Source organism: Podarcis muralis, chromosome 4 (genome assembly GCF_964188315.1).
Source record: "Podarcis muralis chromosome 4, rPodMur119.hap1.1, whole genome shotgun sequence".
In the NCBI taxonomy this organism is placed as follows: domain Eukaryota; kingdom Metazoa; phylum Chordata; class Lepidosauria; order Squamata; family Lacertidae; genus Podarcis; species Podarcis muralis.
The window spans coordinates 38980684-39102579 of record NC_135658.1 but is presented as its reverse complement, the minus strand read 5'-3'; the positions used below and the strand labels follow the sequence as shown (position 1 = coordinate 39102579).

The 121896-nt window shown below is 41.6% G+C and overlaps 2 protein-coding genes and 1 long non-coding RNA gene across 17 annotated transcripts; 1 reads left to right on the top strand and 2 right to left on the bottom strand.

Annotated features, from left to right (window-relative positions):
• Nucleotides 1-260: 260 nt before the first annotated feature.
• On the bottom strand, nt 261-25396 carry LOC114595916 (transgelin-3). 5 transcript variants are annotated; one of them, XM_028726759.2, is made up of 8 exons: nt 25228-25396; nt 22733-22916; nt 22022-22133; nt 20773-20910; nt 9580-9759; nt 8368-8542; nt 2449-2551; nt 261-809 (listed from the first exon to the last, which is right to left on the bottom strand). In XM_028726759.2, the coding sequence occupies exons 1-8, from the start codon at nt 25331-25333 to the stop codon at nt 668-670; spliced, it is 1140 nt and encodes a 379-aa protein (XP_028582592.2). In that variant the 5' UTR covers nt 25334-25396; the 3' UTR covers nt 261-667. The 5 variants fall into 5 exon arrangements, with proteins under 5 accessions (XP_028582592.2, XP_028582590.1, XP_077783341.1 ...); XM_028726757.2 differs by lacking the exons at nt 20773-20910; nt 22022-22133; nt 22733-22916; nt 25228-25396 and adding exons at nt 10474-10584; nt 12793-13223 and having other exon boundaries at nt 9580-9761; XM_077927215.1 differs by lacking the exons at nt 20773-20910; nt 22022-22133; nt 22733-22916; nt 25228-25396 and adding an exon at nt 12793-13220 and having other exon boundaries at nt 9580-9761.
• Nucleotides 25397-31611: 6215 nt separating this feature from the next.
• Nucleotides 31612-104466, bottom strand: PHLDB2 (pleckstrin homology like domain family B member 2). 11 transcript variants are annotated; one of them, XM_028726744.2, is made up of 22 exons: nt 103729-103840; nt 87770-87873; nt 85713-85811; nt 80682-82018; nt 70220-70603; nt 67939-68082; nt 66536-66673; nt 55104-55232; nt 53146-53301; nt 52100-52210; nt 50809-50898; nt 49151-49285; nt 47231-47404; nt 44873-45007; nt 44437-44536; nt 39699-39734; nt 38820-39027; nt 38322-38412; nt 36668-36814; nt 35082-35301; nt 33586-33671; nt 31612-32578 (listed from the first exon to the last, which is right to left on the bottom strand). In XM_028726744.2, the coding sequence occupies exons 3-22, from the start codon at nt 85756-85758 to the stop codon at nt 32438-32440; spliced, it is 4008 nt and encodes a 1335-aa protein (XP_028582577.2). In that variant the 5' UTR covers nt 85759-85811; nt 87770-87873; nt 103729-103840; the 3' UTR covers nt 31612-32437. The 11 variants fall into 11 exon arrangements, with proteins under 11 accessions (XP_028582577.2, XP_028582579.2, XP_028582576.2 ...); XM_028726746.2 differs by lacking the exons at nt 87770-87873; nt 103729-103840 and adding an exon at nt 104328-104466; XM_028726743.2 differs by lacking the exon at nt 87770-87873 and having other exon boundaries at nt 103729-103866.
• LOC114595915 (uncharacterized) lies at nt 46711-55730 on the top strand. The gene is made up of 2 exons (XR_003706378.2): nt 46711-46860; nt 55493-55730. It is a non-coding gene; the product is annotated as an uncharacterized LOC114595915 (long non-coding RNA).
• Nucleotides 104467-121896: the final 17430 nt, after the last annotated feature.

The following is a 121896-nucleotide window of genomic DNA, read 5'->3' as shown; positions in this document are numbered from 1 at the left end:
GGCCATCCCTGGTATAGCGGATCTGGACATATAGCACCTGGTTGAAGCTGCAGGTTTGGTGCCCCCCCCTTACTGGGATCATCCTCATCAGCATCACAGCCCATGTTAGAGCTCAAAGTTAGGCACATTCTTCTCATTGGTATCAAACCCTGCAAAACATATTCTCCCTCCTTGCCTCTTGGAACAATTAAATCAGACCCTGGCTTTGCTCTACAGAAAGCCTTGTGTTTCTCTCTTTACAGAGCAAGTCTTTTTCCAGATTGTTTTTTCCTCCTGATTTATTTTTATTTTTAGAAGAGCAAATTATTTCACCAGTAGAGTGGAGAAGAAGATTGCCGAGGTGCAAGAGAGCAAGTTCAATAAGACACAAGTACAGAAGGTAACAAACTGCAAATAAATACAGAAAAACAGTCTTTGCATAGTTCAGAAACGAACATCACAGGGCATCAATGTGCTGTGCGAAGTGGTACACATCAAGCACACAGGTCCACATTTCAGGTTGAAAGGTTGCAGCTGGAAAAAGAAATCCAAAAATCTTAGAAGGGAAAACTTAGAAGCAGATTTTTTTTTCCTTTTTAGCATGAACATTAACTAGCTATATTTTTCTTCCCCAGTCAGGCCATGCTGTAGATTGTGTGAGTGCGTGTTTAAAGGTGGAGAATGTGACCTATATGATCTGTCTTGGCATGCCGTATCCCGTCATCCCAGACTGAGACGCTCCCTTGTTGCTCCCCATTTGGAGACCGATGACATTCTGTCCTTGACGAAGCTGCTCTTCCGAAAACCCTCGCCGGTTCTTTTGTGCTTTCCTGTGAAGAAGAATTTGTAAATGTGACAAGCCTGAAGTTAGTTCTCATTTGCACATCGCTTTGAGCACTTAGGTGGATTGGTGAAGCAGATCAAAAGTGGTACTGTACATGTTCTGGGCTTTAATTCCTCGCATTCATTTTCCTTAAAAAGGAACACAGGTACAGTAAGTGCTGTAGCTCTCATCCAGAGGACAGCAAAGGGCAAAGCAAGTGGGGCATGATCAGAGAAAGACTCCTACTAGAGCAGCCTTCCTCCTGCCTGGTGTCCTCCAGATGTTTTCAATTGGACTACAAATCCCATCGTCCCTGACTATTGTGCCACTGCTGAGTCCCAACGTATCTGGAAGGCAGCAGACTGGGGAAGGCTGTTCTAGAGTTTAGACAGCTTCTGATCCTTCTTAGAAAGGTTCCCATCCACCCTAAAGATCAGAAAACTAGATCTCCTGGGTTTGCTGCTGTTGATGCATTAGCTATGCCCACAAAATAGAGGGGGAAAATCTTTTAGCATGGCCAAATCAATATAACGCTTTCCCAATGGCTGAGGTCTTAAGTAATCTGGCCACCATCCAGCAAAACACTTAAGTGGATGCCCAAATGATCTGCTAGATTAAGGCAAGAATGTTGAAGACTGAGCACCATTGTCCCAGGAGCTGGTGTTACAAAATCCATAAAATGCCAACTCTGCAATGAGTTGTCCAGAAAAGCTGGCTCTCTTACACTGGTGTATACTTGCTTTTTTATTTTTTTAAAAGGGTTTCATTGCAGGTTCTGGATGATTTAGTCACAGCTGCCAATTAATTTGCACAAATCGGATAATAAAGTTATACAACAAAACTTTGAGGAGAGGCTCCATTTTTAAAAGCACACAGCATGCAATACATTTATTTGATTATGAATACAAATGTCTTTGGAATTATCCTAGGGGGATGAAACTGCTTATCAGAATTTGAAAAAGGGCCTCGTGTGCCATAATTCTAGCAGCCTTTTCATGACAATCTTTCATAGCACTCTTCCTTCATTCCACCCCCAACATTCAGTCAGCCAGCCTCTGGAGTATCGCCTCCTCCTGCTGGTTTCACATATGAATACAGTGGGAAATAATTTAGAAATTTATTTAGAAGTTTAGAATCATCTGTGGACAATTAGATGACTATATTATGTGATGCAATGGGTCAGTTAATGTAGGGTTGCCATATGTTCGGAATTTCCCAGATGTAGCCGGGATTCAGCAGACTGTAACAGCGCCCAGGCAGAAATGACTTAAATGTCCAGAAAAATCCAGATGTATTGCAACCCATGTTGGAAATGTAGATTTTGGTGAATTTCCCTAAAAATACCTCAAAAACTTCTCCTTTTTTTGAGATTTTGCTAAAAAATAATCCTGCCCACAGAAGCCCCTGGATGGGCTTGAACCACCAACCTTCTGGTTAACCCATTAACTAGGGTTGCCATATTTCAAAAAAAATGGCCAAAGTTGTGGAGCTTTCTTTTAGCAAAATCTCAAAAAAAAAAAAAAGAGGGTCCAGCAAATCTGGACATTATGAATTCAGCAAACGGTGAATTTGGTGCTGATTGACACATTTAGTCTACACCCAAAACATGGTCCCAGGGGATCCAGGGAAGAGCTATAGATCCTTACCTGTGAAACCAGGCTGGATCCCCTCTATAGCATCCGTCATCCCTTGTGACGGCTTCGCTGCCCAAAGCCATTAAAGTTCTTTGTACAGCAGCCATGTCCTTCCCTAGAAAGGCAGAGGAAGAGAGAGATTCTTTACTGCTACGTTGTTCGGTTGTAGTTTTGACAGTACTGTAGACACCAGTTCAATCCCAGAAATCCCCAAGGCTTTGTTATCCCATTATGTTTTCTGTTTCTCTTCTGGTCTCATGGGCACCATCAGGGTTTCCCTCACCCAGAACCGCTGCTTCTTTCACCTTGCAAACTGTGGCATGGTTTGCAGTTGACACTGGGGTAGTTCTGCAATTCCCCCCAATACAGTGCAGTTTGGGGTGTTATTTTCACCAATATATACATTCCCCCCAACACTTTACACTAGTGTGCACATCTCTGTGAATGCTACCTGACATTGTAAAATTTGGAGAAGTGTGAATTTTGGAGGATGAATTGTTTTTGGAATTAGATAAGTTTGCCTCTGAAGGTGAATTGAATCAAATTTCTCCTTCATCCCTAATTCCTAAAGCTATGAATACTGAAGTCTGGGCCTGACCATTCTGTGTATATCTCTGTATACAGCACACTTAACTTAGGACAGGCCTTCTCTGCTTATGCCTCACACTTTGCTCCATGTCCAGTGAACTCATTGCCCTTCCACTACCAGTCAGATCCCTTCCTTGTGTCAAGACAAGACCCTACACTGATCCCTCAGTCTCCCCATTTTAGCAAGCCAATCCTTCCACATAAAAATGCTTCCCTTTGCAAAGCCGAGTCTTAGTCTGCATCTCCACCATACATCTCAAGCTGTATCACACCTCTTTAAACAACCATGCCTCTCCCAAAGAATCTTGGATCCTGTCTTTTGTTAAAGGTCTGAGAGTTGTTAGGAGACCCCTGTTCCCTTCACAGAGCTAAGATTCCCGAAGAGGTTTAAGAGTCAAACCCTCTTCCCAAGGAACTCTGTATAGTGCAGATGGGGCCTTAAATTGACCTAATTGCAGAGAGACTGATGCGTGACCCCACTTAACCTCAAATCTAAAGTGGCACAACAATATTGAAAACCATGGAGCGCAGCATGTGGAAAGAGAAATCACTGCTGGAGCTACTGCAGGGGAAAGTGACTGTGTTTATTGTGGAAATAGGCTGCCACTGATTTCATACCAATCCTTGTTAGAAACATCATTCAACTCATTAATCTTCACAGCAGTCCCAAAGTAAATCAGCTTTGCTATCTTCATTTAACAAAGGCAGGGCGATGGTCTGGGGCAACAGAAAGAGGCAGCATTACAGTAGGAGGTGAGGGCCATTGATGGCTATATTCTGCAGCCACACAATGCTTCCAAATATCAGTGTCCCATTTTAAGCAGGCTATCCTGGATCACAGAAGCCAATCCTGGCTTCAGTTTGGATCCTGGAATATCTCGTTTTTTGGTCCAGCGCTCTGGCACAAGGATGCTCTGGTGCAACCCTGCTGACGATCGCCAGAGCGTCAGATTGGAAGTCATTTTACCAATAATTGGTTAATTAGATTATATGATTTATGCTGTACTTGTGAGGTTCTGTTCTGTTATTGTTATTTACTGTTTGCAAGCAGTTTGAGGATTTGTTTGAATCGAAAACAGCATAGAAATACAATCAATTGATCAATTAGGCTGGTGTGGGAGCCAAGAGTCTGAGCTTTAAACTGGGAAGGTGTCTTAGATCAAATCTCACCCCAACCATAAATTCCTAAGTGATTTCTTAATCTCAGCCTCAAACTGAATCCCCACTCAGCCATGAAGCTCGCTGGGTGAGCTTGGGCTGGTCACCGTCTCTCAGCCTAACCTACCTCACAGGGTTGTTGTAGGGATGAAATGGGAAGGAAGAGACCCATGTAGACCACCTTGAGCTCCTTGGAAGAAAGTGTGGTGTATAAATGTAATAAACACAAACACAAAACACGTACCAGAAATATGGAGGGGAGAGCATCATAGCAACAAGCTCCTCATTCCATCCAACACATCTTCTATTGTTGAATGAACAGGAGCACAGATGCTTTAATGAACACACAGAGTGGAGCCTGCACCCACAAACATACCCATATTTTAAACTCCTGCAAATGGCCCAAGCAGAAGCCTTTTCCAGCCCTGCATTCTGTTATAGCACATTGCAAATCATGGCTTGAAAATGGCTGTCCCAAGTAGTTGATCTCAGTACAGTGCAGGAACTCAGAACGATAGATCAACAAATGATGAATAAATACATCCAGGATCTTCAAGTTCTGTTCTAAGCTTTTCTTACAGGGCTGGGGGACCTGTGACTCTCCAGACATGGCTGGACTGCAGCTATCATCATCTGCTGATGCTTGGCCATGCTGACTGGGGCTTATGGGAGCTGGCACCAACCACTATAGGGAGGGCTACAGATTCCCTACCCTGTTCTATAATTAGGTAAAGGTAAAGGGACCCCTGACTGTTAGGTCCAGTCGTGGATGACTCTGGGGTTGCGGCGCTCATCTCGCTCTATAGACCGAGGGAGCCAGCATACTGCTTCCAGGTCATGTGGCTAGCATGACTAAGCTGCTTCTGGTGAACCAGAGCAGCGCATGGAAACACCATTTACCTTCCCACCAGAGCAGTACCTATTTATCTACTTGCACTTTGATGTGCTTTCGAACTGCTAGGTGGGCAGGAGCAGGGACCGAGCAACGGGAGCTCACCCCGTTGCAGGGACTCAAATCGCCGACCTTCTGATTGGTAAGCCCAAGGCTCAGTGGTTTAGACCACAGTGCCACCTGTGTGCCTTATAGTAATTATAATTAAGGATAGGCAAATCCATCAATTTTAGCTCTCCCATTTACCCGTTTTCTGAATCTTAAATTCAGTTCTCTACATTCTGTGTCCATTTGCTCAGCCAGGCTCAACTGACATTAAGTTCCCAACCTTGGCTCAGTCAAAGATATGCGGGCGTAACTTGCCCGTCCCAAATGAGGTGAAGCTCACTGATCTGAGGCCAGTGTAAGTCCCCCAAAAGAGACACTCTAAGGTCATGGTAGAGGAAGCACCAGAGAGAGCAGACCAAGGCTGGATCCTAAGCCTGTTCCACTCAGTCATGTAATCAGCAACCTAGCACAGAACAGAGTTTTAATGGCTCCCCTCTGCCAGGGTTTGTCAGAGTAGCAGCAGCAGCCCCAATGCTGAATGCAGTCTGGGTATTGTGCTACTTTATGTGAGCTTATTTTACACCTGCATGTTTTTCACCAGCTTCCTATAGGATTACTCCCTATCTTACCCCATGGAGGCAAAAGGGAAATGAGAGGGTGGGCCATATGTCTTACTTTACAGAACACAATCCTCTCTTTGAGGAGGTCCACGTTTGGTCCAAGTTCAGCTTACAGATAATGATCCTACACGAAGGGAGGAGAGCAGCGTCCTTGAAGTTTCTCATCAAGATTTAGCACCTGGACCAAGCAGGCAAAGGGGTCACCTATTTTAGTATTGCATTTCTGTGTAAATTATAGTCATTATTTGCAAATACATATAAATTAGCACATGCAATTGGCCTTTGGGGGGGGGGCAATGTGTAAGTAAGCCCAAGAAAGGACTTCAGCCACAGGAAGAAGAGCTTGCTTCAGCCTTCTCCCCTGAGAGCTAGTAGCCACATTCTTCAGGGCTTTCAGCTGATGCTGTCTCAAGCCTTCCTGGCCATTATCGTCATTACATATCTATAAAAGGACCATGGATGCAAAAGTCACAGTAAATGGGTTAGACGAGCCTGCAGGCTCATAATCTAATTTAAAACACAGAATGAACAGAAAGGAGGGGAAGTGGATGGTTTGTTGATTGCTACATAGGACTAAGAAATAGAAAATAATCAAAACCAAAGAAAACAGAAGAATGAGTTGGTTGTGAAAACTGATTTGTGTTTTTGTCTTGAATCATGTACACAGATTAGACAGCTGCTGCATGCATGCTTTTGCTTACACAGGGATTAGCTCCATGTGAGAAAAATATCATTCGTGAAAAGATTTTAACATGGCTACTTTTCTGGAAGGTGCATATATGTAGACACCCAGTAGAGGTTCTGGGAAACAACTCATTGTGTAAAGTGGATTCAAATCATCACATGGGTTGACGCTAACTCTAGTCCTCCAAAGAGAGAGAGAGTTTTAGGAAGGGAAAACAAATCAAAGATGAAGGGAAATTGTTGAATCAGATTGTGAAAATGAAAGATGTTGCAATCTTGTGCTCAGAAAACAAGCAAAACACTAGTGGCCAAAACACTGCATCCCCTCCTTGCACCCCACTGACTGGGGTTGAAATGAACAGAGATGTCCCTCTGCCCAGCTAAGCCAGCCTCCTATCACCTGCTGGATGTGTCAGCTGGTGGGTAGGCCGCTGGCAAAATTCCTGCTGGTGGGAGCCAGTGGAAAGCCTTAAAAGAAGGCATTCCGTGGGTGACTGACAGAGACTGAGCCAGTGTGGACCCTGGATGGATTGGACCCTGAGCTGATTCCATTGCTGTCCTGCAATGGCTTAGGACCTGATCGCTGCACCAACTCCCAGACTGCTTCAGTGATCTGCCTGCTCCCCACCCACTGTGCATTACAGGACTACAACTACAGATGTGGTGGTGGTTTCGCTGCTCCATACAACCCCACTGGCAAAGGGAAGGGGGGTTTGGATTGCAGCCTAAATCACAAATGACTCTGAATCCTATCTCCTAACCCAAAATTCTGACCAAAGCTTAAAGTGTTAGCAAAATTTAGTTCAAGAATTCTCTATATGCTGTACATGACTACGTACAACTCTCTTCCTTTGAGTTTCTGAGTTATAATATGATCATACAGTTGGGCAAACATCTTCAAAATGCACACATGTTGTTCATGGTAGGAACACATGATGCTGCCTTCTATTGAGTCAGATCCATTGACCCATCTTGCTTAATATTGGCTGCACTGACTGGCAACAGCTCTCCAGGGTTTCAAACAAGAAGTCTTTCCCAGCTCATATCTGAAGATGCTGAGGACTGAACTCAGAACTTTCTACATGCAAAGCAGTTGATCTACAACAGAGCTATGGGCCTTCCAGAAAGTGATGGACAACATGCTTAACAGTTTGAGCTTGATATTGGCAAGAAGAGGATTAGTGGTTGATCTATAAGTTGTTAAAAGAAGTCCTGTACTTTGCTAGTGGATATTTCCTGTGTGAGTATGAACATTCAAGGTTACTAGATGTCCCCTGGCATTTAGGAGCATGCTTTAACTCCAGAGCATAACAGCAGCATAGAAATGAGACCGTGTTCCTTATTTCAGAAACATTGTGGACCATGCTGACTGGGGCTGATGGGAATTGGAATTCAACAATGGAGGGCCATAGTCTCCCTATCTTTGGCCTAAATGCTAGCTGTGAATTGCCCCATCTTCCAGCGATGGAGTAAGACCATGTAGATTTGGGGTTCCGGTCCAGGTCCAGGCCCGGCCCAATCCAACAGTTTGCCCTGACTAGGTTACTTTAGATAACCGCCTCACTCAAGCATGAAAATGGACACTGTTGTGGGAATACTGTTCATAGTGAAAATTGGATATTAACACAGTTTCTGTTGAACCTTCTATAGAAACTACCCTTTCTCTTAGATTTGATAGGTTTCCATCAAAGTGATACATTTTTCAGTTATGGATTAGTACAAAAGATGTCATAAACTCCTGAAAAAAAATATAAAATCTCTCAGAGAAGATAACAAGCTGGGGAAAACATGGCTGTGACACAACAGAAACAGAAGAGAAAGATAATGACATCAGGGAATTTCCACCCTAGAGACGCGCATGATTAGCATCAGTCTAAGTAGTGTAATATAAAGAAGGCAATTGTCCCTTCAATAAAAGCTCATATAAATGGATATTGGTACCTTCCCATAAATCCACTGTCTGGAAAATATCTGTTGTTCGTATTCCATAGATTTCTGCCGCTTTCAAGAATTGGGAAATTTGCTCCATTTGCTTGAAAGCCATCTTTGATTCTGTGATCTTTGGAATGGGTTCTTTCCCCTTGGGATGTAAACTGTTTATTAACTTGCACAGCAGCTGGGAGATTAAAGATAGAAGCAGAAATGAAGAGGGGGGAAAATCAATTAGTTCCAGCTGACTAAAGACAACATGTACACGCTATTGAGTTTATGGTGTGGGTGCTCTGGTGCCACTCACGGAAGGAAATCTTCTCAAAAATCAAATCAAATAACAACTGAGAATAATTCTGAATGTGTTAGAAGCAAGTAAGTTTTTTTTAAAAAAATGCAAGCCAAAGCTTCCATTTCTGCAGCTGGACCAAACATGCATGGATGTACTCAGGCGGACAAAATCAAATCATTCGCTAAAGGTTACATAACAATTGACAGTTGTGTGGGAGAGCAAAACGGTAGCTGGAGTCCAACTGTAAGTGTTTCCATTTGGTATACTGTTAAAAACACAATGACAGAGGCTCAATAATTTGCCATGTCTTATATCTCCAGGGCAAAGGACAGCATCTTTGTGCTTATTTGGTTAAAAAAAATAAAAATCCAACATGTCATTTAAAGTCTTCAGGATGTTTACAAAAACAGATCAGGAATGTAGCATAAGCACATTTTACTTTTTCTTTTCTTTTTAAAACCAACACTGACTGGTTTCTAAAGAAGATAAACCTGGTATTAAAAGCTCAGCTAAAAAAAAAAAAAGCAAATCTGTTCTTCTTCTAATTGTCAGAGAAATAGTTACCGAATTATATAATCTGCCCATCTGTCTCTATGCACATATACTGGCTATTGTTTCTAAAACCTCCTGATCATAATAAGCAATTGTTTTAAATATTTTAATTGTCCTAAAAGAGAAAAACAGTTTAGAAATGAAATTGATACTCTTGGTAAAATGTAAAGTTAAATTCCAATCCCTAAGTATTACTTTGTTACCTAATGATTTCTACAGGGTTTATATGGAAGTATGGTTGTTGCCGGGGGTGGGGGGGTAGGGAAACACTGTCCAAGGTAATTGATTAGCTTTCTCCAAAGGAGCTGCGGAGGGCAAAAGTTAAGGAGCAAATCTTAAAGCACACATTATTATTGATGCAACATCAGACTATTACTTACTGTTCCATCCATTAACCATTTCTGGAAATGTTGCCTTCCTGGAGGGGGATGCTCTGTGTTTTCACCACACTGTATGATAATCCAGTCCACCAGCCGACTCTCCAGTTCTGTGTCATATTTCTGTTCGATCTTTTCCTGGACTTCTCGGCTTAAACCATAGCTGGGTCCTCTGTTGGCCATCTCTAGGAAGAAGAAAAACCACTTTATTTAATTTGCAAGAGGTGCAAAGTGCTGAGCATCTATTACCCAGCATCTATTCTGAACATCCTGGAAAGGGATTACTACAATCCCAAATGCATTACCAAAAAATCAAAATCAAAAGCCTCCTAAATTGTGATGCCAGTAAAGGGTTTGTGTGTGCTTGCATGAAATCATCAAAGCTGACATTTCGGCTGCAAGTGAAATTTCTGTCGTTGCTAGGAAGAGATGTAAGCATTTCATATTAACATTGCAATTGCCAGCAAATCCAAAGGAATTAAAAGCAAAAAGAAGGCCAAAAAGAAAAAAGGTCTATTACAGGACAACTTGGAATAGCCTTTCAGTGACGCAGGTGATCTGGTGATTTTCAGCAGTGATCTGGGTCCAGAAATGCGGAGACCATCGAAGCAAGAAATGCTGGTAAAATTTATGAAGAGTCGAAGGCTGCTGCGATGCTCTGCTGCTCCTGGAACTGCTGCTGTGGGAGCATCGTGATCTGAAGAAGGCTGTATTGATTTGATTTTCCTCACAGATGAGGGGGGTCAAAGCAGGGGCGTTGCTAAGAGCTATTAAAGAGGCCCTCCTACTCTGTCATGGCCAGAAAAGGATCCCTATTCATCTCAATCCTCTGCAGCCTGCTCCTCTGCACACACTTCGGCTGCTGTCACTCCTTGTTTTCTAGGCTTTGGTACTCACTTCTATGTTCTTATGCTGCAGCCGTTGTCATGGTGCCCAAGAAGATTGCTATTAAAAATACTCTCCCGATTACATCCGCTCGCTGTTGGCTTCTTTAAACCCAAGACAAACCTGCAGAAAATGCATGGAACAGAGCCCGTAAAACAGCAGCAAAGATTGTCAATAAACAGCAAAAATCACCAGCGCAAATTCAAAGAAGGTAACTTTTCTAATCTGCTTGAATGGAAATAAGAAAGCTAAGGAGCTAAATGCCATCTCAGAGGAGGACAGAGTTCCCCATCCTCCACCCCAATTCCCTGCAATGCAGTGCTGGACAGAATATTCCACATTCTTCAAAAGTCTAGAACTTTTCCAGTTCTGACTAAGCAAGCTTTGACATATGCAGAGCTGTGGGTAGCAAGCAAAAGTGCATGGTGGGTCGCAACAACACCTGTTCAGGACCAGCCCAAGATGCTTTGCTGCCTGAGCTGAGACACCAAATGGCGCTCCAACCCCGAAGGCAAGATGCACAGCACCGAAGGCCAGGACATCAAATGGACAAGTTGTTTTGGCAGCTGAGGAAGAATAGCCCACCAGCATCTCTGTCTGCAAATGTAATGGTATGATAATAGTGATTCAAGTAGCTAGCAATTTCTTTGCATTTCATGATACCTAACCTGAGGTGACCACCTCAGTTCTGCTTATCTATAGTAAAGGTAAAGGGACCCCTGACAGTTAAGACCAGTCGTGGCCGACTCTGGGGTTGCGGCGCTCATCTCGCTTTATTGGCCGAGGGAGCCGGCATACAGTCATATGGCCAGCATCCGCTTCTGGCGAACCAGAACAGCACATGGAAATGCTGTTTACCTTCCCGCCGGAGTGGTACCTATTTATCTACTTGCACTTTGACGTGCTTTCGAACTGCTAGGTTGGCAGGAGCTGGGACTGAGCAATGGGAGCTCACCCCGTTGCAGGGATTCGAACCGCCAACCTTCTGATCAGCAAGTCCTAGGCTCTGTGGTTTAACCCACAGTGCCACCCGCGTCCTGCTTATCTATAGTACCAGCTCATTATTCAATTGCCTTTGACAACACCATGGGTTGTGCCTGCTGAACTTAGACCAGAGGATCTCATTCTATTGCTTGCATTGCAGGCATTACACCAACTTCACACCAAAATGTTGGCTTGTACTGGTTCAGATGAAAGCTTGGGGAATGATGCTTTGAAGGCTCCCATATATGTTTTGAAAGCTCCTGCCGTGCAAAATTAGCAAAGGGAGAACTCTTCCCCACAACATCCATTTTGTAGGTATGTGAGTGTGTTTTCCTCCATTGCATATGGGGAAAGCATTCAGATATCCAGTCCTGAAGCGAAGGACAAGGCAGCACCTCCTTTTCAATTACAGAAGCCCACCAACTTGGCAATTGAAGCTCTGTCCTTCAACAGAAGGAAAACGTCAGCATCTTCAGGAGAAATGGTTGGGGGTTTCCACTTCTACACAAACACAGCATCTGCCATTGAGATGACTCAGCTGTCTCACTCTGCCTAATGGTAGGGCTGGTCCTGAGTCCAGCAAAAGGTTCGTCACATGAGTATGCCGATCATGTTTCCTTCTCCCTCCTTTCCATGCCACTAGAGAGAACTGCCGTCATCTATTTCATATATAGTCATTCTATGTTGCATCTTTTCAGATTTGCAGCCAAGCCTGTTCCATACATTCCCGACAGTTCAGATGCTCAAGACGTGAGCTCTCTGGTTTATATAATTCTCGGACTCTCCTGGCTTGACTTGAATACATGAAAAATTCAGTGGGTGACCTCATTTCCCTGCAAGATTTTCATATTGTGTACTGGTATGTATTTATTTTTAAATAAGTCGCCTGAAAAAATTTCTTATGTAACTCAGCTCTCTTAGAGCTCATCCTACTGCACACACAGCATGCTGTTTGTGATAAAGAAATGAGGCATCTGTGGAATTTTTTTTTTTTTTAAGTACTGCCTCAATCGTGTACAAACAGCTAGGTTGCATATACTGATAAAATTCATTTTTTTTGTTCTGGAAAAGAAAGCTATGAAGAGGGTCTATTATTCTACTATCCCTGTAATACAAAAGGGATTTTAATGCACTGCATTTCCTTTGAATTAATTCATACAACTCTATATAACATGGCAGTGGAAGGTTATTTGTTCTTTGTCACTTCGGATCCACTTCCAACAGGATGAGTCATACTGTAAAGATTGTAGTCAACAAATGAATAGCCATCTTTTATGTTGTGAACTGCCCTGTGATCTTTGGGTGAAGGGTGGTATACAAATTTAATAGATAAATAAATATACTTACTATAAGCATTTGGAAGGTCCACGCCTCAGTGGTAGAGTTCCTTGCATGCAATAAGTCCCGAGTTCAATCCTTGCCATGTCCAGGTAGGGCCTAAAACGCTAGAGAGCCACTTGCTTTCCGTGTAGAGAACACTGAGCTAGATGGACCAGTGGTCAGACTCAGTATAAGAGTTTCCTATGTTCAAGGAAAGAGCACTCTCTCTTGGTGGGGAGGGCTCCATAGCATGTGTGGAGGACCTTTGACCCTCCAAAAGTTCTGAATTATTAACTCCAGGCAGCTGCAGGAAGCAGGGCCAACAGCCAGGGAGGATGAGATTTGTAGTTCTTTAACCAGTGCTGATGCTAAGTGGAGGGTGGAGCCTCTGCAAATCAATGTTCCAAGCTGAAATGCTACTTTCTTTTCCTTTCAAGGCCAGACATACTGAATGTGTACTTTAAAAAAGAAGAAGGAAACAGAACGTGACTTTTATAAAAGTGGCTGTATATTGGTGACAGGGGAAGAAAAGAAGAATTCTGAATTCTGGCATACTTGAATAAAAATTAAACAATTCTGGCAATGCACACAAAAAACGGTACTCTAATGTAGATAAGCACGGTATGTTTTACAGTTAGCATGTGCTTATTTCATAGTCACTCTTTCCTCATGCAGTGCATAATCAAAATCAGCCATTGAAAACTGTTCCCATGGGTACACAATGGGCACTATTTTCTGCTTAGTAGACAGATGGAGACAGCGCAAACAACAGATGCAATATAGTCCAATATAGTTTTATTGAAAAATTGGGCTTCAGACAAGCCGTTCATGTCAAGAGTTTTTCAGTAAGACCAGAAGGATTGTTCAGACATCTTAGTGCCCACAGTCAAATATGCATCTTTGAAACCCATTGATGATATCACATCACATGCACTTTCAAGAACTGTGTCTTCTTTAATACAAAGGCAGGATGGTATAGTGAATGTCACCAGGTCACAGGAAATTATGTAGGCAGAATTAGCATAGAAATTACAGGGCAGGAAGCAGGTCAAGATCTGAGAACACCCCCCCCCCCCGCCCCGGAGGTGCTATGAATAGCAGTTGTACAATTCCTAAAGTTAGGGTGAGTTAAAACAAAAAACAAAAAAACACCAGGCTTTTGAAATGATAAATATTTTCCTCCTATTTTTTTGGGGGGGGGGGAGCATCTTAAAATGTAGGAGAAAACATGGTGGAAAATGGCACTGGTAAATACACATGGCCAATATACACAGAAGTAAACTGGCACACTTGAACCCCAAATGCATTGGTTTCAAATTCACAAGGGCCACCTGATTATATAAGCTGCTACAGCATAAAACTGCATAGACAAGAAAACGAGACAGTTGCAAGCTGATGCCTGAAAAACAAAGAACGCCACCTATTTCCCCATATTGATTGTGGTACCATGAGTCAGCAACCAGCCTTGTCCCGAGTCTTCCAAAGGACATGGTAAGAGGCCATGTGGTCCAGCTGGTGATTCCTCCTGATTCCCTTGGAAACTGAGCAGGCATTACAGTGATCTAGTATCTTAAAGATAAAAAGCCAGTGGGGACTTGGATGTGTAAATCAAGGGAAATGAAAAATGTTACTGCTTCACACTCCGCTAAAACCAACACAGTAAATTCAAAATATGGGTTTTGCTCCATAGAGCCCCATTAAATACACCCTGTGGCCTAGGTATGGTTTTAAGGCTTTTTGACTGCCATTGTTTCTTTGAACAGCAGGCACACCCATGCCCAATCATGAACTGCTTTTGCAAGTCTCCTCAGTTTCAGAAAGGGGTTGCCATATGGTACAGCAGACAGCCGTTGAAGAACAAAGACGGAGCCCAGATGCCCCTCACGTGTGCAGAACTCTCAGTCACCAGACAAAGCTATGAATATCTGCATGACTGATTTCATCAGGCACCTAGATTTATTTCTTAGATTTATTAGTTGCTTGTTACCTTCCATGGTCTACAAGCAATTTACATATAAAAGCATAAGTGTATGTACATTATACCAATGAAATTCATATAAAATACTAACATTCTCAAACACCACACACACACCAAAAAACCAAATGCCCCATAAGTGTCACTGGAAGCTTTGGCAGCATGTTAACAGCAGAACAAAATCAGCTCAGTCCATCAAAATTTCTTGATTGGGAAACTAGGCTGATACAGCCTAGAATAGCATTGGCTTCTTTTTTTACTGCTGCATCATTAGTTTGTGGTCTACTAAGATCACAATTGTAATTTTTAGGGACGCGGGTGGCGCTGTGGGTAAAAGCCTCAGCGCCTAGGGCTTGCCGATCGAAAGGTCGGTGGTTCGAATCCCCGCGGCGGGGTGCGCTCCCGTTGTTCGGTCCCAGCGCCTGCCAACCTAGCAGTTCGAAAGCACCCCCGGGTGCAAGTAGATAAATAGGGACCGCTTACTAGCGGGAAGGTAAACGGCGTTTCCATGTGCTGCGCTGGCTCGCCAGATGCAGCTTGTCACGCTGGCCACGTGACCCGGAAGTGTCTCCGGACAGCGCTGGCCCCCGGCCTCTTGAGTGAGATGGGCGCACAACCCTAGAGTCTGTCAAGACTGGCCCGTACGGGCAGGGGTACCTTTACCTTTACCTTAAGATCACTAGATCCTTTTCATATGTACTACTGGAAAGCCAGGTGTCCTACCTAAGTGTAAAACCTTTCATTTGTCACTACTGAAATTCATTTTGTTAGTTTTGGCGCAGTTCTCCAATCTGTTTGGGTCAACCTGAATCCTGTTTCTGTCTCCAGCAGCAGTGGCTACTCCACTGAGTTTGGTATCATCAATATGAGAATACTATGTTTAAAATAAGAACTCTTAAACTCCAAATTTTAAAACAATAAAAGAAGTACAATGGTTGCGGCAGAATATAGAAACTGAGCTGAGCATCTATGAAATATACATTGCATCTCAATCAGCCTTCTAACTGTTCAAATCAAATTCCACCCATTTCCCCATACACGTTCCCAGCTTATTTCGTTCATGACAGCTGGGGCTGTTTTATTTCCCAGACAAATCTGTAAGGGGGGGGACAATAATGAAGAGTTTTAGTACTACAAACCTAATCAAACCTGTCACAGCAAGAGGCATTTCAAATTAATTGAAACCTGGCGATTAGAAGAGGATTGTCTTTATTGACCATGAATGTTAAAAGAAATTTAACACTGAAGTTGTGAGAAATGTCTGCTCTTAAAGTCATCTTCCTTTGCTCAGATGTAGAAAAAAAATTCAAACAGATAATTCATTTCTATTTTAAGTATAGATGTCCTAAAACAAGTCACTAATGGCCAATTTTTCAAATCACACAGCAGAAGGAACTATAGCTTTCGACATGATGACATCTGAGGTGAGGTCAAAACAGCATCAGTTTCATTCCAGCTGTTTTAATGACTGAAAGGAAGGCATCACACTCCTTTTTGCTTCTGCTTCTTGAAACTACTGTTTCACAGCATGTCTGATCCTGGGTCAAAAGGCTGTAATAATTGGGTTTACACAACAGCTTTTACATGCTCCATATACATTGCCCTCATTTCCTGCTTATGTGCATTTCTCAGGCAACTGGTTGGCCACGGTAGAGAAAAGGATGCTGAATTCAATAGGCCTTTGATGAAGTCCAACAGGGATCTCACATTCCTCTCTCACTAATACAAAGTAAAGCAAGCTAGTATTATGCCACTAGTTTATATAAGGATATGATTGTGAGGTAGCAGCTTCCTCCAAAAACTGACTCATAGATGTGAAGTATCACCTTTTTAGCTACTGCACAACACTGGGATCATTACACAAGGATTCTTAAAAGTCATGTTAATTCAAAATGCATTTTTAATTTCAAGCTTTATTTCTAATGAAGAAAAGAATATATTCAGCAGTTATTGACTGCAGTAAGCTTTGACCATGTCCACTCTCATATTCGCTGGGATGAAATGCCAGCTGGTTTCTTCACTCCTAGAATTGTCTCTTGCACCTTTTCAATAAACATTTATGTAGTTTTATGAAAAAAAATTGTCCAATTTTGCTTCACTGTCCTCTCCCCTTCCCCTGCTGTAGTCGTTTGGATTATAAAGCTGCAGGGAAGAACTATTGAATCTAAACCACTTTAGGATCTGAATTTCCTGAAGGAGCTGATATATAGGCAAGCAAAAATCAACATACTATCAGGAGGATAAGATTAGATCTACACCTTTGGAACATGGTGATTTGGTTACTCAGTAACATTTTATAGTGGAATAAGCAACCAGTGCTGCCTCGGTTTGCCACTGAACTTGCTTCCAAGAGAAGTATGAAAAGCACAGCCATACTCCAGGCCCGTAGTAAGTGATCAGCTGACCTTTTTCTTACTATTGGTTCAATGGTCCAGTCATGAGCATTACATATACACTACGAAGGGCATTCCACTCCTTTACACTCTGCACCAGAGTAAATTTTAGCATGGCTATTCGACAAATCCAGAAAAGCTACTATGAAAATTGTAAGCATGTTGTAAGTCATGGAGGAAAGAAATTCAGAGGACAAAGTCCTGCAATGGTTTAGCTGCTTGAGGAGTAAAACATCCCACTCAAAACTCTTTATAGATAAGCCATTCAATTGTCTTGTTGGATAGTGTCATATATTGTATAAAAACACACTTCAGAACAGCATCTCTTTTTTATTATTAAACGTATTGAATAATTGCATAAGAATGTTAATGAAGAGCTACTTTTTGTCACTACAGTTCAATTCAGGTTATAGTTTAGGCAGCGTCATTTAATTCCTTTCAAAGTCCATTTGGTGGATTAATTTCTAGCACCTAAAACAAGTTTCTACTACACATGCACTTCCATATATATGGCATTTCTTTTAGTACAAATTTGAGATAACTGTTTTATCATTGACTTTCTATAGTATGGGACCATTCTCTATGCTCCAACCTCTCACCAGCACAAGTAGGGGTGGAGATACACAACAGCAAAATAGAAGAGACCAAGAGCTGATACTAAATCTACCCAAATTGAAAAAGGCAACTCTTCAATTGCATAAAGGGCTATGATAAAAGGCTTTTTCTTGTACCTCAGAAGTATTAACTGGCTGTAGCCCAATGTAGAAATTATCAGCGACAGTTTTCATATCAAGTACTCAGAAATAATAATAATAAATGTCCTCAGATGTATTTATGCAATATTCTTGATTACAGGAAGGTACAATGTCAACCAGAAAACTACAGGTGCACTACAAACTTATGCTTATGGTTATTCGACAGGTTCAAACTCAGGTCACCCAGGCTTGTGTTGACATGTAGCATCACATTCTCAAGTTGAAAAACTACATTTGCAACCTTGCAATTAAAGGCATCCTCCTCCCTAGAGATGTGAAATGCTGTGCTGCGAATCCTTAAGGTGTACCACTGAACTCCAATTGCTGAAGAGTCTCAGCGGGAATAGCACCTTCTGAGATGGTAGGGTTTCCACATGTAAGAACTTAATGTAAGATCTGGTTAAATGCTGCAAAACAAACCACACCATAATTTAGAACTTATTCAGGAAAAGTTTTACTTTTCTGCATTTCACACACTGGTAAAATCCAGTAAAGCGGCCCTCTGTGTGCACAGGGAGCATATCCTTTGAAGAAATGCCATACAGTCAGGGCAATTCTACCTGCAATAACCAGCAACATGAACCAACTGTTAAGGTTTTCAATTATAACCAAGAATTACAACAGAATAGGTCATCCCACATTTGAACCTTTAGTTGCATGATCTAGTAATACTGCCTTTCTGCTGCAGAAATGTGGCTTCAAGCATAAATCTTTTAATATTATAATGAACTTTATATATAAAAAAATTATTAGAAATGAATGATAAAAGACCTGTTTCCCCTCACCTAAGAAAGGATACGTTGTGTAGTCAAAAACCAAGAACTGTGAGAAATGTTAACCTTAGGATTCAATGGTGAATGGCTTCCTCAAGACTACATGTCTAACAGTATTCTCTAGTAACAATCTTATAACTAGCACAGAGCAATTCCTATAACAGAATTTTATTTGCAAACTAGGTCTTCTGTTTTGGAAAGCCTGACGATCCTCACCACTGGCAAATGGAAGCATTGACAACCACAAGATCAGGCTTGTGAAATTACACAAAAGTCCACATTACAAATCTGATCTTCTTTGGCAGACTACCCACAGAAGTTTATCAAAAAGGAACAGAAATCTTTGACTTGTTTACATGTAAAGCACACTTAAATACTAGGCACTACACACAGCTGGAATCAAGCCCCATTCACTGTAATTTCCGGTTGTGTTTAGGCTTCTGAACGTGAAATTCCCCCAACACATGTTCCTTCTTTGGTGGAAAGATAATTGTTTTTGCTTTTCCTTTGGTGACTGAGTTGAAAAATAATAAGGAACAGTTCCAGTGGCATGTAACTCCTTTATAGGAAGTACATCAATAATTGAAACCCATTTTAAATAATTCAATATTAAGCATGCTTTCTCCTTACATTCTCTCTACACTATGAAAACCAGGTGCATTCATTCATGCTAGAAATAACAAACATTGCACATATATTTCAGTTACATTTCTAGAAAGTTTGACTTGTCAAGTTATATTTCACAACTCAAGTGGGAAAACTTTACAATGCATATTTATTTTTAAGGTGTACAAAAGGGTGAAAAAGTCACACCGTACTGCAAGTAGTAATCATTGGCACAAAAATACCTGGGTACAAAAATATAGGAAATGTATGTTGCATAAAAGGGTCAGTGGTGATTTGCATTGAGCAGAAGGGTTTAAACAGCAGCATTTTCTTCACATTATTATTTGTGCAAATGCATCGTTAAGAATATTTACAAAAAAAGAGAGGAAAACTAAGCAAGGAAACCATGGTAGGGCTCCAAGTGCATCTAGCTGACCAGTTACCCTCTGAAATGTCCTGCTGCCCCGACTGAGCAACAGAGCCCATGTAAACTTCCTCTGCTTCTCTCATTAGGGAATTCATGCTAAGTGCTGAGCTCCTCAATTAAGTCTTCCACTGTGTATATGATAAGTTTGATATCTTCCTTCTCTTTCATCCGATGGTGACCAGCTTTGCGGAGAATAATATCCACATCTGTGCTAACAACACGTTCTGCAATCTTCATAGAAGTCTCCCACGGGACATCCTCATCTTTTATGCCATGGATAAGCCTCACAGGACATTTTATGGGAAGAGGGCTAGTTAACACACAGTGATTTTCTGCTTCCTGGATGAGTCCATATGGCACCGAATAAACCCCTTCTTCGTTGTGCTTGGTTGGCACCTTCCATTCACCTTTTTCTTCAATTTCCTTTTTTAGCTAGGAAGTAAAAACATATATCTATCTATATATATCTATTACAAACTAAACTCACAAGGCAGGACCTGAAAGTCACTCGCCATCCTAAGGTGAGTTTCTCCAAGTGTTAACTGATATCAGCACCTCACCATCACATAATTATGGACCTGCATCATCAAAGGAACACCAAGAGTAGGAGAGGAAGTTCAAAACAAATCTTTTTCACAGCTGGGATAGGCCACATGTAAAGTAGTGCTTTTATCAAGTAAATAATTGTTACAAGCTCAACCTGCTGTTATGTACCAGTTAAGAAAAAGGGCTACAAAAAAACTAGGAAGGACAAAGCTTGATTCTGCTGTCAATGCACTATGAAGATTCTTCAGTTATCAATACATCCAAAAACCATTTTCAGGACTTGTCACACCAAGCACCAGCAGAAGAAATAAAACTCAAAGCAGAATATTCAAGTGAAGGTGCAAAGGACCAGATCTATTCTTAATAATTCCCACTGTGATCTAGTTGGGAAAGTTAACAAGTTACAATCTGCAACAGTTGGAAAGTGAACAAACCCAGATTCTTAGACAGAGTTTAGATAATGTTATTCATCAGCTTTATAGAGATGTTAAATAGCTTAGGAGATCAGGAAAGCCTTATTAGTCCTCCTTACCTCTACAGGAAGCTGTTGATAAGTTGATACTAGATAGTCTGCCGCTGCAGCTACTCCAACTAGTGCAGCCACCTTCTCTGGACGAGCAATTGCAGCATGAAGCATCAACCATCCGCCCAAACTGGAACCAACTAAAATCTTAATGTGAGACCAGTATTAGTTAGTTTATTGCGAGCTCATTAATCAACTGCGCCACTATAAACAAAAAGGGTCAGGAGATAAAGCCACTTTAAGTGCTATGAGGACTGTCCAAGAGAATATGAACACCAGTTGACATGGCAAGCACATTTGCAGCTGTTATTACTTAGCATAGTTCTTGGGTGGTTTAAATATGTTGGCTCTATTGCTCTAAACATATTTTAAAATTTTATTTTAGAGCTGTGCACATGCTTAAATATGCTCTCAAATGAACTTTTTAAAAAAGCAGTTTTACTCAATTGTCTCATGAACAACAATCATTCAGCAAATGTTATCAACCAGAAGCCAATTCCCAGCAGCATTGTGCAAATCTGGGAACGTGAGCGATATCCAGTTAGACTATAGGTAGGCAAACTAAGGCCCGGGGGCTGGATCTGGCCCAATTGCCTTCTAAATCCAGCCCGCAGATGGTCTGGGAATCAGCGTATTTTTACATGAGTAGAATGTGTCCTTTTATTTAAAATGCATCTCTGGGTTATTTGTGGGGCATAGGAATACGTTCATTTATTTTTTCCCCAAAATATAGTCCGGCCACCCACAAGGTCTGAGGGACAGTGGACCAGCCCCCTGCTAAAAAAGTATGCTGACCCTTGAGTTAGACAGTTCCTCCAGTGCAAGGAGTTTTAGCTGTGACATGCAACTTCCCGCTCTCTCCTCGGGTGCTCCCTAAATCTGTTGTAGGGATGATTTCCTCTCCCTGGGGCATATTTATAAGGCATGCAGGGAGAGGGGAAACTCCTTGCACTAGTGGAACTGTTTAGTTGCATATGTTTGCTTCTTTGAACGTTACACAGGCTGAAAACATATTCAACAACTTTTATTCACAAAAGAGGGCTTGGACTACATTCACAGGGGCTGCCAACCTTTTCGGAACTGTGGGGATATTTAGGCACCACAAACCCTGCACAACCAATTCTACTGGCTACAGCAGAAACCTTTTTTTTAAAGGGGGGAGCTTAATTTCAGGAAGCAGAACACCACACTAGCAACCCCTGTACTTGTACCTGAGAGAAATTTTTATGCTAGGTTTAAAAATAAAGACATAGTCAACCTGTGGTCCTTGTGTGAGTTCATCCAATACCGAAAGTACATCCTTCCGCCACTTTCCCAACGTACATTCTTTAACATCGCCTTCTGAACTTCCACAGCCTCTATAGTCAAACCTGTGAAATTAGGCAAGAGAGGGATCTCAATAAAAGCATAAAGGTAAAGGTAAAGGTACCCCTGCCCGTACGGGCCAGTCTTGACAGACTCTAGGGTTGTGCGCCCATCTCACTCAAGAGGCCGGGGGCCAGCGCTGTCCGGAGACACTTCCGGGTCACGTGGCCAGCGTGACATCGCTGCTCTGGCGAGCCAGAGCCGCACACGGAAATGCCGTTTACCTTCCTGCTAGTAAGCGATCCCTATTTATCTACTTGCACCCGGGGGTGCTTTCGAACTGGTAGGTTGGCAGGCGCTGGGACCGAACAACGGGAGCGCACCCCGCCGCGGGGATTCGAACCACCGACCTTTCAATCGGCAAGCCTTAGGCGCTGAGGCTTTTACCCACAGCGCCACCCGCGTCCCCTAATAAAAGCATAGCTTTGCACAAATGACACTCAATAGGGCCACAAAATGAAAAGTCTGGAAAACATTAACAATACAAAGAGCTGGAATACATTTCATTAACATTTACAGAAGGTTCAGAATAATAATAATAATTTATCAATGTAATTTATTGAACGGTGTTTGCATTTAATTAGCATATACTTCTAAGACATACCTTACAAAAGCATGGCCCACTGATTTGCAGAAGTCTTCGAGTGCAAGTGCCTTGTTACCATTCATATTTGAAAGAAAACCTGAGAGGAAGACAACTCCAGGATTCTTGCCTTTCAGCTTGTGATAGGCTAGGTTTGGATTATCAGGACGGCTAAGAAAACTGTGTGAGGATTTGTGTCTGCAACCTAAACAGAAGACATTTCTAAGCCATGTATGTTTTGCCTATTGACAGTATTGATACATATCATTTGGAAAAGCTAGCAGTGGTCTGATGTCAGCTGCCTAACAGTCCTATCTGCAACTTTTCACTATTATTGTTTTCAAAGTAAAAAACAAAAACAAATCGAGACCAGAATGTGCAACACACATATCATATGCAAACATTGTCATCTATTGAGGTAGATATTCATAGAAATAAGAATCACATGAATGTTTTAAAATTATATGCATTGATTTGACAAACACTATACAACGAATTAACGCATATACAGAAAATAAACAAACCATTATTTTTTAAATTTACCTTCCACACATCCATCAACATCAGGGTGGATTTGATTTAAATCAAATTGATTTAAATCACGATTTTAATCATGATTTAAATCACTAGTCAGTAAGACTACTTAAATCTTTTCTTTTTTTACAGAAAAACTCATTTTTACTGGTATACAGTGGTATCTCTGGATATGAACGGGATCCGTTCCAGAGCCCCGTTCGCATCCTGAAATGAATGCAACCCGCGTCTGCGCGTCGCGATTTGCCGCTTCCATGCATGACGTCATTTTGAGCGTCTGCGCATGCGGTGAAACCCAGAAGTAATGCATTCCGTTACTTCCGTGTCGCGGCGGAGCCTATGTGGTGGCAGGAGCCTATAGGCACAAAGGAAGGCCTCTGTGGGCACTCGCAGGCACCCTAGCGGTGATCCCTATTCCAAGGGCACACCCAAAGCTGAAGCTGCATCTGGTACGCAGGCTGAGACCCTACCTGCCTGCAGACTGTCTCACTAGTGGTACATGCTCTAGTTAGCTCCTGCTTGGACTACTGCAATGTGCTCTACATGGGGCTGCCTTTGAAGGTGACCCAGAAACTACAATTAATCCAGAATGTGGCAGCTAGACTGATGACTGGGAGTGGCTGCCAAGACCATTTAACACCGGTCCTGAAAGACCTACACTGGTTCCCAGTACCTTTCCAGGCACAATTCAAGGTGTTGGTGCTGACCTTTAAAGCCCTAAACGACCTCGGCGCAGTATACCCAAAGGAGTGTCTCCACCCCCATCGTTCAGTCCGGACACTGAGGTCCAGCTCTAAGGGCTTTCTGGTGTTTCCTTCACTGCGAGATGTTAGGTTGCAGGGAACCAGGCAGAGGGTCTTCTTGGTAGTGGTGCCCGCCCTGTGGAACGCCCTCCCATCAGATGTCAAGGAAATAAACAACTATCTGACTTTTAGAAGACATCTGAAGGCAGCCCTGTTTAGGGAAGTTTCAAATGTGTGATGTTTTATTCTGTTTTCAAGCTGTTGGCAGCCACCCAGAGTGGTGGGGAAACCCAACCAGATGGGCAGGGTACAAATAATAAATTATAATTATTATAGCCATCTTCTGAAGCTAAGCAGGTCCGGGTCTTCTGGCCTGTGCTTCGAAATGATACTACTTGAGAAGAACCTTGTTACTTCAAAAAAGCTTGCATCAACCTTATGGTAGAGTGTGATTTCTTGGGCAGGAGGAAGGGAGGCTTTGTCTGCCCCAGGGCTACACTGCAATTCCAGGGACTCACATGTCCTTGTGAAAACAAAACAGTGCGGTGGGAATTGGGTGTGGCCAACTGTCTCACACAATGCGAGTAGCCACACAGAAATGACACAACAGTGTTCAATCTGGAGTGACTTTCTTTAAAGCCTCATGGCTGCCCACTTCTCTTTCTCTTCCTACCTTTTTCTCACCACAAGGGCAGCCTTTGTAGTCCGCCTCTGGCTGGGCAGGCACGAGGCAGTGATAGCCATCAATTTGGGTGGCTTAAAAAAAAGGCCGAATTCATGGCAGAGAGGACCACTGGCGGCCACGATGGCTACTATAGCTGTCAACGTTTCCCTTTTTTTAAGGGAAATTCCCTTATTCCGAACAGGATTCCTCGCAATAAAAGGGAGAAGTTGACAGCTATGATGGCTACTGTTTGGAGCCAGAGGCGCTTCTGAATCCTGCTCGCTGGCTTCCCTCCGGGGTACCTGGGCGGCCACCGTGAGAGAGGATGCCCGACTAGGCGGGCCATTTCCTGACCCAGCAAGGACGTGGATGGGGGGGGGGGGGATTGGCGGCCCGCCAGTTGCCGGACTACAACTCCCATGATCCTTCGCCACAGGGCTGAGGGGAAATGGAGTCCGACAACACCTGGAGCCTCGGCAGGAACCCACGGGAAGAAGAAGAGGCGGCGGAGGAGGAGGCGGAATGGCGCTTCCATCGCGCTACCGTCCGGCCGAGCCACGCCCCCTCGCACTTACCCGGCAGCTGAGGGAAGCCCACCAGCGCCGTCGCTCGAGCGGCCTCTGGGCCCCAGCAGCGGCGGCGGCGGCTCTCCCGCCACAGGACTCTCGCCGCCCCCGCCATCGCCCTCCAGCGCAGACACGCGAGCCAGCGCACGCCCCTTCCCCTCGGGCCGCTCGGCGAGGATGCGAGTGCGCATGCGCCTAGCCAGGAAGTGGTGGGTGGAGCCTGTCGGTTTTAGACTACGCATGCTCGAAAAGCCCGCGGGGGGGGGGGGGAGTTCTGTGGGAAGCGCGGCAAAGGCGCGCTAAGGTGAGGAGAGCCGCTGGGAAGTGGAAGCTGAGCTTGGAAGCGGGCAGGATTTTGCTGTCCGTCTTCATGACTGCTCGCAGTGAGAACCTTACGGGCGGGGTAAAAATGAACACTTGAGAGGGAATGGGAGGGAAGTTTGGGGTTGGGCTGGATGATCTTTGGGGACCCTTTTGAAAACCAGTTCTATGGAAACTGCCCGTTGCTGCTTCCTCGCCGTCAAACCCCGGTGACACTAGTTACGGTGTATTAGATTGTCCCAAATAATAACACAATAACCGGCCTATTACGAAGCTGATGTAAACTTATTTATTTCTTTATACATTTATTTTTGCTTTCCCCTCCCAGTCTCACCTCCCTATGGGGAATCTTATGCAGGCCCCGAGGGTGGTTTAATTATTTTTAACTCATTTCCCTACTCTATGGACGGATGCTTTGGGGTTAGGGAGGGAAAAGTACACCTTTCCCCCAGAGCAGTATAGTTAGTCTGCACTGACTCAGAGAGGCTCTTCAGGGATTTAGGCAGGGAAAATTCCCAGCCCTATGTGATGATGCTGGGGGTTGAACCTGTGAGCTTCTGTGTGAACTACACAGCCTCTCCCCAGTTAGGACGCAGTTCCCCCACATTCGTGTTCAGACATCCAACTTATCATTAGCCTTAGATCCTGCAAGTTGTAGGAGACTAGCTCAGGTTTGGGACTAGCTCAGCCTTGGGAGGTTTTAGTGGCAGCAATGGGTGCTGCTGGGCCTGCATGGCAGAAAAGCTCCCCTTCAGCACTGGGCACTCAGCTCCCAGGCAGGCCTTGCACACAGCAAGCACAAGAAAGGCCAGTGCAGCTCCTGCCTGCCTGGCATCCCAATCAATCAAAATGTTTATTCGGCTTTACGCCCACCATGAAACACAACAAAACAAATCAAATAAAACAGTGGACTCGTACAAACCACAAGTAGTATAACACAGTTCACAACTCACAAGGACAGATATTAGCCATTCATAAGAAAAGTTTAAGATTAAGATTAAAAATTTTAGGCACTACACTAAAATCAATATCTGATGTCATTATAGAAAATTCTTATAACTATCAATAATCAGCTAACGTTCCATTCCGTCTCTTGTACGAGAGGACGGCTGTTAGGAATTTAGCAACCTGTAGCGTAATATGAGGATCCACATCTTGAAGAACCCAGGCAAGCTGTAGGTCTACTGGTTTGTCAGCCATAGTCTGGATTATGGAGTTTAGTATACTAGCACGGGCTGAACTGTACAAAGGGCAGATAAACATAACATGATGTAGAGATTCAGATATTTCCATTTCACAAGCGCACATTGAAGGGACTTGGCCCTTAGTAAATCTATGTCTCAGCACGTTTGTTGGAAAGACATTGAACCTAGCTCTAATGAAGGCATATCGGTGAGACGCGGCCATAAGCGATGTTAAGTAGGACGGAGCGCGGTAGATAGGGGTTATGCCGAAATTTAACAGTGAGCAGGCTCCACCACCAGCTATGAAATTTTGGTATAGCTCCGCATCATCCAGCCTTTGAATTATACACCTTTTTGCCACATTTAGATCCAGTTTGAGCAATTCAGTGGGTGAGATCTCATAGTGGGTGAGATCTCATCTCAGCAATTTGGCATGGATTTTTCCTGACCACAAATTTGTGAAGTCATCTCGCCACATGCATTGAATGAGATAGTGGTTCGGGAGTTTATGCCATATCCAATAAATCAAAACTCTCCTCCATATAGCTAACTCCACTGAGGGGATCTTCATTTCTAAGCGAATAGCCGCATTACATACGCATGTTGGTAATTTTAGAAGTTGGCGTAAGAATTGGCTTTGAAGTGACTCTAAAGGTGAGAGGTTTGCAAAGGCAGCCCATAAAGGTGCAGCATAGGCCATTATGGCCATCACTTTGATGCTATACACTTTCAAGGCCGCAGGGATGAATAAGGCCCCCTCAGAGTAAAAAAAACGGAGGAGGGAGTGTGATAGGGCTTTTGTCTTGTTTTGAAGATATTCAACGTGCGCTTTCCACCCTAAATTATATTGAAAATAAATTCCTAAATATTTAAATTTATGTACTTGTTCGATTTTCGTGCCCTCCAGTTTCCATGAATAAAGTTTTCGATTCCTTGAAAATATCAGTACTTTGGACTTGGAGTGGTTGATAGACAGATGATTAGAATGGCAATATGTCGCAAAAATCTTTAGTGCGCTCCTTAAACCCCTCTGGAGTAAGAGAGTAGTACTGCATCATCTGCGTAGAGAAGTAAAGGACAACGGTAATCTGCTATACGTGGGCTGGCATCCCACTTGTCTGTCCATTCCCAACAGCAAGGGCTGGTGGATTAGGTGGCTGGCCCCGTTGTCTCCTTTCTTGCTTACTCCGAGGCCGCCTCAGCTCCCAGCAATCAGCACCCCCTGGCCAGCCCCAGAGGCACCATTCAGCTGGGGAGCTTGTAGCTAGGGCTGCTGCAACAAAAAGCCATGCAAGCCTTTGGGAGGCAGAGACAAGAGAGGGCATTGGAAGAAGGAGAGAAGGAAAGAGGGACAGAGGCCAGTGTTGCTCAAGGCATCCCTGACCATCCTTCAAGGCACCCTAGGTTGAAAACCACTGAATTAAGTGTTTGAAGAAACTGATTGTGTCTTGAACGATCTTAGTCTTTCCATGTTCCCATACCCACAATAAATGAATGGGGATTTAAAATAGATTCAAGGTTTTCAGCCTGATTCTAACCAGACGTGTACCTTACGCCCTAGGGCTTGTGCCCTAGAACAGGAGTGGAGAACCTGGGAGTTTAATGCAGCTCTCCTGTCCAGTGGCGTAGTGTGGGTTGTCAGCACCCGGGGCAAGGCAAGTAATTTGCGCCCCCTAACCCGTGGATTTGCGTCCCCTAACCCATGGATTTGCGCCCCCTAACCCGTGGATTTGCCCTAACCCCAGATGTTGCGCCCGGTGCGCCCGGCCCCCCCTGCACCCCCCACGCTACGCCACTGCTCCTGTCTAGTCCTCAAGTTACAGGTTATCCTTACCCACAGTATCTGGCTGGCCCTGTCCTTTAATTTTTGTGGGTTTTTTGCTGGTCACAATGTGTGTCCTTGAACTCTGTTAATGCATAACAGACAGAGTGGGATGTGTAGAAACTAGCCTTCTGTAGAAACGTAAAATGTGTATTACTCCACCAAGTTTTGCTTCTGGTCCCACCCAACTGCAGCTCCCCAGAAGGTGTACCCCAAAGGGAATATAGCCACCAGGCTGAATAAATGTTCCCCGCTCTTGTTGTAGTAAATGTGGTTAGGATTGCATGAGGTGAGCAGCATGAGCATATAGGGTGTGATCAGCCTTGTAAACATGTCCAGAAAGGTTACATACCCTGCAGCAAATTTTGCTAGTCTGCTAAGGGCTGGGGAGCTCACCATGCTTGGTGCATGCAAACAGAAGTCCTAGCACTGAGCTAAAGACCTTCAGAGCTGCACACTGATTAAAGCTTCCTGCTGTAAGAAACCAGACATATTATTTGAAAATAAAAGATCAGGTATTTTCCAACATTTATTTGAATGTTATTACAACATGGAAGATACAAAAAGATTAGAAAACCTGTAAAACGATATAGAAGTAAAATCAAAATACATGACAAAAATTATATAACCCAATGCCACTCATTTCTGGAATTTATCCTCAAACATTGCAAACATCATTTGTTTTCATTTATGGGAATTTCTATACTGCTTAATTTTTATTTTTTTAAAACCATCTAAGCTGTTTATCCAGTCTTCTTCTTTTTTAAAGAGGATTTTAATTATGCTTTGTGATAAGAGATCCTTTCTTTCTATTCACAATGAATATCATTTATACTGCATTCCTGAAAAATCACTTACATCACAGTAGATTGAAACTTTAATCAAACTTAAGCAAATGTAGCCTTAAACCATGCTTGTCAGGCTGCAAGTCAGAGGTGGAGGAACTCAGGCTAGGAAGCCCTTGGGGGAACTATGCAGGCCACGCCCCCTTCATAGGCCACACCCCTCACCAGTCCTGTGCCACACCCTCCTGGAGTGTTTTTGCCTCTGTTAATGCCTCTTGTTTGCCTGGATGGTGAGCTGTGTGGGCTGCTTCTGTAGAAACCTCCTGCAGGGCTGTAATGTAGCCTACTGAAAAACGTTCAGTCTCATTCAGTGCTCCGCCCACTTTGCCTCTGCCCCACCCACCGTTGTCATGTGGTCCCCAGTAGGCTGGGAAGCAATGGAATAGGGCCCTCATATTGAGAAAGGTTCTCTAACCCTGCTGCAAGCACACTTAGACGTAATTTTTCAGGGCTGCGGCATTTGTGAACTATCGTAACCACATTATTGGCCATACCATATTGTGTGATATTTTTTTAACAAAAACAAACAAACAGCTCTTTTCATGCAGGATATATTTAAACTTAAACCACTTCTGCGAGAGTGATTTACTATTTATATTTTTCTTGAACAGAAACAATGATTTTCATTTCCTACATTAAAAAGCATATGGCACTTACAAATTCAGATTATTAAAAGAGAATATCAAACACAGACTTGAACTTAAAAATTCAATCATTCATCTGAACACAATATTCAAGGATTAAAATGTGTTTTCTTTTAATGGAAAAGATCTTCAAGGAATATATAATTTTTATGAGAGAGATACAGTAATCTCTTCAATTACACAAACACTTCAGACTATCTTGGGTGAATGCTTTGTAGCAGCCACCTTCAGACTATTGAACTTTAACTGATCCACTGGGTCTAAAACAGTTTTCTGTATCACCTTAGGAAGCTGTCTTATAGAAAATTAAGACCATTTGACCACCTAGTCCAGTATTGTCTATTATTCTGACTGACAGCAGTTCCTTAGGGCCTCAGGTAGAAGCCTTTTTACATCACCTGCCTGAACCTTTTTAATTGGAGAGGTCATGGATTGAAACTGGGGCTTTTGGCACTCAAAGCATCTTTTCTACCACTGATCTACAATCTCCTATATCAGTTGCTTAGAGATCACAGGGCACAGAAAATACTGTATTCACTGTATTTGGGCTAAAGGGAAATGTATTATATTTTTTACATTTGTTGTATATTTAGTTTGTAAGAAAGTTTCAAGTATGTGGGAAAGAAAATAATAATTTGTTACATTTGTATACTGTCCTTCATCCGCAGATCTCAGGGCAGTTCACAAAATAAAATACATGCCTTGGGGCTAATTCACTCTTTCACTTGTCCCGTATTTCGATCAAACTATATACCGATGGATTCATCCAGGTCCAATAACTTTTATTGTTTCATGGCTGTGCCTTGGGAAAATCCAATCTTACCCACTGAATCAGAAGCTTAGTGAGTAAAATCTCTCTTCAGCTTTTTCACGCATCTGGTAAGGTCCGATTCAGTGGGCAAAATCCAATTTTTGCAAGGGAAACTGCGGAATGGCGAGAAAAGCCCTCGGACCTGGGAGAATTAATATGTACACAATACGATCAAAATACAGGTCAAATGAAAGTGTGAGTACAAATGCATGTGGTAACTGATGACATAAGGCTGTGATGGCACCCTGGAGGGTTGAATTGGGAGCGTAGCAGTAAGACAAATGGGCAGTGGAACTAGCAGCAGCTGCGTTGTTTATCATGCAGAGTAAGCTTACACGGCTTCTATTCAGGCACTGAAACATAGCTGCTGGTCCTGGTGAAATGCGATAGAAATACTCCTAGCCTTCTTCACCACCAGCACATATAAAATTCTGGCCAGACTGAAGGAGTCTGGTTGATGACTGGTCTCATGTGCGCCCAAGAAAATTGCCCCAGCTTCTTGTTTCTGTCAACCGACCCTCGGAGGGTATTCAGTTACGCTGAAATCTGTCACAGTCTTTATGCGAAAGGGTTGAAATCTGTGAACTTTTCCAATGCGAATACAGGGCATTCCCTAACCCATCTGTGGGCTGATCATATATCCCCTATGTGAGGTCCCGGATATTCGGAACAAAGATTTCTCTGTAGCTATATACTACAAAATCTTGCATTTGGGGAAAATTTCTGCCTTTGGGGGGGTGCTAAAACCACCAACACATAATTTTGAAGCTGCAGTTCTTAGCTCTATCAATATTCTTTACCCACAAAATTCTTTCTTCAATTTTAGCAGGCAGAATGTCGTAATGTTGCAAGAACTTAAATAATTTAGTCATTGATACTGAAGAAATGCAGGACATGAACCTCTCTACATACAAATTTTCAGCTGATACTGCCCTTTTAGTGAAATGAGTGATGTTTGGAAGTTACTCAATTCATGTACAGTATTTTCAAAAGAACAAGCTAATGGTAATATTTTGAAATGCCCCAATAATATTTATGAAGTGTTTTAATGCTTTTTCATCACATGAAAGCTAAATCTCATTATACAGTGTGAATCTTTGGTTCTGCAGTAAACTAAGACAAAAACATCGCACACTGTAGTTTTAAAAATTTGTCATAAAACCTATAAGGAAATTAAAATTATACAGAATTTCTGTGCATTAAATACAGACATCATACCTTTCCCTTTCATTTCTTAATAGTGAAATACTGATGAGTATATTAACACTTTTATGCTATGAAGTTTCTTTTTATTAGGAAATTTTGCAGGAAATTGCCATAGAATCTCTGTGCCAGGCTTATGGCGATCTGATTATCCATTTTGGAGCACTACAATCTTTTAAGCAGCTTTTCTTTTCTTCTGCTATGTCAGTGATTAACAAATCTAAGAATTAATGTTCCCGTACACAGCATGTGTTCCGTTTCTGACCTGTGGCTTCTTGTTTTTGTGTGTGACTTGTCCAACATGATTAAATATGGCTTCTCCCCACCTTCCCCAAATGTGAGGCTGTTTATTGCATTATGCCCTGCCAAAGAAACTTTGCCCCATTTTACTATAACATGAAGTGGGTATAGCCTTCTGCCCCTGTAACTATTACATCCATCCATATCCGCATAGCTTCTGGTGTGGGGGCCACCATGTAATATATTCTGTCATGTGTCTTAACGCTGAAAGTAAGCAACGGATTAGGACTCTGAAAGGAAAGAAAAAAGAATACATAAAGTCAATTGCATAATACAACCTGTGTGCTGCAAAGTAAGTTTACATGCATTAGAAGTTCAGTTCTTAACTTAGTAAGCTGAAATATGAACGAGCCCATGGCCATCCGCAGAGACCTTTCGTGCAAGCTAGGATACAGACCAGTAGGTTTTCCATTAGTCCAGGGAGTACAACTGCCATCATCCCTAACCACTGGCCATGCTGATGGAAGCCAGAATAAAAAAATATGGATACCCACAGCTTAGCCACTCATTTAATAGCCGCATTTACCTGGTTTGGTCAAACTGGGAAGCTATAGGTTATAGAAGATGTGCAAAGGGGCTGAAAAGATGTGTTTGTATATCAATTTACTAAGTTGGTGAGTGTTACCGATTCTGATTCTCTGCCTTCCACAGATGACAGTAGGACAGGAGTGCAGGATTTTTGAATCTTAACTGTTGTAGGCAAGGGAATTTCCCCAGGCACAGCTTTCCTCCCACCTGACAGTCTTCACCTGTCAAAATTTTCTCTTCTGCCCAACTATGAAAGTTCTGTGAATTCTGTTCTTTACATCTGTGCAATGATCTGTGCAGTGGGAACTAGACATATCTTCAAGTTTTCCGTGCCACGGCCTGCAAGTTTTCACTGCTCCTCCTTAAAAGCCACTTAAAAAACTGTAAAAACACTTTGTGAATTTTTGAAGGAGCACTGAAACAGTATACTGACAGTATACTTTCTGAAATGACAACTCCGCTTGACTTGATTTATCACAGACATGATAATGAGTAGTAGTGGGATTTCTAGCATCAAAATCATGTGTCTCACTTTTTCTGTCAGTTGTATTACTGTACATATGTGAAAAATTTAAAGTGGTGTTTTACATCAAAAAATCTTGGCAGCAAATAAGTGTTTTTACTAAAACTAGGTTCTAACCCACTTTAGGAACTATGATACTTTCAAAGAGTAAATAAGTACATATTTATAGGAAAGCATTTTTTTTACCTTATTAGCATTCTTTAGGTGATCATAATAGACTTCTTCAATGGCTTGAAAATAAATTACTCCTTTTAACTTGGTTTCGTGTTTGTCTACAATAAGGAAAAGAAAAGTTGAAACTAACACCCCACCATAGGGATTGAAGGATCAACCTATACAACATGTTTTGCCACCAACAATAGAAGTTTTAAAAGAAGTTTATTTATTAACTATTCCAGGAAAACCTCTACTTCTTTCTTCATTTAGATTACCTTTACTACAGCACACTAATTCAGAGTGTATATACGTACATGAAAGGGAAATATAGGTACAGTACTTCTTATCTGAGTGCTTTGTAAAGGAGAACGAAGCATATGCAGGCATTTATCAGCACACAAAACTGTATCCATGGAGCCTGGCAAAGACAGGGCCAGCACAGGGTCAGCTGCATCCTGAGAAAGCCATGCAACCAGCAGGTGACAGCAAGGGGCATAATCTGCCTCTGCTGTGCTAACCTGGTAGCTGGTGCAGTGATGGAGCATTTCTTCCTGCTCTCTCATCTTCTGCCCTGGTTGGCATAAGCAGTGGGGCTGTGGCTGTGGTGCTAGCTGTGCCACTCCATAAAGCCCAGCCACAGGTTAGGATTATGCATACATTCCTTCCTCATACGCAGGTGGCCAGCGGCTCACATCCAGTGGAGCTGTGGGCACGCTATTAGCATCAGCAGAGTATCAGCAAGAAGCGATTGTAGGTATTTGGCATCGCAAAAGCTTCTTTATTTACAGCAGATCAAAACAACAAACATGGCTGAGTGTGAGCAGCAGCTTCACACATGTCTTCTCTGTCCGAAAGCAGAGAAGAAAGAGAGAAAGTACAGAAGCACATAGAACGGAAGTACAGTGTCTGAGTTCCGTTCCCACACTCCTATCACTATAGAATGTAAACAGTGGATCACAAGATCCAACAGCAAAGACAGAATGAAATTACTAACAAGGATTGTAGTGTATATGTGGTGGAGACAGCAACCCCAATCATTACAGTCGTACCTCGGAAGTTGAACGCCTTGCGACTCAAACGTTTTGGTTCCCGAACGCCACAAACCCAGAAGTGAGTGTTCTGGTTTTCAAACGTTCTTTGGAACCCAAACGTCCGATGCGAGTTCCAGTTGGCTGCAGGAGTTTCCTGCAGCCAATCCTTGGTTTCCGAATGTTTCGGAAGTCAAACAAACTTCTGGAACGGATTCTGTTCGACTTCTGAGGTACAACTGTTTTACCAAGAGTTAAGTCCCACTGGTGAAAGTTCCAAACAAATAGGATGACTCGGTTTGCTAAGAAGAGATTTACCTGCATGTCTTTATTTGAGTCATGTGACTAGAAGCATCAGAGCATTAGGAAGCTCCGTGAGTTATTACAAGATAAAATGTAAATGGGTAAGATTAGGCAAGCAACAAGTAACTTAAATTACAAGTAGCAGCACTGATGTAACTTAATAGACAAACCATAGGAAGGCTCCATACAACTTACCTGCATAATAAGAAAATGTTCTCTTGTTCCTATCAAACACAAACCATCGCTTCTTCCAGGTTTTAATTTTCCCTCCCATCTTAATAAGAAAACCTCGGCAGGTCTTCTCTGTGAGTGAGACATGGTAACAGGTCTCTATATTGTGTCCTGCTGTCTCTATGTGGCTGCGTAGATCAAAATCTTCCTTTCTGACAGGTAAATAACGAGTCAAAGGGCGAGACTAATGGGAACAGCAACAAATAAATGTAAAAAATCAGTATTTTTCCTTTCTTCGCTTATATATAAAATATATATTTCTTTCTTTTTTTTTATTCATTTTCCATTACCGGACAATGACAGAAAAAACAACAACAACATAAAAAAAAAGAATGAGGTAACAGTCACATATCAAAAGCAAACAAGACCATCAACCAAATCACAACCCCCAAACCAACCAACACACAAACATTACCAACAATTAACAATTGACTTCCCTCCATCTCGGTTTTGGGTTATATGTATATTAAATCCAATCTGCAGTTTTTCATTATAAAATATCTACGCGTCACAAGAGTTATATTACACCTACCGTGATTTTTATATCTCTAGAATTTGTTTCTATGTATGTTATAAATCTAGACCATTCATCAATAATATAAAATATATATTTCAGGTGCATTCAACACCTGAAATAAAGTACCCAATCTGAAACTTACACTTTTTATTGCACACTTACACACAGAGTGCTTAGTCACAACCTTAGAAACCAAATGTCAACAGCCCTCATGATATATAATCTCAGTCTAAATTATGTGACAAAGGCATCAATTTCATACATTACATTTTGAAGGCGTACATACCCCTCACATATTTTAAGTGCACATGTAAATATGTGAAGTTGAAATAGATAAATGTGTGTTTTCTTAACCTTTAGGTGGAAGTATGAAAGAGTTATAAACCCCACCACTGAGTGCCATAGTACTGAAGAGAACTGGAAGGGAGGAGAGTGGGGCTGCTTTTTACAAAAAAGTAGGAAAACATCTGACCACAGATCTCTGTCACTTTGTCTAGTTTGGTCTTCAGTGTTTACCCTGGCAGATAAAGGAATGACAGGTAGCACAGTGACCTCTGCTGGCTATATACTTCCAGCAGCCTAGTGTTGTTGACTGCATCCGTCTCATTCTAGAAGCCTTTGAAGGCTTAATATCAGGCATAGGCAAACTCAGCCCTCCAGATGTTTTGAGACTACAACTCCCTAGCTAACAGGGCCAGTGGTCAGGGATGATGGGAGTTGGAGTCCCAAAACATCTGGAGGGCCGAGTTTGCCTATGCCTGCTTAATATCATTTCAAAGTCTGTGTGCTTACACCCTCTTTCCTGCTCTTGAGGTGGCTGATCCAGGGGAGAGGGAAAGCCAGACCAGAGTGGGTGGCCCTCACAGCAGTCACTCATAACCCAATTGCCTAAAAAAAGTTGGCACAGCCCCTGCTTTATCCCTTGGGACACATGGCCTGTCACAAGTTAGAATCCATAGCGTCTTGCTTGCAATTGGGCTTCCCTCCCATCTCTTAATATTTGTGTTCCCATTCAGCGCCTGCATCTTCTTACCTGCGACCTTTGCTTTTCACGTATCTTAACTTCTTTTTCAATTAGTTTTTGTCGCTGGCTAGTTTCTTCTTGCAGTCTTTTTTCTAGCTGCTCCCTGCGACGCTTTTCTTCTTCCAGCGCTCTTTTTTTAGCTTCCATTTCTCGTTCCTAAAAGCCGCCCCATACAACATTGTATTAGAAATGTGTTGGTTTAAAAAACAACACCACAAAAACCCCCAACCCTAATAATACACATTCCCTCCCAATTCATTCATCAGTGCGCCAGTTCTACAGTATGGTACTGCCTGATGGCAAATCCTAGCTAAACTCTTGTTCTAATGACACAAACATGGCCTTTATACATATATATTATTACTACCCACCCACCTTGTGTCTGAGTCTAAGATATGCCTGTAAAAATGAGACTATGAAATAATGCCAGAACCGAACAGAAATACAAATGATGTGGCCTTGGCACAGAATGAAAAGTAAATATTTTTGCCTCAGTGTCAAGGTTTTTACTTTTTAATTATTTCAGTTCGCAAATGACAACACGTGGAATATTTTCAGTCACTCAGCTATAATAAACAGAGGCTGAGAAAACATCTACTGCCCACAGTGGCTACATTCATTATGCTAATGATAGTTTTTGTTTTGTTTTTGCTCATGTGCAAGGTCAACCTTATTGAAAAGTGGGTTCATGGTTCAGTCATAGAGCTTACATATTATGGTACTTAGTTAAAAACTCAGTGAAAGCATTTCAGCCATGAAAGGCTTCTGCTTTGGGCCCGGCACAAAAATCAGTTTGAGCCCTGTTCCCAATGCTGAAAAGAGAGACATGAACTGACTGTATGAAGTGGCTCCGAAAACAACACATCTGCAGTCAGAGGGCAAAGCTGGTGTCTATTTAAGCCAAGCTGCAAGGTTAATCATTTTCAGAACTCCAAGAGAACTGGAGGTACGTATGGATATATGTACTTCAGAGGATTTCAGATAAGGATTCAATGTTTAGATGTGATGAGGTAACACATCTAAATGTTGAATCTATTTCTTTGAAGAAGGACCAGTAGGGTCCAATAATCTCTTTTTCGTCTAACCCCTTATTTTTTAAATCCTACTTCCAGTTCCTCTTAGAACAAGCAAGGGTGCAAGTGAGTCAGAGGCAGCTCAATACATTTTGATATCCCCTGGTTGCAATGTCCTATTTCATGCTGCAAGGACCTCTTGGGGTGCATATCTTAGACAATGACCTGCTTTATTACTGGCCCTAATACCTGTTTTGTTTGTTCCTCTAGGCCAGGTTTCCTCAACCTCGGCCCTCCAGATGTTTTGAGACTACAGTTCCCATCATCCCTGACCACTGGTCCTGCTAGCTAGGGATCATGGGAGATGTAGGCAAAAAAAATCTGGAGGGCCGAAGTTGAGGAAGCGTACTTTAGGATAACTCTGAATTTAGAGCACGGAATCTCTGTACTATACTGCGTATTTCTTAGGCAGAACCACCAAATACTTTTATATTTGTGGCGAGCAGATAAAATTGTAATTTTAAAAGGAACTGAAACAGGAGCAAAGAAATAACTCAAAACGAATTCTGCGAAAACGGAACCCTTTCAAACCCTTGCTGGGGATACAAAGTCAATTTGTACGATAACCATGTTTGCTAATGTTAGATTACCCTGGATTCAAGTAATCGAGTCTTTTCAGCATGAGCTTGTTTCAAAAGTCTTTCCATTTCTTCTATTCTTGCAACATTTGAAGTACTGGCACTAGTAAAGGAGAGAGAAAAAGAGAGCCTGACTTTCAGAAAACAGTTCCGTATTAGAGATGTAATTCCAGTCTTTTTGTTGATAAGTTTGGATACAAGATCTGGGTATGCTCTGGTTACCTTAACATGTGCAGAGAACTAGACACAAACTCCGTGCAAACAATATATGTAAGACTGTGAAATTACCTGTAGCAAAAATACAGGGAGAAGTGCAATTTCTGCTCTGTCAATGAAACTATGCATGCATGTACATGCCTGAAAAATACTGTTCTGTATGACCCTCTGCAATCCACTAAGGGTGCCTTTAGAAATAATGTTAGGATGCTGGCTGGATAAGCCCTTAAACTGCATATTTTTTTAAAAAACAATATTTTTAAAGTGTCAAATTTACTGGAAAAAATTATTTACCTGGAGATATTATCTGGGGAGCAGGCAGAAATGCTGGTCTCCATACTGTCAGAACTGTCTAAGCTTAGAGTATCAAAGGCATGGTCCTTGAAATTATGATCAGGATAATGGAAGGCGTTCAGATACACGTTCGATTCAGAAGCAGTTCTGCTGTAGAACTGGGGAGATTTCTGGATTTGATCTTCACAAATATGTTGGTTGTTATAACCTAGAATGAGAAGCAGAAAAATATGAGTTAATTTTCCTACCTTTTATATTTTTTTAAAAAAACTTTTTTAAAAGAGAAGCATTTTGAACACTGCTATTATGACCGGCATCGAAGCACTGCAAATGTTCATTACTACCATCTTTCTTAGTAAAACAGCAACTAATTGGATTATGTATCAGACATATTTCTGATCAGTATTCTAGTATATGTCTTTTGTCAGTCCTTGTCTCTTTTTGTAAAATGAGATTTCAGATTACAGGATTGGTCATCTGGCTAACATCTAATGATATCTGCAACACTGTTTGCTAGATAAAGGTGTGCAAGCAGATGAATCCTGTGTGTAAGTTACTGGCTGAAAAATGATTTATTGGTTGGCTTCATATGTATATCTTATTGGTCCTTATTCTGATGGGATCTTTAGCTTTTGTATTGCTGAGTTCCTCTTTTTGTATTTTTATTATTGTTGTAAGCAGCCTTGGATAGGGCTGGAAAGGTGACCTAGAAATAAATAAATCACATTGGAATAGTTTGTAACACACATAATTTGATATAAAGCCAATACCAGTAGGACATGTAACTTAAAGGCAAGGATTAATGCGCAAGAAGCTTTCATTTTTAGAACACTGGAGAAAATTAGGAGGACATAATTTGCAACAATGGATAAAAATTACCTTTAATACTTGCACTTTTGGAATGATTAATTGCTCCTTAATTTTTTTGTAAGAGAGAGAGAGAGAGAGAGAGAGAGAGAGAGAGAGAGGAAAAGAGAAATTACTATCATTTTGCCATTTGGGGAATTTGCGTTAAAAAATCCAGATGAGAGCATTTAAAAGTACTGACTGCTTTTTAGCTAGCAAATCAGTTGCATTCTTACTTTAATTCCTCTGAGGATCAATTTAAATTAGTTTGCCATATGACAGCTCTGGACACTTTCAAAACACAAACTAAAGCATATGCTTTGTTCTCACTATGAAAAAATAAGGTAAAATTATTCCTTCCTTAATTATTGCTGAAGAACAAATGCAACTCTTAAGACCACTCACCATCGTTATTTAGGTACTGGAATTACTTGTTTTATCAGTTACAGATTCTTATTGGCAAACTATAGAACTCTACATTCTTTTTTCTTCCCATACAGAAGAATGCATACAACTTAATTTTTTCCTCCTCAGTGCCTACATTCCTAAATAACTGAATTAAACTCTGGGTTCAGTGGAAAGGGAAGACATTAGAGGGAATTGTGAGTCCTGAGTCGGTGAGCCCTGAGGCTCACTGTTGTTGCAGAATGCCAACACTAACCACCATTTTGGAAAAAGGCACACACACACACAAATCCTTTAAAAACCATTGCACATGCCATAGCCATAATTTTCACTTTTTAGAGGCTCTGAGCTGTGGTCTGGTGCTGACACCACTATGCCGGTGGAAAACAGTGTATCCCACCTGTTCCTATAGCATGGGTAGGCAAACTAAGGCCCGGGGGCCGGATCCGGCCCACTCACTTTCTAAATCCGGCCTGCAGACAATCAGCATGTTTTTACATGAGTAGAATGTGTCCTTTTATTTAAAATACACCTCTGGGTTATTTGTGGGGCATAGGAATTCATTCTTTTTTCTCTCTCTTCAAAATATAGTCCGGCCCCCCCACAAGGTCTGAGGGACAGTGGACTGGCCCCCTGCTGAAAAAGTTTGCTGAGCCCTGTCCTATAGACTCATATTGAGTGTTGTGCAGAGAAAGGCCCTCCTGGCAGCCCACTACAAACTGTAGGAGAAAAATGAGGGTTGTACTACAGAGACTAAACAAGAAAAAGCAGATAGAAAGGTTGAGTAGTAGGAGAGATAATGTAATGAAGTGGATCTGGGAAAAATAAATTTTGGAGGGGAAAATGCATCTGGAACTTGCGAGGAAGTGACGCCATTATCTTGTTTATAGCATCTGGCATTAAAAGATATACAACTTTTCCCTATTTGGCTATTCCCTATGAATTCAGCTAATCCCTTTAAAACAGCTATGTGATGTAGTGACCATTACATACTTGGTGATAACGAATTCAATATATTAATTTTGCATTGGTGAAAAAGTAATACATATGTGTAACACTATTTGGTGCAATCAGCTGAACTGGCTTTTCTGTTTGTCTCAGCAAACATTGGAAGTCTTGAGCGCAGGAGGGAAGAGTTATTCGTAACATGTAGCATCGCAGCACTGTGGCATGTGTTTGGTCAGGTGTGGGCATTTTGGGGATGGGAGGAATTATTTTGGAGGTTTGTTCTGCCTGCAACAGCATTTAGCTGTTTAGGAGTGCTGCAGACACTTAAGCACCAAGGATACTCTACTAAATCTGAAGTTATTAATCCAGAGCATTAATACAGCATTCAGTTTAGTTTAGCTTTAATCCAGGAAGACATGCAAGACTACATCTGATAGAAAAGCAAACTGGGTTAAAGGATTTTAGAGGTAAACAGGGGGGGAAAATAGATTACTAGAAGTATACAGAAAAGAAACAAAAATAAATTTAAAAAAGCAATGCCAGTTATTTAAATGTTATTATAATAACTTTTTCTAATGCAACCTGTGTTGAAATCAACACTGTGTTGAGACAATTATTCGTCTCAAAGGTTTTGTTTTTTTAATAAGGAACACAGTCAAGTACACATAAATCCATTAAAATACCCCCTTTTTATTATTTTGGATCAGTGTTATACAGACCAGTCTACTTCTCCTATGTGCTGCAAACACAAATAATTTGTCACATCTTTCTGAAGTTGCCAACCCAGAAAACATGGAGATGTCCAACTTTATTGTCAATGTTTTGTTCCATTGCTGCTTCTTTATTATGCTAGATAATCTTTTTGCATCCTTCAGCACAGAAGGGCAGAAAAGACTCATCTGTTACAGGAAAGCTGGATGCTACACAATTTTGTGGATTAGCACGTTTTCTAAAACTAGTTGGCGTGGCTGTACTGCCAAGTGTGTGAACAGACTCTTGACTCTGTGTATTCTCTTACTTATTTTCATGCAAATCCTCTGTTGCTGACATATGAACCAGATTGACTCTGAAGAAACATCAGGTTTATATGTCAGCAGCAGAGGAATTGCATGAAAATATATATTTGAGACTAGACAATACAGAAGGAATCAGATGGTTAACCTTTATTGTGTTTCATTTCAAGTTTCATTTGCAAATCCAAGCTGGCAGCAGCAGCAGTGGCCAAAGTTTATTTTCAAACATTCATTCTTTAAAGCCCTCTTCAGGTGTTTCCCAGCATGAGATTGTATCTTATAATGGGGATCATGGAGCCATGCTGTCTCCATTGTCTCATCTCCTGCCATTGACATGTTAGGGGATTGACTGCAATGGGGAAGCTTGCTGAAAATGCAGTTAAGCTCTCTCTGTGATGTGGAACCCTGACTCCACAGGGTTCTAGATCATGCAAGTCTTCACACATGCAGCAGATTTCTCCATTGCAGACATAGATAGGCAGACAAAATGGTAGAAGCCAGGCTGCTTGCACATGGATGTAGCCTGAAGGGAGCTACAAAAATCACCGCAACCACCAGAAAAAAATTAAAGGAACTTTAGAATTTCCACATTTGCTGGTTCTGAATGACTTGATGGTGTCCCTTTTTTCAGTGACAACCACAAAAGCAAACACATACAGCCACACAAAGAACATTCCTCATACCTTTTCTGCCTTTTCCTGATTTAAATAAGACATTAAAAAAATTAAAAAGTGTTATGCTATAGACATTTAAAAGCAGGATAAAATAATTAGATAGGCTAAAAAGAGCTACAAGCACAGAATGCAGACATGGCAAAGATAAGCTGGCTGACCTATGTCTTGGGGCACAATTTTATTTAGTACAGTTTATTCTGGGCTACAGTCCTATTTGAACTTAATTTCAAATAAATGGACATGTGCTTCAGTTGTAAGTCCCTAAGAAATAATTTAAAAGTTACCTAGCTCTCTTGGGAGACCGCATCACAATCTAAAAGTCTGAATTACTTTTAATAATTTTAAGCTTCATCAGTTTCTCGGTTGCAATCCTACATGCATTTACCAGGAATAAATTCCATGTTTAGGATTACACTTCTTGATTACTACTGCAGATGTGAAAAGCCCAACTCGCCTTGCCTTAGTCCACAGACAAAAAGGCAGCTGCAGAAATAAAGGCTTCTAAGGTTATGAGGCCCCATTTGCCTTTATGTAGTTCTCTTTAGGTCCCTTTAATGTGCATTAGCAAAGTTGTAATGCTGCAATCATCTGAATGGTTGCAGAAGATTCACAGCTAAGAAACAGGTTTTCTCCATTAATGGTTTAGTTCAGGGATGGGGAAACAGCGGCTCCAGTTGCTATTGGAATACAGCTGCCATCGTCCCTGACCATTGGTTCTGCCAGCTGAGGCTGATGGGAGTTGGAGTCTAAGATCATCTGGGTTAGTCCAAATATTAATTAGTCACCAACTCATAAAGCTTTGCTTAGCCAATAGTTTCTGTAGTAAGTAATTAATGTCAAATGAAGACTCATTAAGACTCAACACAAGTACTGCAGTAGTTATCTTAAGCATCAAGAAAGAAGAAGTTACTACAGTTATACCTTGGTTTTCAAACAGCTTAGTTCTCAAACATTTTGGCTCCCAAACGCTGCAATCAGAAGCCACGCTTTGGTTTCCAAACGTTTTGGAAGTCGAATGGGCTTCTGGAACGGATTCTGTTCGACTTCCAAGGTACGACTGTACAGGCATTTTGGGGCATCTAATGGACCAGTCGTAATGAAGGAAAAGGTATTTAAGGTCCAAGCTGTCACTTTATATTGCTTTATATTATGCAATATAAATGCATTATATAATGTGCACATTGTAGTTCACAGGGACTGGATATGCACAAATCCTCCCACACAATAGACTGAACAAACACATCTTAGGTAAGAACATCAGGCTCTGGAAGGCTGGTATGCTCAAGGACCAGTCAGAATAACATGCAGGATCAAGAACCATGAAGTATCACGGGATTATCCATTTTCTAAACAGGGCGCCTGGCTTTTAATCAGTCTAAAGCTATAATTCTATACACAGGCCAATCCCCAGCATATTCCAAGTCCTACTGTATTCAAGGGGGCTTCCTTCTGAGCAGACGCAAATAAGGTTGCACTGGGAAAGATATTGCCCACTTGTTGAGAGTATTATGCACACACTTATGCAAGAACAGAGTGGTTCCCCTTTTGGTGTGCAATCAATAATTATATTAAGAAAACTTAATTCATCTAAGACTCAAAAAAGCATTGCAGCTGAATGAATGCATTTCCCACTTATCAAATTAAAAAGAAAAACTGATTAGTGTGAAATGGGATTTCCTTTTCAATGGCATTGTGTTGCAGTGTATGGGGATAATTTTTAAACAGCCTTACCTTTATGCATCCTCCTTGGTTCAGACTCTTTGGTCATAGTTCCCAAACAATGAGGGAGTACGCTGCCACAGCTGTTGCTCTGTCCAAGTGGTGGATGACCCTGCATAAAGCAATAGTGATTAGCATTCACAAATATCAGCCATCCATGCAGTCCAATGGTGGCTTTGCCTAAGCTGAAAACTGTTTCTGCTCATTTCAGTCAGCACACCCAGTCACACTGCAGTACAATCAAAAGAATCCAGGATGCTCAATTTAAGACAAAGAGATTAAGGGTAAGAAATAACAAAGAAGTAAAACAGGAATAAAGTAAAAGGAATCACAGACTACACAACGGGATGCAAAAATTAAAGCAAATTGAGAAATTAAATTCCTGCTTGTCTTTGATGAACTAAATACTTCTGTAACCTAGATATTATAATCTATAATCTATAATCACCTTAACACTCCTTCCAAGAGTAGAACTGCTGAAATGGGGAGACACGGAGGGAGCTGGCTTCTTGCGTGGCAAAGTATCACTCATGTATGGGCCTTCTTTATGCTGCTTCTTCCTCTCTTCCAGATTTCGGAAGTGCTTAAAAATATGAAATTGCAGTGTGATCATATGGGAGCCTGCAGGCTGTAAATGTTGGCGTTAAACAAGGTGCAGTTCTTAAACAAACAAACAAACAAACAAACAAACCTAAATGCTGTTTGAAAACACAGCCCAAAACAGGACAAGGAAAAGCCAGTAGGGGAGAGTTTCTCTGTTTAAAAATTCTTAAGTGCATAGGAATTACAGCACACACACAAACCAAAAAGAGAAATGTTTTACAGTTTTACAGATTTAAATTAAGAGTGCCTTAAAAAAAATTCCAAGGGTAATTTAATATAATTAAATTACAAGGAAGATTCCCTGGAGAAGTTTCAATGAAACTGAAGGAGATTTTGAATCATTTGGGAGGGCAGAAACTAAGGAGTAGGAAGGGGGCATGTGCACTACTCCTGCCCTAACATCAACCTTCATGCATTGAGATGAAAACTCTGTAGGGGGATTCTAAGTGTGTTTGACTGAGTGCTTAGACTCTTCCCTGTGATTGGGAGCCCTGCACAATCAAGGCTTCCAGCTGTATGTAGGATTCTATGTTCGAACAAGGGCACCTAGAATAGTCTCTCAGATATTTCTGCTCATGATGGAACAGTAGAGTGTTGCAGACAGGACAAGCATGTACAGCCCCATGCTCATGGCCACCCCAAATTGGCCACTGTAGGAACAGGATGCTGGACTAGATGGGCCATTGGCCTGATCCTGCAGCCTCTTTTTATGTTCTTATGCAGAGTTTGTGCCCTCTTGTGTTCTGAATAGGACACTGGATACAAATCTTACTGATCGTGAATTTGCTGTCCCATTTTAGGATGGTTAAAAATCAACAAAAGTTACTGTGACATTTTCACTAAGGTAAAAAGATTAAGCACATTGGACATGAAACAATGTTACAGAAATGATACATAATGCCAACAAAAGAACAATGTTATTTGGTCTAATTGTGGCATTGTGATTTGATTCATAGTAGTTTTTTTTTAAAAAAATACACAGCTTTATACAGGCCATCAGGCTTCCTTAAAACAAATCTGATTTAATCCCACAAAGGGAGATCTGCCTGCAGCCTTATACACCTTTAGCTGCCAGGCGAAAACACTCCTCTTCAACGAGGCCTTTGGCTGACTGACATCCTATATCCTTTTAAATATGTTTGGGGAAAAGTGAGGGGGGATGTAGGGATTGTTTTGTTGTTACTGTTTTTATTATGTATTTTGTGTTTCTATATTGTATTTTTATGCTGTGTACTGCCCAGAGATCTATGGATCAAGGGCGGTATACAAATTTCATAAATAAGAAAACTTGGATGTTACAGATTTCCATCTCCTATATTATGTGTTTCATCCAAACAATGCTCCACTCATGAAGGAAGGCTCCACTTGTAGAAAGGCTCTCTGCGTCCACAGATTTCTTCCATGATCAGAGTGCTAGGTTTGGATCCAACTAATTGTCCTGCAGTTTCAGTTTAGTATGATCTCAAACTGGCTAATACTACTTTTTAGAAGCTTAAGCCTTACACAGTACTGAAAGAAAATAAGCAACTCCTGTTCTATTAAAATAAATGTTTTAAACTTGATCTATCACTGGCATTCCTACTGTTGTAAACTATTGATTGCAAATGCCTCTCTCAGTTGAGATTTCTGAAGCAACAGCTGTAGTATTTCTACATGCCATAAATACAAGACCAAGTTGCTGAATAAAACATTTCACTGTTAATATATTTTACTGTGCGGCTCTCGTTAACAGAAAATATCAGCTGGCAAACATCAGGAAGACGTGGATAACTTTTAAAAACCTTATACAGATATTCAAATAACTCCTGATGCCCACAGAAGCAAGAACAGATTGTAAGTGGGTCTCTCCCCCCTTAGGCACTGAACTCTGCTATTTTGACCTAGAAACTGTGAGATGAACACTGTGACACAGCTCAGGGCACTATGCACGTGTAAAAAAAGGCACCTGGGGGAGCTGTGCATGCAAAGTCTTTCAGAAAATGTTAGAATTCCACCCATCAACTGTAATGGAAAGGGAATGTGGTACTGAATTCAGCCCCCCCCCCCCCACGTGCGCACCCTCCTCACTCCCTTCCAACACCTGATTGGTTGGCAGGATTTTATGGCTGCCTGTTTTGCATGCACTCCCTCAGACTGAAGCAGAAAAGTCCGTGCAAAAAATAATTACATGGTTATCAAGGCAGTCAGCCTTCAGGCAGGTTACCTGTGACTGCCTTCGGTGTTTCTTAGCTGGAAGAGGTGGTGGTGTGTCGGGCAAAGGAAAAGGCTCTACATTTGCAGCCCTGACCTCAGACCAGTGGGCTGGTGAAAGTTGTGCAAGAGGGCGAGGAGAAAGGGAATGAGGAAACACAAATCCAGAACAGAGAGGCGATCTTAGCTTTATAGGAAAGAGAGAAATTACGTTCAGAGGCTTCTAAACAGGATGACACACAAGCTGACAGCAATACAGAGAGAAGCATTTTATGGTAGTACAAAGCAGCCTGTTCCAACCCTGTGTCCCCAGATGTTGTTGGACTACAACTCTCAACATCCTTGACCACTAGCCATGCTGCCTGGGTATGATGTTGGATGTAGTTCAACAACATCTGGGGAATCTGGGCTGGCTTCAACAACATCTGGACTTGCTTCATCAGCCTGCGTGATGGGAAGCATGAGGTGCAACCCACAGGTGATAACAGGCAGGTGCAAAGAAAGCAGGCAAGAAGCATTTTCTGTCGAAGGAGATTACTTAAGGGCTTGCGGCATTCTACTGGGTGAAAGCAGATCTGGGGCTATCCAAACCAAAGCAATAAAATGTATGAATGCTGATGGTGAAATGAAAAACACATGTTTTTACAGATTTAACTGCTTTTGTGGCTAAAGTGTTTAGATTAAAATTAGATATACCAGGCTCGATTCCTGCAGCTAATGTACACATTATGTATGTATTATTTATGGCAGCAGTTAAATATTTCTGGATATGGAATTACTTCTTTTCATAGCTAAAAAGGTGCTTCTCCCCCACCCCTCAGACAGTCACAGGAAACAGCTGGGAAAGCAACCAGGGAACAGTCTGAAGAAAATACCATCTAGGGATATACTTAAATTTGTATAAATTAACGGGACATAAAGAGCGTAAAACATTCTACACTCACAATGTTAAATTCCACCAAGTGATGTTTGAGTGAACTCCACAATTTAGTAAAACCAAATTTATGTGGTTTAAACCTCATTCCACAGAAGTCATCCCCAAGTACTTGGTCTGTTGTCCGAATGCCATATGATTTTCAGCTCTCTAAAAAGCTGACTGTACAATGTCTATGTACCTTTTCAGGGTTTGAAGTATCAATTACTCAGCTTGGGCAGTGCTGAAGAAAAGGGGTGGGGTTCGTTGCAAAACATTGGCACAGGTTTGGAGGAGAACCCAAATTTTGGGGATCAGTAATATACCTCCTTTTCAAAGGCTTGTCCCTTATTTCAGCCTGGTATACCTCTGAAACATCCTTTCCCCTTACTGAAGAGAAAGTAATTAGTTAACTGGGCCTTATCTGAATATGAATGTGAATCTTCCTGACATTACTGTTATCCCTGGAAACAAAGGTTTGTGTGTGTGGTTTCACAGTGTTGTGTGGTTAATGGAAGGCCATCTGCAAATGAACACTGTACAGTTGTACCTTGGTTTTCAAACAGCTTAGTTCTCGAACGTTTTAGCTCCTGAACACCACAAACCCAGAAGTGGCTGTTCCGGTTTGCGAACTATTTTTGGAAGCCAAACATCCGATGGGGCTTCCACAGCTTCTGATTGGCTGCAGGCGCTTCCTGCAGCCAATCAGAAGCCGCATTTGGGTTTCCAAACATTTTGGAAGTCAAACGGCTTCCAGAACAGATTCCGTTCAACTTCCAAGGTACGGCTGTATAGAGCTCCTGGTTCAGTTGCAGTATTTTTCCCAAGTTGTGGAGATGTTTAGATGGCCCCAAGTCTTAAACCTGAGTTTTCTCCCTGAAACAGACTCCAGGTATAAAACTAAATTTAGCTCTCTTTTAAATTGGATATATGCAGTTTTACCAGGAACCTGCAAAAACCAAGGGAACAGAACGTTGCAAGCAAAATGCATACAAACGGGAAATGTCTCTCAGAACAAACCTCTTTATTTTGTGTCTGGCTCATCAGGCCAGCTGTGGAAGGAACAGCCTCAGCAGCCGTGGGGGCTTGAGTGGAAGGGGATATATTCGTGGAATTGCCATACGGCTCACTAATGTCATTTACACTCACATAACCCTAAAGGGAGGAATTCAGAAGTTAAATATAAGAAGAAGCACAAGCTAAATGGCATGCAAGAGTATTAAGGTTCCCAGTGTGCTGTGAAAGTTAGTTTAGAGTGATCCAGCCAATTTCTGTGGTATTACAAAAAAGCTTCATTAAAATATTTTTTTAAAATCATCAAAATTACAAGCACAGAAAATCTGAATGCTTTAACTTACTGTAAACAAAATTGTTATCATTATATCTGAAGTGGTTTTCATAATGAGGTAGAACCATTATAACTTAATACATTTGGTTCAATACGTTTAAATGTAAAAATACTGCTAGATTTCAAAGGTAGCTCCCACTATTGCCCCTCATGTGGCTATTTCATGTACCACAGATTACAATGTGGTAGCTTTATGATCTACAACCATGGGAGGGCAGTTCTTCAACAGACGATGTTTTTGAAAAACTGGCTCCCAGCACAGTTTACAAACTATCGGTGTGCCGGAGGATTGCGGGGGGGGGGGGGGGAGAGAAAAAGAAAAATTCCAAAGGAATGGTAAAAATCATTGTAAGAGCATGAATCTCTGGCAAAGGGAGGCTGCCTTTATTCCTGTGCATTTCAGTGAGTTACTATACTGCAATTAGATGCAGGTTTTTGTTGGTCCTAAGCAACACCCTCCCTGCAAATTTCACTTTTTTTGGTTAATATCAAAATAGATTACTGACAATTTAATAATTTAGGGACACATTCATCAGCTAGGGTTTTGTTAAGGTCATCAGAGTAGCTGCAGTTCTCTGTTAAAAGTATAAATAAGTCTAGGATTTCATTAGCAGCAGCAGTAGCAAAAGCAGCAGAAGGGTTTTAGGCAAAAGCAAGCTGCAGGAGGATATATTGGAAGAGAATGTGCTTTCTAAAAATCCTAACTGAATTTAGTCCCTGAAAAGTACTCTTGCAAGAACACTGTCAGAATTGTTCATATAGTCTAGAAATGAATGATTGATTTGGGGCGAAATACTCTGGAACAGATGGAAATATCTGGACATTTAACTCTGGTTTTGAGGAACTATATTTTGGAAGGTATTAGAATGGCTTCAGAAAAACACTTATTTTATCTGTAGGACTTAGTTTTCATTTTTCAAAATTTTGTATGAAAGGTGAGACCACCATGTTTGCATGTGGACACTGGAAGGAGTCACTTTGGTGATTATCTTCAACACAGGAATACCACGCCACCATAAAGTAGACACAAGGACATGTGCTTGTATGGAAGCTGGGAAAAGCACAATAGATGCTTATTTACAGACATATACAAAAACAACTCCAAACCCCAAACCCGACGAAGAGGGATACAATTATGTTAAATTTTATATAAATCCTGCATGGCTAAACTATCTTTAAAAACATATATGCAAACCATTTACACACAAAGGAGACTGGACCACATGTCATTTCACACTGAATATTATAAAATGTGCAGCTCTAAATCACCATCTAATACAGAGAACAGTAACTGCTTTCTCTCTCCTTCTCCCAAGTTTCACATTTTTACCTCTTTTAGACTGCTGGGACTTAGGGGGAAGCCTTTTCCTCCCGATAGTGAAGAGTATTTCTTTTCTAGATTACAAAGGTTCTCCTTCTCCTGTTAGCAGACATAAGACATATTTCAGATACAAATGTTGACAGTCACTTCTATGACAGAACACACACAGAGGATCACAAACAGTCTCAGGCTTTGTTTGTACTCTTCAGAAATAACAAAACTAGACTAAAAAATTAATGAAGTGATGAACAAATGTTTCTGGGTGATAGTCAAGTAGGTCACGGAGAGACCCAGTGAAATTAATAGACCCAATTTTGTCATCTTCATTAATTTTAATAGGATTACTCAGAATAGGATTAGCTTTGACTGCAACCCAATGTCTTAAATAACTGAAGCCGTTCATTTCAATGGGTCTACTCTTGAGTATACTCACTTTGGATATCAGCCTCTGTTTGGAATTGTTCACAAGTAAATTGCATTGTATCTCTGTTCATTCCTTTCAATCCCCCCCAGCATCAAATCATATCCCAGTATACAGTTATCTCGCCATGTATTTAGGGTAGCTTGACAAGCATCTTGGTTTTTGGCATGTGTTGACCAGTATTTCCTATGGCAAGCACATAAAATATGGATGGATAACATGCACATGTGGGTTGTGTTTATGCGCCTGGAATCCTGAGTGAGCCATGTCCAAGGGCTTGTGAAATCACCTGTACAAACAGGGATGACACCCACAACAGAATGGCATCAATTCCATTTAGTAAACATTCTGCAAAATGACAGCACAGTTTAGAGCAATTGTCAAGGAAATATTCCGATAATTGTAGCTGTACAATGATGTTGCTAGATTCAGGTAGGTAGCCATGTTGGTCTGACACAGTCGAAATAAAAAATTAAAAAACCGTCCAGTAGCACCTTAGAGACAAACTAAGTTAATTCTGGGAATGAGCTTTCATGTGCATGCATACTTCTTCAAGATACACTGAAACAGAAGTCACCAGACCCTTATATATAGTGGGAGGGTGGGGTGGGGTTTTTCCCAGAAGGGTGGTTGGAGATGGGTGGTTGACTCAATTCGTATGGTAAACCTGTTGATGACTATTAATGACTGCAATTAGTCCTACAGGAAAAAGCAAGGGATAGTATGCAGATGACCAAAAGTAGCTTTAGCATGTGTAATGAGACAAGAATCCAATATTTCTATTGGCGTCTCCATAGTTTTCAGTTTAGTAATAAGTTGTAATTCAGCAACTTCTCTTTCAATAATGTTGCTGTCTTTGAATCAAGGAAAAATGCTTACCCTCTGCAACATCATTAGAAGGTTATTCTTCTCTTTCACAAAATGATCTTGTTCTCTTTGTGCCTGCTGGACAATATGATTGGCTTGTTTTTTGAGGGCAGAAATTTTTTCCTATGACAAAGATAGCACCAAAACATGGTCAATATGAGCTTGGGAGTATAATGTATGCACTACTGATCCTGTTGATTAGGAAGACACAGAGGAAGGAAACTAAAGACACTTCTGCACCAGTAACTCTTGGCTGTAGTTCTTGTTGTTGCGTATATTTCATACAACGGCCATTTTCCCAAACAATATATATAAATGTTAACTTGCAGTGTTGATTACAACATTAGCTGGTGCAGATGTACTCAATCAAGAAACACAAATGAAAGCACATTGAGGATGGATGCTAGTTTTAATTGCAGAATCTAAATTAATCTGAGCTGAAAAATAGTGGAAACCTTTACTTTTCCTGAACTGGAACAACCCAAAGCAAATCAGATCACTTTGTGGTAGAAGAAGAAGAGTTTGGATTTGATATCCCGCTTTATCACAACCCGAAGGAGTCTCAAAGCGGCTAACATTCTCCTTTCCCTTCTTCCCCCACAAGAAACACTCTGTGAGGTGAGTGGGGCTGAGAGACTTCAGAGAAGTGTGACTGGCCCAAGGTCACCCAGCAGCTGCATGTGGAGGAGCGGAGACGCAAACCCGGTTCACCAGATTACGAGTCTACTGCTCTTAACCACTACACCACATATTTCAAAAAGGAAAGACTGCATGAATTTCCCAGTATTCAGGCCTTGAAGGAAGCAGTTCCACAAGAATGTAAGCCTCTGTACATGTGTTTAGGATTGCTCTGTAAACAGATGAACTTGTTCAACCTCATTTTGTGAATCTTCACTGTCCTATGAATAGTATTTACATTTTTCAACATGAATTGGAACATGAATCCATTACTGAATTACTGAATTGGCCAGTAATTGGCCAGAACAACATCTCACGAAATGGAACCAAACCACAAAAAAGCAATGATATTACCTACTTTATTTTTTAAGCAATTTTACCTTTCTACTGACAATGTTGCGTTGATATTCAGCCACCTCACGCAGGAGCTGCTGTGTTAAGTTCTCCTTCTCCTCATCTAACCTGCTCTCATTTTCAAGCTGCTGAAACTCCAGATCTTCAAAGTGTTTGCTTTCTACCTCCAGCAGGTCAGCATCCTTTAATAACAAAAGTCAGTGTATATATATTTAGTTGTATATCATTAGCGAAAGTAGGCATGCGACACCATCCCAAACAAAAATACGGCTCAGGAAGTTCAAGTCAGTGTGCATAAGATCACACACTAAGACCTTTAAAAAAGAAGACGAAAAACAGCTATTTATGACATTTACATTGTTTTTTGAACTGTTGACTGGATGTTAAAAAGGATCATGCATATCCTCAAATCAATTCGTGATATTGAATAGCAGATCAATCTGAGTGCCCCACCTGTGTAATGATCTTTTGGTCACAGTTCAGTACAACCATGAGATGATCTAGAACTATGCAGATGTAAGGATAAAAAGAGTTAAGAAGCAAGGAAAGGAAAATCCAGCAGGCTTGACCTCCCTTCCCTCTTACCTCATTCTCCAGGGATGCTAGTTTTGTGCCTCTTGCCATTCATCGATGACCAAGTTTAAGTTGGATGAAAAGCAGATGAATGGAAAGATAGTATGCAGCTCTCCCCCACATCCCCTTCCACCACTACAACCTCCAAAAGCTACTTTAGCATTAAAAGGTCAAGTGAAATTTATACAGAATTCCACGTAATATAAAAGTATGAACTGGGAAATTCAGGAGATGCTGTTTAAAACTCTGGTCTCCCTTAGTTCAAGAAAGCAGGTTCCATAATAAAAAGGGGAACCGAATATAAATGGAATATTGGGAAAGAAATCTTGTTTCGGTCTATGAATAGTCATCACCCAAGTGTCTCATAATGGTGAGCCAAATCCTGGATAAATAGATGAGTGTTCTTTTGCAACAATATGGCAAGCGAAGCTGTTGAAGGACAGAATTCTCTGTCTATGGCAAGGATGGGGAGGCTGTAGCGGGACCACAATTCACATCTTCTGTGAGTATTGGTCATGCTGACCGGGGGTAGATGTTGGTGTCCAACAACATCTGAAGGACCACATGTCTTCACCTCTAATCTATGGTGTTAGCAGAACTCCATAAAGAAACACTTAATATGCCAAGCAGCATGCCTTGAATATGTAGCTAATTTCCATTTAGAATTGTTTTATTCAACATGGGGGTGAAAGTGTAATGTTTTACACTAAGAATGCGTCTGAACTGGAATTTCTTCTGGCATTGTATTCTAGCTTATTCTTTCTCACTGTCCCAAGAACGCTTCCATGTCTCAATATTGTGGGGGGTTAATTTCCCCAAAACAAAACAAAAGAAAGCCCACTGAATGTGGGTGGGTAAACCTGTATAGTCGCCTAGCTATAATTTTGAAACAGCATCTACGGCAAGGGTGATTTTTTTCCTTTTTTTCCTTGAAATTTAATAAATATTTTTTTAAAAAAAACAGATTTCATTCAATAGGTAAGAAACAACTTTGAAGGAGGAAAGAATTTCATAGTGGTGGCAAAGGTAAACTTAAAAGCAACTGCAAACATAATGAGGGCTAAAATTAGATAGCTAAGTGCAGTTATTAGACTCAAGAATTTATCCAACACGCTTACAGCAAATTACCCTAAAGCTCAACTAAACATCACAAGTACACAAACACAGGCACACACAACTCTGATTTGCCAACAGCCAGAGGGTGCTAAACATTAACTGGTTGGCAACTTCTAAAGTATGTATCACAAACCAATTTTTAATCCAGCCCTTCGCATTCTGTTTATTCATCACCATGCAACAATCCTGTTAGCAGTGCAGAAAACCAGTAAACCCTTGAGATGAGAGGCAGTCAGCAAGTCGTCTTTCAACACTTGTGCTTCCACACAAAAATAGAGGAATCCATGCTACTGACCCTGTTTAGCTGCTGTTGCAATTGTTCCCGCATGGACTCAGGGCAATTATCAAGCTGTGTCTTCTGCTCGGTATAAAGCTCCTGAAGCTTTTCTAGTTTTTCCCTCTGAGCATCAAGCTTTATTTTTTCCTGGAGTTTGAACCAGAAAAATAAAGAACAGAATTACCTTCAAACCCAAAGCAGTTGTTAGTGATTCTGATGGCACATGGAGCAGGGTTGAGTGGCGGGGATAGGATCGGTCCTAAAGGTGCAGCAGGGATGCTTAAACATGCTGGAAGGCTGTGGCTAATTTTCATGTGCCACAGCGTAATCTAGATATATTAATAAACCTGGCAGATGCTAAAGAATGGTTAGTTGACATATGTTAACATTTATTGATTATGTCTCAGGTGCACAAAGGCAAGTTCTCCATTGTGAAATGGAGACTCTGGAGATGGATTCAGAAGACTGGATAAGAGTCACTTCAAAGCTTCCTTAAAAGTGCAGAGGGATGGTAATGCTGGCTAAAAACCGTATGGTTGAAGGATATAGATACCACATGGAAAACTGTTAAGCAATGACCACTTTGCTTGTGGCAATTTGCATCCACCCTCAAACCTTGGAAACTGAAATAAAATATAAAGGTTTGCTTGGTCTGAATTATTTCATACTTCTCTCTACCATCCATAAAGTTCAGCTCCATTAAGGCTGGAATTTTGCCTCCATTAAATTTGGACCTTGCAAAGATCAGGTGCTACACATATATAATTTGTGGGTATACTCATCCCCACTGCACATTAAATTCCATTAATTAAATTTAGATTTTTCAGAACATGTTACTGGATCTAGGACATTGATTAGTAGAAACTAATCAACTTAAGAGGTGGGTTTGTAATTTGACTGCAATTGTCAGTGTCGCAATGCTTTTTATATATATACAAGAAATGGCATCCTTTAGTACTTTCAAGATCAATGGGACACTAGCTATTTAGAAATGGAATCAGTAGTATGTTAGTCTCCAAATCAGAGAAGGACAGAAAAGGGTGAGATTTTACAAAGTGAACTAAATAGAATACTATCCAGAATGACACAGAAGTAACAGGCAGAGGGGACAAGAATGATGGTTTTTAATAGTTTATAAGCAGTGAAAGGATGAACTGAGGCACAGCGTATCGGTTTGGAACAGGAAATTCTGTTTCAGAAATCAAACATGCTGAATGAACAGGACTGGTTCAATTCACTCTAAAGGGAATGCTATAATGACCTCCAATATAAATTTGGCTCTCAAGACATCCAGTCCCTATTTTGAAGATGAAAGGAATTCCATAGTGTGCACTTTTCTTTTAATGCAGATTAAAATATGTTAAATTTGTATCTTTCTGTGTTTCTGATAAGCATGTCATAAAGACTTTTGGACTTCTCCAGAACAAAACCTTTTAGACACACAGATGTAGAAAAACATCAATCATTCCTTCTAGTTATAGGACTAGATCCTGTGCTATATCTGAAACCATATTTTCAGTAAACAACTCATGTAAGTGTTACAGTTTCACTTTTTAAAACGGAACTTTTACTGCAGAAGAAGAACATATTTCAGACCACAGCATTTTGTTGGAAAAATAGTACAGTCACCAAAGTTCTGCAATTTTTCAAGGCTTTTAAACACACTAATGAAAGAATTGCAGATATGACAAGCTGCCAATAAGCAAGCTGTATCTGCTTACACGTGCTCTGCCAGCTGTTTAATTCCTATACTTATGGTTCATGGAATCATAGAATTGCAGAGACAGAAAGGGACTGTGAGGATCATCTCGTCCAACCCCTTGTAAATATGCTAGCGGTTTTATTGCTGCACCACTAGCCCAGATTGCCTCATGCAGTGCCTAAACAATGACTGGTTCAAAATTGATATACACATATATAGAAGGACATGTTCTTATCCTGAGCGCCTCCTCTGAAACAACAAAAGGCACACTGTTCCGCTTGTGGTGGACAATACAATGTGCACAGTAATCTTTCACATTAGTTCAAAATTAACCTAATTGTTCACTGTTTTGCTGCAACAACTGCTGGGCTTCATACAGCTGCAACATCAATCTTCGTAGCACATCCAGCTGGAGTCCACTCTTTTCATTCACTTACTGTGTTTGTATATTAAGGGGTATATCCATCCTGTTAAACTACAGATGTCCTGGAAACTTTATAGGCGTTGGAAGCAGGGACCAACAATAGGATGCTTTGTCACACGTACTTTCGGCTGCAAACAACTGCAGTTTCATGCGGGGAAAGTATTTCTTGGACTAGTAAGAACAGTTAAGATTTTCCAGTGCACATAACATTGTTTTGGGTTTAGGTCCCATCTCTTCCCAACAGACCATTCTAGGTTATTCAGCCCCAGCTCCCACTAGCATATGGGTGCATGTAAAAATTCATAACAAGATGAAGGGAAGTCACACACTTCAGTAGTTCTGTATGATCCATGCAGGAATCACTCTCCACTAGTCATCTCCCTTTTTTTGCACCAATATTTCTATAATTTAAAGAATTTTAGGTATTACCGATCTGTATTTATTCCTTTATTTTTCAGATTAGTAGTCTAGCATTCTGCCATAACAAGCACGGAAGGCACTTCACAATTAAAAGCTGTCATCTTAATTATCCTAACACTGGGCAGCTTTAACCTTGATACCCTTTCTTCTTTACTTGTTAGACCCAACATTGACAAAGATGCTCTATGCATTTGCCCCACTCTGACTAAATCCCACTTCAGTGCTTTTTGTCCCAAAGGAGGAAACATGCAGGCATTATATAGGAACCTCTATGTTTGTCCTATAGGGCAAACAACAGCTTCAGAAAAGAAAGAAAAATAGATAAGGAAAGTAGCGTATGACCAAAAAAGAAAGAAGGTAAATACCAATAGCTCAACACCTCTTCACATTCTGCTTCTTCCCATGAATGTGCTATTCCTGGCACTGAAGCCAGCCCTATACAGGGTCAGGGCGTGGGGGGGGGGGTTTGGGTGGGATCATGCCAGTTCCAGCCCCCCTCACAACCCCCAAAGTCTACTACGCATTCCACACAGGGACCTCCACACATAGATGTGAACCACGTACTTGGTATGCTACATTTTTACATGATGTTCCAATTACACAATTTTCATATGGATGTGTAGGGCCCCCCGGGTTGCTGTTCTTCCCCATGCGCCAAGGGAGACACAAGCACCATTCTCCCTATGCTCATGCTGAAAGTCTGCATAAGGTTTTAATGTCTAGACTGCCAGTGAAGAGGCTAGCAATGGTACCAGCCATAACAACTATGTTACATCTCCACAGCCAGAAGCCACTTGCTGGGAATCACAAGTGGGAAAAGGGCTGTTGTGTGCTGAAGTCCGCTGCCGGGCTTCTCATAGGCATCTGGCTGGCAGCCACAGTGAGTACAGGCTCTTACGTTCTGAAGGTTTCACAAGTCCACATCTATACTGTTTTTGTAAGCCAACTGGAGAACTTTCCTTACTGAGTGGCATTTGAACATGGTTAATAAATAAGCACACACTGTTGCCCATGCTGTCCTGAGCAGGATAATTCCTGGCTGAGAGGAAAAATCCAAAGCAAGGAAGAACTATTTCAGACTTTTATTGCAGCATCCTTATTGAGGTTGCCAAAGGGCTTCTAAGGATATTTTCTGCCTAGCAAATAGCTTAGCATATTTGATAATTTAAAAAAGGAGCCAGGGAGAGTATGAAGATACTCCTTCAGCAATGACAGTGCAAAACTGCCCCACTGAAAATGACAACAGAGAGAATATGGCTTATTTCAAGAAAGAAGCAACCTATTTATCACTCAAAGTGACAAGATGTCCACAGTTTGCTATTCACTGCGTGGGAACTGAGGCTATCTAAGACAACCAGTACTCTTTTAACCACAGCAGGAATTGATATATTAAGCATTTATCACTGACAAGCATTCTGCAAACAGTCAAGTGACCTTGACCAGTGCTATTTGCTACATGTTGGTTTGGTGCCTAGGACAACAATTATGCAAGATAGATGCATTATTTTTGGTCTCCAGTAAGCTTGTATCTGAGATCATAAAGGTCTGTGGAAGCATGGCTTATATTTACAAGACCAATAACTTTATAAACTGGATTACTGCAATCCCACAGATGACTGAAGCACAAAAACTAAACTGCTGAGCAGCTGAATTGTCTAAACTGTCAGTGGGGACTCCTAGGTCCTATCCTTAAATTGCAATAGCATACTTACCCACAAGGAAAAAGCAATTCTGGAGCAAGTTTTCAAAGGCAGCCAGACAAATATACATTACAAATGCAAATCTGATTTAGCGATCAATGAAATTCATCTATTTTTATGTAATGTATAGCCACTTTTGTCAACAAACTTTTTAGTGCAAAATGGGTCCTCCAATTTATTTAACTATATTTATATACTGCTTAAATAAATAAAAAACTCTAAGCAGTTTATATAACATATTCATAAGAAAATCCCAATAAAGTCAACACATAAAACACATATAGACATAAAGGAATTATCAAATTATCAAAATGTAGCTAAAGTTATCCATTTTAAAAACATATATAATCAAATAACATGTCTGACTAGGCTTGCCTGAACAAAAATGTTTTTAGCGGGCATCAAAAACAGTACAGTGAAGGTGCCTGTATTTACTAGATTGGTGCAACAAGTCTTGCAAGTCAACAGCTTCTCAAACCTAAGCTTTGCTATACCATTAAAAGGACTGAGCACCACTCATGATAAAAACACTTCTACCTAGCATTCCTCTAATGCCAGCTGATGTTAAATATTAGCAGTAGTTTATAGCAGCAATAGGAGTGACTATCCAGCTCTGGTCTATCAGTAGCAGGTTGACAGCTGTGCATATTCAATAAGGGAAAGCCAAGTGTAGGCAAACTTTTCTGTTTACTATATGCAGCTATTTCCACTACATTATGCAGATCAATGGAATGATAAAATTGATTGGATTGGATTTCCTGCAGCTCCTGATCTAGACAGTTGTACTCCCAAAGGAAACCAGAAAATATAATAAAGATTCTTGAATATGTTGGGAAATAAAATACAATGCAATGAAATCTGGGATAAGGGTTATGTCACAGTAGGCACTGTTCTTTGCTGGGGTAACAGGGAAGCTACAGAGAAAAGCTAGCATAGTTTATTGCACAGTGGTGCTAAATACAAGGCTGTTATTGAGCTCATCTTACAAGGGAAGCAGTTAATTTGGGAGGCTAACAGCTGCATGCTACGGATGGAGAAGGAAACCTGAGACCAAGTGGAAGAGCCATTTCCTTTTTCTTTTTAAGATGTGGTGTCTCATTAAAGAGAGGAATGCTTTTTCTTAAAGCCAAAGCAGCATCTCCTATGGACTCTTTAAAAAAACCACCAAGCACAAAATAATTTAAACCCTCTCTATTAAAATAAATATTCACTAGCACAAACATTTTTATTGAATGTGTTTTGTGCTATTCAGCTTTGAATGTGATGAATGATGGATATGTGCAAGAACTATGTTTTATAGAACAAAAAAGGGCAAGCGGAAGTCACATGAATAATCAGCAGCTGGCTCTATCCTTTACCTCCAAAACCTTTCACAATTTCCAGACAGAGAAATATATAATGTTCCAATTTTGCACATCACAGTAAACTGTGGTTTGTGGCTTACCACGAGCAAGTAGTATGCTAGTGCACACTATCCAAATTGCTGCCACTTTGCTCCTCTTCTGGGATGAACAGCAAGCCATGAAGCTTGGCTTATCATTATGCACAAACTCAGAATTATGCTTTACTTTTTCCTGATCAAACCATGATCACGAAGCCAAGGTTTGTTCTTGGCTTCCTGAGTGTCCGTCTTCCTGGCCTGTTGCTCATGCTCATGCAAGCTAAGGTGCAAAACTGATGCAATGAGGCAGACTAGCATACTGCTTCTGCATGGTAAGCTATGATCTGGGCTGACGTCCAGTTTCATGATTATCACATGGAACAAGCAACAAAATGATTCATATCCCCCAACCTGTCAAATTAGATCTCGACAGGATGCTAGCACTTTTGCAATATTTTTGCTTAAAGCAGGGGTGAATCTCCACACCTCTTTAATACATTTGTCCAGCATTCAACCAGAGAACAATAGTTTCCTTTATCGTCTCTTTATGTTATGCAGGGTTTTGTTTTGTTTTTTACTGAAAACTATATCTGCAGTCCTTTGCACAACTTACGCATTTTGTTACTGGCAGGAAAAGACTCAGATTTAATGGGACACACCAGGCAGCTATAAACAAGTAACACGGGAAGTTGTAAATGAGACAGTTACAAAACACTGAACAGCAATTTGTGATGCTAGTAAAGAATCAGAATTTTTCTCTGGCACTTAGGAAGTCCTAGAATGCATGCACATGCGCAGTTTAGAGGATCTTGTGGAGCAGCCAATCCCACATTGACTACATACCCTTTGATGCCGGAAAGGAACCCACAAGCTTAGCCAAGAATCCAGCTGGGAACTGGCCCAGATCAAACTCCTGTTTCTTAGTGCTGCCGCCACCATCCTCCATTTCCTTCCCCTAGTCGCGAGAGGTCTTTTTCCACCCAGGTGAACATGCATGATAGAGATTGCAGCTCACTGTTTTCCTTTCCACTAGATATTTGCTATTAGGAAGAGCTGGGAGATCGTGACCAGGAGATAAGCAGCGACAGAGAAATGGAAGCGGCAGAGGTCCAGCGGCAGGGGGAAGTTAAGAGCCACAGCCCATCCTGGATACCCTTCCCTTCCTCTCTGGCAGCTGTGACCGTGTCAAATATCACCGTCAAGAGTCGCTGCTTGGATTCCCAGCTGTAGCTGGAAGCTATGAATCCTATCTGTTCCCTACACATGCACAAACAAGGCAAGGAACTTCTTTCCTACAGGGGAAATTCCACTGAGTACACCTGTTTTCACCAGTCTCATCTTATATCAAAGCCATTTTCCACTGGGAAGATAATTCCATATAAGCTACACTATGGGAAAAGGGCATTTTATACATGTCTAAGAAATACAACCTGTATAATTGCATAGAGCCTTAATATAATTTTAAGAAATTTCTGGAAATATGAAAGTCGGTTCTGAACTGCAAAAAAAATGTCACTCCAAATAAGCTATAACTGAGACGGCTGGGCTAAGTAATGCATTCTGTCTCCTGCCTTAGGGCTGGATCACATGAAGTTCAGGTCTAATGTTTTACATTCCCATTAGCAATATGATTCTATAAACTGATATTAAATTTATAACAGAAGCACTCAATAAGCTTACTACCCATTGGCATTGTCAGATGGTTGGCCAAGACTTTATAAATAATGGCTTATAAGCTGGTCTTTAAACCATGGTTTATAAAGCCAGGATGAGCACCAGAGACATATGCTCTTCCCTCACCCCTCCTTTCAGCATCAAGATACAGTGGTACCTCGAATTAGAAACGCCTCAGGTTACAGACGCTTCAGGTTACAAACTCCGCTAATCTGAAAGAGTTACCTCGAGTTGAGAACTTTGCCCCAGGATGTGAATGGAACTCATGTGCCCCATTAGCGAAAGCACACCTCTAGTTAAGAACAGTTTCAGGTTAAGAAGGGACCTCCGGAACAAATTAAGTTCGTAACTAGAGGTACCACTGTACTGGCTTACATTAAGCCAGATTTCCCTGTGCGTTTGAAATGGGAAACTGTAGCTTAATTAAGGATAACAAACCAGGAGAATAAGCTTAATTTAGGCCCCATGTGAAGCCCTCCAAGATCCTCCATCTGGCCTTCAAGATTCCTCCCAGGCCACCCCTTTCACAAACACTGCTTAGCACCTGTCCTAGAGTGCTTCGGCCTAGCTGGGATGTGTTCTTGATCTGAGATTACTGCATCTTCTTTGTCAGGATGCAGATACACATCTCTCTGTGTAGAAACTTCCAACTTTTGCATGGCTAGAATGTGCAAAAGTAAGATTCACGTCTATTGCTCTGGCTCCTTCCCACCATGGGAACTCTGCCCCATGAAGGAATACAGCCTTCAGCCTAGAAAAGGTTCTCCACACCTAGGATAAAATATTATAAAATTATCCATAATGTGAAGATTTAAACACTCAGGGTCATCCAAAGAAAGAGAATAACGAGAGATTCTAGGCAGATAGAGCAAAGTGTATATAGCCCCACCACCCAACATAATTTATGGAACTCATTGCCACAGGATGTGATGATGGCTACTAGTTTAGAGAAAGTCATAGAAGAGGATATGCCTGTCTATGTGACTGTGAGGCACCTCCATGTTCAGGGAATGTATGTTGCTTTCATGCCTTGGATGTAGACTTGCCAGAAGCATCCCAGAGGCATTGTGTTGGCTCTCTGGACCTTTGGCTTAATGCAGCAAGGCTCTTCTTTTGTACTAATTGTCTGTCCTATGAACATTTATCCAAGCTCCACTGATCCTTCATCTTTTATTCCACATTAGCAAATAGTGCACAGCCTAAATTCAGCAGAAGTCTCATAATGCTGGCAATTTTTTGCTGACATTGAATTTAGTCTTCCTGCAAATTAAGAAATCAAGTAAACTAGGTTCAATTTTATTCAAAACATTTTAACTTACTATAACCTACTCAGGTGGTTGTGAATGTGCAGTTTCCTTTTCAATTGCTGCAGAACAATGGGATTTGCTTTGCAGTAAATTACTGTGAAATCATAAGTGGTTCAATATTCTGCAGCATGTTGTATCGTGTCTATGGTCTTTGAAGTAGATGAATAAGATTACAAGTAATATGAAAATTCTCCCTTTAGTCTATTTTAAGCACACAGATGGAAAGCTGATTATGTTTTCATTCATGATATCTCTTAAGAATTTCACAAGCTTCTGAAGCAGGTGCCCTTAAACGGTCAGATGACTTTGCATAAGACTTCCTGTCAAGCAGGTGCCTAGATCAGCAATTAATTCCAGTCTTAACTCTTTCCATAAACATCAAGCTATCACCACTGCAAAACAGACCTGCCATCATTTGTGCTATATATTTTTATGAATGAAATGGTTTTGTCTTTCATAAGTTGTACACAGATATCATTTCACTATTCACAAATCTCCAATCACTGGTGGAAGAGATCAGAACAGCTGTTCAGAAGTGAACAGCAATAAGAGAAAACGGAATACGAGTGGGGAAATGATACCACATGGGCTTTAAGGCTGAAGGAAGATACTGAAGGAGTCAAAATGATACATGGGAAGGATGCAGGTGTGAACTACAGCTGCTCCTTACAACTACCGTATTTACTTGAGTGTAAGGCGCACCTTTTTTGGCCAAATTATGTCATGAAAATTAGGGTATGAATTAGGTTTGATAGCACATTAGATTCAATTGCAAGCTTGAAAAGCACCGCTGATGCAACAAATGCTTTTGGGGTTTATAGGTTTTGAAAACTTAGGTGAGCATTAGATTCAATGGTGCATGAGATTCACATCAATAAGGTATCATCAAACCATTTGTAAACCACTAAAAACTAGATGCTACAAAACCATTTATTCCAACGTTTCTTTCAGGAACAGCGTGTTAAAAAACAGAACTCACAGAGCAATCCTAACAAGTGCATCTCCTACATACATTAAGCTGCAATCTAAATATGTTGTTGTTGTTGTTGTTGTTTAGTCGTTTAGTCGTGTCCAACTCTTCGTGACCCTATGGACCAGAGCACGCCAGGCACTCCTGTCTTCCACTGCCTCCCGCAGTTTGGTCAAACTCTAAATATAGACTATAATATAATACAATAATATATATAATAATGTATATATAATATAATTATATTATATATACATTATTATTTTTATAACTGCTAACGGTTGTGAAGGCAGTGTAAATCTCCTCTCTGTTGGGTGAATTTTAGTTAAAGGTAAAGGTAAAGGTACCCCTGCCCATACGGGCCAGTCTTGACAGACTCTAGGGTTGTGCGCCCATCTCACTCAAGAGGCCGGGGGCCAGCGCTGTCCGGAGACACTTCCGGGTCACGTGGCCAGCGTGACATCGCTGCTCTGGCGAGCCAGAGCCACACACGGAACGCCGTTTACCTTCCCGCTAGTAAGCGGTCCCTATTTATCTACTTGCACCCGGGGGTGCTTTCGAACTGCTAGGTTGGCAGGCGCTGGGACCAAACAACGGGAGCGCACCCCGCCGCGGGGATTCGAACCGCTGACCTTTCGATCGGCAAGCCCTAGGCGCTGAGGCTTTTACCCACAGCACCACCCGCGTCCCTTCTGAATTTTAGTTACAGGCATCCTAATTTGGCCCATGAAACTGTTTTTCCACAGCCATACACACTGAACCTCACAGAACATCAGACAGATGTGGGATGGCTAAAGCTGCAACTGCAAATGAACAAGCAGGAGCCTCGCAATGCGCTCCAGATTGTTTCTCTGCAAGCAGAGCTTGCATTCAGCAGCTTTTAAATTTGATGCCAAATGCATGCTCCATTGAGGCAAGTTCCATACAAGAGTTCCCAACGGGAGGACCAATGTAGGAGGACCGCTGAAAGGGTAAATCATTTATATACACATATGCACATCACTTCTCACATTCCTAAAAGCTATGGCCATGGGGTGTTTTTTTTTTTTTACTGGCACACAACTTTGGACCTAATTTAGTGATTATGTGGATTCTCATTTTTACATAATCTTGAATTTCTGGAATGTGATAACATTTCATTAAAATGTTACAGTATTTGCACACTGGCTTCCATGTTACACAAAAAATGATTTAATGTAATTCCATGTTCAATGCTCTTTTTGCAATTTAGATTTTTGTTTCCTTTTGTCCCCTCAGTATTCTGTAGCAGGTTATCAAAACATTATGTTTAGGAGAGCAAATTACAGGTGTGCAAAATTTAATGTACTTAAGCTAAAAATATGTAGCCATGAGAGGTAAATAAAATTCTCAAGATTTTCACTACTATGAAGGAAACCCATTGCAGATGACATTATTAAAATTGCTGAACATGCACAATAAGGAAAAGACTATAGACACCACATTAAAGTGCAGAATCCCCCGTTACGCCTTATTCGTGTCTATTCAGAAGAAAATCTCACTGAATTTAATTTTACTTACTCCCAGGAAACTGAAAATGATTGCAGCCTTAGTTCTCATTCTTCATAATTCAACACGTTGTGTGTTTTCTTAATAACTGTGTTTCTTCAATAAGTAACTAATTATAGGATCAATGCCCAACAAAACCCATACCAAGTTCAAGTTATCTTTCTTTTTTAATTTCCATAACTCTAGACAGCAGCCAGCAAGTGGCTTCTAAATTAGTTCACATAATTTTTTATTTCATCTTAAAACAATGCACCATGACACACTATTTTCTTTTGAAAATACCAGTTACTGAAATTCCAATTCTGCACAAAAATATAATTAAAACAGAGATACCATAACTTTATTTACCTTGGTCTTTTCACCAATGGCATTTCTCTCCAGCTCGGCTATCTTCCTGTTTAAATGATCCAGTATTTCCTTCTCCTTGAGAAGTTCAGCTGTTTCAGATTTCTGCTCCCCATCCAATAGGGCACATTCCATATCCATCTAAGAACACGAAAAAAATTTCTCAGCCTCAATCCAGCTCACAAAGAAATACTGACACACACTTTTTGAAGGCCTATTCATGCATGCTGCATATTTTAAAACACACTGTGATGCAAAGCCACATTAACTTCTCTTGAGATAGTTTAAGACATGTACAAAAACAGCATGCTATTGAAAACGGAATCCGAAGTTGGCAATTTTTCAAGAACTTTCTAGTGCTTCTGCTTCTGTCTGCTCATAGTATTTTCACTTCCTCATGGCACAGTTGTTATGTTGATCCCTTTTGCAACAGCTGCTCCCCCTTTACTAAGGTTATTCACTAGGAACTGAGTCATTTGCAGGTTGTTTTTGGTGATGTGAGATCCCAAGTAAAGCAGAATTCAGAAGGGATTTATAATTTAATGATGCCGTTCATTTCCTTACGCTTTGGCTATGGCAGATACCTCTGCAGTACTCCCAAGTAATACTTTGCAGTTCATATTTGCAAATTTTGTAGCATTCATTGCTTACATGACTCTGCAATCCTAAACACACTTACTAGAGGGTAAGCCCCCTTGAATATAGTGCGGTTTATAGATTAGACACCAAGATCCAAGCTGTTGTCCCAATGAGGATCACCAGCCCCCTCCCCAAGCTGCTATAGCACCCTTCGCTTGGATGTGCTATTGGGCTGTCACTCACATGGGACTAAAAATAAATGCTAGCACCCAATGTGCTGGTCCTAAGGAGTGTGGCCAGTAGGTATATCAGCATCATGAGTACAGCTGCTGTAAAAGGCACATTCTTGCTGTGCCTTCCATAGCTGTCAACTTTTCTCTTTTCTTGCGAGGAATCCTATTCGGAATAAGGGAATTTCCCTTTAAAAAGGGGGGAAAGTTGACAGCTATGGTGCCTTCATGTGTTCACAAAATACATGTGGTGGGATGATGACCATTGTACCACAGTCAGGGTACCCTTTTGGCCCAGCTGAACAAATCGCTATCTTCCCACCAAGCCATAGGCCAACTTTGACAGGTGGGCAGAGCCACCTGTCAATCTTCAGCTGATAGGCAGGTAAGCATGGCTTGGGGGGAAATGGGGGAGGGCAATTTGGACCCACCAGAAGACCAGGTTTGATCCACGGGCTAGCGGCTGTCCAGTCTAGTTTCATATCAACCAACATTTCAGTAATCAGATGAATTTATTTTATGTACACCTGCAGCTTCTTGCAGCAAGATAGAGGCTCAAATCCAATCAGATAAAAACAAAGAAAATACGTTTTATACCTCCCTAGAGGACTCATCCATCTGATCATTTAGATCTTTGACCTTCTGTTCAAGTTCTTCCAAGTTATTCAGTATTATAATGCGCTGTTCTTCCATCTGATTAAGCTCCAGTGATCTTTGTTCATCACTTATGCACTCTGGTGTCTGAAAGAACAAGAAGGAAGTGTTGTTACTTTTTACAAATACAAGTTCCCAAAATGTACGTTTTCTCATTGCTCCACCCCCACCCCAACAACTGCTCTTAGTATTGTCTAAAAATACCAGGCCCAAAACGTGGCTTAGGCCAGCAGATTTTTAAGAGTAGCAGCAGCAGAATTGCACTGTATAAATCAGATTCCCCCCCTCCTTTGCTAATACTGTTTTCTCATATTCCTCAAAGGTGCTGTTTCAAAACTTCTACCCATTTACCTATTGGACAATATGGGAAGATACAAGAACTAGTGTCAAGGCAATTTTCTGAGCAACTATTTTCTGCATCCTGTGATTTTTTTCCCCTGGAGGGATGCAGGGGTACACATACTCCTAAACATTTTGTGAATCTTTGTCCTTTTGTCCATTTACTGTATTTATTTTCCCCGATTTGAACTATAAAATGGTGATCTTCTTGAGTCAAAATGAGAGTACCCCTAAACATTTTTTTTTATAGAAAGAAAAGTGCTGCCTGCATCAAACTGCTTTAAACCCTAGCACAGGGAGAGACTGATAGCACAACAATCTATGCAAGTTTATTCACACATTGCCTGTGCTTAGGACTGCATCCCTGGTGTCCTGACTATGTCTTTTGTGTTCCAAAGGGGGCCGGTTTGTCTTCAGAGGGCAAGTTACTTGCATAAGGTCACAAGAGTATTTCTCAGTATCAGAACTACACCCAGGAGTCAGTTCCTATTCTCCGTCCTTTGCCTTATATTACTAAACCATATGTCCTTCTCTCAGACGCCTATGTGGGTCAGTTCATATAGCAGTATAGTGAGCAGTATAGCCCATCACCCCAGGAACAGCACTATGTGTTTTGAGAGGGAAAGAAGTATAAAGGTGGCATGGAACAATTCCATACATTTCTCTCTCCTTAAGATATGAAGAATGTACCAATAGGGGGAAACTAACAGGACTGTCCCTCATCCTCAGCCTAACCCAGTTGGTCACTGCTGCAACAATAATACAATTTTTCTTATATGATTCCCTGTTCACCAACAATACACAGCAGCACCTGCCTCCTGCGAGCTCTGTGCAGAGTGTTTTAACTTCTGAGAAATTATTATGCTGATCCCATGAGAGCACACTTCTACTAAGACCTGAAGATTCAGGGTTCAATTTTTCTAAAAAGTCAATTCCGATCTCTTCGGGGTGTTGAAAAAACTGCAGCTCTTTCTGCCCTCCCAAAACCATTCCCAGTCTGCTAATCATAGCTCAGTGAGATGTGCAGTGCTTGTGTTGACAGTTCCAGGCACCATGCCATTCTCTAGTACAGGATACTATAAGGTCTAAAGGGCTCGAGGATGCGAATTCACTTTTCTCATCCTAGTTTTCCTTTACCGGCTGACATTCAACATTCTGTGTTTCCTGGAGGCAACTGAGCACTCCCGGACATCATGAATCCTCTCTTTCGAATAGCATCACACCACACTTGTGGACAGTTCAACGAAGACCACTTTGAGAGAGACAAGAGTACTTATTGCCCTCTTTTTATTTTCTTTCTCTCTAGAAAAAAGTAACGTCCAGAGGCATAAGAAAGGTCTAACTGACAGCTACGTGTTGTTTTATTTGGACCATATGCCATCATCGAAAAGAAAAAAGTCACCAGCTTTGATTTTTGAATATTGATCTGGTTGCGTATTTTGCAAAGGCTGCACTTCCCATCCGTTGCACTGATTGGTGCCAAGGGGACTGTGAACTTCCTGGATGCCGCCACAGTGTGGCAGCCTTGAATGTAGCCTGCACTACTATATGAACTGGGCTCTCTTTCTTTGGTTGTCCAACAGTGATGGCAGCTGAAAATCAAGTAGACCCACCCACCCCCCTTGGCAGTGGCAGTCAGTCACTAACAAACAGCATTGGGACTTGTCCATGAAGAGGAAGTTGGTGCTGTTCAGAAAAGAAGTTTCAAGGTGTTAGTTTGCAGTTATCTGAATTGTGGCCTCAAAACTGGCATTTCTAAACTAAACATATATATAAATGCAGGTTTGTGATCGAAACTTGAGTGTTTTAACTATTTCTCATGGTAACTGTTCTAACACAGAACGGGATCCCCAGCCAGTTTGTCTTATAAAGTATTTGCCATTACCTTGGACATGATGCTCAGGTAGGACGATTCATTGGCACTCTTCAAGAAGGGAGAAGAAGGTAAGGGTGATGTTGTCCTGCTGTCACCTAAATGTTTATTTGTTCTCATCCCTCGGGGGGTAAAGAATCCCATAGCATTTTGACCTTGATCACTGAACTCAGAGAAGTCGGAATCTCCAGTTGGCATCTGCAAGTGATTTCTGAATCTTGTTTCAGGAGTCATCTGAGAATCGTCAAAGACAGAATCTTCCTCAGATACCTGAAGCTTTTCAAGTTCTTTATTGATTTTCTGAACATCGGCTACAGTTGTGACAGTGGCAGGATCACTGTCTGGCTTGGAATATTCTGCACAGAGGTTAAGAATGGTCTCCAGCCGCTGACGCTCCTAATATTTGAAAGAAGCAATGAAAACCATTAAAGGTGAGGGCTAGGATACATGCAGAAATTAATATTAGCATCAAACCGAATGAAAAAGGTACTTAAAAACTGGCACATTGATCCTGAATCCTATATCCTGGAATGTAGGCATCATGGATTTCAATCTAACATTCTTCTAATTAGCAAGCAATGCATGCATACTTTATAAATTTAAGCAAGCAACATGCAAAAGTCATGCAAGGCATAAACTTTCAGTAAATTACGAACACTCACAGAAAACAATGGACTTCAGAAGGGCAAATCTTCTAAATGAACATTCGTGGTAATGCAAACGTTAGGATCTAAACAGACTATGAAGGATTTAGACTACATCAACATCAGTGATTGCTGAATCTCCTCTTGAGAAACGCTGCAAACCACACTTCATGCTTACATTTCAACATATGAGTACTCTGTACTTGTGCAGTTCATGTGACTGCAAGGCTGAGGGTTTGGCCGAATTACACCACCATAGGCTTGAGAAAGCTGTCACCAACACATAGCTTTACATACCTTCAGGTATAGTATAAAGTCAGTTTTAAAGGATGGTTCTCCAGGATGCTAGTTAAACATGTTACAGTAGCCTTAACCTTGCATTCAAAAGCACTGTACATGATAACTAGGGCAACTAGAGTCTCAGCTGCCAGCTACCTAATTTTCAGTGTTAAGAAGTGCTCCTTTAACCTTAATCTTAACCGAGTACTCAACTTCAATCTGTCTGCAAACTGAACATAAGAATAGGCACAAAAAATAAGATCCAGTCCAAGCCTATGATTGTAAGGCCTGCTGAGTCCAAGGGAGCTTACTCCCAAGTAAATGTGCACAGGATTGCAATGTTACAGCACAATCTGATGCATGTCTATATAGGAACGAGTCTCATGGAATTTATTCCAGGATAAGTGTGTCTGCACCCTCTGAGTGATTTGCAAGCGGGTGGTATACAGATAGTTTTAAAAATAATTAAAAATGCTTAACAATGTTATAGAAAGGACTCATTCCTCCCCCCCCCCTTTTAAAAAAAAAATCTTGGGGGAAAGGCAAGTGGGGTTTGTGAAATCAAGATTTTCTGCATATCCATGAAAAACATGCAAGTAAATGAAAAAGAGCCCGATGCTATCCCAAAAAAGATAAGATTATGAGAAAATTCTGTACTTGCTTCTGAATTCTACCTTCTAGTCATGGAGAAAATATCAGTATAGTTGAGCTAGCATAGCTAGTCAAATGCATTCTTGAATGATATTGTATAGCATAGCTAGTCAAATGCATTCTAGAATTATCTTGTAACCTGACTTCCCCTCTTCTCCCCTCTCAAGACAGTAAACTGAAAAGACAAAATGACAACAAAATCCTTGCACCTCAAAACTCCTTTGCTCCCTCCATGCATTTTCTCCACAAGCCTCCAGCTCCCTCTTCATTTGCTTAGCCCGTATTTTCTCTCTTCCTCTTAAACCTGTATTCTTTGAGTAGCCAACCCATTTCTGAAAGCATCGTCTAACTGCTGGCCAGGAACATTTATCCATCCCTTGATGCTGCAACAGGCTACTGTGCTGGCACTTTTGCTACACCTTCACGGCAACGGTTGGGATAAACAAAACTCCACCCCCACAGAGAGCGACAGGATGTGTTCGTACTGGCGTCTCTCCTCACCCACTCTTTGGAAGACAGGACATATCAAATGGAAGCCTGCGTGGCTGCCGTTCACCTTAGCCTTTCTCAAATGCAACGGGCTGAGTTTTGCTCTCAACCCAGAACTGACAACACACTCTAGAATGCACCAAACTTTAGGGTAAACGGGTGTTTTTTATATTTAAAACAGGCAGAAAAAAACCTCAAGGATATCACCATTTTAAGAACTGATTCTCAACCACTGAGAATGCAGAGAAAAGCTTCTTTCTGAATGCAACTGCTGATACTTCAAACATACAACTCAAGATGTGGATTTTAAATCTGGGAAAGCTGAAAACAGGTAGGTTCAGCGAGAAACCACAAGCCCCTAAATGCCTATATTTGCAAGAAAGAACTCCTCTATGCCTAAATAACAAACATAGCTTCCTTTCGCTACAGAGGTAATAGGAGACTATGTTGCATTGCTTCATTTCTATTTTGACTTGCACAACGTGGTATGAGAAAGCTTATGCACAGGAAGTTCTGTCGGCTGCTATTCTGTGCTGTCTGTTCATATCATCCTATTGGCTGCCAGCTAGTCATGGTTTCATTGCACCTGCATTCTGTTCATGCCATAAATTTAATTTCTTTTTGCAACTCAGGAAAACAGAGAGGCAACCAAGAGACTCGCAGGAATTAACAGCGCACACGTAGTCACAAGTTTCTTTTTATTACCACAGCATATTTCACAAAATATGACACTCATCGCATTACAGTAGTACCTCGGGTTAAGTACTTAATTCGTTCCGGAGTTACGTACTTAACCTAAAACTATTTTTAACCTGAAGCACCACTTTAGCTAATGGGGCCTCCTGCTGCTGCCACGCCGCTGGAGCACGATTTCTGTTCTCATCCTGAAGCAAAGTTCTTAACCTGAAGCACTATTTCGGAGTCTGTAACCTGAAGCGTATGCAACCCGAGGTACCACTGTATAAGACAACTGCCTATTCTATGGAGATTCAAAGGGCACAATCCACCATGAAATTAAGTAGAGAAGAAAAAACACAATGAGATTATTAGAGAGGGTGGTATTCAACTAAGCATAATCAGTGTAGGCCCATTAAAATGAATGAACATGACTAAATGAGGCTCATTAATTTCAACAGATCTAAGCTGGGTAAAATGCAGTTGAATACCACCCAGTATTCAGTAGGGTCCAAGTACTTCCCATTAGCCTGTGAAACTTTATGCATGCTGTATTTTCTGCGAATGATCTACCTTCAGGTGAGAAAGGGGGTTCTGGGCCTATGGTTTGACACTATTAGTCCATGGCTGGCCACAGAAGATGTTCTGTGTCCTTGGTTCTAGCAACTCCTCTGCCTCATAGTTCAACAATAGGGTCACAACCACCTTTTCCCCCAAAAGAAATTTGTGATGAAATCTATGGTTCTGCTAAGGTGGAACAGAGTGCAAACAGACTTGCATATCTCCAACCCTTACAAGTTCTGTCTGTTCCATTTGTACTGCTGCTCTCTTACATTCTATGGTGTTAAAAGGTAAAGGTAAAGGTACCCCTGCCCGTACGGGCCAGTCTTGACAGACTCTAGGGTTGTGCGGCCATCTCACTCTATAGGCTGGGGGCCAGCGCTGTCCGCAGACACTTCCGGGTCACGTGGCCAGCGTGACAAGCTGCATCTGGCGAGCCAGCGCAGCACACGGAACGCCGTTTACCTTCCCGCTAGTAAGCGGCCCCTATTTATCTACTTGCACCCGGGGGTGCTTTCGAACTGCTAGGTTGGCAGGCGCTGGGACCGAGTGACAGGAGCGCACCCCGCCGCGGGGATTCGAACCGCTGACCTTTCGATCGGCAAGTCCTAGGCGCTGAGGCTTTAACCCACAGCGCCACCCGCGTCCCCTCTATGGTGTTACATAGATTCAATATGTTATTGCACATGTAAATCGGAGCTTCCCTACCTCCTGAATTTTCTAGTCTACAGGTAAGAGCTGGAGCAAGTGTAGTAACATGTGAACTGGAAATCTTTGTGTCAAATCTCACCTCAGGCATGAACTCACTTGCTGCCTTTAAGGTGTCACTACTTCTCAACCTCAACCCGCAATATGAAATATGGGGATAGTAAGATCAACCAGGCTTTTGGCACAGTCATAATTCAGCATTTCAATATATGGATTTAATTTAAGAGTATTATTATTATTATTATTATTATTATTATTATTATTATTATTTATACCCCACCCATCTGTCTGGGTTTCCCCAGCCACTCTGGTTGGCTCCTAACAGAATATGAATATTAATAAAAACAATAAAACATCAAACATTAAAAACTTCCCCAACAGGGCTGCCTTCAGATGTCTTCTAACAGTCAGATAGTTGTTTATTTCCTTGACATCTGACGGGAGGGCGTTCCACAGGGCGGGTGCCACTACCGAGAAGGTCCTCTGCCTGGTTCCCTGTAACCTCACTTCTCGGAGTGAGGGAACTGCCAGAAGGCCCTTGGAGCTGGACCTCAGTGTCCCGGCTGAACAATGGGGGTGGAGACGCTCCTTCAGGTATACTGGGCCCAGGCCATTTAGGTAATGTGTCATTGTTTTGCCTATTATATTCCACCACTATCTGCTAATCCCACATCTGCTATGTGAAATGGCAGTAAGATTTTAATTTATAAATTATTATTATTATTATTATTATTATTATTATTATTATTATTATTACACACACACGAGCAGCACAACCAATGGCCCCTGAGACCATCCTGAGTAGCACAATAATAAGAAGAGTAATGTGATCAATGTCTCCTTGAGAAGCACTGGCTTTGACCTGTGAAGACTTCAGTGGCTCAGCACCCTAAGGAAACTCTCTTCTCATATGACCCTTAGGTCATCAGCAGAGACCATCTTCGGAGTACCCTCTCTGGAAGTAAGGTGGCAACAAGAGAACCTTTTGAATTGTAGGTCCCTGACTATGGAGTGCTCTCCCCAGAAAAAACCACCAGGTGGCAGCATTACTTCCTTTTTTTAGTGCCAGGACTAGGGAGCTTCCTAACCAGCTTTTCAACTGAGCATTCATGCTAACGCGTTCATACAAAAGTTACTGAGCATTCATCCCAATACATTCGTGCAAAGGTATATGGGAGGCACTGGGAGACAACAGCTGTTATCCTGCACTTTCCAGTGCAATTTTCTGTCACTTTTCTTATTGGACCTTTTGCAAGCAGGAAAAGTGATAAACTGCAGTAGAAAGAGCAAAATAAGAACCCCATTTTGCGTGAAGAAACAGCCTCTCCAGCAGCCAAGACTTTTCTCTACTCCCAGGGATTGGATTTTAATTTTTTCTCTGGCTGCTTTGTGGTGGTTGCTTTAACAGTGATCCTTCTGATGTTCTTGGGGAATGAGGCTTTTTACCTGTTTGTGTGTGACCACTTATATCCTGGTGTGTGCGAATTCCTATATTTTCCCCTTTTTTAAGATCTTGAGATCTTTGTGATACAAGGAGATGAGCAAACCTTACTATTCTCTTTGCTTTGCTTCAAGGGCCTAATCAAGATGTAGCACAGATCAGAACATTCTCCTTATATAAAATGAATAAATTAACTCTATATTTTCCAACTCTATGATTCTGTGATAGGGTAGTGATTGAATCTTTTTCAGCCCTAAGGTCACACTGACAGCCACACGCCTCTCTGTGGGCTACATGAACTAGCACATGTACACACACAGCACACTCACCAAACATGCAGGAACACAGCATCCCTTCATTCACACATGCAGATGCATACACACATAATCAGCATTTCCAACCCTTTCCACTCCAATGCTTGGGGAGTGTGCCATTTACTCTGCACAGAAAGCTACGTGCAACATGAAATGAACATGTCCACACATCCTCCACTCCAGCCCTGAGGTACAGATGAAATACTGACTCTTTGCTGTTAAAGAGCAGGCAGAGGGCTTTATCTCTCCTCTCAGTGCTGCGGTGCTGAGCACTGAGATCCTTCTGGCTGCTCTTGAGTTAGAAGATTTATATCAGACATAGGCAAACTCTGACCATCCAGATGTTTTGGAACTACAATTCCCATCATCCCTAGCTAACAGGACCAGTGGTCAGGGATGGTGGAAATTGTAGTCTCAAAGCATCTGGAGGGCCAGAGTTTGCCTATGCCTGATTTATGTTCTGATCTTAGTGCTGTAGTGGATTTCATCTCTAGATCTCCAGGATCCGGATTGCTCTCTAAACATCAGACAGAGAACTTCATATCCTGATCACTTGGACTGGAATGTATATATTAAATTTGTATTAAATTTTCTGTTTTACAATTTTGAATACTCATCTAAACATCCTTAAAATACCAATGACTTCCCTTCTTCTCTTTCCATAGTTCATTTTGCATACCATAAATCCCTGCATATTTAACATAAACTAAACCATTCCATATTCCATTATTACATCTATCAAAACTTATTTGCGCTCTTGAATTTATCTTAATGCTGCCAATGTATTCAAGTGTACACAATTTCCCCCCATATATTCAATAAACATTTCCCAATCTTCTCTAAACATATGTTCTGGTTCTCTTATTCTATATGTTAAGTCTGCAAGCCGCGCATATTCTGTCAACTTAAGTTGCCACTCTTCTTTGGTTGGGACATGCTCATTTTCCATTTTAGGGCTAACAAAACCCGGGCCGCAGTAGTGGCATACATAAATAACCTTTTTTGCTATTTTAATCACTGAGATGGGATGCAAAACAACTGAAACCAACCCTATGTGTGCTTTTGCGTATCTATTACAGAATTTTTTATTAAGTAGCACCATCTAGAGGCAAAACTGTGCACGTCCTTAAACTGCAGACTGGTTTTACTCAATTTGGACGCCAGAGGCAGAGCTGTCCATTTCTCTTCAGCAGTCCATTCCCTAACTTCAATATGTCAGCAGCCTGAGGCATGAAAGCAAGACAGAATAATAGAACCAGACAATTGTAGAGTTGAAAGGCACCATGAGGCTCATCTAGTCTAACTTCCCTGCAATGTGGGAATCTTTTTGCCTGACGTGGGGTTCAAACCCATGCCCTGATTTTCAGAGTCTCTTGCTTCACCAGCTGAGCTATCCCATGGTCCAATGCTTGAACACAGAGAAGCAAAGGCTAACCAACTGGGCCAAATCATTTGGCCACGTGTCGCTGAAAGATCCCAGAAGATTCAGCACTGCCTCTCGTCAGACACGCAGAAGAACCCTGTTACTAAAAATATGCTAACTTGCTAAAGGGGTCAGTACCACGATCAAGCATGATATTGACTACTGTTCCTGAATTGATGTGCCAACAAGGAACTAGGCATGCTATGGAAATGGAAGGAGCTTCGGCTTTTATGAGTTAAATCTATGTTTTATCTCTGCTTGGTAAACGAAGGATCTATGCACAATTCCAGAAGCTAGAATTCTCCCTGCTTGCTAGTCATATATCTGCCTCATTGGAAGTGGAACTCACAGGGGCCTAGTTTTGGGGGGGTAAGTTGGATCAGGAATATAGAGCAGGAGAAAGAGTCAAACAATTCTTCCTCTGGTGCTGTAAAAGTAAAGGTACCCCTGACCGGTAGGTCCAGTCGCGGACGACTCTGGGGTTGGGGCGCTCATCTCACTCTATAGGCCGAGGGAGCCGGCGTACAGCTTCCGGGTCATGTGGCCAGCATGACTAAGCCACTTCTGCCGAACCAGAGCAGCACACGGAAATGCCGTTTACCTTCCCGCCAGAGCTGTACCTATTTATCTACTTGCACTTTGATGTGCTTTTGAACTGCTAGGCGGGCAGGAGCTGGGACCAAACAACGGGAGCTCACCCCGCCACAGGGATTCGAACCGCTAACTTTCTGATTGGCAAGCCCTAGGTTCTGTGGTTTAGACCACAGCGCCACCCAGAAAGCCAGCAACCCCACACTGTCACTATCAAATAAACAGCCCTGAATTATATCCAGACATTGGACATTTTATGTTCTTGCAGAGAAATCTTATACATACCAACTCAGAGGTATTTCCCATTTGCTTCAATGGGGCTTACTCCCACATAAATTGGACCTAAGATTGTAGCCTCAAAGTGAGACACTAATATTGCACATTATTTCATTGTTTTCCCTGAAGAGGCAGGGAATCCTCCATGGCATACTTACAAGGTTCCTGGAAATGTAACATCCCTACTTGTGCATTTGAATGAGTTCTCAAGAAAACAGAATAAATTATTGTGATCTGAGAATAATTAATGCTGAACACTTTTTTTTTTTAAGTAAGGAGGAGAAGATGCTAAAACTAGCTTCTTATTTATCCACTTGAAATGGGTCTAGATTGTCCTTTGCTTGATTCTCCACACACAGGGCAGAAACGCAGAGCGAGTCTGGCGTCACAGCTTGCCCTGTAACTAAGCACAACACCAAGAGGCTCCTTTGAAGGATAGTACAATTAAAGCTGCAGAACAGCTGACCTTTTGAAAAAAGCATTAAGCCAAGGATGGAAGGGGTCTGCCCGACAAATACACGCTTCCTTCCAGAGCTGTTATTGTTGGTTATTAACGCCCTTCAAAGGTTTGAACACAAAGTCCTCAATCCCAGCCCTCTGAGTGGCCAACTTGAAAGACAATTACCCTTCTAGAATGCTAAAAATGGAAAACTAAATTAAGTGGGAGGAAATTCCTTCATATGTAAACACCGAGGCTCTTTCCACATGTCACAAACCAGCAGGCCTACATCCTATTACAGGATGAAAGCTGTTAAAAGGGAGAAGAAACTGCTGCTGTAAGGGAAACAGCAGCCAAACAGAATCAGAAACAAATATTTTATCTTTATGATAAGTACTATTCCTCAAGCTTTCACAAGGGTACAATTACTGATTCCTCCAAATCTCTCATTAAGAGATTTCTCTTTTTAGCTCTGTATACCCACATCAGCACTGAATATCCTCTATCGTGTGCGGCCACAGGGCACCTAGTATGACTCTCTAATGTCCCACTAGGCCTCTGAAACATGTTTCTCTGCACATTCCATCCTTCAAGCAGAACACACTAGGAACAGGAACCACCAGAATACTTGCTGACTGTTGCAAACCAATGACAAGAGGCTTAGAGCCAGTGCAGAATGCACACACATTGTTAGATTTCTCATAACTTACGGGCTTGATGACTTACAGCTGCATGTATGAAGCCCACTGTTATTTGAGGTACTCTGTTTTCTATGGAATGGCTCGTTCACACATTCAAGTCGCCACTTGATACTTACTGCAAGTCGTGCAGTGATTTACATGCATGTGTGAACTCTCCCTGGAAAAAAAAGCGCTTTGAAGGTTAGTCCTGTGCTATCTCACCATTTTTAAAAACTGCCTGGCACAAGCTATGATGCCCCCAAATGGAAATATGCTCTGACTGAACAATCTATTTATTTATTTTCTTGCAATTACCGGTACATTCAGCCTTTCTTCTGATATAGAACCTGAGGCAGCATACATTTGGTTCCCAGGTGGCCACCCACCCAGACCTGTTTAGCTTCAGCAGGTAAAAGGTAAAGGACCCCCAGACGGTTAAGCCCAGTCAAAGGCGACTATGGGGTTGCGGCGCTCATCTCACTTTCATGTGTTTGTCCACAGACAGCTTTCCAGGTCATGTGGCCAGCAGGACTAAACCGCTTCTGGCACAACAGAATACCTTGAACACAAGGAAATGCCGTTTACCTTTCCACCACAGTGGTACCTATTTATCTACTTGCACTGGTGTGTTTTTGAACTGCTAGGTTGGCAGGAGCTGGGACAGAGCAACAGGAGCTCACCCCATCGTGAGGATTTGAACCGTTGACCTTCTGATCAACAAGCCCAAGAGGCTCAGTGGTTTAGACCACAGTGCCACCCACAAGGTGGTGCCATCACATGCCTTCAGACCATACTCTGGTCTGCATGCTGTCACAAAATTTTCCAGTTTGCTCCCTTCAACAAAATGCACACAAGAATGCCTCCAAACAGTTTAGGCGGGAGACATGAGTTACTTACCCAGCCACCACAAAACAATGACATCAACTTTTTTTCTTTAAGTGCTGTATCCTTGCAGCCTATAATTTGTGGCTTTTAAGTATATGGTCATTTTGGCAGAACACGCAGGATGAATGGCTGAAATTCCTATCAATTTCCTACATCATACATATGATTTCATTAGACCGCCCAGATTTCAAGGCAGGACACTACATGGCCAATTGACTTCAGAGGTTGACAGAGTAAACACTGTCTCACCCATGTACAAGGTCAAACACCCAAATCTGAAAACACAACAGCAGTGTGTGAGCGCCTGCACACACACACACACACACACACACACACACACACCACTTAATAATTTTAACTTGGGCAAAGGCTTGGAAGCAGAACATCTTGTTAAAAATTAACCAGAAAGTATCATTACCAGTCGTTCCATCTCCTGTTCTTTCAGCCTTTCTTCCCTCTGCCTCCGGTGGTAATCCATGAGGTCATCCCTTCCGGAAACAGAACTAATGCTATTCTTTCGCTCCCGGATGGAATGGGTCTGCCTGAGGCTTTCCAGCTCCATTTCCTCGAACTCCATGGAACTGCTGGAAACTTTCCTTCTGATAGGGAACGCTCTCTCGGGATCCACAGGGGTGAAAGAATTGATTGGGCTGGTCCCTGAGAGTCCAAGTCTGTCAAAGTCGTCAGGCCCGTACGGGGAAGAAGAAGCCAGGAGCATTTTCCGAGCTATGCGGGGGCTGGCAGGAACACTGAGAGTTGAATTCACATAGGAATTAGGTTCAGATGCAAAGTTCGTGTGTGGCAAAACCCCTGAGGTGTAGGAAGAAAAGTTAAGGTAATTGTCAGCATCCAGAATACTCTGAGGTAGAAGATCTTTTTCCACAATCTTTTTTCTTTTGGTGTTCCCAAGGGAGCTCCTTGGGGGTAAACTTAGCGGCACCAGCTGGCTTTCTGACGATTTGTAAAGCCTGGGTAAAGAACGGCTATAAACTCCCATATGGCTCAGGGAGCCTCCAGAATACTTCCTGGTTCTAGACCCCAACATGTCCATGGTTGGGTCCTTCTGTTTAGCTGCTCTGGTCTGAAGTGAAAGGAGATCTTGAATATTCATCCTCCTGCCTTGCTTAGGGCTGGAGGGCATACTAGCCGCTCCCGAGCATCCGAGTGGCGAAAGAATTATCTCATTCCCTGAGCTTCCATTCCACATGGCAAGAAGAGAGGCAGCGTTTTTCCGCCCATCCAGCACTCCTGGGAAGTAGACGTTATCGTAAGATTTATTCTTCTGACTATACTTTGAGTAGGGAAACTTATCCAGATGTCCAAACTGTTTCTCATTTTCTCTGGGAACGTAAATATCAAAGTCTCTCTTCCCTAGGCTGTACCCACTTAAGGATGGAGACGTGCCTGAAATGGAGCCCAGATGTTTCCCAGAGATGTTCTTTTCTGAAAGGTAAGAGCTCTCACAAGCCAATGGCTTGCTTCCTTGGAGCTTGGAAGCAGACGACATACTCTTAACGCTAGACACAGGGCTGGATTTGGGTGGCAGCGGCTGTGAGAGTGTTAAGTAAGAACCGGCACAATCACCGTTTGCCTTGAACCTCAGACTCGGCGAATTTTTTTTCTGGTTAAGCCTGTCCATTATATCCTGGAGATCATTTTCAAGGGAATTCATCACTCCCTCCTTCCCTAAATTGGGATTTTGTAATTCCACCTGGTTTTGCCCGTGACCGTACTCTTCCATCATTTTACTGGCATCTGAAAGAGGGAGGAAGAGAAGGAAAAGAAAAAAGTTTCAGCAAGTGAGTTATTTGGCATTCAACCTGCAATCAGATTACAATTCATGTGCAGAAACTCACATTGCATGAAATCCATAATGCCTTTCTAGTAAATATGGTCATATAATCCAATAATGATTGTTACTTTCAGAGAATGTGTTTCAAAGTACTTTATAAAAATTCGGGGAGGTTTCAAATAACCATCTTGTAAGAAAAATCAAGGTGGAGAAGAGGGTTATCTCAATGTAGTGGAAGCAATAACTATAGCAGACTTGCCCAGCATGTGTTTCTACCAAACCAGCAATGTACAATGACCCACCAGGGACACAATAACCTGTTTTAACTGCCTGCCTGCCTGCCTGCCTGCCGAAATGGGGTACAAGGGCTGGATGGTTAAAGCTCTGACTGGCTACTGTATATGGGTGGTAAGTTTCATTAGGCTTTGCTGGGTCACAGGTACCATTGGCCTGTCTAAATCTTCCAGATTACCCAGAGTTTCTTTGGTGATCAGACCACATTATTAAATTTATTACATTCAGATTCCACTTTTCCTCCAAAAAGCAAAAGGGAGTGTACATGGGTTCTCCTGGCTTCCATTTTATTCTCACAACACCCCTGAAAAGTAGGTCAGATTGAGAAAAAGTGACTGGTCCAGCGAGCTTCCTGGCCGAGGTGGGATTTGAACCCTTGTCTTCCAGGTTCTAATCCAACACTCTAATCACTTTATACCCTCCCCTAATGAAGTCTCTCATCTTGCCGAGATAGCAGAATTATATGGGATTACTGGCAAAGGTCATAGTAGTGTGATTCACAATCTATACTGTTCCTTTTCCAAAACTCTCTGGATTCAGCTGGCAGTTTTAGTAAACTGGCAAACTGACTTTGAACAAAAACTCATGTTTTATAATATGAATACAGTTCCAATCAAAATACTATCATGGAGAAGTATTTTATTTTGCACCTGCCTGCCAAGAAGCACAATCCACCCTGAAGTCTCAAAGTTTCTCATACTTAATGGGATGTCATTTCTAATAAATGGTACAACAGGAACTATGTAGTGCAATCCTGCCTTTATCAGGGATGGCAGCAGCTAGTTCTCAAACGCCTTGGTACGCAAACAACTTGGAACCCAAACACTGCAAACCCGGAAGTAAGTGTTCCAGTTTGTGAACTTCTTTCGGAAGCCAAATATGCTCCATTTTGAGTGTCACACTTCCGTTTTGAGTACCACACTTCTGCTTTGAGTGTTAAGCTGAGGCCTGTCTGTTTTTGCTATTTATTTTGAGTTTTTGTTTTTGCGGCTCTTTTTTGTTTGTTTCTGTGACTGTGTGGAACCCAGTTCAGCTACTGATCGATTGATTGTGCGTCTGCAGTACATTGTTTATTGTTTCCATTTTATGAATCAATGGTCTCGTTAGATATAAAATTCATATTAAATTGATGTTTTAGGGGTTGTTTTTAAAAATCTGGAATGGATTAATCCATTTTGCATTACTTTCTATGGGAAAGTGCGCCTTGGTTTTGGAATGCTTTGGTTTTGGAACGGACTTCCTGAATGGTTAAAGTTTGAGAATCAAGGTACCACTCCATACGATTTTACATATTTTGAAAATGTATTTTAAAATTCCTATGCCCCAGGTCTCGGTCTCCATCAATAGCAAAAGCAGACAGGTTCCTTGGTATATGAAGTTTCTGTATAAACAGAGCTGAAGCGTATTACTTTTTTTTAACCTAATAAACCACCTAAAACTAATCTCCAGTTCGGTTTGTATAAAATTGCTTTGTTTCTCTTTATTTCTGTTTTCCAACTATGAAGGAACCTGTTTGTTTTGCCTAAGCATGGCCTGTAATCTTAGATGGAAGGACCTAGGTTTTCCAGTTAACAAAACAGACAGCATTTCCCCCTGAACCCCTGAAAGTTTGTCAAACACAGTTTAGATTTATCAGAGGTGATACAAAAGACTATCCATCTGTGAAAGGGAGTCAAAGCACATGGAAAAAATTATTCATTGGCAAGTATCTTCCATTACTCCACCCAACACGCAGAAGAACAATTTGATTCAACTGCTAGAGTTATTATGTGCAGCTTCACATACCAGCCACCTAAGGACTGGAGCATGGATGTTTAATATCCCAGCAATCCACAACCAGATGCCCATTGCCTAAGAAAGTTTCTGCTACTTCCCCCTTCTTGACCAACCGCACACTTAACTTCGACAAACATGCCAGCAAACCCATAAAGATCTGGAAAATTGCCCTGAAATGGAAAACTCTCCCCCTTAACCTCAAATGTGGTAGATGGTAAAATATATGTTCAGAAAAGCACATCATTTGTTCCAGAGCTGAACTAAGGTAGCCAAAGCAGGTTTGTGGGACTGAGATTTGGTTCCAGCTAAACGCTATGGATTTTTCAAGACGATTTAGGAACACAGAAAGTTAATGCAATATTTCCTGTTAATAAGTGCACATTTCTCCTTACCACACTGATCACATATCTACATTTATTTTTAAATTTAGACTCCATTTAAGCTGTTTCTGATATGGAGTTCCCTGCTGAAGTATGACTTCTGAGATGGTTTTATTGGCACTCCCAACGTAGCACAGATAAAACAGTTTGTTTTCATAGGTGCAAGAAGAACCTTTTCCAGCTGAAGGTCAGCCAGAGTTGAAATTGATTAGCTTTCATTGCAGAGTGCCTGTCTCATCTGTATAGGCTGGATTTGCTAGTTAAAGCTATACGAATACATTGTCTTTTTCCTACTTGTCCGGTTTCTTAAAATAGGTAGCTAATTGGGAGACTCAGCATTATTGAACAGAAAGACTAACCAAATGAAGCTTGTTTTCCTGTAGCAGACCACAGTGGCATACGTGAGGCGGTAATACTAAACACATCTACTGAGGAATAAGCCTCACAGAGCATACAGGACTCACTTTTGAAAAAGCATGTGCAGGTTTATTTTGTGAATTACTGAAGTAAGAAGAAGAAGAAGAAGAAGAAGAAGAAGAAGAAGAAGAAGAAGAAGAAGGAGGAGAAGAATTTATTATTTCTACCCCGCCCATCTGGCTGGTTTTCCCCAGCCACTCTGGGCGGCTCGCAAGAGAATATTAAAACATCAAACATTAAAAACTTCCCTAAACAGGGCTGCCCTCAGATGTCTTCTAAAATTCAAATAGTTGTTTCTTTCCTTGACATCAGATGGGAGGGTGTTCCACAGGGCGGGTACCACCACCGAGAAGGCCCTCTGTCTGGTTCCCTGCAACCTCACTTCTCGCAGGGAGGGAACCACCAGAAGGCTCTCGGAGCTGGACCTCAGTGTCTAGGCTGAATTATGGGGGTTCTGTACAGCAGAGTTGGGCATCAACATTTAAACAGTACCAGAACCATTAAATGTTATGACCGAGGTGGGGAACATTTTCCTCACAGAAGCATATGCCAGTGGCAGGTGAGTCTGAAGCCAAAACTGAGCTTGGCTAGAGCCTGAAGTGTACATCAATTCATTTCCACTCACACAAAAGCACATCTCACTCATCCTCCCATTCTCTCTCTTTCTCTCTGACTCTCACATTCAAAAAACATGGGTACACACACTGCCAAAAAAGAATCCATTCACTGTAGCGCTTCCTCCCCTGTGTTAAGTAAACATCCCTCTAAATATAAATGACACAACTCATACCTGTCCCAAGATTCTGGTAAGTGAGATTATTTCTTTTTGACATCATATCATTTGCCAGAAGGAGCAGGCGGTCAGGCTGAGCGAAGTAAATATTGACACCTGTAAATAAAACAAAGAGTGTTACTTTAATAAACCAACCATTGTAATGGTCACAAATGCTTTGAAAACATAATCTGATTTACTTGTTGAAGCATTATAGCTGCCATTTGAAACTAAGCAGATCTGCAGCACAACTGATAAGCGTAAAATCAAAAAAAAAGTTACAAATAAAAAATCTGAATAAGACAGAAACAGAAGCTGGGAGTGGGCTGGGGGCAGAACAGAAAGAAAGAGGCCTCAAAACAACAGCCAAATCAAGAAAAAGATTAGCTCTGTGGGGTCAAAGGATAAACACACGCCCTGGATAGACATTTCACTGATATGTGTCAAAGATTTTAACATTCAAACAATGTCCTCCAGAGTTCCCCATTCTCTCCAATCTGCATTCGGAGGACACATATGTGTCACCAGTCACATTCATGATGATAGAAAGAGTCAATCCACCTAGTCATTCCTCTTGCATATGCTGTTTGGTCCCCTTCAGTGACATAAATGGAGGGGCTCTTAGAAGCTGTCAGCATGTGACAGTGGCCACACCCAAGCTGGTGCCAAACCAACTGCTGTGCTTTCCTTTGGACCACATCAGTGAGTCCGAGAGGAGGCGGTCCTGTCATTTGGGCAGCCCAGGACTTCCATACACAGGTCTGGGCATCCAGGGAGGTCACTTCGGTGCTGCTAACACAGCAGTTTGACTTCACCCCCAGAAGCACCCTCCATTGTCTCCAGAGACAGATGGATGCCAACAATGCTTTCTACTCAGTTATACCAGGGGTGGGGAACCTCAGGCTGAGGGGCCAAAAGCAACCCTCCAAGGTCTTTCTCTCTCACACACCCTTGAAATTCTTCTCAGGCCACATTCCTACCTCCAGACCAGAACTAGCTCTGTTTTCCACTGAATTGTTTTTGTCTGGTAGAAATGTGTCCTTGAACTATGATAATATGATTGTTTTTGTCTGGTAGAAATGTGTCCTTGAACTATGATAATACTTGCCTGGATGGAGGCTAGAGAGGGGTGTGAACCTCTTTTTTTAAAAAACAACAACAACAAACTTCCTTGGAGATTTTTAAGCAGAGGTTGGATGGTCAACTGTCATGGATGCTTTAGTTGAGATTCCTGGACTAGATGACTTTTGGATCCCTTCCAACTCTAAGATTCTATGACCCTATGTTTTGCAGAAACTAGGCAACTGTAGAAAGGTAAAAATTGTTTGCACTGCTCTGCTCCCTTTTTCCTCTGGCCCTCCTACCCTTGGCATGTGGACCTCGGGTGACTGAAGAAGAGTTTGGATTTGATATCCCGCTTTATCACTACCCTAAGGGGTCTCAAAGTGGCTAACATTCTCCTTTCCCTTCCTCCACCACAACAAACACTATGAGGTGAGTGGGGCTGAGAGACTTCAGAGAAGTGTGACTAGCCCAAGGTCACCCAGCAGCTGCATGTGGAGGAGCGGGGAAGCGAACCCGGTTCACCAGATTACGAGTCCACCGCTCTTAACCACTACACCACACTGGCTCCAAAAGGGAATGTGGTTCTCAGACACAACTCATGTAGCTACTGCCTAAGCATGTTTTCCACCAAAGATCATGAAGTGATCTCTTTTTTAACATATATTTATTCACGTTTAGTCTGCCCCATCCAAAAGGCACACAGGAGATAGCTTCTTTAAAACTGACAAAAATAAGGTAATTTGTACTTCATCATTAAGCAGAAGAGTGGGAAGAAAATATTTAATAAAATCAGAAAGGATCATAATGAGGAAGAGCTCGTTTATTTTCTTCACTGCGTTTCGCTGGCATACCACACACAGGCAAGCTATTTGAGGACATGCATAAAAAATATTTTGATCTCGGCAAGCAGCCTTGTATGCAGGTTCTTAAGACATGGATGTTTGAAGAACATTCAAGAAAGATCAAAGGTGCCGCACAAATATTATTGGTATAAGAAAATGGGAACGGACTTTAATTCCAACAGCTCTGCCTTCACAAACAATCTTCCATCAAAATGAAGCCATGAGCCAAGTTGTCGAAAACACAGTGGGAGAATGATTCACTTTTGAAGTGTCTAAGGAAATAATACCGAAAGAAAAGAAAATAAAAAAAAAATTAATCCAAACTTACAGTTTCTATTGCCTTCTATGAGCAAAAATAAATAAATAAAATATTTTAACCCACAAGCGAGCAGTAAAGGGTTTAGAAACAAGCTAAAATAAAGCTGGTAAACAGAAAGTAACTTTCTGGATAAACCCTGAAGGTTTAACATTTGTTTTTGCTTTTCAAATATATACCTTGGATCCCGAATGCCCTGGAACTCGGACATTTTGGCTCCTGAATGCCACAAACTCGGAAATGATTGTTCAGTTTGTAAACGTTATTTTGGAAGCCGAACGTCTGATGGGGCTTCCGCAGCTTCCAATTGGCTGCAGCCAATCAGAAGTGGCGCTTTGGTTTCCGAACGTTTTGGAGGTCGAACGGACTTCTGGAACTGATTCCGTTTGACTTCCAAGGTACGACTGTATTATGCTTGCTATAGAGAGCTGATAGGTGAGAAAAATCTGGTAGAAGGTTAATACGGTGATATCTTGGGTTACATACACTTCAGGTTACAGACGCTTCAGGTTACAGACTCCGCTAACCCAGAAATAGTGCTTCAGGTTTAGAACTTTGCTTCAGGAAGAGAACAGAAATTGTGCTCCGGCGGCACGGCAGCAGCAGGAGGCCCCATTAGTTAAAGTGGTGCTTCAGGTTAAGAACAGTTTCAGGTTAAGAACAGGCCTCCAGTACAAATTCTTAACCTGAGGTACTACTGTATAGGGAAGTGCCATAACTCAAGATCCCAGATTCATCAGTTTCCTTGTCTGAAACCCTGAATAGCTGCTACAGGTCAGGGTAGACAATGGATTGAGCTGCATGGACTGAAGGCCTAGCTCTCTGTAAGGTAATATCAAGTTCTTGTGTTCTTATTTAGGAATCTCAAAATGTGGCATGCAAAAATAGGGAGTTTAGGGTCAGACAAGTAAGCCAATGAGGCCCAATGGAACTGTTTCCAGTATGAAAGCTTCAGTGGAACGCTCTCCACCCGCTAAAAAACGGGGGGGGGGGGGGGTGATCACTGAGCACTAGAAATGAATGGACCCATTAAAGTCCAGTGTGCCTCTTCCTGCTTCTGTGCAGATTTCTAATGGCATATGCTTAAAATACGTAAGGAAACACAAAAGCAAAATTTGTTGTTAAAAAATAAAATAAATATACATAAGGTGGCCAAAGGGCTGCAGTGGTGCCCCCCCCTCTCTACCTTTTTGAAAAGGTATTTCAAAATACCTTCAGCTAAGTGTTTCCTTAAGAGTTGACTCACTGAAATCAATGTATCTAACTTAGTCATGTTCATTAATTTCATTGCGTCTACACCGAATAAAACTGAATACCACACAATGGCCAACTTGGGGAGTTCCTTCCACCTTCCACACTTCCACTTCCCCAGAGTGACAGGACTTGATAATGTGTCATTGCTCTTAGGCAGAAATGTCCCCCCATCACTCCTGTGACAACTATAATATGTCCTCTCAGTCTTCTCTTAGCCCACTAAACGTACCCAACTCTCTCAACCGTTCCTCATAAGGCTTAGTTTCCAAACCCTTGATCATCTTGGTCACCCTCTTCTGAACACATTCCAGCTTGTCAATAGATTTGTGGAACATTTTATTATCCTTTTTTTTTGTTTTGTTTTGTTTTAGCTCCTGCTGGTAACATTTTCTGTTTAAATCATTTCATGTGTTACTCTTGGCGGGATATAAATAAAATTTATTATTATTATTATTATTATGAAAAAAATAAAGAAATATTGCTGAAAACAGGCAAGATATCAAATGTTACTCATCCCTCTGTTAAAAATGCAGGATCTTATTTTGTATAGCATTTATTGTTGGATATTTCTCCAAATGGAGCCCTCTAAAAATCAAATGCAGAAAACTCCATACAACGGTTTTATTATTTGTACTCTCTTGCCATTTTGTATCAATGTTTCCTCTGACTGACAAGGTTCTCTCCACAAAATACTCTTTTTTAAAAAAAAATATTTTAAAAAATCGCTTCTGCACCAGTTTACCTCACAGCATTTGACAGCTTTCAACCCTAACATTTTCATCTGAGAGGGAAAAGGACCATCATCATTATATTTGGACAAGTATGCTAACATGCTGAGTAAACCAAAATCATTCCAATCACATAATAAATTAACTGTGCATGAGATGCAAAAAAAAGAAAAAAAAAGATTTACTCTGTCCTGACTAAAAATCAGAAGATAAATGTACAATGTAGAAAATCTGTGAAGTAGTTTAGCCTCACTAAGAATTTGTCTGAAAGAAAAAGCAGCCGCTTTGGGCCCATTTTGAACTCCGGACAAGTGGCAGCAGGACTTAGCAGCCCATCAACTCACACAGGTCAGGGGCAGGCAAACTGATGCACCATTCCAGAGCAGGCTCTGGAACTGAACCCAGGCCTATGCAGTCATGTGATCCTGGGCCAACATAGCCTCTCTGCGCCTGGGAATGCCCTCTGTCAGGGCCACCAGCAGCAGCTGTTTCATGAATGCCAAGGACTGCCCTGGATTAATGTTAACTCCCTTTTTTTGCAAAACTGATTATACATCAGCCCTAGCAAAACGCACTAATGCAGACCTTACGTGTGCTTCAGTCCTAGTTTGACTTCCCACGCCGTGCCGTATAAGACACTGCCTGTCTGTTCAGGACCACATTTCACCACATCTGTGAGATGCCACCCACGAAACTTCTACCTGCCGCAGCAATGCAGAATAGGGAGCTTGGCACAAACAGAGTCGCAGGCAGACGCCAATGGGAGTGTAAAGCCGGGTCTGGATTGCAGTATCAGATCAACACTGGCTTTTAACCTTGATTTAAAATCTCATTAAATGTTTGTTGTTGTTGTTTAGTTGTTTAGTCGTGTCCGACTCTTCGGGACCCCATGGACCAGAGCACGCTGGGCACTCCTGTCTTCCACTGCCTCCCGCAGTTTGGTCAGACTCATGTTGGTAGCTTCGAGAACACTGTCCAACCATCTCTTCCTCTGTCGTCCCCTTCTCCTTGTGCCCTCCATCTTTCCCAACATCAGGGTCTTTTCCAGGGAGTCTTCTCTTCTCATGAGGTGGCCAAAGTATTGGAGCCTCAGCTTCAGGATCTGTCCTTCCAGTGAGCACTCAGGGTTGATTTCCTTCAGAATGAATGGGTTTGATCTTCTTGCAGTCCATGGGACTCTCAAGAGTCTCCTCCAGCACCATAATTCAAGTTTAGCTATGCTAAATTAAAGGTTTAGCTACGCTTAAAATATTTTAAACAAGTTAAATCCATATTTTCTCTCCTCAGCTTCCCCACACTTCACACCTGTGAGTACAGTAACAACACTCTGAGAACAAAACTAACATAACTCGACCCATTTCCTTCGTGCACTGAAAGGAAAGGAATTGTTGGGAAAGAAAGGGTTTCGTTACAAATACTTCGCAGAATGAGAGAAAGATAACATCGATTAATCAAAATTAAAACTTTAAAATTCACATTATTACTAGCATCATAGGATCAGAAGTTCAGTGTTGGGCAAGTGGAATTAGTTCTGTTTGTGAAAGGAGAATGCTCCCTATTACCTATTTCTGTTGAAGCACCCCCATAACATAATGTCATTCTGTTCAGAAGATTCCCCTAACCCTGTTTCATGTTTTCAGGGTACAAAGAGAAATGTGTAGAGTCTGTTAACAGAGCCCTGTTAGGTCCATGGAAAGGAATTCAGGATCCAAGCCATTAAGTTGTACTCTTAATTCATATATATGTACTGAAAGTGATATGTAGCTGTGAAGTTATTTTCTTTCAAGAGTAGGAGATGCAGTCAAGAGGGAAGGGACAACAATTTGGTTGGAGGAAGCAAGCAGCAACAAATCATGTTGAAGGGCCTTCTTTGCTTTTTCTTTTAGATCTTGGACTCAAAAATTACAACACAAAAAAACCCTTCCTCAATGAGAAACTAAACATTTCATGACAGGGATGGTAAAGTATGACACTCCTGATGTTGTTGAACAGCTCCTCCCATCTCTGACTGTTGGCCATGCTGGCTGGGGCTGATGGGATTTAGAGTCCAACAACTTCTGCAAGGCTGAAAGTTTTCCCTCCCTGCTTTATAAAACAGAACTTAAGGGAAATGAACTTCTCTGTGAAAATAACAGTTGTGTCAATGCAGGTCTATTTACTGCCCCTCCTTGAATCGTGGTGTATTTGATACCGTATTCTGCAAAACTTTTAGTTCATTAAACTTCTTTTTCTTAGGAACCTTAAAGGTAAAGGTACCCCTGCCCGTACGGGCCAGTCTTGCCAGACTCTAGGGTTGTGCGCTCATCTCACTCTATAGGTCGGGAGCCAGCGCTGTCCGCAGACACTTCAGGGTCACATGGCCAGCATGACAAGCTGCATCTGGCGAGCCAGCGCAGCACATGGAACACCGTTTACCTTCCTGCTGGTAAGCGGTCCCTATTTATCTACTTGCACCCGGGAGTGCTTTCAAACTGCTAGGTTGGCAGGCGCTGGGACCGAACGACGGGAGCGCACCGCGCCGCGGGGATTCGAACCGCCGACCATGTGATCGGCAAGTCCTAGGCGCTGAGGTTTTACCCACAGCGCCACCCGCGTCCCTAAGGAACCTTATCTTCACTTAATAAGCAAAATGCGGCATATTCACATCCGAACAGCAGAAAGCCAAGTTTTATACCTTAGAAGCAAAGGACATAATAAATGCAACTGTGATGCCAGAAAGAGCTGACGATGATAGAAAGGCCAAAAATTCCCCATATGGCACACATCTGAACATTTCACAAGTCTAATTGCAATATGCATTTCTGCCTCCCCAAATGAATTTTATGATCACAGAAACGTCACGCAAGCTTTTCACATATTTACCATCAAAATCAAATCATGCGATCAGAATGATAACGCAGAACAAAGGTCCCTTTTCTAAAGTTGCGGGGGAAAGGTGAGAGTCCCAAATTTGCAACTACAAAATCTGTAATCTGATTCAGGACTGCCGATTTGTGGCATCTGTTCTACAGATCACTTACTAAGAGGCTGTGTTTTGACACATTCGACAGCTACTAAGTTCTGAAATCCTGAACTAAGAGAGAATTTGGCAGTGAGAGAGTTTAAGGACACATCCAGCAATATGTATTTCAGCAAAAAAAAAAGAAGAAGAAAAAACCTTGGTGATCCAGATGTTTCAGATTAACCCTTCCCCCAGAGAAGTACACTTACAACATTGTCAGAGCCATTTAAAAAGTCAAAGCAATGCACCAAATCTGTGTGGATCCTGTTTTATGCATTTCTCTCATGGCCAAACAATTTATTATTAAAACATTGCATTTTTTTTTCTTAATTGTCCCAATACCGTTATTCTTTTCAAAACCATTCCAGGTGAAAATAAAGCTGTTCGAGACACACAAACATTTGAAAGCTACTATTACCATTTAAGGTCTTATTCTACTTTGGAAAATGGAGGGCAGATCCTGTGGCTGAAGGGACTTTCTGAGGGAGTCTGAGGAACTGAGGTAAACAACAGCCACATCACAGATTTAAAATGAACAAATCGCAGGGTCCAGATGGCGTCCACCCAACAGCTCTTAAAGAACTTAAATGTGTAATTGCTGCTCTTTTTAAAAAAAGAAACAAAAATAATACCCGACCCCCTGCAAATGGTCCCTAAGAGTGGCTTCTTTATCTGAGCACCAGGAAGAGGTCAATGTAACACCAATTTTAAATAAGGGATTCAGGGAGGATATGGGAAATCATCTTAACTTAATGTATGTTCTAGGAACACTGGCGGAAAGCACATAGAAGAAGAACTATTGATGAAGAGCCAGCCTGGCTTCCACAAATTTGTCATTTCTAACTAACCTCTTGGAGTTAGCTTTTTCAGTAAGCATGTGGATGAAGTTATCTGGACTTTCAAAAAGCTTTTGGTACAGTGCGACACCAAAGACCGCTAGAGCAGTCATGATATAAGGAGGCAGAAGAAGAAATGAACTGTTCTCACAATGGAAAGATTAACAAAAAACCAAAAAACCAGAGTCCCCCCAGGATCAGGATTGGGATCTGTGCTTTTTAACTTGTTCATAAAATGACCTGGAGTCAGAAGTAAGCTGGCCAATTTTGCTGATTATGCCACATTATTTGAGGTGGTTAAAGGAGAGTTGGGTCATTGGGAGTTTCCAAAGGATGTATCCAAACTGCATTAAGGGGGATGAAAATGGCAAACTCAATGAAAGAAGTGTCAAGTGATACAGATTGGGGTAAAAATTTCTAATTTCACATACAGTTGTACCTCTATTTACAAACGTGATCTGTTTCGGGGTGCTGTTCGGTCCCCAAAAAGTCTGTAAGTAGAGTGCTGCTTCTGCACATGAGCGAAGTGCGCAGATCACTTCTATTCTAAACACTTCTGGCCGCATTCGTAACCTGAAAAGCCGCAACGTGAAGCAAACGTAACACGAGGTATGACTATATATGCTCTTGGGGTCTGAACTTGCAGTGATGGACCACAAATGAGATTTTAGGGCCAACCATGGATAGCTTGATTAAAGTGTTGACCCACTGGGAAAATGCTATGAAAATGGAGATTTCCATGTCATGGATCATTAGGAAAGGAATTGAAAATAAATAAAACTGTCATTGCCATAATGCCATTATACAAATATATGCTGTGAGAACACTTGGAATACTGCACCTCAAAGAGGGTATTGTAGAGCTGGAAAAGGGGCAAGAAAGGGCATCCGAAATTATCAGCAGCACCATCACTTTTAATTCGAATACCATCTTTCTATTTTTACAATACCTAAGGCAGTTTACAAGCTGAAGAAACAAAGAATGTAACCTTATAACAATCCAATCCAGTACAAAAATGTGATAATAAAACATAACTTTAAAATAAGCAACTTATATCAAATGAAGTAATATTCAACAATGAACAATGGCCTGCAGCAACTCAAGTAGTGAGGTGAGGTGACATTAAAAAACCTGGAGCTTTTCAGTTTAGAGAAAAGGCAAGTAAAGGGGGGGGACATGTACAGCTATATATAATCACGCATGGTGTAGAGAAGGTGGATAGAAAGACATTTCTCTTCTTCTCTCACTAGACTAGAAATTGGAATCATCCAATGAACCTGAATATTCATTGAGGTTGTATTTGGGGTATATGTATTAATGAAGTAAGATGGTATTGGTGTCTATCAGACTGTTGCATGTTAAACTTTCTGGTGGGGGTTAGTGTCACAGAAGAGTTATAGAAAGAACCTGACATATAAACCACAATTTACCACTGGAAAGTACTGCCCTTGTAACACTACAAATGTGGGAAAAGACTGGCAGAGGAAGCTCTTATGACTTTTTCTTTTCCTCAGAGGAAATCATGTGGAACATTGCAAGAGCAGCATCTTTTAACAAACGGGTAGTATTACAGTAGTTTGCTAGATAATCTACACTTTTGGTGACCACATCTATTGGAAAAATATTTTTTAAGGCTGTCTTCAGAATGTACATAGGTAGGATACACACGTACAGATCAGAAAGGTTTTGCTGGCTTGATACAAAACCCAACCAATTCTACTTTGAAAGGAAGGGTATCGTTGTTTGATTTGGTTTACAGTCATCATCAGATAGCTCTGATGTTAAGTCTGTTTAGAAATCTACTATTAGTATTCTTGGGAGAAAAATTAGAAGTTCCACAGCTGAGGTTAGTGCTCACATTCTCCTTTTCAAGAAGCTCATACATCTGAAATGCAAAGTCCATACAGTCTGATTTATCATTTGTTATGCTTACTTGCAAATAAGTTGCACTGCTTTTCATGCAGATCATTCGTGGAAGTAAGCCTCCCTCTATTTAATGGAAAGATTTGATTTGATTTTAATTAAGGTAGTTATAGGAAATTTTCAATCCCAGGGCAGTTTATACTAGAGTAATATATAACCCCAATGGGACGCGGGTGGCGCTGTGGGTTAAAGCCTCAGCACCTAGGGCTTGCCGATCGAAAGGTCGGCGGTTCGAATCCCCGCGGTGGGGTGCGCTCCCATTGCTCGGTCCCAGCGCCTGCCAACCTAGCAGTTCGAAAGCACCCCCAGGTGCAAGTAGATAAATAGGGACCGCTTACTGGCGGGAAGGTAAACGGCGTTCTGTGTGCTGCGCTGGCTCGCCAGATGCAGCTTTGTCACGCTGGCCACGTGACCCGGAAGTGTCTCCGGACAGTGCTGGCCCCCGGCCTCTTGAGTGAGATGGGCGCACAACCCCAGAGTCTGTCAAGACTGGCCCGTACGGGCAGGGGTACCTTTACCTTTACCTTAATATATAATCCCAGCTACAATAAAATGTATCTCACTTGAATGAGTGTTTAAAATTGCAGCCTATATCCAACACTTTATTGAAGGGTATGGGTGTGATGAGATGAATTGTTTTTTATTTTATTTTCAACAGAGAAACTGAGGGATACGACCTTCTTCAGCTTGGCAGCCACATTCCCTTCTAGGGCCAAATGCCAGCAGCAGGTGACAAATGCAGCTGAGCATCTGTTGCAGATTTTACCTTTGTACAGGAGACTGAGTTTCACACACCCCTCTCTGTTCTCCATTTAGGGAATCACAGTGTTTTTTTATCAAAATTCAAGGACACATTCCAACCAGGCAAAACCAGGACACAAAGCAAGACCAATAGGGATGTGACCTGGGGAGGATTCCAAGGGCCAGATAAGAGAGTCTTGGTGGCCCTGAGGCTCTCCACCCCTGCGTTAGTGGGTTTCCACCTACCAGCCACTGCTGAGCTGGAATTCATTTGCAGACCTGACACCTATCAAACGGGGAGTGGACAGAGCCTGAGAGCAGAAAGCTCTCTCCAGAAAGGAATTCTTCCTTATCCAGTGTTTATGTCAATGACTCATCTTGTTTTGAAGGTTCTTTACAAGTCGAGAGGGCTTCCTACTCATTTGCCATTTCCCCTTTTCGCATCACCTTGTTTGCATTTGACTGTCAATTGCAACAGGACACACCTATCGTTTGCATAACATCCTTCACCCACTGACTATCATCTGTCTAAATCTATGCATATATGTTTATGCTAACTAAGGACAATACTTCATACATATGAGTGTGTCGCAAAGCAAATGTGCTAGTCTTTCACTTTGCTGGCTTTGTAGGCAAAGCTGTAGATCTCATGGGTGCATGAGGATGAATGGGAGCTTCCAACAAAAACGAAACAAATGAATTCAAGATTGTATAAGCCAATCAACCTAGCTTTTATATTCTCATTTTGTTCTTTTTCTCCTGGTTTTCAGATGGAATCCTTCCCAGCCTTACCAGGATATTCTGAAGAACCTGGCATCTTCTACAAGCAAAGCCGATGCACTACCACTGAGCCACAGTGCTGGGACATCATTTAAAAGGTCAATCTCGGAGGAGGGGAGGCTTAAAAACCATACGCTCTGACCATATGGCAAGGAAATCATTTCATTTCGAGTGAAATTTAGAACAATAACCTTTCAGTCCAAGAAACCTCATACCTCAATGAGTGGACCCTGTCCCCATGCAATGAACATTACAAAAGTGTTGTTTTTGGCTTAAGGCAAACTAACTCTGGATGCTGGGAAGCAGACAGAACTGTATTAAAGCTGTCCAGAAGCAGGATTAAGATTCCTGATCCCTGAAAGAACACATGAAGTACCAGAGAGTGGTATATATCACCATTCCTGTCACTGCAGGATCCTCAGAAAAGAGACAACCGGCACTCACATGCATTTCTGTATTTACTTCACTGGCACAACAATGGAATAAAACATACAGGAAGAATAAGAGCATAACAAAATGCATTTGAGGTATCTAATTGCTCTTGCTCTTTTAGTCCGTGTAACTATTACATCTTCGTCCTCATTTCCTCTTTTTTTACTTTTGCCACCTTGTTTTAAAAACAATCCTGTTTCGAATGCTAGTATGATTATCAATTTATTCTTTCCCTACACAAAACATTCAGTAATTGGTTTTCTCTGAAGAACCTGTTCAAAACATGCAGCCTGATCCTACACATTTCCCCAGAAAACCCCGCACAGTTCATCCATGTAAGTGTGCCTACAACTGCAGCCTTATTCCATCTTGTTTTTTAACTCATAAGAGTTATCTATACTTGGATCCAACTACCACCTCCTCTTCTTTTTTCTCTCCCTAATATGCTCCCTCATATGCTGACAATGTATTCAAGGTGACAACTAGAACATGTTTGACTGCTTCATAGCTCCATATGGTCAAAGCATTTTAATATGAGCAAGAACTACAGCATCAGTGTTGCCAAATGTGAAGTAAACCTCATCAGAGATGGAAGTGGCAAGCAGCAGTTAACATAACATACTGTAATTATCAAGGTACTTACTCAAGAATGTCTGAGTGCTACAGAATGTTAATAAGACAATCCCAGTACAAATTGCTCTTAGCAGACAGTAGCCATATATTTCTATAAAATAGTTTCCCTTCAGTTTTCAAACTCACATCCATTTTCTAAAACTGAAGAACATTTATTCTTACTAATCATGACTTGTATTCCAGCCTATCTCAAAGGCTTGGAGCACATCTAAAACCAGCACACAGGTATTATCTACAAAGCATATAAAGCTTTAAGGTAAATTCCACCACTACAAATAGTTCTAGTGATATAAGCCAACTCAAATAATAAGATCCTTCTACAGTGCGTACAGTATCTAGAAGGTAAGGTAAATGTAAAGGACTCCTGGATGGTTAAGTCCTGTCAAAGGCGACTATAGGGTTGTGGCGCTCATCTCACTTTCAGGTCAAGGGAGCCGGCGTTTGTCCACAGACAGCTTTCTGGGTCATGTGGCCAGCATGACTAAACAACTTCTGGTGCAATGTAACACCATGACAGAAACCAGAGTGCATTGGAATGCCGTTTACCTTTCCCGCCACAGTGGTTCCTATTTATCTACTTGCACTCGCATGCTTTCAAACTGTTAGGTTGGCAGGAGCTGGGACAGAGCAATGGGAGCTCACTCCATTGCGGGGATTCGAACTGCCAACCTTCTGATCTGCAAGCCCAAGAGGTTCAGTGGTTTAGACCACAGCACCACCCATGTCCCATCCATCTAGAGGGATAGCTGTGTTAGGTCACATCTCTGCCATACGTTAAATGAGCATTTAAAACCCCCAGTGCCACTTTGTATGGCTTCAGTTCCAAGGTCATAATTTCAGTTCCATGTTATATGGCTTCAGTTCCAAGGTCATAATTTGACCTTGTCCCCAGAGTGATTCAGAAGAGAGGTTTCTGCCCCTACAGCAGTGGAGAATGAGATGAGTCGCATTACCACACTTTACTCTGAACCTTTGGCTGCTTGCTATCTTTCAACAAACAGAGCTGGTAACAACAAGTGCAGATATGATCACTAAAGAATCCCACAGGTTATCAACCAGGAAACTCACACATGCATTCAAGGATAACCCCTGTATCCTCACAAAATAAAGATTTTGGTTTATCAATATCTGGACATCCATAGTGTGAGATGGTCCAGAGTGGTCAGAAACTTCCTAACTTGATCTCGAAACAACTGAAGCAAACTGTGTCCCAAAGCTAGAAGCAGGACTGAAAAAAGGACAAGGCAGAATGCCTAGATGCCTAGAACTGTACACCAGCTACATGCTGTAACGATTTCCCCAATTTTCCCACAAAGGAGGCGGCAGAATGAAAATAAGCTTTTTGACATAAAGTAAATATTTCTAACACAGTAGCCAAATGAACCCTGTGTTCAGGAGTTGCAAACTTCCATTCTCTTCATGAACTAAAAATCACTCTTGTTATAAGAGGTCCAGCCTTTCCCATGTATTTTAACCACCCAGGAAGGGCAAGAATTTAGCATGGATACTCCCTCTTACCAAGCAATCTGTCAAAGGGGAAACAAACTGAAAATAATCCCAGGACTTTGGTTCAAATATGCTATCAAAGTCAGACTGGAGATTAGCGAATTTTATCTGTAAAGTGCCTTGCAAATCTGTTGCAGAAACGACAGATAATTTGACACCCAGGTGGGAAGAAAGAAGTCCACACAGTACATGCCAAAGTAATACCAATCTCTTTATTACAGCCAATGACTGAAGTATGATACTATGCAATGGTGGTGATGAAGATCGTTCCACTGTCATCACATGGTCCTTCTAAAGAACTTTATGCCAAATTGGGTAGAAGTCTTCTGCAACCTTAGCTTTTGCCATTTATTTTGTACTTCAGGGCTTCCATATACCATAGGAAGATCCGCTGCTGTTTCAGTGGGAGAAGGAGATAAAAGTCCATAGCTCCCTTGCTTCAGAGATAATACAAGTCAACATATCTTCCACCCCTGTGGGAGGAGAAAACCTTAAGACAGTTCTGGAAACCTAGTACCTTGGAAGTCGAATGGAATCCATTCTGGAACTCCATTTGACTTCCAAAATGTTAGGAAACCAAAGTGTGGCTTCTGATTGGCTGCAGGAAGCTCCTGCAGCCAATCGGAAGCCGTGGAAGCCCCATCAGACGTTTGGCTTCCAAAAATAGTTTGCAAACTGAAACAGTCACTTCCGGGTTTGTGACGTTCAGGAGCCAAAACGTTTGAGAACTAAGCTATTCGAAAATCAAGGTACGGCTGTATATCACTTCAATAGAGGTTTAGAGCAGCAACATCTGAATCTTTATGGGTTCTATATTACCTTCCATATTACCTTTTTCAATTTCAGGCAACCTGTTCCCAGGTTAGAATTTCCAGTGAAAATATGCATAAGTTCCTTAGTGTTCTCGCCAAATGCATTTTTCATTCTCATTAGATTTCCTGGAATCTCCCAAACCTCACAGTGAGCTGTGAAAAGACCTTTGCCAACAGCGGACGTTGCCCTTCTTTGTAAGGTCAGTGATCCCTTTGCCTTTTTCTAAAGTTAAATCAATTTTAAAAGCAATGCAAGCTGAATATGCTTTCTTTCCCCCTTGATTTTTGAGTGACATTGTCATAAATGCATTAGGCTGCACTGTCCAGAGGCCAACCACCACCAAGAGGTTTCATTCCACAGTGGTTTTGTGGTTCAGGGAATCGCAGCAAGACCAGTCAAACTAAACTATATAGGAGCCTGTACCACAGGGGCAAACAAGACCCCTTATCAAACAGAAGATGCATCAGTGCAAACTAATTAGAATTAATTATGTATCATAATTATCAAGAAGGAAGAAGTACAGCAAAGGAAGTTGAAAGCATGCAAGTCCATTAAGTTTACTTCACAGGTTGAAAGCCTGCAAATGTATCTTTGTTTTAGCAGACTGTTGTAGCTTAAAGGAATAGGGGATCCTATGCTAAACCAATGAGTCTGCCACCCATTATTTTATCCCTGCTGCTCCTGGAATATAAATTCAGATTCTCACAGCCTCCTTTCCTTCTGCTCAGCCTCTGAAATTGTCTATAATATAGTCAGCATTCTACCCCTCCAATTGGAAAAGCTATTCATACCTTGATGTTTTTCCTAACTTGAAAACATTAATTCAGTTCCCTAATTTTATGAAGAAGCAACTGCTATATTATGAGCTTTAAAATATTCCAAGATGCAGGCACAGTCTTAACCTCCCATATAGCTAATCACCATAAGAACCAGAATCTAGATGGTGGCGCTACTCTGTAACTTGCTTCCCATAATAGTCAACCAGTCCCAACCAGTTCTCTCACGTCATTCAATGATTATGTTTGAATTCCACGGTCTACTCATTGAAGGTGCCGCACTTCACCGAATCCATCACCTGCAGAAGACTGCTACTAGAGTATAACTTAAGGAAAGTTACTGCTTACATCTATACAACCTATGCACATAGCCTTTATGTTCTGTAAAGAATTTAGCAGTCTTTCTTGTGTTCACAATAGCTTTGAAGTGGGTTTCCATTATTTCTGTTTAAAAGATGATCAGAGATTTACCACACACTACAGCAACTTTGGATGATACTAGAAGTGCTGACTAGCAAGTGAATGAACTCTCTGTGCTCACATTCTCTTTACAGTACTTGCACAGAGATATGCATGCTGTATGAGTGACCTCCAATTTTTCACAAGTTGCAGTGGAAGAGCAAAAATACCAATGCAAGGAACCTGTGCACTCACTTAAGGCAGAGATGGGGACACAGCTCTCCCCCTCCCAGAACATTGGCTATGTTACCTGGAGTCCAACAACATCCAGTGGGCCAGAGGTTCCCCATGCCTGACATAAGGGTAGCACTGACTGTATTATCCAAAGACATTCTGTGTTTTTGACGCAACTGAGACTTAAACTCCAGAAAATCACAGTTCAGCAACCTATGCCAGGCAGAGCCAACACGTTGTTCTCCAGGTGTTGACCTTCAGCTCCCATCATTCCTGGCCATTCACCCCATACTGGCTGGGGCTGATGGGAGATAGAATCCAGGAACATTGGAAAGACCTTATGTTGGCTACCATTCAGTCTATGTACTGGACCAAACTGTGGTGAAGGGGCTATCCATCTCTTGACCACCCTGATTGTGAGTTCAGCATGTTACACTTTGATCACAAAAATGACAGAGTCCAGTGACATCTTAGAGAAAACTTGATTCAGCATTCCATAAGCATCTCAGGGTAAATTATCCTACAGATTTAAAATACGTAAACAGTCTACCATGACTAGCACTTTGTGTGTCTGACGAGTCCGCAAAAGCTTATGCCACAATAAATCTGTTAGTCTTTAAGACACCACAAGACGTCTCTCTCTCTCTCTCTCTCTCTCTCTCTCTCTGTGTGTGTGTGTGTGTGTGTGTGTGTGTGTTTGCTGTAACAGACAAACACAGCTATCATTTTCCAGGCTCAAGTTCTGGATTATGTGATCTGAAGCACATGTTTCAACTTCTGTCCTATGCACTCCTGACAACAACCAATGAACTTTGCTTGAATAAGAGCAGTAAAATCACATCTTCATTTGCTTAGAAAAACTCTCTGCAAAACTGAGAGCATCACCAAACAGATCCTATTTGTGAATGCACAGATGAAGTCTTTGGGCTTATGAAGAGAAAGAGAGAGAGAGAACAGAACACAAAAAGCTTCCTTTAAGAGACATTTTTAAAGGGCAACAATCATCTGGGATAACATACAAAAGAGGGAAACCCTACAGGAGGAAACAGCAAGTGGGTGAGAGGAAACTGCCTAGCTGTGTTTGTACAAAGTCTCTTTCAAGGCAAGCACTAATCCTTCAGCTACAGCGGGTTCCTAACCAAAGCTCTGCTGAATGATTCTCAGCGGAAGGGAACAGTTTACATTAAGTCAACAGTGCCCTGGACTTTCAAAAAGAACAACAACAAATGCTGTGCTGTCCCCGTTTCTTCTCAGCAGAGGCTTTTAGCCTAATCTAAGCAAGCCCATTAGCAGAAATTTGTAGAAGTTGAAAAACAAACGTGCCACAGTTTGCAAAGGCAAAAAGCCCAGCAAGATTAAAATGCATGCAAAGCGACCAGTAAATCTTCCCCCATGAAAGACAAAACAAATCTGTCTGCCACGGAGCATAAAAGAGCAGGGAGTCCTGGTGGGCAACAGAGACAGGTTTTGGGTTGTTAAGTAGGTGCCTTTTCCGGAGATGCCCTCCAAAATGCATTCCCTCCAAAAACAAAAACAAAACTTCAGGGCAAAGTTTACAATCTTCTCCTGGGTTTGGTTTAGCTTCCGGACGGAGTGACGGACTTGCCTTTCTCAAGCAGCGCTCCCTGCCCGGCACACAAGCTGCCTGCTGCGCGCTTTCTGCGCTCCTTCTCCCCGCACGTTGCGCGCGCGGGCGGGCAGATACCTAAACGCGCGCGGGACAAAAGCAGTTGCTCCAGGCAGCTCCTCACTCACCTCCTGGCGCTGCTGCCTTTTGTGCATCCTTCGCTTTCCCCAGCCACTCCGGAGACTCCCATCGCGGGCGCCTTACCAAGAGAGACACCCCCCCCTCCCGCCTCCTTCCTCAGCCCGACAGGATCCTCCTCCTCCTGCTGCTGCTCCTATTCCTCCCCGCGCAGCCGAAGCCAGTCCCGCCCATTAGGGTATCCAAGCTCCAGCCGAAGAGCGCCGCCACACAAACTCACACACACCCCTCCCGGCTACAATGGTTCGTTCCCTCCGGGATAACAGGGAGAGGGAAGGATCGAAAGAGGAGGGGTGCGAGGGACGCGCGCAGAGTCAGGAAGAAAGAGGATTTTTCCGAGCACAGGAAAGCTAAAGAGCTGGGAGAAAGGGGAAGGGATACTTCCAAATACTTCGCTCTGCATCTGATTGCACTTTCGCCCCCGAAGGTTTAGGGCCAGTGGCTGTCTCTCAGCCTATCCTACCTGGTAGGATTCTTGGGAGGATAAAGCGGAGAGGGAACAACCACCTGCACAATCTTGAGCTCCTTGGAGAAAAGTTGGAATAAAGATGTAATACGAATAGTAAACTGCAGTGCTGGTCACACTTACTTAGGAAGGAGGTCTGTTGAAGTCAGTGGGATTTTCTTCTGAGTGGACATTTATTGGCTGCAGTTGTAAATCCGTTATGTCTTTACAAGACTCGGTTTGGAGAAGAAATTCAGGTTGGCCGTCTAGAATCCAGTTCTGGAGAAGAAAGCCTGTATTTGGGGAAACAAGGTGAAATCCTCCCTTGAGGCTCTTGGGAAGTAGATTTCAGTGGCTGCCAATGCTGCAGTGACACCCACTTTAGGGCAGGATGGGGGCAGAAAGCCAAGGTGCCACTCAGCATGGCAGGGGGTTAGACTAGATGACCCTTGGGGTCCATTCCAACTCTACAATTCAATGAAAGCAAGATGAGCAGGAAGGCACCCAAAAGCAGCAGGGCTGGATTGTCACTTTTTTAAAAAATAAGGGTTGGATCCAGACCTATTCGTACTTGGAGTAGCCCAATTAAAATCAGTGGGGCTTAAATGAGTGGGGTTTACTTCCAAGAAAGTGTGTCTGCTGTCCTAAACACACTTAACCTGAACGAGGCTGCAATTCTTACCCCAATTACCTGGGAGTAGGAATGCCCATTGGCATGGTTAGGCTTGCAGTGTAAATCTGAATCTGACCTATTACCATTTAAAAAGGAAGGCCACATAAAAGCATTAGCTCTGGAGTGCAAAATTATGTCATTGCACTACTGGTGCCACACTTCCTACTCTCTCCCTTGGCTGACTTGTAGGGCGCAAGTTCCTCACTGCTGCTGGAGAGCACATTGCAGATAGAGCCTTTGCAGGCTAAAGTCCTGGATTGCGGCAATACAATTCCCCCTTTCCAGGACTACTCCCCGTGACATCATGCTAGGAGCAATGTGCCTGGAGCGCTGCGCTTTAGGGGAGCTGGTTGAGAAATCTCTTGTAAAACTTTGCACAGATTTTCTGCAAAAGGGCAGGCTGTCGGGGAACAACAAATAGTTATTCATCATGAGTCAGCTTCCTATCTGTGACATCAGCAAGAAAAATAGGAGGAGAGCCAGAAAGAGGGGAGGGGAGGGAAAGGAGTCTAGTCTCAGAAGACTCCCCCTTCTCCTTCTCCTCCTCCTGTCCAGAGATTGGACTGGAGTCAGACTCGCAGGAAAAGGATGTCTGCAGCCGGACTCTCTCAGGAATCCAGCTGTGTTTATTCTCCCCTCTTGCACAGAGACTTGAGGACATTTCAGAGGGGGACTGCTTAGCATCCACCCTTTGGACTGCTTAAGCAGCAACCCTTCAATATCACTTCCTTAGAAAAAAGATTGGGATAAGTTCGCCTCCTTGAAACTCTTGCTCTCTAAAGGAGCTTCGGAGAGCTATTTCAAATTGCTTGCAAAATGGTTATAGCAACCCCACGAGTAAAAAAGAGAGGTTTTGTTTTGGTCATGTGTGACCTTACACAGGAAACGCTGAGGGCCTTTTCTGTTTTGTCATTATTCATTTAGTTGGCCCAGACAATGTTGTGTTGAGTTCAACATAATCCTTTTAAGTCTGTGCCTACATTGGCCAGAGTTTCCTCCATTACTAAGGCAAGAGGTTGCCTGTAGCTCTTGCTTCTGCTCCAGGCTGCTGTTTTATTGCTTTGGGTGCATTCTGCAACCTCTGGCTTTAACAAAATCCCTTTGTTTTCAGAAAAGTACCATCGCCGTAGATGCAGCTTTCCTCCCACAAATTGTGCCCAAAGCGACTCACTCACAACATATAAAATGAACAATAGCTTAAAAAAAAGAAACAATTATAAACAATCTTATCGATAAATATAAAATCAATATATAGTTTAAACAGAGGAGAAAATGATACCAATACAAAAGTAGAATTGTTAAAAATAAGGGAAAGGATTTGCTGAATTAATAAATTAGAAATTGGAATACAGAAAGGGGAGGTATGAGGAAGTCGGGGAAGTAAGTTATAAGAAAATAAGGGTTGAAATTATACCTGTTTTCATTTTTGTTTGTTTGTATTACTGTATTGTTTTGTTTTGTCTTTATAAAAATTTTGAAACTTTAATAAAAAAATTAAAAAAACAAAAAAAAAAAACAAAAGTAGAATTGTTGCACAAAGGCACCACCATGGTCCAGATGATGTATCTGTAGTTTGGATCCAAGTCTCCATCTTCAAACATCCATAGATTCCACCCCAACTTTCAACTAGGGCACTATAGACATCCCATCCTGGCTCTCACCCAGAAAGTGGTCTTATGCCCACCGTTATTGTGCCTCTTGCCCCACATGGTGGCCATCTGGCGTTCTGAACACAGCAACAGCATCAGCTTGAAATGCCTTCTTTGTCAAGGACAACGAATACACTCTCTTCCCTTCCTCTCTCCCCATTTCCCATTCTAGTCCACACACCAACATCTGCCATGCAAGCAATACTCTGATTACTGTTTATCAGAAGCCATTGAGTGCTGTGTGCAAAATGCAGAATCCAGCAAAGAGGTCCAGTAACTGCTGGGAAATTAGGTTCCATTTTCTGGTAAGTGTCTTGTAAATCGTGTCTAGTTGTTAGTTAGTGACTTGTTAATTCAAGATGATATCTCATGTGGCTACAAAACAACATGGTGTAGCATGGCAGTTTAAAACTAGTCATAAAATTCCTAATGTCTAGACAAAAGTCGAAAGAACCACAGTTATCATAATATTTACTGTAAAATACATAAATAAGATTATAAAAGATCCCTGACATGGAATGTTAACTGGCAAAAGCCCACATATCTTGTTCTTTTATAGCAATTCCACAGAGGCATACCTATTTAATATCCACAAGAACAAAACAAACATTTATTCTTTTTTTAAAGAACAACAACAACACCTCTAGTATATTTAAAAGTACTGTTGTTATATTGCTGAACAAAAAGAAATACTTTGTCATGCCCTTCTCTACTGCTTTTTTTCATCTTTTTAAAATAAAATAAAAGCGATACTCAGAAGGGAATAGGTTTTGGCTATGATGCAAATCCTGAAGCATCAGTATAGTCTTGCTAGCTCTTAGAACCCCAGCGAAGAAACTAGGATAAAATATGCCAGATTATGCACACTCCAAACTTTATAGATGCCACATTTACAAAGGCATGTATAGCTTCACTTGGGCTGCAGCTCAGAGTAAGTCCCATTGAACACAATGCGGCTTACTTCCAAGTTCACATGTATAGGATTCTGATGTTAATACTCTTTGAAAACTGTGTGTGTGTCGTCGTCCCCCCCCCCCCCAGAACTATTTTTAAAATGGCAGATCTATTAGCCAGCTGGCATTTCATCAGCATGGTAGCAATGATGACAGGACAATTGTGCTGAAGCCAAGCATGCCAGTGTCCATTCCATTTGATCCCCCCATCAACACAGTGTCATCATTCCTTGCTTACTTAACACGTTTAATCTTCACTGAGCTGTGTTGGGTTTCCCCTTTAGTATTTTCCTCTGAAGAGATATTGGACTTCTGTCAATTTTGGGGCTCCTTCAAGCCAGGTGAGACTTCCTCTTAATTCCTAGATGGCGCCATTTTCTTTATGCAAGGATCCACATTCAAATTACGAATGTGCTACTAGCTGGTAGGATTTGAGAGAGTTCGATGTGCCTCACATATACTTTCATGGTGTGATGGTTACGACCTGGCAAGGCAAGTGCCAACTTCAATAAAGTTGAGTGAAGCCTTTGTGAAGACTGTTTACACCAGGATTCTTTGGGGGAAGCCATAACTGTTTAAAGCAGCATAAGAAAAACATTTGCATCTCGCTTTCCCTCTACAAATCTCAAGGTGGGAATTTCCTTCCCCATTTTATCCTGCGGTATGTGTTAGGGTGAAAGGTAGTGACTAGCCCAATATTACTAAGTGATGGTTGAGTTGGGATGATATTTTTAGCTTGTAACTGTGGGTGATACTCAACTAAGTTTTATTCAGCAGAGACCCACTGAAATTAATAACATGACCTAACTTTGCAATGTTAATTTATGCCAATGAATTTCCTCAGAGTAAAACTTACCGTAGTTAATAAGCACCCTGTGTGTTGTAACCTGCCCTGAGATCTCCAATAATGAGGGATGGGCCATAAATGTGCCAAGCAAACAAATACATAAAATATTAAAATGACAGTGATCAACAATGACAGTGTGTGTGTGTGTGTGTGTGTGTGTGTGTGTGTGTGTGTGTGTGTGTATCTAAAGAGAAGGGGTTGTGTGAGACAAGGAACATAGTAACTGATAACTTGAAACTGCTTAAGTAGGCTAGTGCATAAGCCAGTCTGCAGCCACAACAAAATTGTTGTCTTTGTTGCTACAGCAATCGTATGTGTTTTCCATTCACTTAAGCCGCTAAGAGCTTCCTGAAAATAGTCAAAACATTCCCTTAATCAGACTCCTGATTAATGTAAATGACTGGTGCTAAACATGTTGACTCAGAAGAAAAATATGTCACTGACTTAGGATGTTTTTTTTTAAAAAAAAACTATTTAGAATAGTAGGTGATGTTCATTAGCACCAAGCACTGAAAGGCCATTCTACATTGTATCAGACACCAGTGGTTGTCCTTGCCTAACTAGTAAGAGAAAACTTTTTGTCTGCATTGAATTTCTGATGCTTGTGTTTTACAAGTTGCTTCTACTGGACATAGCCACTTACAGTTGAGAAGGGGTGGAGTGTGAGGTCCTTGACATTTATAAAATACTTTCCTAGCATAACATTCCATTCTAGGGGTGCAGCTGATTCAGATCTGTTCTGAATTCCTTATGTCAGCCTGGTCTGCAACTGTAAAATCAAGGATTATTTGGGGCCAAGGCTTACCCAGACTTTGCTCCAGAAGCCTTCAGCTTGGTTCATGTGAAGTAACCAGGGAAAAAGCAGACCATTGAGCATGTGCAAAATGCCTTAAAGAGGAGCCTTAAAGTGTAAGAGGATCAGACCAAAGGCCTATAAAACAAAAGGCCAATAAAAATGAAATAAAATACAAACTATGAAAACAATAAAACTATTCCTACAGATGCACATTTAATATGTACAACTCTCCCCAAATAGCTAGCATTCCATCACCAACCACTTACCAGATATGGTTACGGCTCACTTTGAGACAATGCTTATCTTATCATCGTTCATTCATTTTATATACTACCCTTCATTCAAATATCACTGAGCAGTTTACAATATAAAAGAACATTATAATATTTGTTATGGATAAATATTGAATATATAAATAATGTGGTTGTAAAACATATTAGCCTGGTAGCCTCCAAACCTTCATTTCTGACCTTGAGGTACCTTTTTTCTTCTTCATCAAAACAAAAATTTGAGACAATCCAAACAAGAGGGAACCTTTGCCAATGTTGACAAGTTTTTGGTGTGGTTTCTTTAATATATAAGTGGACAGAGGCTGTTCCACAGAAATAAAAATATTTTTTCCTGTCTCCTAAACCAAATATTAAAACTATTCTAGGTAAGTGAAGGTACTTTATACAAGCTGGGCAAAAACATCCTAAAGATATACCCAAACTAGCCCACACAAAACCATATTAGACTGAAAAAGGTGATTCATCAAGTCACACGTCAACCTCTATTTAGAGTGTGCTGACTGAAGGACTAAAGGATTTGGTAAAAGCCACACCTTGCCAGGGGAATTTACGATATGAGACCAGCACAAAAGATACACGGGCAGAACAATTCCAGGCAGCTAGAGCTCCTTCCTGAAGCCACTGTTCTCCTAGCATTAAGAACATAAAAGAGCCTGCTGGATCAGGCCAATGGCCCATCTAGTCCAACATCCTGTTCTCACTGTGGCCAACCAGATGGCTGTGTGAGACCTGCAAGCAAGATTCAAGCACAAGAGCACTCTCATCTCCTGTAGTTTCCAGCTCTTGGTATTCAGAAGCATTGCTTCGAACTTCTAACCTCTCCCTGGAAGTGACAAATAGGCAGTTAAAACACACTGAGAGCCATTGTGGTGTCGTGGTTAAGAGCAGTAGACTCGTAATCTGGTGAACCGGGTTCGTGTCTCCGCTCCTCCACATGCAGCTGTGGGTGACCTTGGGCTAGTCACACTTCTTTGAAGTCTCTCAGCCCCACTCACCTCACAGAGTGTTTGTTGTGAGGGAGGAAGGGAAAGGAGAATGTTAGCCGCTTTGAGACTCCTTCGGGTAGTGATAAAGCGGGATATCAAATCCAAACTCTTCTTCTACTACTACTTCCCTTGACACAGCATCTATGGCTGAGTCTAGTGGCTGGGTGGCAAGACAAATGTTCCACAACATGTGTCTTTCATTTTTGCTTCTGCTGTGTGGCTCAGAGATAAGGCCAGGTGTCACCAATATGGCACCTACAGCCAATGGTGTTCCTGTCAGGACCTCCAACAGTTCCCACAAAAGATCTCAGGACATATTCCCTCAAAAATCTGCATTGCCCAAGAGACAGTCAACATAATCGGTGCTCCATGTTTTAATATTTAGATTCCCCCTTCCTTCCTCCACAAAACCTTAAATAAATATTTTAAGTGGAGAACCCTTGTTGACAAATGAATATAAATACTATCAAATTATTTGGAGAAGCTTATTTGTAGTAAAGTGAACCCAGCACACATTTTGTGATTGCAATACCTTTTTTGTGTTGGGGTTGTGTATTGAAAAGGGCATTGTTCAATGTGGGATAAGCTCCAACGTTGAGAAAAACAGTGGGTTATTTTATTTGCTTTCCTTCCCTCTGTCTGCTCTATTTTCTGCTAGTTCATGTGAATATTTTAAGGCCATTTAATTCTCCACACCCTTAATAAAATGAATGAACAAAGCATGACCATTTCACAGCAACTGCCTTATATGGAACCAGCCTTGAATACAAAAATACTCCCATGTGTTGTTGAAACCACAACTTACCTCTACAAAATATTTAGCAGGAGTATTTCATGTACAATGCTTGAAAAATATCTGGATGTATTTCACACCAATTTATATTTCAGAAAGTATTAAAAACAAAAAACAAAACAAAATTGGTGGTGTATGCAGCCTTGCATGTAAGTCTGCAAGTGCAAATGTTACCAGCTATAGATATTTGTTATTTTACTCCCATCACAAACACACTGATTCACATACCTACCAGAACTGTTGAGAGCATCAAGGCTGTAAGACAAGCTCTTCTAGGTCAGACAAAAGGCATATTCAGTCCTGCACAGTCACCAAGCAGAACTAACTTCTGGAAATGGATCATGGACTTCATTTACTAAGCAAAATTACAAAACCAACGTCTAATGGTAAAAAAATAAAAATTAAAAGGCCACACTTAACAGTATGTTAGTTTTGTCTAATGATTATCTGTGGGCTTTTGTTTTGTTTTCGTTGCTGTTTCAAAATTTGTTTTACTCAAGATTATTCAAGATTATTTAGCAACTGTATCCTCCATAGGCAGTATCATAAAACAAGGGGGGAAATAATAGGACAGCACCCACCCACTTCCTCCATCTGCACATTAAAATATGACTTTGGAAACCTAAGCAAAATATAACCAATTGCCATGAACTGCGCAGAATGGGAGAAATTATTGCAATAAGCTACAGTCATTTCTGATTTCAGGTTATCTACATGTTACAGCAGCTAACAGGAATCACCAGGACTGGGTTATTCAAGAGAGAGACTGAGGCAGCCACCCCACCAGGGGAGAAGTAACATCAGCTTCTGGGTTCTCTCACAAGATCTCGCCAGAATCCGGATGCTGCCACTGCCACACAACTGAGGGTTCAGCAGTGGGGCAGTAGTATCTCCGAGCGGTACACTTGGGGTTAGTGTTTACCCAGCGTTAGTGTTTTCTTTGGGAATGAGGCTCAGTAGAGGCTAGTGTCTGGCTTATTTACACATATATACAACCTGGAGCTTTCAGTGGAGGGGCTCACGGCAACAGCACCCCAAAAAGTGCTAGCTTACTCTATAGCAGAAGCAAAGCAGCATAACAGCTCCTCTCTATGCTTCCTGGTTACATCACCCCCCAACTCTAACCCCATTCCTCTCCCCTACCCTAAGTTCTGGTCTCTTTTATAACTCAGGGGAAGGTCCCTCCTTTGATATGCTAAAACTGATTACAGTGGTACCTTGGTTTACAAACTTAATCCGTTCCAGAAGTCCGTTTTTAAACCAAAGCGGTCTTAAACCAAGGCGTGCTTTCCCATAGCAGCGGGGGACTCAATTTACAAATGGAACACACTCAACAGGAAGCGAAGCAAATCTTTTCTCTCTCTTCACTTTCTCCTATAGGGGTGTGGTTTTGAAAAAAAATGGCTCCAGAAATTTCCTTCAGACATAAACCCTATGCCAGTAAAAAGCTATGTGGCATATCAACATGCAAGGATAGGGTATATCATTCCTTTGCTATCAGTTCCTAGGAGTCAGGAGCACTTCTGCATTTGTCTACCTTTTAAGTATGCACATGTCTATGCATACATATGAGATTTAAAATAATGGTGCAATGGGTAATGCAATGGTGATGAAAAGTGGGTGAGCAGGAACTTAGGCAGTCACGCTGTCACCAACAACAGGTGACAATTAAACTCAGCAACAGCTGGCTACTGCCTCAAACGTCAGCTCTAGCATCTGCGCAAAGTCCTAATCCCAGAACAATAATGTGCACACAGACTATGACCATTAGACTTTTTGTTGAGTCACAGTCCCAGGAAAACATGATACATCAACTACACTGTGTACTGAATTAAATGGGCTTCTCCACCAATGAGTGTGCCTAAGACATAAGCTGTAGGCTTCATCTCTATCATGCTTTGGAGATGACTCTGGGTTGGACAGTTCTGATCCAGCCAATATTTGAGGAGCAAAGTGAGATTGCCTGCCCTTTCCATCCATCTGGAGTACCTGCTTTGTTTTCAGTGTTCCAACATGTCAACACAGTGCTAGTCCTTCTTCGGGGAAATTTGGAGAATTGAAGCGTAAACATTTAGGTGTGCTGTCTGTCTCTCTTCTTTTCATGCTGTTGCCCCGAAGAAGGACCAACCAGTAGGGCCCAAAAATGCACCAGAATAATAAACCTCCTGTCCAGCTTTTTACTCTTGTAAGTGGAAAGTAAACCATTCTTTAAATAAAATAATTTAAAAGAATTAATTGGAATACAGCGCCGGCCCACGGTTCTTCACCTTTTTGGAAGAAATAACAATTCCATCCTTTTTCTCACACATTTTTAATCAGCTTTCCCCCACCTGTTTGTGAGAGAACATATGGTTCCAATCATGTCATGTTATCCTATAGCCAAGATTCTTATATGCTGACGCACAGAAAGAGAAAATAGCACATATGCTTTAAATTACATTTAGTTTTACATAAGTAGAACATTAATGCACATTGCTGTTTTTCAATTTATCAGTTCAAGATTAAGGGCCTTTTCACATAATCAGGTTTATAGCATATTAAGTGCACATTTGTTTCTCATTTATTGTGCAGACTCCTCACATCTTTCTTGCTGCGCTTCTGTTGTGGAGCATTTTTGAAGCCCACAAAGAGCCAGTATGTGAGGCAGTATAAGGGCATGAACAAGGAAGACTTCAGTTCTTGCCCATGAAGCTCACTGGTTAAATGTGCACCAATCATGATCTTTCAGGATAACTACACCATAGAGTTCTGAGGATGAAATGGGATGATTGCCATCTTGCACTCCCCTCTAGGCAGCAGCATCATTTCTATGGCTATCTGAACACTTTGTTTTGATGTTGATATTTGTGTTTATTTAATCATAGTTCTTAGTTATTACGGCACTCGATTTTAAAAAGAATTTCATGGAGGAAAGTAGGGTTTTTAAAAGGAAGTAAAACTTAGACCCAACAAAATATTTAAAAATAATGTTTCACGTTTATACGTATGAAAGTTGAGGAAATTTTTACAAGTTACTAATCCAGTTAGATTGAAAAATATATACCAAGAATATACTATTGTGAGTTTGGAGGGTGGGTAGGCAGTATCCCTTCTAATTCTTGAATCCAGTACAGATTCAATTCCTGGAACAACGAAGACCCTGTCCATCACAAGTTCCAGTTATATATGTGTGTATGTAAATAAACCATATATACTAAAGACCACATTCTCTGCTGTTCCTCATTCCAAAGGAAACACGAACATTAGGTAAGCATCCCTGAAACCCCTAAAATCTCACACCGCTCAGAGATTGGAATGATGAGCAACAATACAGACCACTGTTGTAGATGCAACATGCCAGAAGCTAATGTAATTCATGTTATGTGGCACACACTAATATTCAAGTAATCTGGGATTTAGTTATTTCAGAAATGGTGATGATGATGATGATGACGACGACAGCAGCAGCAATAAATACTGGGTTACCATCGTCAACAAGATCCAGGGTGAATGGAAATGATAACGTATTTGTTAGCAGCTCCCAGAATGTTAATATGCCAAAACTAGGAAAATGTCACATGTCTTCCTCTAGATTAGTAACTAGTTAAAAGTCTGGGAGATTTGCATGTATTGAAAAACAGAGTCTGTTTATTCAGGACTGGAACAATTAAGTAAGATTCAGCTAGGATTCATTTAAAGGTGAACGTAACCAATTCACACATTCAAAACCAATATGCAAACACTGTTGAAATTTGTATTTCTCTGAATTTTGCAATACAGTTCCCCAGCCATGTATTATGTACAAAAATGCATATGCTAGGGTAGTGTGCTACCTGCTGTCTCACCATTGTGTGATCCTTTAGTTTAAGTTTTATGTTAGTCTTCAGCTCTTTGGAGGTTTTTGCAGTTTGGAAAGTGATGGGGAAATGCATTGAAAAGTTTGTGCCAAATGAACATTTCCTGGGAAGATGTGTAAACGCCTCACAAGCAAATCCGGACAGATGCAGGGTGCACTTTCATATAACCTCCCTGTAAACAAATCAGAATGAACACTCAGTGAAGATCAGACATAGTCTAATCACTGGATAGGCTTTATGCCAGAAGATCAGAATGGATGTTGAATAAACATGCAGGAGCCTGCAGTTCACATCCTCCCACTGACTTGGAAGTCTGTGACTTCAGCTCGTTTTGGATATGCAAAAGACATAATTTAAATATTTGTTGCAGCAGATACAAAGGTTGTGAGCAACATCTAAAAATGTTGCTGTTGACCACAATGGAACAAGAATTTCACTCAAACCCATTTGGAGTACAGATAGGGTATAAAGATCTGAAATCTCTTGAAGAAATTCTCTATCACTACCACGTCTGGATTTAATCTTTGGTTGTCTGCTTTAAATTTGTCCTCGATGCAATTGCAATATTACAGTTGGGCCTGACAGTAACCAGAAATTGGATAGATACGTTATTTTTCTTTCAACAATTCTCTTTTGGGGATTCCGAAACTGCAATTGATGTCCTGGAACTACAGAAGACTCTATGTGCAGAGAAAGGGCATCTTGGGTAAGCTTATTTAGGTCGGCAGAATGCTTTCTGATCTGACTGAGGAAACTGGGTAACACATCTAAGTGAAGAAACATTTGAGGCCCTAGTTTTGCAGCCTTTTTGCTGCTGAGAAAGACATCTTTGGGGCTTCTTTTTAAAAGAACCCCCTCAAATTGCAGTTATTTATTGACTGTATGTTCTTTATGCCATTACTCAACCTTTGATTTTGTGGTTGTTTTGTAATTACCCATCTTAAACCAGCCCTGCAGGGCAGATGCTGGTAGGAGCTTATATATAAGAACTCAGCAGACTTGCTGGTCTAGGGCCACACGAAAACTTGCCAGCAGGAGATGGAATTAAAACACAACATCCTGCAAGTGACAGCAGAACAACACTACCACCGATTCCTTTTTCAAACCTGAGCACAATCAGAGACTGTCCACCACAAAAAACAGAAGATTACAGCTATTCCAAGTGTCTCCCCCCCCCTCAAATACACCCACACCCTACCTTTAAAGAACTTAGCTTCCCCCAAAGAATCTGAGAGCTGTAGTTTACATCTTACAGAGCTACAATTCCCAGCACACTTAATAAACCACAGTCTCCAAGAATGTAATAATAATATAATTGTCATGACAATAATACTTAGCATTTAACTAGCAAGTCAAGCAAGGAACTGGCTAACAGTGGCAAAGTGAAATGGATGCATGTTTCTCACATTTCTGTGGTGTGTGCACATGCATGGATATGTTGCAAATGGGAACATATTTTTTATCAGGGTCTATATCAGGTCACGACTGGACCTAATAGTCAGAGGTCCCTTTACCTTTATATCAGGACTAGGATCACATCCTACACTGTATGTGTGCTTAAGAGGAACAGCATAAGGGTCTGAAATGAGCTAATCTCTTAACCACATAATATGCTCTGAACACAACAATGTCCCATGCTAGTCCGATAATGTGAATTGGTCCATTGTTCTTTGTATAGAGAGACCACAGAAATGGGAAATAATTGTATACATTTCCTCCCCTTTCCAAAAACCATACTGTTGATTTTTAAAATAAAAGTCACTTCTTTATGAACTTGTTTATGAAAAAAAGAACGTATTTCAAACTGATTCCCCCAAACACCAGCCCAGTTTTGTCAAACATTTCCTAAAGCTGAAGAGTACTGTCTCGTCTCTCTCTCTCAACATATGGAGTATTGTCAAAAATGTAACAAACAAACAATCTTTATATTTATCTAAAGTTCTGCAAGAAAAAATATACCCAAAAGGACAGGCCAGATACAACCCTGGACCACAGTGGAGGCAGCCTTTCAGTGACCCAGTTGGCATGACAAACTTGTTGGAGTTTCTGAAACTTGGAACACACATTTGGCAGGAATTCTGGAGTTTTTCCATTCAAAATAAGGACAGAAACTTGTTTAGATACAGTTGCCAGTGCTTTTTAAATTTATTTTTTAACATGAAGAATGCAGTTACCATGTCATTAAGTAAAGTATTCCTCTACATGAAGAGGTATTAAGGCTGCTATCTCATATCCACTTACCTGGGAGAATACATTTCCAGGATTGCTCCAAAATACAGAGTTCTCTATCACACAATACTAGCTTGTGTTTCTCAGGGACTATAAGGAGATGCTTTCAGAAAACATAACTTTACTTAAGTTGTTTGTTTTTTGCACTACACTGGTTCCCCCCACCCCTGCAAATGAGTATTAATATGTAATGCAAGTACATGTAATGCAAGTACAAAATTCCAAATCACTTAATTTTGTGTGTGTGTACCTGCAGGAGCATACGATAGCCATATACCTGCATGAACATATGATACCCATAACATTTCTGCTACTTTCTTTAAGACATACTTTATCTAGGTAAAAATGTGTATCTGGGTAAAAATGTGTACCAAAACCTGATTAGACTTTTAAAGTCAAAATTGAAATGGCATATGCTTGGTGCTGAATTCCAAACAAAACGGAGTCATGCTGAATATATATAAACTGGAAACTTGGCCTCGGCAAAAGCATCAAAAGAATAACTGACAGGTTCACATGCAGATTTTCTCAATTCCTTCCTATGGTACGATGACAGCACTCGACTCAAGTCAAAAGTGAATCAGCAACAGCTCCAGGCAATTTATTCTACATTGGCCAGGGCAGATCTTGGAACACTGCAAGGCAAGTACGGCTTCCAAAGTTTCTGTTTCTCAGCAGAGAAACTCATATTTCAAATCTACACACGCACACAAACATGAAAGTAAAAGATATCGCCTTCTACAGTTTGCAGTGACTGAAAAAAAAACCCTGTGGGTTTTGCCCCATTAATAGAGATTTGTTATACTGTCTTTTTCACTTTTGGAAGGAAGTCTGTAGCTCAGTGACAGAGCACACGATTTGCATGAAAAAAAGTTATAGCCTTAGTTCTTGGCATCTCCAGGTACGACAAGGGAAAATTCTGTGTCTGGAATCCTGGAGAGCCATTGCCATTAATTGACAATCCTGAGCTGAATGCAAGGCCTTTTTTTCAGCCAGAGTTCAGCAGAGCTCAGCACTTCTCAGGTGGGTGCCATTGCCATTCTAAGAGAACAAGGGAGAAGTTCATGGTGAGCCCCAGCACCTCTTTTTCTAGAAAAATAGCACTGGCTAAATGGACCAATGGTCAGACCTGATATAAGGCAATGTGCTGTGACTTTTAATTTTATGTTTTTTTTATAATAGTCTGTGAAATGATGCCTTAAGGTTTCTAGAGTCACTGATTGAGCTGCCAGGTTTGGGTATTAATACTGAATATCAGTTCAGAGGTTTTTTTAAATATGACCAGTATTTTATGCTATGGTGAATAACAAATTTGCAAAGAACAGTGAGTTATGACATTAAGGCCCCCAAATTCTGTACATCTGAATTACGTCCATTAGAAATGGTGGGGTGTGCTTATTTCTCTGTGTGTTACAATAATAAAAACCATGTTGAGTTCATAGAATCATAGACTTGTAGAATTTGAAGGGACCACAAGGCTCATCTAGTCCAACCCCCTGCAAGGCAGGAAACTTTTGCCCAATGTGGGGCTCAAACCCTGAGATTAAGAGCCTCATGGTCTACCAACTGAGCTATTTTACTTCCATTCAGTCCAATTTGTTTGCAGAGAGGTTAGGCAATGTTGCCTCCAGCAAAAGTTATCATACACTTTTCTGTGCATTTCCCATTATATGAATTATTTCAAAAGCTCAGGCAGAGGGTGAAAGTTGCAGTGTGTGTGTGTGTGTGTGTGTGTGTGTGTGTGTGGCTTTGTTGTGCAACAACTCCAAAGCAGCTTTAATTGAACAACCTAAGTTTGCAGATGTATAACTGAATCCCACCCCCAAATAGGAGTGGTCTGGAAGCATCCTTGCTGTTTGAGTCAACAGATGTTTAAACTGCGCACAAAAAATGTCCCAGAGGTGTGCCAGTTCTTTTGTGAGCTCCATTTAAGGTGTTGTTTGTACATAAAGGGAAAGATGCCAGCTTTCTCATCAGTTCTGGTTTGATTTGCTACTTTCTGTATTAATGCCACTCACATTAGGGCTTTTTCTTTATCCTCTACAGTTGTCACACTCGGCTCTGCTGAAAACAAACTGAGATTCAAACAGCAATCATGGAACAAGTAATAAGACCTTCCCCAAGATATATGATACACATGACTTTCTTGGGTTACCGGCATCAGACTGCACTGTAGCCCAATAGTTTACAGGAAGGTAGAAATAAAGCCAACATCGTTATTCATATATGCATCAATACTTTTAGCTCATCTCTTGATGGCAGAAACTTCTGAAGGCGATTCTGAAGAAGTCATCACTTTGGGGAAGGTGGCATTTGAATCATTAGATGTCTTCAGTACAAAGCTCCATATTTGGGGTGGTGGTGAAAACCCTTTCCAGGAAGTGACTGCTTCACCCTCTCTCACAAAAAGACTTGGGAATGTGACAAAGGGAAGGACGAACTGTTGAACTGGAGAGGTGGTGTGATCAGAACTTCAAAGTGTTCTGCATTCTTAAGAGCCAGAGTTGTAATGAAGAGGGGAGGCAGGCACATCCTGCTCATAAACTGAAGCTTTAAACGGCTTTTTAAAGACATATATCTCTGCCTCTGCCTCCTAATTCCTAATATTGTTTTCTTTTCTTCTGCCCTGCTCAGTTTTATCTGTCATATATAGCTTTTGCCTGTTTTCTTTTAGCTTTAAAAGGATACTTATTTGAATATTGTTTTTATTGTTTTATATGGATTTTTATTGATTTCCCCAATTGTATTTTATGAGACAAATAAATGAAATAGTCACATATAGGTAAAAAGGTAAAGGTGAAGGACCCCTGGACGGTCAAGTCCAGTCAAAGGTGATTATGGGGTTGCAGTGCTCTTCTCGCTTTCAGGCCGAGGGAGCTGGTGTTTGTCCACAGACAGCTTTCCGGGTCATGTGGCCAGCAGGACTAAACAACTTCTGGCTCAACGGAACACCGTGACGGAAACCAGAGCACACAGAAACACTGTTTACCTTACCACCGCAGTGGTACCTATTTAACTACTTGCACTGTGTGCTTTCAAACTGCTAGATTGGTAGGAACTGGGACAGAGCAACGGGAGCTCACCCTGTCAGTGGGATTTGAACTGCCAACCTTCTGATCGGCAAGCCCAAGAGGCTCAGTGGTTTAGACAACAACACCACCTGTGTCACATATATAAGGCCCTGAACTGAGGTCATGAAGACAATGAGTATGGCTGCATGTGTTTCTCTGTGATGAGGTCTTGAAACTTACTTCTGAGTAAACAGGATGCTGGCCTAGATAGTCCAATCCAGCAGGGCTCTTAATCTGTGATTATGCCTCATGTAGTCCAAGTGTGCAAAAATCCTGAGTTGCAAAGTAAGCAGCTGGTTGTCAAATCTGGCTTGATTTTTTTAAAACTGGAACTTTTAGTTCAATAGTATTTCGGTTCTTTGTTTTATATTGTGATGGCTTACGGTTGCTTATAAACAGTACATCTGAACTGACTGAACTGAACTGTTTCATTGACAGTACTTTCCCAGGGGAATAAGGTGCTATTTATAAAGTTTACAAAACGAGAAGGGAAATCCGGTTCACGCAGTGAAGAGAAACTTCACTTCTGGCATGAGGTCAGTGCCTCTATAATTAACATTTCACAAACCCTCAAGCTTGGAGCACCTTCAGGAAACACATTTTTAACACGGGAAGAATATTGATCCACATGGTTATTTAAACTGGGTGCTCTGTTTCCTGCTGAGTGCTCAGTCACCTATTTCTGAGACACAGGTAAGGAAAGCAAGAAATAAAAAGAATTTCATTGAGATCTATATTTGCAATCATAACTGCTGTTTAAACAGCAACCACAGCAAATATACAAGAGGGCAATCAGAACGCTCTTTCACTGCAAGGAATCAATGAGCATATAAAGTACATTTTATACATGTACTACTAAATGCAATAGGGACGCGGGTGGCGCTGTGGGTAAAACCTCAGCGCCTAGGACTTGCCGATTGTCAGGTCGGCGGTTCGAATCCCCGCGGCGGGGTGCGCTCCCGTTTGCTCGGTCCCAGCGCCTGCCAACCTAGCAGTTCGAAAGCACCCCCGGGTGCAAGTAGATAAATAGGGACCACTTACTAGCGGGAAGGTAAACGGCGTTTCTGTGTGCTGCGCTGGCTCGCCAAATGCAGCTTGTCACGCTGGCCACGTGACCCGGAAGTGTCTTCGGACGGCGCTGGCCCCCGGCCTCTTAAGCGAGATGGGCGCGCAACCCCAGAGTTGGACATGACTGGCCCGTACGGGCAGGGGTACCTTTACCCTTACTAAATGCAATACTAGAAACAGGAAGTCTTCCAGCCATTTTGTCTTTACTACCATTACAAAATGCACACAAATGAGGGCGGGTGAGGTCTTTTGGGGGGGGGGGGCGTGGAAACAAGAAACAATTAGACCATTTTAAATGGCCTGGATCCTAAGATCTCTTGAATGCCATCATTTTTCTTTGAATGTTATACTTTTTATGTTTGACTACTGGATTATGTTTTATGTTTCATACTGGATTGTTTTATTTGATGTTTTAATTTGATGTAGGTTGTAAACTGCTTTGAGATTTTTTGCCTTTAAAATATAAAACGGTATAGAACTGAACGAATAATATTAGTAAGAGTAACCAGACAGCAAGTTTCT

Coding starts and splice junctions, on each gene's coding strand:
- LOC114595916 (XM_028726759.2), bottom strand. CDS start 25,333: ATGGCGGGGGCGGCGAGAGTCCTGTGGCGGGAGAGCCGCCGCCGCCGC. Junction 20,911..22,021: donor AACTCACACAAGGACCACAG/GTTGACTATGTC, acceptor TCTCACATTAAG/ATTTTAGTTGGTTCCAGTTT. Junction 8,543..9,579: donor AATGGTTAATGGATGGAACA/GTAAGTAATAGT, acceptor TTAATCTCCCAG/CTGCTGTGCAAGTTAATAAA.
- PHLDB2 (XM_028726746.2), bottom strand. CDS start 85,758: ATGATGTCAAAAAGAAATAATCTCACTTACCAGAATCTTGGGACAG. Junction 52,211..53,145: donor GCAACATTGTCAGTAGAAAG/GTAAAATTGCTT, acceptor TCTTTGTCATAG/GAAAAAATTTCTGCCCTCAA. Junction 36,815..38,321: donor CTCGATTACTTGAATCCAGG/GTAATCTAACAT, acceptor GGCGGCTTTTAG/GAACGAGAAATGGAAGCTAA.